The 144,179-nt window shown below is 37.3% G+C and overlaps 1 protein-coding gene across 3 annotated transcripts; it reads right to left on the minus strand.

The window, feature by feature from the left end:
- Window positions 1-2,589: 2,589 nt before the first annotated feature.
- Window positions 2,590-111,886, minus strand: PTPN4 (protein tyrosine phosphatase non-receptor type 4). Of its 3 annotated transcripts, none has more exons than XR_003987733.1 (28): window positions 111,760-111,886; window positions 69,597-69,753; window positions 63,479-63,586; window positions 61,274-61,316; window positions 61,098-61,176; window positions 57,323-57,367; window positions 57,024-57,076; window positions 54,775-54,895; window positions 53,596-53,683; window positions 52,361-52,449; window positions 46,615-46,678; window positions 41,209-41,381; window positions 38,297-38,365; window positions 31,582-31,716; window positions 30,194-30,352; window positions 25,325-25,484; window positions 22,405-22,488; window positions 22,263-22,319; window positions 20,951-21,107; window positions 19,367-19,533; window positions 17,935-18,025; window positions 17,775-17,836; window positions 16,877-17,023; window positions 15,489-15,607; window positions 14,771-14,899; window positions 13,145-13,293; window positions 10,038-10,173; window positions 6,307-7,745 (listed from the first exon to the last, which is right to left on the minus strand). XR_003987733.1 is itself a non-coding variant. In XM_030453948.1 (28 exons), exons 3-28 carry the CDS (start codon window positions 69,732-69,734, stop codon window positions 7,659-7,661), a joined length of 2,790 nt encoding a protein of 929 aa, XP_030309808.1. In that variant the 5' UTR covers window positions 69,735-69,753; window positions 75,767-75,877; window positions 111,760-111,886; the 3' UTR covers window positions 6,308-7,658. The 3 variants fall into 3 exon arrangements, 2 of the variants coding, with proteins under 2 accessions (XP_030309807.1, XP_030309808.1); XM_030453948.1 differs by lacking the exon at window positions 15,489-15,607 and adding an exon at window positions 75,767-75,877 and having other exon boundaries at window positions 6,308-7,745; XM_030453947.1 differs by lacking the exon at window positions 15,489-15,607 and having other exon boundaries at window positions 2,590-7,745; window positions 111,760-111,877.
- Between the last annotated feature and the right edge of the window lie 32,293 nt (window positions 111,887-144,179).

The following is a 144,179-nucleotide window of genomic DNA, read 5'->3' on the forward strand; positions in this document are numbered from 1 at the left end:
ACACGTATCACAACTAGGGGGGATTTAGGTACTTTTTAACTGATGAGCAGAGATTATGTTTGCATCACAGTAGTCTGTGATGAAATACATGTGGGAGCCTGCAATCAAGTTCCAAAATGAACTATACAAAATCTTATTAAACGTGAAAAAGTAATTTATCATCGGATTCTCTGTGCACATGAACTAACTGATAATTTGTCTAATAAGGATGCTTAGTTTTTAGTGGAGATGTCTGTAACGTGAATGGTAGTCTCCTTGACATTAGGCTTACACCTGTTCTCATCTTCCTCTAAGACAAAGTATTCTGAGAATAAATAACCTGATTCTTAAGAGGTTGTGTTTTCTGCCTATCTTCAATTATTTCCTCAAATTAAGTTTCTTTCCACTCTGACTCACTAGCTCCCTTCTCACCAGCAAGAACTCTGCTACTCTCCGCTTCCTCTCTTTAGATTCAGTGACACATTTTTGCTCTTCTTACTTCACACCAGCCTCTTGCTACTCTTCACGGAATTGCAGTCTACTCTCTCCCATTTGCTACTCAGATATACCCAAATCCAAACACCTTGTCCTCACTTGAAAGTCCTAAATTCATCAGTCAAATTAAGAACATATGGGTCTCTCTCAAACTCCTATCCCTCCTGAGAGAGATTCTTCTCCTGTCTCTCAAGTCCTTTAATGGCATTTTCCTACTTTCAACATCCCCTCACTTTCTGTCATCAAATACTCAATTCATAAGCGTCCATCTGGAATTTTTGTTCTTCACATTGGTACTCCTCAAGCCCTCAGGTTTTGAGACCTAACTGTAACCTCTATTGATCAGTCTCCAAAACACTCACTATATAAAAGTCATACTTTCGTAAAGCAAAAACTACAGTATATATTTTCAAGTCAATAAACTTTCGTTCATACTCATATGCTGCTTCTGTATACAAGCAATTTCAGTCTTGATAATTTAGCATCCTCTTCTCGTGCTCAATCCATAGGGCTGTAGTTATGGAACACAATGTCAAAATGTAAAATACAAGATGAACATTATCTGGAATCAGATGCGTATAGAAGTAGCATAGCAAAACTCTGTACAGTAGCAAGAAAATCACAAAAAAATTTTTAATCTTTAAATTACTAAAGCACATCTTTATTTTGCAATTAAACAATTAAGATCCACAAGTAAACTATATATATTTTCAAGTCTGTACCTAGACAACTATTTGTCAACTGAAATTAAATATATCCACAAAATATGCATAACCGCATTTTTTCACATAATAGAATGAAATTTTACTTAAGACTAAAACAAGACTTGTTAAATGTTACTTAACATATTGATCCTGGGAACTGCTGGTTTTCGGTAGAAGTTAGTGTATCATTTTAATGGCAAGAAATTTCATTTTATCAAAATGAGGACAAATACATAAGGCCCTTTAAAGCATACAGTAGCTGCAGTGACAAAAGCTGAATTTATTTTCATGTTATCCAGTGTTGACCAATTTCAAGTTTCTGTCATTTTCAATCAAGCACCCTGGCTGCTGTTTAGCCAGCTTGTTGTGTTACATGTTTAGCCAACGTGTTGTTGTGTTTGGTTGGGTTTTTTTCTCCTTCCCCTCATGTGCTTTTTAACAAATTTATAGGCAAAAGTCTAGTCATGGGAAGAACCTTCACATTCCCCCAACATTAATAAAAATACACAAGACTTAAGTCTAAACAACAAAAGAGCTCTATTCCACTCTGAGATGATTCACTTCACACTTGCTGTCCATCATTAAGCAGTATGAAACTGAGATGAAATTCGACAACTCAAAGCCACAGCTGAAAATGCAAATTAATTACCAAAACCACCTAGCAAAAATATTGCCACCATCTGGTTGTTAATATTTATCTAAATAATATTCTTCCCTTTGTATTTACACATAGAGTAGCACCTGTTACAGGAAAAACAACCAAACCAAAACCCCCCAAACAAACAAAAAAACCCCAACACCCTCCCCCCAAACAAACAAAAAACAAACCAAAACAAACAAATAACCGAAACAAAACCAAAACACCAGAAAAACCCAACCCCAAACCTTATATAAACAGCCCTGCCAAACTGAATGGGATCACTGGTAAAGGAACCAAACTGAATGGAAAACAAATTTGGATACACAGTTTAAAACAAAACTTTCTTACCTTAGTTTTCCTTTAAGATTGTTATGGGTTGTTGCTGTGGTGCCCCAACTAGTGAGATAATTGCACTGGATCATTTATAGCCTAGTCTTTGCAGATATACTCTAGTTAAAGAAAACAACAGCTTAATGTAAACTGTTTAACCCTTTCACTTATGTCTTAGGCCTCGGGCCTAGGAGTACAAGAGTGGAAACTTCTTTAAACTTCATTGTGCATTATCTTTTGTTATCAAAATTCAAATAAGTTAAGTAAAAAAAAAATACTGATTTCCAGGTAATAGATCTAATGTTAAAAATAATGCTTAGCAGAACATTTACAGTAAACATAGCTAATCTGTATCTGAGAGAGATCACAGAGATAAATTTATGAGTACCCTGTAGTTTCTTTTTTTTTTTTTTTTACTTTTTTTTTTTCTTTTTTATAAGAAATGCAAGCTTTATATTCTTCTTAAGACAGGAAAATTGAGATGATAGAATTATCAGTATCTATTTTCTGAAAGTTCCCCAGGAACACATGCACAATAAACCAGAAACAGTTGGAACAATAGGAAGCACTCGTACCAGGATGTATGAATTATCTCTGTACAGAAACCCATTTAGCATCTCTCCAAACCCAATTTATTTTATCCAATAGTTCAGTCAGTAGTAAGCATGAGATAAAGTGCTACTATTCAAACACCAAAACACTTGGAAAAAAATAATTACCCTTTAAAATGTGTAAGCCTGCTAAATATGAAATAAAACAACTAGCAAACTGTCAGCCAGTCCATGAAACTATAGTTTGTGCTATGGCAGACTTGGATGACATTTTACTGGCTTTTTTTTTTTTTTTTCTTTTTACATGAGGCTACTGGTTCAATGAAATCAAAGTCCATATTTTTTAAATTGGAAAATTCAGCATCTTTAAAACAAATAATTTATCTCCATTTTTTACCACTGAACTCCCAATGAACAAAACATGCCAATGCCAACAGCTAGAGGCTACAGCTCACGCACCTGTTAAAACCTTGTAGCTGGAGAAGCCCTATAAACTGAAAATACACAACAGTAACCAGCACAGAGGTAAAATCCAGCGACAACAAACTGACCCCTCCTTTGCAGACTGCTGAACAGACAAACAAACATACAGTTTCCATCTATAACTGCAGTGGGATAACAGAGGGTGGTCAGAACAGTTCTACTCACACAAATAATTTTCCCCTTGTAACAGCTTCCCAATCACCATAATCCCTGTAATTTCATGGAAGATCCACATCTAATCAATGAGTATGTTTTTACCAGATCTTTATATTGGATCCTAGCACCAAAAGCAACAAGGAAGAGCTTTTCCAGTCTCAAGACAAAAGGTGGGTAATTGTACCCAGCCACCAGGGACCTGAGATGAGACCTACAGAAAGTCTACAAGTGACAGGTAGCACCATTCCTACCTTGTGGAAGCCCAAATATGCAAAATTTTATTTCTGAGCATAACCCAATCCCTACTTTAATCTGCAGAGCTGAGGTTCTTGAAAATTCCCTGTGTATGGCTCTACAGTAAAAACTACTGCATACCTAGTGGACAATGTGATTTTGCTTGAAAATTGGTGGATCTGTAGAGTATTCAATGCTCATGCTAATTCTCCGAGCCATCAAACATCACCCACACACCTGCACAAGCATAAAAGTATCAAAAAATTCAACTCCACAGCATGCCTGGAGCATCCAGCATCTCTGTGCCAGACCTTCCCTACTTCCCATCTCCCTGGGCTGTGCACCAGCAGCAGGTCTGCTGCATTTTGACCATTCCATGGGCTTTTTGGAACGTCTCCATGGAAAGTTACTGGCTGCACAGATTCCATAACAAACTCCTCATGTTCCTTAATTTCCCAACTGCCTTCCCACCCTAAGAGATGGTGTGCCAGATTGTAATCAGGTATTCTAGAAGTGTTATTGCTTTATTTATATGGGACATAAGCTTCCAAGATAAATGTGGAAGGAATACCACTTATTATTAAATGCAGTGAGAAAAAAAAATTATCAGGCTCTTTCTCAGAACTAGGAGAGACTATATAAAAACAAAATGCATAAAAGCAGTATTTTACTGCTGAAGACTTCCAAGTTATTTAAAATAGCAAATGCTTCTAAGTTCAAGATATATTAACTCTTCAGCTCTCAGTTATATGGTACATGTAAAACACTATTTCTAAAAGTGGAGTGGCTGACAGTCTGTAGGTCATTTATCAAACAAAGCCTGTATCTTATTTCATATTTAACAGAAATTAAAAATGCCCCCCAAACACTTAAAAGTCCCCCTGCAAAAGCCCCACATCTTTCTACTAAAACCCCCCTTCAAATTCACTTTAAACAAGAGATGGTAGTGGTAGTTTTCAATCCAGACCTAAAAGGAAAACAGAAGTCTTGACATTATACATTGGCACAAAATAGTCGTAATATCGCTCTTATTTACAATGAAAACCTTTTTTTTAAAACTGGATTTGTACCATGGAAGTGTTACAAACATACTCTTTCCCACACCCACCCAGCATTTTTCCTAATCAAACGGTATGAAAATAATTATTCATAAAATCCAACAGTCATAACACCAATCACATATAGGTCTATAGGTAATTATGTCTGAAAGATACATTCATGTTTTGTACAGCATGAAACATACAAAAGCTTCTTTAAAAACCTTTAAGGATGATACAGATCTTCATAACCTAAAGTAAAATATTTAGTAGTTTTAACTTTTTTTTTTGGCCATATAAAAATATTTTAAAGGCCATTTATACCACAACAGGTAGAAACATCTGAACAACTGATTTCTGGTGCAGAACGGCTTCAGTGCTGTTCTCTTTCCCAATCACTTTTTGGTTACCACAAGGCTGGCTTTGAAGAAACCAAAAAGCCACTGAGTTGCCAATGACCAATTATCCAAGAATAGTTACTTTATTCCACTTTTTTTTACCTCAGTGCAACTACACAAATACACTATCAGTCAGCTTAAGTCAATGCAGAAGATTTGGAAGAGACCTATTATTCTTGCCTCTCTTTGTAATCAAAACAGGAGTGACAGACAACCAATAAATATCCCACACTTAATTGTGGTATAAATGGGTCTTTTGAACTCAAACTGCTTTGGCAACTTTACACAAGAATATTTAAGTATGTGACATACCAACACTATATAAGGTTGCTATAAACTCCATTTCTCATTTCCCTCAGAAAAAAGGGCAAGTTATTTATTTACAGCTTGACTATGAAGAGAAGTTACTTAATTAAAATGGATTAATTATTTTAATTTTTAGACATTAAGTGCTGAGTTTAAAATAATCTTCCAACTAGCCAGCATCTCAGATAATAATCTTGTCACATGGAAGTTAAAGCTTATACTTTCCTAAGGAATTTTATTTGTTATGAATGGCTCAAAATAAATCTGAGATTAAAGCTACCTTATTACTTTCTTCCAGTTTATCAGATCCAGAAATTATTGTACAGTTTATTTTTCACTGAGGGATAAGCATCAAATCTATAAATACAAGTACCAGGGCCACAGGCCAACTAATATTATTTTATTTTCTAAAAATATTTAAAACTCTGTCTTTCATTTGGCATTGTGGTTCATATTTATTACTAAGTCTTAGCCAGGGTTTCACTGTTCCTGAATCCCTTTTCATTTATTAGTCATAGCTGATCTCTTTCAAATGTCCATAGAACACAGTATATTATATAATTCTTCAACAGTTAAAAATTATTTAGCGTAGAACTTTCCATTTTAACTCTATGCTCTATATAGAGTACAACAAATTTACTGGATAAATATTTTCAGGAAACCAATACAATAAATTAAAACTTTTAAATAGAGGGCACAAAATTACGTTGTAACAGGGCAAAAAAGTGACTGATTTTTTTCTTGCAGTATATTACACTGGACACTTTGCTTCTAACTTGGTTTCTGCTATACTGGAAAAATATTAAAAACTGGGATGTTTATGTATCTTTAGAATGAGCTCAGATACTGTATCAGACAGACATTTCTCACAAATTTTCTACCTACTTAAATAAAAAGCAACCCATACCAACTGGAACAATTCTGCACAAGTATAACAGAAAGTGACTGGGGTCATTATGGAATTAAAGTTCTGGGACAACTTCACCGTGTTCTCCTCACTTCCCTCCCCAGCCCTCCCAAACAATTAAAAAAACACAAAAACATAAAAGGCAAACCTGTACGAACATGGCTTGAAATCAAACTATGATGATTTTAAAAGTAATTGGTTAGCAGATAATGGAATTAAATCACACCTGATTGTAAGTTCAACTTAATTATCAGTGCTATTAAAGAGTTATGTTCTAATTCAGCAAGACAGCTATTTCCAATGAAAGGATAAAACAAAGTATCAGTTTCTAACGACCTACCAGCATTTCTTAATAAGCTGCTAGTAAGTTACTAGTTGGAAGGAATGAAGGAATGTGTCAGATTTTTCACATAATTACAACACAGCAGCATACAATGCTCATTCATTAAGTTGGCAGAGGTGCTTTCGCTACCGAGAGTAGCAGGCAGGTACTTGTAGAATGAAAGAGGGAATGGTAGTTCCATGACCCCTTGTGGTATCACATTCCAAGCACCAAGGGCCGTTTTTAAAATTTGAACCCATTAAGATAAATATGACAGGACAATACCACCCCCAGAGAATCATGAGTGCCTTTCACTGGATGTACTCTCGAAGTCTCAAGGCACTTAAGGGGTTAAGACATAATGCATGCACTAGTTCCCATCACGTAATCTTAAGTCACATGAATCAGAATACAGCAGTGTATGACACATAAGCTGTGTCAAAAAAATGCCTTTTTTTTCTTTTTTAATTTTTATTATTACTTTGTACAAGATGCTGGTAACTGGGCATTATGCAGCTACTGCTGGGTTAACACAGACACCAGCTTTTCTCTAACAACCAGCTGGTCTCAAGTAAGGGTGTAGGACAAAGTGTGCTGCATCAGTAGGCAGTGTGTATCTATCTAGTATTGGCAATATTGCTAATGTTGTAAAAAACAAAACAGTGGAAGTCTGTACATAGTAAATAAACCTAGCACTGGAAAAAGACCATGGCTTAGTGTACTTTTTCATTTGTTTTTCATTTTAAGAGACATGGGTGTAAAACAGAGTGAAATAATTCCAAGCCTTGTTTGTAGCAATTCAACCAGAAGCGCAGTATATGGCACTACAATGAAATATCGTAGATTACCCTGAACACAATTAGTTCTTTCAGTTTATGGTTTGTTCGGAGCAAAGCACGAAAATAAAGTCTTCAAACAGATGAAGGTTAGAAGAGTTTTAGAGACTGATTTTGTTTCAACGTAAAGTGCAACAGTGCTGAAGTTTTCAGAGTCCTTTGTCAATTCTTTGCTGTACTTCACTATCGTTTCCCACAAGCAGTATCATGGCACAAAGAATGCTGCCAGTTCATTATAGAGGACAGGATTCCTCAACTGATATCCTAGGTTTTTTGCTCTTTACTTATGCAGTGATGTTTGTAAAGGTTTAATAAATCCTTCTTCATATACCTTCAAAATAGCTTCACATACAAATCTGTATTGACTCTGAAAAGGAAAACAGATCCAGTAAATTGACAATAAATGTAATTGAACTCTGTCATTTGGAAGCACATGAGTCATCTAAGATTTCCCCATCCCATTCTACCAAGAACTGAGAGGCCAAGAACTGTGCTTCACAATTACTTTAGGAAACACAAAACAACAGGAACTTTATAACAACACAAGAACAGGATGAACAGCACTTTGAAATATATACTGAAAGTCATATCCACAAAACTACTCCTATTATTACAACATTACCTATTTAGTAATTTTCTGCTGTTGATTTAATTGCTGAGGTTTCACTGACCTGAGGTTTCCATGAACTTGTAGTTAGAAGCTTTGGTTTCAAAGCACTTTTTAATGCTTACATGAATTCTGGCATGTTATGGCATCGCCCTCTCAGATTTTGGTAACATTTTTTCAGTAATCAAATTAGAATATAATGGGGAAAAAATTGAAATAAAATACCTGTAACACAGGTACCTTGCCACATGTAACACTAAATACTGCATAATAGTGTATATTTTGGTCAGAAAACCAGCATGCTTGTTTTTCCAGTGTCAAGGATTTCTCTCTATGTTGTAATTAGTGATGTCAGATCTTAAATAGGTACAACAACAGATTCAGTAATAAATAATTGTTTAATTTACTGTTGCATCTATATTAAAATAGTTAAATTCATAAATATTTGTTTAAAATACTTTTTTCCTCCAGCGAGCCCTAAAGGAGACTCAATTCTTCTCATACAGTACTCACAGCAGACCCGATGGACAGAGCCATCTTGTGGACATCGAGTGAGTCTGTCAGGATATACAAAAACTGACTGTGTCAAAGGAAAAATTGTAGTATCTAATGTTTACAACGTCTTTAAAAAAAAACATGAAGTCTTAAATTATCTCTTCTCTCTCTGATACAGTAAACACCTGCATTTCACTGAAGCTTTAAAGTTCTTGTTTCTCTAAGAAAAACGAGAAGAGCAGAAGATATTTAGCATATGTCATGAAAAAAAATAAAGTTGAAGTCCTTACCACTGCACTTCCTATCTTTACTAAAAAAACTCTGCATCACTGTGTATGCTAGAGATATGCTGTTCGTACTGTATAGTCATCACAGACAGCATCAAGAACCATCTTTTATTATTTTTCATGTATCATTAACATCCTCATCCTTCCTATGTCAGCTGAATAATACAAGTTATTTTTTTAGTGGAACATGAACAGTAGCACTGGACAGTGCTACTGAAAGATGGCCCAGAAATGGAGAACAGTATATACTTTTTGTCAATGAATACTTATTGAGGCACACAAAAGGTTAATTCAGATTTGATTAGAGGAACAGTAGCAGAGACATTAACATTATTATAATGAGTAACTACATTCAGGTAATTGTAGATGAGATTTAATACTGGATCTAGTGCCTTAACTCCTTCAAAATACTTTAATTAAAAAATAAATAAATAAAAACCCTGGAACCAGGCAAAACTTGGAACAACCAAGCTTTTATACACATTTTCTAAAAATGTTAAAACAAAATAACAATAAAAGCAACTGCTCTCAGAGATACTCTTTCTAAATCTGTTCTAAAAATTCTACAATTCTGAAATATAACACATTAAGGCAATCTTACAAAAAAACCTCAAAACATTATAGATCCAGGAAAAATTCTAGCATTTGAAGATAGCTCAAATGTGAAGAGCACACCAAAGGAATCCTGATAGCAAGTTACTTTTTTTAGACTAAGTACACTTAGATCTACTTTGATGTATCTCACATCAGATTTAATTGCAGGTACTTTAAAAAATATTATTTCTCTGATTATTTCTCTTCAACTGAGCCACTACAGGGCAGAGTTAAGGCTTGTTTTCATTATAACTAAGGCAAGATGAATCAATGAATTGCATCACTAAATGTTTTTCTTGCACGTCTTGGATCTGTGTTTAGCTTTTACACTACATCCATTCTTAACACTGGGAAATAGGCTCCTGCTTTCTATATTGAGTAATTTGTACACTACTTCTACACTACAGCTGAAGCTTTTTTCCAAGTTTTTGTTTGTTTGCTTTGTAAATTTGAGTTGTTTTTTTTTTTTTTTTTTTTTTAGCAATTTAGAGCATTGCTCCTTTCCAATAGCCCTGGCAATTTATTCCTGCCTGGACCAAGGCTATAGCTACACTGGGTAAAGGAGACTGTTTTGCAATACCATCAGCAGTAAGTTTGTTACAAGTCTGTGTAGTTATATGATTGGATAATAGGGAATTACTCTTCTGCAAGACAGAACAGGGAGTATGATACTCACAGGTGTTTGGATCATCATGGCTCTTTGATCTCTCATGGTTCTTACAATATCTAATGGATAAACAGGCTGATTGCACTCAATGAGACACATGGCTGTCTCCATAGTGATAAGAACACCTGTCCGTCCAATCCCAGCACTGCAAAAAACACAAAATAGAAAATGAAGCTAAGTGTCTAGGACATAATTCAAACTTAAAGACCTTCCTTCTCCAGGTTTCTCATGATTGATCATTATGAGTCTCACAGTATTAGGGCAGGGGCTGGACAGATTGTGTGTCCCTGGAAGCCTCCAACCTTGCCTGAATAGGGGAAAAAAGGAAAAAGAAAAGAAAAACAGGAAAAAAAAACCAGTGCAGAACTCTCAGTCCTTTGAAGAAGGACTGACTTAATTTGAAGGCAATAAGAACTGCCTTTCAAAAGCAGAGTTTACATACAGGTATTTATTCAGATCATATTTCTAAACCTACTAGTATCTAGATGATAGCAAAACACAGAGATACCTACATTGCATACTGTGCACTTTGTGTCAATTTGACAACATTCCTTACTGGAATGTTATTTTGATTATTTTCTTAATATTTTGAAGTACAAGATAGATCATATAGGAATATGAAACAGCAATCCCTTTCAAGACAAGGAAGATCCATAGAATATGCATCTTAGAACGGAAAAATTAAGGCTGTAGGTGAATCATGTTCATTTTAAAAATAAAACAAACCTAAAGATTTATCAGCATTGTTTTACATATGTTTCTACTTCTCCACAAGCACCAGTTCTCAAAGACTGAATATTTAACCATGAACTTGATAATCAGATTCAAATTCCAATTTTTCTTATTCAAGAAAATTATGCTGCGTTTTTCAAACAGAAAACCAGCATTTCTCCATACTTGAATACAGGACCAAATCTGTATTTTCAGATGGCAGCACTATCTCAACTCACACAACTAATATTTCAGTCAATAAAAGTGCTTGCTTCTAAATTAGTTGAAATAAATATTCCAGACTTTGAAACTTGTCCTGATTTGTAAGCATAACTTCAAATTAAGACTGGCCAAACTACTACTTTAAATCCTTGCCCAGAAGGTGGCATTAAAGCTATTATGTATTTCAGTGATGCCATGAGAATTTCATGACAAGATATAAATGTGCTGGTTGAATAAAATTATTCAATAGCATCTCGCACATATAAAATTTTTATGTAGAATGCTTTATCAAATCAGAACAGGAGCAGTATCTGTCAAGAGAACCATTTTACACCTTCAAAACATTTGGAAAAGGACAACCATGATGTAAAGTGTGATCATTTCCCTATGATAAATATCAGGTAGGCTAGGACTCTTGAGATTAGAAAAAGAAATCACCAACTGATGGAAGGGAACAGGGATAGGACATGAAGGGCATGGACAGTACAGGTGGCTCACCCTCTTATCCAAACCAAGACACTGTTCAACTTAACTAGCAGGAGCCTTGTAAAAATAAAAGCACACGTACACACAAGGTTTGGAAACTAATGTTTTAAGTAGTTCAACACAGCAAATCTTTCCAGTTTAACGTTTTTGCTGCTTTACAATCTGGTTTTGGGTGTTGTTTTTAAACTACGATTGTACAAAGTCTGCTCTTTCAGCTACTTGCATTCCCCACACTAAAGCTGGTGGCTTAGTGCTGAAAACAAGTTTTGTCACTTTGCTGTGCTAATGCCTTGTCCTGATATACTGAACAGATGTTAAAAACAGTGTGCATACACCACATGTAGTAACCCATGGGCTCCTTCAGTTTGACTCACCAGTGGAATTTGTTTATACTTTTACAACAGCCACTAAGTTAAGGCCATGTAAGTAAATTACGTTGAACTGTGATATTATTTTCTTCTGTGAAACATTTTGAAGTTTATATTATTATACCAACATTTATTCTGTGAAACTCATATTGGTATCGATACTATCAGTGTGGAGCCAAACTGATGCTCAGCTGAATGAAAGTCTTCATACTTCCCAAAGTTGTTTTTCCAATGTCTGCACAGACTTGCACACTTCATATTGTTAAATTTCTGTTTGGCTGATATTTTCACCACATAAGCCAAAAGTGTATCAATAATGAAAGCAGAAGAGTAATATCATTTAAGGCAGTGGTGTTCTTATACTGGTTTCCCTAGTTAGTTAGATTGACTCTGATCACTGTAAAACAGGAGAGCAAAATCAATTAAATACAATTTCTGATGCACAAAACGTGAAAAACATCTCTTTTTTTCATCTTCTTAAATACATGTCTAGTTTACTTGTAGACTAGATAGTCTTTAAATTGATTTTGTCCCTTACACCTCTCAGATTCTCTCTGAAGCAGGAACAATGCCCCCCTGACTCAGGAACACTGTGGAATAGTCAGGAATTTAGAGGTCAATTTTACTCACAGAACTGCTCACAAAGAGTTGATATAACACATCTTCATTTGAACACACTTGGCATAATGCATTAATATAATATACTAACTGAGTACTCTAAAGGATTAAGATTTTGAAATTTACTACAGGAATGTAGAATGCTAGTAAAAACTACTGCACAAGAAAAACAACATTAACATATTTCATGTATACATAAAAAACCTGAGTAACAGTTATTTTGTATCACAACAAAAGCAAATTGTTGAGAAAAATGTATGGTACATGTCAATATATCACACAGCCTAAGATTGCAGTCTTGAGAGAAAATATCATATTTGATCACTGCATATACCACCCATATCTTCTGTTATGGTTTATTTATACAGCTATTCTGGAATGTTGTAGAACAGTCACCACGAGAAAAAGATTTCTAAGTAACATTTGTAATTTTCCTGTTTTACTTTATAGACTGTTAGCACAAGCATTTAAACTGTGAAAAAAGCCAAAACCAAACCCAACAGAATCCCCACACAGACCAGTGCTGCATGTAGATACTCGGAATTTCGCTTATAGTAATGTGATGACAATTTCAAGCAATTCAGTGTTGAGTTCTCCTGTCATACCCAAAGCAGACACAATTAAAGGTTTATTTCAACAACAAAGCACAGAAAAGCTATTTGTTGATAAGTTCAGCTTAATAATTTAATAAAGATGGGAAAAAATGGATACCTGCAATGAACAACAACAGGTTCTTCTCTGCCAGCCCTCTTCTTTCGCACAAGACACACAAAATCTAGGAAATCGCTGGAATCATCAGGAACCCCATGATCAGGCCATGCTATATACTGGATTTGGGTTAGTTGGCGGCTTTCCTCTTTCTAATTAGAAACATGAAGTTTATTCAAGGGTAATTCAGATATTTAGATCCCATTACAAAAAAAAAAAAAAAAAAAAAAAAGAAAGAAAGAAAGAAAAAAAATCAGTGGTGCATCTACAGCAACTTGTACCCATAACAGAAGCCGCTTCCACACCTATCAGCACTTCATTAGCCTTTATCATTGCTCATCCTGGATTTTAGAATAACATTTTTTCCTTAAAACCAAAAAGGCAATCCACAATGCTTACATCTTCAACAAGTTAAAAAACTATTACAGTCCCTGTAGTAGCAAAGTAGTTCAGAGATGTCAATGATCTATCTGAACAAAAGACATACAAGAAGGTGGTCAAATTCCCAGCAAAACAAATTTAATAGAAAGAGGTAATATCTTACCAGATGGACAGACAGAACTGGAGTAGGGATTGGAGAGGCAGGACTTTCAGACCTAAAAGCTTTCCTTCAGACCCCACATAAATAGCAGCATTGTTTTGTCTTTATCTGCACCTCTTTGATTTTATATTCTGCATAGGATGTAGAATGACCTTCCACTCCCCTCCAGCCCCTTGCTTCAGTATCACTGACATAATTTGCCTCTGGTCAGCAGAGGGTACAAGCCTCAGTGTAAAAGCAGCATTTCAAAGAACAGGAGTTACCACACTTAAAATAACCTTTAAACTGTGAATCACAGAGGTTCAGCTGCTGATAACAAATGACCAATTGTCTCAAAAGGACACGGGGTAGGAATTTTAACTGCAAATTGACTAAAAGGCAGCTCTATAAAACTAGAATCTCATCTGCTAACCCAAGCTGTGAGAAATGAGTACGTGAACTAAATTCTAGATACTCGCTTGCAAACCTTTCTGAAATTGAAATGCTAGCTGGGGATGCTGAGAACTACAACTGCTCTTAAAATCATGCAATGCACGTCCAGGCAAGTCTTTATTTATGTGTAGTCACCAATGCCAATTAATCTTTCTCTCAGCAGGATTTATCTTACACCTATTTGCACATACTCTCCAAGATGGAATTACTAAGAATTGTTAGCCTTTACAAAGACAGATTTTCAGTTGCAATGAAATACATGTAGTGTCTCATGTTTTGGAAGCATCAGGTGAATAACAAGTTTCTCCACTCTTTAATTACTTTTGCTTTTTGGCCAAGGCATGAAAGACACCCTTAAAGACTTTAAAGATACACAACACATCTTTTATGTGATTTAAAACCAATTAATATAATTATGGAAACTGAACCCTTGTGATATTTTGCTAGTGAAATGTTTGTTATCTTTCTAAGAGCAGAATGTATAATAGGCAAAGTACATGGCAACACGACTAGCTTTCTAAAGGTCTTGAGAAATAAGCAGTTCTACTTATGTGGATATGGCCATCAAGTTGACAAGAAAGTCTAGTTAATTAGATTTTACCTAATCTGTGAGGATTCCACAGATAAATACTGAAAAATACATATTAAGATTTTACCTCCAGATTAGTCAATGTCATTTCTCGAAAGACGTAAGCAGGATTTCCTTCTTCTGAATGGCAGGTAATCTGGAAATTCCCATATGATGAGCTTCCTGATGGCTCTGGCCAGTACTGATGGCATTTAACCTAAGGTCAACAAATTTTTAAAAATGCCTGTGTTGAAATTCAGAGTATTATTTTCATTCTCTCTAGTTGCTTATACCTTTGTTCATTAAAGAGTATTTTGATCATTTTGTAATCACTGTTAATTTACTTACCAAGTAGACTGTGTTATCTAACTCTTGCTCATAAAATAACGTATCGCAGATCCTTTTCAAGAGGATACATGCACCAGAGATCCTGAGGTCAGTTTAAATGAAGATGGATGCCTTTAACTTTCATTACAATTTACTAAAAAGTGTATCTATAGATATTCCACCTTAAACTTGACTGAAAAGTTGCTGCTTTATAAACATTTCTAACTTCTCAAATCCTAATCCTAATTTTCTCAAAGCACATTTATACAGCAAGAGAAAAAATAATTAAAAAAGGTGGTAAGCAACAAAAAAAGTTGCTTTACTAATGCAGAAAGTAGGGGGATGCAGACGGGAGACTTCAGAGACTCTTGATCAGGTAACCAAAAGACTTCAAACACTGAGGTTTTCTGGTATATTGCTTAAATGCCTAATTACAGAGGTCATTTCAGCTCAAGTGTACTTTTGCTTTTCCAACCCACCTGGCGATTCTTTAAGAGCAGCCAGATTTGCAGACTTCCTGCTCCACTGAGACATCCTGGCATGCAGTGGGACAGTGATGTCAGTAGCCTCATGATCAGCTTTAGAGCAGGGAGTCTGCCTATGGGTATAAGACAGATAAGTCCTTTTATTTCATTATTAAGCAGCTCTCCAAAGACCTCCACAAATATAATTATTGAAGGGGTAGGGGAACCTCAGAGAACTGCTATTGCAAGTCTGTTCTTACCAGATCTGCAAAGAAAACTCAAATTAAAAGGGCACTTGTACTGAAATTCCCTCTAATCACATTTATTTGGAAGCAGGCAGTATCATGCTAACACTGAATCACTGAAAAATGGTTTCAAAATGATGCAACTTCCCTTCAATTATTTTAATTATATGTAGAGGCCTGTTCTCCCAGCAAATATATGGTTATTAAAAAATTAGACTACATAGACAGTTGAACTATAACAAGTTGATCAGAACACCCACAGCCATAAATCCATCTTCAAAAGAAATCCTGAATATACTGAGAAATTCCACTAAACTATTATTCCGTGCACTCAACCACAGCCAGTGCTACTGTGAATGTTCCAGACTACAAACCAAGTAACTCAGGAATTATACTGTTTTGCCTGTCTCCAGAGGATGAAACTGCATAATAAACAAAGCCATTAAGGAGAAACTATAGCTTAAAAAAAAGCCCCAAAACCAAACAGAACCAAGAACCAACAAACCAACCACAAAATAAATCTGAGGCTTCCTACAGCACCATACACAATTATTTTTGGTAATTTATAACTCCAATTACTTTATTACTAGCACTCTACTTTTACACATTTTTCTATGGAAATGACATAAAGGACAATGATTATTTCATATGATTAAACAAATGTTTATAGCCACAGATGATGTTATGAAAAATTCTAGATTTCAAGCTCTAAGAGAATCCTTGATAAGACAGCCTTCCAGGCAGGATATCTTAACAGCACAAAGCTGTGTTAGGCTGCCTTAAAAATTAATCTCTACATATCAAAGAACTAATTTACAAAGCTCAATTAACTTCTTGGAGTTCCTCTACTTGAAATTTAGAGGGGAAAAAACCATATGAAAATAAATTCTACCGTTTTTTAACTTTACAATAAAGAGTCAAACAAAGAAGCCTAATAATATTTTTGGAAATATGTGAAGACAATTGTATTTCAGAACTAAGCAGAGTTTAAATATTAGCTATGTTAACAATATCAGAAGGTTTAAAATGCAAGAGTCGCCATTCCAACAGCACTAGGAATGCAGTGCCATTATGAAAGAGTCATGTATCATAGTAGGATATCCTTAAAGGCTAAGATCTTTAGAACACAATTAGTATTTAAGGAAATTTTTTACTTACTCTTCCCCGTTCAACTTGAGTTGTTAACATTACAACCATAGATGAGCCCTGTTCCCAAGTCATCTGCCAGAAATCAGGACATGTGTTCGGTAATGGACCTTGACAAGCAATGTACTGGTTTATTATTGTGGAAGAAGGGATTTCCATCTAGGAGAAGGCAAAATAATTATTTTAATTCTTACAGCAAATATAAGTCAGGCAGACATTTAGTGTTTAGTAACTAATAATTAAAAAAGCATTCACTGTAGTAATTTCATTTATTATGTTAGTAAATACTGATTCACACAGATAAAAATTCTTCAAAGTGTATCACATGCAAAATTACTACAAAGATCCGAGTACATGTCACATCCTGACAGTTATGTAGTTGCCATAATCAAGATTAATAGCCAAAAAAGTTAATGATACATCAGGTGGCAAATAATTCAGGTGCAAACAATTCATGCTCTGAAGGTCTCTGACACCAGGCTTTAAAATACTGGTATTAGAATTGAATTTAATCTGCATTTTCTGCTCTTGAAAGGAAAGTACCTCTAATTTTGTTGTTACTGACAAAAGGGAAGGAAAAAAATATTTAAAAGAAAGTGCTCCTAGATTAAACTTTACTCATGTTGAACACTATTGCCACATGAGTAATCAGAAAAGAAGAATGAACTCCTCTGGTAAAGGGCTAGCTTCTCTTAGTGGTTTTGCTTTCTCTTAGTTTCTTTTATACAAACACTTGCCACAAAGCATTAGCAAATAAATATATCTACAGGAAATTACAAACCATCTGGCTACAGCCAGCTAGTTTGTCAGCCATTCTAGTCTGAACTAGATGTATGAATTTTTTTTAGTCAGTCTTAATTGAAAAACCTCAGAATTAAAGCCCAAAGCTCTTCTGAAAAATACTACTCACATTTATATAATTTGCATTGATGTAATCTTCATTACTTTTTAAAATAACCCGTGTAGCATCATCTGAAAACAATTTTAGAAAGATGTTACTTGTTTATCCACTTATGTACTAACCTCAGTAAAACACTTTTAAGAACACATATACAAACACACATACTTACAAGGCGAAATGTCTCTGTATCTATTTTTGGAAATGTTTTGAGGTAATCTGGCACAAGACATTGTCATTCCAGGCTTTTTCCTATACAGTTGCTAAAAGACAAAACTGATGGTCAAACCACAATAAATCCAAAGGACTTGTTAGTATATTATTCACCTAGAGGTACTTTTTAGAATACTAACTACTGAGCAAGGGTAGCTTCAACACACATGAAAATACTTTTCAAAAGGAAGTGCTACAGATTTAGTTATGGCATGGGATTACTGGATCACTGAAGATAATCAAGGCACCACAACTTGTTTACAGTAAAACTGAATGGTAAATTTCAAGGTTCTGTAAGAACAGTAATGGAGTGAAAAGTGAATAATGTATAATAGTAAGGGAATTTATTGATACTGACATTCCATATGGTGATTTGGTGCAAGCAAATTTTACGTTATATAAACATCTTCTTACAATGAAGTTGCATCACTTTTTTTTTTCTTTTTCCAGTTCTCCTGTATTTCAGTAACTTGTACAAATCCTGTGCTACCTTGTGATTTTCCTGCACAAAATTTCCTTTGACAAATTCTTGCCCCCTTGCCCCTCATGCCTTAGCCACACACTACCACAACCCTTGTGCTACAGTATCAGCAGAATGATCCAGGTTCAATAAAAAGCACTTCATGAACTTTTAAACAACAAACCTGTTAGGGAGACTAAACATGTATGGTTAGGGAGGGATTTGAAAACACTTGGAGAAAAATCTTTTCTTTCCATATACAAAAGTAAACTTTACCAAACATCTTAAGGAATTGGATATAAATACATTTAAAATATAATATTTATGTGCTAGGTCTCCATTTGGTGAAGAATTCACACTGCTGTATTTTACAAACCTATTGCTTCCTGCTTTCAGTCACCTGAGCTCATGCATTAAAGGTATCAGGGCACAACTTAGTGCTAAAAAAAGGCTACAGCTATCAGCAACTTAGGACCCCAAAGGAAGTGCACTTTGGAAGTATGCCATTAAAAAAGTTAACTATTTCTAAAAGGCATTACATTAACCCTAAAGATTAGGTTTGTACTTTCCATCAGAAGTTCTACCTTCCCTCACTGAGGCTGTTCACAAAATGTCAACATCTCAGCTGTCATTCAGCTGCTACACTTAGATCTGGAATAAAGGTCTGAGTACAGAACACATTTTGCTATTATATTTTTTATACTTCACCTCCACTACAGTATTTTATTAGTACAGGTTCCTCATAATCACAAGAGCTCTAATAACTTAATAACACAATCTATAAAAAATTATGCTTAAAAATAGCATTAAGATTCTTCTAAACCATAAGTTTGCACGTGTGGTGTTTCAATCCAGGATTGGATTGGTTTTTTTTTTCACTATCCCAAAAGACTTGGAACTTCGACACAGCTACAGGTAACAAAATACTCACATCAAACTGAGCCAAAACTGTTCCAGTGATAAGCCCCTCTGCTAGCTGAATCATGGATTCCCTCAGAGCATTATCATCTTGATGAACACCATCAAGTGGAGATTTCTCAGGGATGTATTGGAAGTCAGGCTCACTCTCCAGCTTCTCTTCCACAACATCATAGACAGCTGTAACAAATCAGGGTATGAATGCTCTGACTGAACACAGTTTGGCAAGCAAAGGTAACTCTAAGTCACCTATTTAGAACAGCAAAAAAGACAAGTGTTTCTCTTCTAGAAAAATCCATTTATTAACATGCTGACTTTAGTTCTCATCCGCAAGGAGCCTTCAGTGTTCATTGTAATCCATGACAAAACTATTGTTTGGTTTAACTGTAAAAGCACATCAATGACTAAAATTTTGACCAAAACTCATGTTATATGCTATTTTGCCTCACATAACTCCCCAATCTTATTCTCACATCATGCCTCTGAAGTCATTATAGTGGGATTTACATTTTTACTTTTAATTCACTTTGAACAGATTTTAGGCTTCAGTAATTAGGGCAAGATGCACAGACCACCTGAGAAAATGGCATTAACATATGCCATTATAATTACTGTCAATGCTGTATGTGTGTCTGGCTATGAATAAACTGAAAAATATGTAGTTTCTAGTATATACAGCAGACAAATAAGCTATTTGATAGCCTGTTTTTATATGATACCCCATGACCATGAAAGAGAAAACTTCACTTCTACACCTCAATTTTTTTATCCAGAATGCAGAAATAACCAACACACAGGGGCAAACTGTTTAAATGAACCTGTAAGCTAACAATTTTATCTGAAAAAGAAAGTAAGCACATAAAAGCTGCAAAAACTTAAGAGAATGAGAGAGGAAAGTGGGGAATGCAGATAAGTGAATAAAGGAAAAATTGTTTATGAGGTGGCTGAGATACTCTCCTGATTTCAGTTATCCCATATAAACATATTTATTTTTCATTTTGCTTTTTCCTGGACTACTGTATTATAATCAGGATGTGCAGCAGAACTAAATCCAGTGACTATCTGCTGGCAATACTTCAACAGTGTCTTTCATTAATATACTGCAGAAGCTGTTATTTAGACTGTATTTCAGCACTTTCTTCTACTAGGCCTCCCCAGGCAGAAATGTTACCAGTTGTTCTCAATAGTTTTAAAAACATATGGAAGAATTTTGCATATATCAACCTCCAAAGTCATCCAAACATTGGGTGTGTGGTGAGACATTTTTTCTTTATTTCTGTTTGCTTTTTATTAAGGGAATAACAGCAGCTTTCTGGACATTTTTATCAAGGAAAAAGAGAACAAAATTTAAATGTGTTCTCTGTTAGAAATATTTAATCTCTGATTTTCCTATTAATTTTCAACACTTAGTTATGCACAGCTGGTAAGAGCAGGGCATCAATCAAGATTTGTCAAATACTTTGTGCTGCTGCAATTTCTTTTCAACAACAGGAGTTTTTTCTCACAAAGACATTAAGCATTCCATCTCAGGTCACAAAAGGGAGGTTATAAAATGAAAGCAAGGACTTATCTTTTATTTCAAGTACAAATCACTCACCATTGGGTCGAACCAGGAGCACAAGTTCACCTGAGTGTCTCTCACAGCTGGCTTTAATAAACATAACAACTTGATCATGGGTATGTTCTGCGATATCCCTGCCATTAATCAGCACAACCTGGTCCCCTTCATTCAAACGAGGGACACAAAGATCAGCCTGTAAGGTGGGGAAAAATAAAATAAAAACCTGTGAAACAAGCCATTTGCAGTTTCTCACCTTAAAATAGCAACTTAAAGTAACTATACTTAGGGACTTGAATTCCAACAGACTAGTTGCTATGGTTGCTGCATTGTATTCAGATGATAAATTTAAGACACATAAGACAGTGTCATTCACATGAACAAATTGATTTGCAGCTGGGAGGTGACTGTCAGTGTAACATGGCTTTCAGCAGCTGTTACTCCACTCCTCTGTTTGAAGCAAGCTCCTCTATTTTAATCACATTTTGTATAGGCAATTAAAAAGCCTAAAAATTTCCCTTCTCTCTGAAGGAGAGTAACATGACAAAACCTTGTCCAAATCAGTTTCATAGGCTTTAAATACTTCAGGTGTGAAATATCACAACTGCAATTACAAGATTAAGACAAGGATCAAAGAGCACAAATCCCAGTAATTCCAAAGAGAACTGGCAATCAAATCAGATAATAAAAATCATAATCATAATAATAGTAGTCTAAACATCATTGTTGAAAAGAAAGGTATTCATGCTAATATTTTATTAAATGGTTCACTCAATTGAAAAAGGTACAAATAGAGCTGACTCCAGTTATCTGAATACAAGGTCAGTATTTCTGGCCACCACCTCACAAAATACTGTGTCTAGTTTGAAGACACTATTGATAGTCACTAAACACCAGTTACTACAATCAGATGATGAATGATTCATGATGTCTGATTTCAATCTAAATTTTGGCTTTATTCAGCTACACTGTCACTGAAGAGAGATTTGCTATTTTAGTTATTTTTAACATACTAAAAGAGTAATTTATCTGAAAGTGTATGAACACCTATATTTTTAAAAAGTAATAAATGTATTTTTAGGATGGCACAGCTCAAGAGGCACTGATACTGAACATCTGTAATACTCTGTAATTGTCAAGAATCTTGTGTCAGTTAAAAAAAAAGTACTTTTGAGGACTGAAAAACTTGTAAGAATATGTTATGTAGCCCCACCAAATTCCTACTGCATATAATTTGCTCCATGAATATTTACTACAAGCTAATTTTTATAGGTAGCTAGGAAACATATTAAAGTTCTGAAGACAAGATACACAGATACTGCTACCACATTTGGGTTTTTTGATAACTTACAGGTGTTCCTGGAGCTACCCTGGACACTATAACTGGCATCTTCTGATCAAATCCACCCTTTAAAAACAAATTAAAATAGTAATAAATCAAAAATGTCAGAAAATACTCGTAATAGACATGAAGGGAATAGATATACTGTTACCTTTACATTGAAGCCAAACCTTCCATTTTCATCCGGTTTCATTCTGATCATAACAAGATTGTCGTGGGGGACACCACCATTGGGCTAGTAAAAAAAATAATTATACATTAATACATATTTTGTTCTTTGTTAAGTCTTCAAAGTTATCGTATGTAATAATTTTGCAATTTGCTCCTGGACACTTGAGAAAACACCAAGTAATAGTGCAGATGAGTTTTGCACAGAAGGGAAAAGTTACCCATTTTTAAAAGCCAACTAAGTTCTGTCAAAGCAAACTCAAAGTAAGAAACACGGAAGACTAATTGACTTCAAGCAGTCTTAAGAAGAACAGTTTACTAAACAGACACTCCATAGATTTGTTTTAATTAAGATCACCGTGAAAAGCCTCCAGTAAGTATGTAATATGAAATATTAGTCAATTGAAGGTATATTTTTGTTTCTTTTAATCTCAATATGATGGTAATAAGCAAGGACAAGTTTAGCAATAAGATCCTGGGTCCATAGCCCCTTTTCCATTTCCAGTGTAGTGGAGTTTGAGGTGTGGCACATGCTATGCACTTACCAAGCTCTGACAGTTTTAGCTGCTTTCTTCCCAATTTCATTCCGATTACAACAACATTGTTACAGGAACTACCAATAAACTGGGGAATATTACATACTTTTTGTCATGTGGAAAAATCACCTTCATGCCACTGAAGTGATTTTAATTAGCTCCTATCAGTATTCATTTCACAGAACTATGGTTAGCTAATATTTCTGTGGTGAGGATGTGAAGTATTACTAAAGAAAAGTTTCAAGGATTCACAGTCAAAGCATGACTTGCATTTGGAAAAGAAAAAAAGGAAAAAACTTAGCAAACAAGCATTTGTTCAAAACCTGTGGGTTCAACACGTGAAAGACATCTGACCAATTTGGCTCATAAAAAGTTATTTCAATACCAGGTGGTTTAAGCTCTTGGTTAAAACAAAATAAACCTAACCCTATGATAAAAAATTTGGGGAATGAGAGCAAAGTAACAACACAAAATACATCAATAAGTAAAGGTGCTTAGGAAGCCTGACCATCTGTATTTTAGTCAATGTTGCTGGTATGGGGAATCACACTCAGGTTCCTAAGAATGAGCAACAATGAAGTGCTCACCTCCAGCATTTGGCAACTCTTGTACCATTGCATTCCCCAGACAAAAGGACAGTAATAATTTCCTTTTAACAGGCTAGTTTGAGCAGCAGTTTATAATTAACATCCTGAAGAGAGCACTTTATATCATCATTAACCTGTCTGATGAGAGGTCTCCTGGCCACACCTGTTTTCAAATACTTCTGCACATTCTCAGACTGGATACTTAAGGGCTGCAGATGGAGTAAAAATGTTACTTCCATACCTGTCCTTCTACCCTTCTAACTAGACTCTCCAGACATAAAACAAATGAAGGAAATTCAATCACTAAAGGAAGTCAAAATGATAAGTGGTTTTCCTCAAAATATTGGGGATGGAGCGGCAGAAGAAACTCTGGTGGTCCAGTAAGCTCATGTGCATCCTGGTCAGAAAACAACTTTGGGGGAAGAAAGAAAGGAAAAAAAAAAAAGCAGTAACAACACAAGAACCCCAAAGAAAACCAAACCAAAAAGCAACCCACAATCCAAATCCTAAAGCTACAATTTCACTAAAAAAACCAAACAAACAGTCATGCTCCATTCCTTCTCTAATACCCAAAATAAAAAGCCCTTAGCAGATCAAATTCAATCTTCAATTGCAACAGTGCTTTAAATGAGGCTGCAGAAACGTGTCCCATTGGATTATAGCAACCAACCACATCAACAAATGCACAGAGAGAAAAGAATCTCATTCTCATGCAGCTGTGTTGGTTTTGCAGAAATAAAAAGGAGTTAAAAAACAACTGACAGTTATTTTTGTCAATTTGGTAAAGATAACTGAATACAGAACAGAAAAACTTGATGAGTAGTGTTATCTTTCAAAACAGAACAGTACTTTAATATGACTCAGGTGAGCACTGACAGAAAACAAAGCTGTTAAAAATCTGTTTCAATGTTTAATTGAAGCTAAAGTTTTTACAACATTTTCACAATGCTGACAAATTTACAATTTTCACTTCTGTTGTTTTACTAAAACCCCAGCTAGGAAATTAAATATGGGGCTTACGGGAATCGCAACTCTGTAAAAAGGCCTAAGAGAACACCCAAGGCTTACAGTTCAGAATGCCAATAAAAATAAACAAAAGGCATTTCTTAAACAACAATTTTGGGAGCTGACTCATAATTTTGAATGTGTGAGGTTGGCAAAACTGTTTATACAGTATTTGCTATATCTGGATGTTAAACAGTTTTCCCATCCTGCAAAACATTTCTGGTCCCACATAAGTATAAAACCTGAACAACCTGAAAGGACAAAAATCACAAGAACAGTTAGTAAAATGTCACCTCAGTTACACAGTTATCAACTCACTGGCTTACTCATCTAGGATATGTTTAAGTGTGGAAAAAGAACTTTTGGGCAGATTTTTACGTTCGTTGCCACAGGTCTCTTGGTAGAGTCCACTTCTTGGAAATTCTGATGAGAAATGCAACAAACCTCTCCTGACAAAACTTTCTAGAACCTGGTAAGCACTTTCAGTTTCATCTGTTTTATAAAAGATAGATTAAACACCACTGGGAGTATCTGCAATGTTGTCTTTAAAGATGGTAAATGACTGCTCAAAGAAAAGGTTAGTAAGAAAATTCTGCATGTGCTGAAAACCTAATGGTCAAAACATTTACATACCCGCCCCCATGTAGTCATTTGATGACAACCAACGAAGGACACAAACAGAGTAACTCTCAGAAACGCATCAGAACTCATGAAACAAAGGGCTATCATTCCAAGAAACAGCAGTACTGATGAACTGGATTAAAAAAAAACTTACTGTGGATTTTTCAGGTGATGCAGGAACATCAAATGTTTCATTAATATGGTTATCCAGTTCTTGCTGTGAGTGGGACTGATGAATTTGGTTCCAACTGTTCTTTTTAAATTGTTTGGGTGGTAACGCGGGAGGCTGCCCATCTATAGAGGTTTCTTGAGATCTAAATACCAAAATAGAAGTATGAAGTAGATGATCATGAGATACTGACAGTTCTTTCAGGGTCCCAAATAGACTGAAAAAGCTAGAAGAAACTCAAAGAGTTTGAGAGCTGAATATCTGTATACATTTCTAGAATCTCAAAATGCACTGTGGTGGAATAAGGGTGTTTTTGGGCATCCTACTGCTTTTTTTGTTTACAAGAAACTATACACAGAACCAGTAAGTTCATCTTTTAGACATTACTTTTTTTTTTTTTTTAATGGTTTCATGCTCTTAACCTACATTATATTGAAAAAATATAAATTTCACTGTATGTTCTACTCAGCACTCTTGCTAAAAATATTTCTAAAATAGATGTCACTTAATGTTTTCCTCAGTAAGAAAAATCAATTACTTGGCATCTTAAATTCACGCCTGCAACTTCAAACTGAAAACCAGTCACAAGCAGCATAATAAACTGCTTCCACGCTATTTTTTTAGTTTTTGATCTAAAAATAGGAGTGGAACTTCAAGACAGCTCAACTGTCCCCCTGCCTTTATTTGAAAAACCCACTGGAGATGATACTGCTAAATTTTAATTAAATGTATATGCATACATTTCAAGATAACTTTTTCTCTCTCTTGAATGTTTCCCTTTGAAACGTTTGTAAAAAAGGCATTTTTTAGGTGAGTGGTAAAACCATTACTAAAGATCAAACACCAAAAAGTTCTGGTTTAGCTCTAACAAGCACTCTGCTGAAGATAAATAAAACTGTTATTCTTGTCATAGAATGGTTTGGATTTCTGTTTTTGTATAATATGGATAATTTCCTCTATTAGTCCTTTTGGAATAAAAGCTTAACTGTATAATTTGTATTACAAAAATGTGATTAGTTTTTCATTATTTGGCTTGGTTTTTAAGAATCAAGAAGAACACTGAAAGGCCCAAAAGGGCAGTTAGCACTTAGTTCCCATTAACACAGTTTGAATGTCAGTTTCCATACACCAGTGAGGACAACATGCCTGCCTCCCCATGCACCACATCAAATGGTATTAAGGAATGTAATGACTTATGACAATAGCCCACTGATACCAGATCAAAATCCAAAAATAACCAACCAGTTGCAGCTAAATCTAAAGAGAATGATACCACCAGAATGTGTGCATTCTTTCATCCACACCCATGGTCCCTTCCTTGAAATGCTCCAATGCTTCTCCCCTTGGCTGAGGCATCTTAACAAGCAAGCAAAAATACACTGACTTTTTGGACGAGTCTGGGTAGCTCTCTGCTAGTTCAAGTAGGTGAATTGGCTCACCACATGGTTAACCACTGCTCAGGGAGGGAAAGTACACTCCCAAAATCCAGAATTAGGGCTCTGCTTCTTTTTTTACCATGGAGCTGTACCAGTAACTCATAACACAACCTCCTTCTAAAAAGCACTGGGTAAGCACAAGAGTAGCCCTACTGTATTGAACTGGTCCAGTCACAGCAAACTGAGCAGAGTAAGACTCTCATTAAGAGACAGCCTAACATTTCAAGCTGCTGCAAATTAAAAAACAGGGTACACATCTAATTCTGTACCATATAACTTGTTTCTGTGCAAGTAAAGAAAATGGCAGATTCCAGATACATGTTTTCAAATAAAGTAAAAAAAAAAAAAAAATCCGCTCACAATTATCTACAGTGATTTCAAATAAAGGATGAACCTCTTTAAATAAGCATGAAAACTGGATGGGAAATGGAACTCTTCACATTGAAAAATAACATTTTCCATTTCAGCTTTAAAAATCTCAGTAAATCCCCTCTGAAAACAAAATAGTGATGAAATTTTTGTCGATGTATGAAAATGGTACATTTTAAAACTTCCTAACTGATTTTTTGGTTTTGTTTTCAACTTTCAGAAAATATTTTTTTCAGGCAGTATTAAAAGCAAAGAAGTACCAATTATCAGTATCTGATGTCTGAAAAGTCTCACATCATCCAGAGCTTTTTGACTGCCTATGTATTTCTTCACTCAAGTCTGGCCAGCACAGATTATTCAACCTTTTTAGTAAACCACAACATATTTATGTATTTTCCTGCAAACAATTAGTCCTGAGCTTAAAAAACGGATAAAAAAGGAACAGAAAACATGAGCAGAGACACAAAAGAAGTCCTTCTGATTAAAGATGGGATCTTATGGCTGACTAGAAGTCTGTACATACATACCAACAAACACAAATTCTTACCAAACATACAAACTTACAGAAAATATTTGAAAAGTTACTTAAACAGGCATTTTAGAAACAGCAATGGAAGTATTGTAATGTATTAGCATAATGAATTGTGAGAACTAACAATCAAGCCTTGGGCAAAAACTTCATTGCTTTATATTTGCCCAGTCAGCTTTGAATTTCCTTATGAATGTGCAGACAATGGCAGTGAAAGCAGCCTATTTTGCAGGCAAAGCAGTGCTCTGCTACTGCACTCACCAATTTACATAATAATAAAATAAAACACAAACCCTGGCACTGACTAGCTTTAAGTGTTTTTGTTACAGATATCCAGTCTGACCTTTTATCATATTAAGCAAAAGTGCCATACACACCCCCATAAATTTATTAAACTACAAGTCACATGCTTTTGGAATTTATGGTTGTAATTACCTCAGGGAACTACAAGCAGAAACCTCTCAATTTAGTTCTGAATAGCACGTGAATAGAACATGAAAAAAAAATAAGTGAAATTAAAGGTTGCATTAGCTAAGCTGCAATATCTTCCTAATATGCACTGAAACTCTAGCTTCTTTTGCTGTGTTGACTCCGAGTTCAAAGAACTCATTAAACCTCTGACTTTCTTACATATGCAAATTTGATCAATAAATAGGAATTCCCAACAAATTAGCAGATTAACTACTCAAATCCTTTCACTCAGAAAGGTCAAATTGTTCAAGGAATACCTTTCTGGACTGTAAAAGTATATATAAAACACATAGCTAATATGGGACTTTGTGTCTATTAACTTTCTTGTGTAAATCTCAAATCTTAAATCAGTAACATCATAAAACTTACAAAAGACCCTGAGTTCATGTATTTTAAGTCAAAATATTTTTTCCTAAAAATAACTTATTCTATATATCTATACTGGGAAATTAAAATACACTTTCAAACTTCCAGTAAGTGAAAAAAAAACCCCAAACCTAAAACTTAGTGATGGAAGAGTAATAATTTTTCTGATTGGGCACAAAAAAGCACAAAATCATGAAAGAGAACAGCCACAAGAGAACAGAACAACTAATTAAGACTCACTTCTGTGGCAACTTGCACAATATATCAGGTATTAAAAAAAACAAATCTCAATGATGTTCAGGAACACCTAACTTAAAATAGAGGGATATGAATAAAAGAATATTTAAGAATCATGTTCACTTCACTGAATCACTCTGCCATTCTCTAAGTGTTTCTCATGACTGGCTCCAGCTGGAAGTCTTAGAACAGAAGGAACCTGACCCTGTGTGGCCTTTGTACAGCAAACTCAAATATGGGAAAAGACTCAGATGTTCCAGTTCTGAGACTCCCTGACCATGTGAATAGATTAAAAAGACAAACCAAAAAAAAGGGGAGGGGGGGACTTACTGTTAAGTCAGATTAGTCTTCTATAACTGAAAGATAAGTAACTAGTTGATGCTCAAATTGTAACTATTGCAACCTATCATTAAAAGCATCCTGCATAATTTTACAGACATTTAAGTAATTTTGCATTCTGTTTGCATGTAATTTTGCATTCTGTTTGCCTCCCCAAAGTGACACACTGTTGTAAAAAGTGAAGGTAAAGCAAGTGAAGGTACAAAACCAAACATGGTTTTGTAAATTGTGTTCAAATACTTTCCCTGAGTAATTTTTCCAGAGATCCACAATTTGTTTATAAATGTGTGGTTATGGATGTGCTACTTTTTAGTTCTCAAATGGTTTTGAAACCCTTTGCAGCATCTCCTTCCTAACAATGATTAGGGAAAATTACAAGGGCAAGTTCAGCACTACACATGTAGCTATACATAAGAACGTACAGTGGTAGTGTCAATAAGGTATATATAATGCACCTTTTCTACCCAGTTAATCTCTACTCTGGCCACTAGTTATACAGTATCAAGACTATTCAGTGCAGAAGAAGGGAAGCCTAATATTGTGATCTTATAAAAAATTATAGGCATACTCTACAATCATGTACAAAAAATACTAGAAACCTCAGAATGCTGGAGTGCCAAAAATGTATTTTGGCTAAGTAGTTTGTAAAGCTCATTCATACTTCTAAGCTTTCACAAAAAGCAAAATTTCCAAACTCACATCAACTGCAAAATTTCCAAAGTCACATGAATTACAAAATTTTATAACAATGTAACATACTTCAGATACTTCAGTTCTAGCTGGAAAAAAAAAAAAAAAAAAAAGAAAGCACCAAACAAACCCTTTTGCATCTACATCCAGACACTACTTGTCACATTACAGCAAACCTACATTTCGGGTGGGTGAGAAAGGTACTGTAATACTGCACCAGGAACATGTCAAATAGAGGTCTATAATTCTGTGTAATTTAATTTTCATTAAGACCTCTACCAATCCTCCCTAAACAACAGCTACCTGTTTATTAGGTTTTCTGGCTTTGAACCAACTCAAACACTTAATGGTGAAGATTTCTGGCCTGTCTTCAGAAGCCCTGCACGATACCACCCAGTAACAACCGAGAGAACTTACGGTGAGGATTCCAGGATGATGCTATTAGCCTGGGTGGAAGATGGAGATCTGTGATTTACAAATACTTCACTTGGGGAAGTGTGAACTACGTGGTCCACTAAATGTCCAACCGACGAGGGTCGCAACCGAGCTCCTTCTTGAGTAAAGGAAGAGTTGCGACTACGAGGAAAAGCAAAGTTATGCAAGGTGAAAAGATTATTATTACTAAATTAGATTTCTTACTGCACTACATAAGACTAAAATAATTATTTCCTCTCTGTGCAACCATAGGGTAATACACATAGTTTTATTAAGTAATCTGAGGCTTCAATAAACCCCTGAAACAATTAATTTGCCAGATCAACACCCTATATTTCATAATTTTCTTTTTACAAGTGTTCAAAAATTGTCTTAAACACTCAATGGCTAATATTTCTCTTTTCCTTGGCTTGGTTTACTTTTGTTTGGGGTTTTTGGTGGCAGTGGGTTTTTTGGTTTTGTTTTTTGTTTGTTTGGTTGGTTTTAGTTTGGTTTGGTTTTTTAATTGAAGAAGCCTGAAAGCATTATGGTCCAATGAACACGCAACTAGGCTGACAGTCCAGTCAGCAATAAAACTTAATCCCTAAGAAGAAAAATTCTGGCTCTGTTCATGGCAGAACTTAGCAAGAATTTGTTGAGATGTACATTTTATACCCTGAATCTTCCTTCTAGAAAAATCATGAAGACTGTGAGTCTGTGACCCAAAATTTTCTCATTTGAAAACTAGTATAGTGACATAGATATTTTTTAACATGCTCTGAAACATATATTATTATGCTGTGCTATAAACAATTATTATACAATTTTACAATACTTTTTACATGCCACAGATATTTACAATAATCTTTTGAATAATAAGCTGCAATCTTAAAACCTTCTGGTTTATGCAATACAAAGTTGGATAAAACTAATTCTTAAGCCAGTTCAGCACACTGGCTCTTTTCCAAAAGAAATCCAGAATGATTTTTCACTAATAAACATAAAGACAGAAAGCTCTATCATGTAAAGAGAGAGCTTTGAGAAAAAATGAAGAAAAAATGAGGGGAATAAATCCTGCAAGGATTTTCTGCTTAAGTAATTTGCCCCAATATTTTAAGAAGTGGTATTTACTAGAATCAATTACTTTTAAAACATCACACAAATGTCATTTTTTTTCTGAGCCAAATGAATAATTTAGTTTTAACTACACTTCAGAAAACTCAAGCTCTCAGATTTAGGGTAGCATGCTACGTCTCACTGAGAACCATTCAGTACATATTTTATGAAGCACTTTGTCTCTTTGATGTATTAAACACTTTATTACACAGGTAGGTCTTTCACATTAGAAGCAGGCAGTCACTTCTAGGGAAAGAAGATTTGATGCTGCTTACTGATTTGGGGTTCCAGGTGGAGACCGTGATGGCAAGCTCTGTGTTTCCAACCTGTCATCCGACAGAGAGTTCCTACTCACTACTTCCCAGTCCATCCCACTCATTAATTTCCGTGCTAAGGGTTTACTGGGGGATCTAGAAGAAGAAAATATAATGGCTAAGCAAAAATTGCATGAGGTAAGAATGAAATTGCATAAAATTCAACACTAAGTCATCTTCTACCACAGGAAACCAATTTATATGGAAGAAAGGAAATAATGGAAAACTATACTTACATGGGGAGTACTGTATTTTCTCAGCATGTTGCACTTCATTTTCTATCCTTTGCACAAGAATGTCAGTGAAATGCAGTCATAAAATACCACTGGCTAGGAGGGAGATAGGCAAGATGGAAAAGGAACCCACACGACATCCCTAGGCACTTATAATGCCTCAAAGAGAATGACTTAAACACCACCGAGAAGCCCAACTTTAAAAATGAAAACCACCAAACCAAAAAAACAAAACAAAACAAACAACCCAAAAAACCTCTAAGTAACAGAATTATTCAGCCATTTCAGGAAAAATAAAGCTGCAGAAATATCAGCACAAAAAACTCCAAGACTGTAAAGAACTGAAAGTAGGGTAACCATCAACACGGCAATGGAGCTACTGAGTTTTGTTTACCCATCAGGGATTTCCATCAAGGTGACACGCTTTCTCCTACAACATATTTTGTCACCTGTAAGACAGATGCAATCATCCTATCTTATCTTTTGTGTGTAACATTTGGTTTTGTGCCAGAAATGTCTTTCATGTTAAAGTCTTTCTCACCAGTGTTTAGATAGAAAAACATATTTTTCACTTGTTGCTATGGGTAAATATTAAGGAAATGTTTTCTTCTTCTTTGCCTTCTATAGTCACCCCAGAATACCTACAAGACCCTTCTACTGTTTCTTTCACCTTTTTCTTTAATGAGACCCTACTTGCAATCTCTCATGAAACCCTGTATTTCCCTTTTATACTGGAAATCATCAAATGAGTCATCCAAGAATTGTGGTTGTTTTTTCTTAGTATCACATCGGATGCTTCAGTTACACTGCAAATAAAAACACCCAGACTTTTGCTGTCTGATGTTTCCAACTGAAAAGTCTTTAGCCAACAACAGAAGTTCTTTTAAACAAACCTTTAGTGTCCTGTGTATTTTGTGTTACCAGGTTTTTACTTTATTCCTGGTATTTTGAGGGTGTTATATAGTCCAAGTTTTTCCTCTAGCATTACCCAACCATCTCTCTCTCTTTTTCAAGTGATATTTCCATTTTTCTGCTTTTTTCTGTCTTTTCTGCTATTCTTATCATTTTACTCTCATTCACCCTTACTGTCTATCATTCTACTCTACTTTCTAGATTTGCACGAGGTGACAACATACTGTTGCATGAGCACGACTCCTTCATTACTTTCCCCAGCACCATACACTCATATCACAAAGTAACTTCTGCCTCTGCTGTCCTTGGGACACATGGTCATTGTTCTTTGCCTTCATCATTATCACATTGCTAGTTTATTGAAAGAGCAAGTCCAGAAAGAAGGAACTTTGAGACATTAAGGAACTACACACACACACAAATTATATTCTTCTGAAAATGAGAACCTTAGTTACAAATATAATCTTGCTTCTCATGGAACTTAAAAATCAATGCAAGCCACCACTTTAAGCAGACTGATCCTAATATTATAAAAAAGTCTACAACAATAACCAGCCAACCAGCCAAGCATTTTATCTACTAATCTATCTTCATGAGCAGAAATACAGATGTCCTACTGATGTCAATAGTGTTTCTGACACTAAATCATCTGTGCATGCAAAGATTCTTTTTGGTTTTGCACCCCCAAGTAGCTCCTCAAGTAGCTCTGAACAAGTACTGCACTAAAGACTGAATTATCAACTGACAAGTTTCAGACAGTTAAGTGAGATGGGCTCTTCTAAATACTACTGTTTCAGGTTTTGTTCCACCTGGGGGAAAAAAATCTAATGGTATATTGATATTTGAAAACAGGAAAAACAAATTATTTCATTGAGGAAAAACACATCCAGTTTCTTAGCATGCTTCGCTTTATTTAAGCAGTAGTAACTTGATTTAAAAAGTAATTGGCACTTGATACCAAGTCAATTAAATCAACATTTCAATTTCTGTAATTTGCTTTAAATGTCAGTAACTTAATACATTTTTCTTTACAACCATAGCAAATCTTAGAAGTTCTGAACAGGTAAAATAAGAAACCAGCAGAACTGAAATTCATGTCTAAAATTATCTGCTCATTATTCTTTTATTAATCAAAGCTATCATTAGCTAGACTTTGCTGACAGCCAGCAGATTAGCAATACAAGCCATCTCTGTCCAGAGGTGGATTCTACTGACCAAAGAATGAGCTGAGGGAAAAAAACAAAAGAATATAAATTAGGTATATATAGGACTACAGCTACAGTATTTTCTGACAGACATGTAAAGACAGATATTGAACCTTAATTACTTCTAGTGAAAAAGCAACAAGTGGAATATATGGAAATTGGTATAGCTTTGTTTTGTTTGCTGACTTGGGTGGGTTTTTAAAATGTGCAACAACAATGAAAGGGCATTATCTTTGCTTGAATAAAATAAATTAAATTACAAACTATATTTATATATACAAAAAGCATATATAAAGGGGAAAAAGGTTTTTTCAAAAATTACATTTTTGGCTGCTTATGAAAAAAAATTCCAGTGCATTGTATCTCAAGACATAGCTTGTAACTACATTTTTTGAAAACTTCCTCAAACTATGTAACAAATTTACATAACTCTAAAATGAGAAAAGTAGCACTTTATTCCCCATCAAATAACTTGTGTGAAAGAAAACTCACCTTTTACTGTGGAGAGGGTCTGTTCTTTCAGAAATAGTACCTTACTACCTTGATAAACACCTGCAGTGTTTATCAGCAAAGGTTTGTTTCTATTATTTTCTTAACAGCTCCAACCTCAGAGCCCCACCCACTTGTGTTTGTTGCCTCTGCTTCCTCTCTTCGCAGAAATTTCGAAGAAAAATTACCACACTGTGGCATCAAACTTCTCACTGCTGAGTCTTTTTGATACTAGTTCTCCTGCCAACATCTCTAAATCTAACAATAAAATATTTTTTAAGTAATATTAAAGATGAGTTGTGAAATATTCCTTCAAGTTCCTCCTGTACCACTAATTCTTTACAATATTCAAATAACTTTATAGTTATTTGTACAGTTTACTTAACAGTAAATTATTTTTTGATTTAAATTTTTGATTTAATTTTTGCTATATCTGCAGAGACATTTCTTTAAAAAGGAGGAAGAACTCCTGTGTGAGTAGAGACCGATCTGAGATCTGCCCCTAAGATCAGGCACAATCTTATGAGCTGCAGTACTACTACATCAAACACAAAAAAAGAGCAAACATTTGAGTAGTGGGGGTGAAATTGCATAATGCAACTAAAAAAATTTTACCAGCTCAGCCGCAATGCACAAAAGCTTTTGAAGACAGAATTTGTTTTGCATCTCATAGCTGAAGTGCTAAATTCTCACAGGAGCTGGGAAAGAAAGGAAGTATTGTTTGGGAATACAGGTAGGAATCTTTTAAATCACTTCTGTTTCCAAAAGAATTACAACCTGGAGCCACAGCCTTGCTTTGTATTTTGACAAAGAATACACAGAATGTGTTTCTCAAGAAAATTGGTAACTCCCACTTCATACTGAAACTGAAACTACACACAAATCTGCAGATACACCACAAATTACATATGCAATTAAAAGCAACTGAGGAATTATTCAATTAACCTGAATAAATGCATGGTTGAAGCAAGACTGGATTTTTGGAAACAGAGACTAACTTAATGATAGTTTGCAAATGCAAGTGACTGACTGAGATACCTACTCACCATCATAAAATGTGCAATAAACAACTTTCTCTCAGTCCCAGTACACACCATCAGAACAGAATTTAGTATTTTACAAGGACTCTGAGAACAGTGCCCTTAAAGAGTCAGTTCATGACTTGATCAAACTTTTTCCACTTTTAGTATCTACTTTCACTTTTAATATGCTCCTGGAAATTCTTACAGGGTTTTTTGGGTTATGAATACCCTGCAACAAGTAAGGCCAAGAGAAGAGCTGTAAAAACACGAAAAAAAAAAAAATCTTAGCAACTGCAGCAAGAATCTTCTAAATGCTGAAGTTAGTGCTGCATGAAGATTAAGCCAACAGCATCTACAAAATGTATCAAAGTCATTACAGAGTGTCTCCTCAGTAAAATACTACACTTTTTAACAGGAATTTTAAGTATTTTTCATTTGGAAAAAATAATCCCCGAATTAAGTTAATTTTGAGGTAAAATCCTGAGGACACACAGTTAAGCCTGCTAATAGTAGGTTACACTGCTTGTTTTATTCAAATGGCTATTAAGAATTTTTATTCCCAGGTGTTATGCTCAATACCTGTGTTCCACAAGGAAAAGGCTAGATGATCATTACTTGTGGCAATCATCACTTCCCAACTTAGAACAAGTAGATCACTCAAATGGTATCTCTACGTAACTATTTGTATTACTTCCTCAAAACAAAATTATTCCAAAGCTTTCTGAGATAGCTTAAACAAGGCAGTTTCTAGTTAAATACTGGTGAGAAAACAGAGTGCAAATTTGGATAGCTCTCAGTAGGAAAACCTGAAAGTATCTAATCTTAAATAAATCTTCTGATGTGGCAATAATGAAAGCAACAGTAATTATTTAAATTTTTTATGTGTTCACTTAATTTTCAAGACCTGACTGTAATGCTATTGGCTTCACAGCAAAAGGAAACCATCCCCAGCGTAACTTTCAAAAGCAACCAAAACAAGCCCAATGCATAGCAGCATAAAAAGTTGTATGAATATGAAAATAAAAGGGTTAACAGCTACTAATGTAAAATATTTAGAAGACAATTAAAAATTAGGTTCTTGGATTGAGCTTTTGAACCTCAGGGTGTTCTTGAAATGTCTTACAGTTCATTTTTTCACACTTGGAAGGAGTATAACTGTTATAATACACCGTTAATTTCAGTTCACTGATATATACATATATACCTCAGACATTTATCAGCTATCAACTTTACTAAACAACTCAAAAGGTGAGGACACTGTATTCCCTAATCTAAAAGCAACAGTGGAAAATAAAATTTGAGGACAAAAAAGTATTAATCAGCTGGTTACTATTTTACTAACTAAAAAAGGCCAAAAATATTTGAAAAAAACACTAAAGAAGATCTAGCCATAGCTTTCTATTTTATCTAGTGTATATAGTACAAAATACAAGTAATCCCACCCTCACTTGTTCACTTTTGATGCAAAGGGAAGAGTGCCACCTACTGAATAAGTTTCTAAAACAATAAATACACTCCTCAAAACCAACCACTGTCTCTCCTCCACTCAACTTCTCAACTTCCATGTGGGGAATTGCCAAGTTCAGAGTGCAACAATAAAAATAGCTTCTAACTGATCTGTAACTGTCATTTAAATAAAACTCAATTGTGACACTGATGATTTTTCTGAGTAATAACAAGGGTGCCCAAAGGAAAATCATAACCAGAATCCCCAAGGAAACTAAATAGAGTGAAAAGAAAATACTCCACAGCTCACAGAACCAATTGGTATTATAAATATCTACCTATTTAATTAACATGGCACAGCACTTCCGACCTCTAATCCTTCTGATGTGGAGTTGGGTAGCTAGTGTGTCTGACAAAAAACTTATATTGTGTTGCACAGGGGGAAAGAAGTGGGGAGGACAGGCAGGAAATCAAGTCAGAATTCACCAATGCTCTGAAAAAGTGTTTGCAGTACTTGAGAAAGGTTGCTGGGCTTGTTACTAGAAGTCTGAGAACATAAATCCTGAGTTCTTCAAAGGGTAACTATGCTAAAACACTTTCTTCATCTGACTAAAAGGATAAGAATTAAAAAGTCACAGAACATGCTCCTGCTTCATAAAGATTCTTTCTAACAAATATCAGAGCAGACTGACGGATGCACGAGCAGTTTTGCTTTTGAATACAGTATCATCATTTCTGAATGAAGAACTAAATTTATGTCTTGACTGTTTTCTTATAATTAATAAACACCCCATGACCCCCCAAGGAGTCTGAAACACAATTAAATAGTAGACTATGATTAGCCAACTACCATGGAACTGAGTACCTTCAGAAGCAGCTTGCTCCAAGTCAAATTTTTCATGTTAAAACACTTCATCAGGACTACAGTGATACAGCTTTTCTTACCAACAAAGACACTCACAGCACTGTAGTCTACAGGAAATGTGTGTACAGTTTTAGGTTGTTACCAGGAATAAGATATACCCATTAACTCAGCATTTCATAAGAACAGTTAGACCAATTTTGGCAATAAATACAGTACAAATAGTGCTAGTACATGTAACAGCAAGCTACACAGGCTAAAGGCTATTCTAAATTTTTGAAAATATTAAAGAATACCCTTATATTCACTTTTATGTCACAGGATTCCCCCAACATTTCTGGCTTCCCAAAAAAATAAAACTGCTTAATATGGTTTAGTCAAGCCACCAGCAACAGCCGACAAGAGCTGCTCTTTATTTTAGATTACTGCAAACAGAAAACAGTGAACCCAGAACATTTAAAAAGATACAAACAGAAAACTTATCTTGTACAAATGTAAGTTGCTTACCTTGCAAATATCCTGTCTTTGTTTGCTCTTTCTTTACCATACTGCACAGACTGGACCTCTGTTCTCCCACTGGAAAACAAAACCAAACCACTAAATGCAACAAACTTAAAATAAAATTTTTTTCCCTTAGAATTGACCCATCTCAACAAAAAAACAAAGAACCCATGAATTCCATTTTCAGTCATGCTCAAGCAATTGTGCTAGCTTCAGTACAGTGTAACTTTAGAAAGCATTTGTTAGAAGTATAGGTCTTCTCTCCCATTATAGTCTCCCTGTGACAAAGAACAATTAAATTTAAGTCTCATATAAAGCTCTCTCTCCCTTTTTATTTTATTCAAAGCAGTAAGAAAGTTCTGCTTGGATCTCTGGACAATACAACACTATAATCTTACCTGTTATGTAGTCACAGCCAAAAATTACAGCATGTCCTCCCTATTTCTCCTAATCTATTCCCTGAATTGCTAATAATTTAGTTGCTACTTAGTTCAGCAAAATATCATGAAGAAATTAGATCATTTGCTCATCAGGATTGTATTCTTCCATGTAAATTTGTCAAAACCAAGATTAGATCTTGGAACATGATGACTTCTCATATAAAATCAGATGTTTTGTGTCAACCTTCATAGACCCTTCATAGTATCTCCTGACTTCTGCTTTTTGAAAAAAAAAAAGACCAAAAACCAACCAACACTAATTTTAAGAACTAGTGGTAAGACACCAGCAAAACTCCCTCTTGCAGCCACTTTCTCATTTATAGCAAGGCACTGAGTCAGAGGATCCATGTCCTAAGTGATAATTAAAACTGCTCTTTGCTGTCCCTCACAGGGAAAATGAAGTTACAGGATCATTAGCAATTTTTATATTCATATTACAGAACTACTGGAGAAGGGAAGCAACTGGAGACTCATAAAATTCAGTGAAGGAAAATGCTAAGACCTGCACTTGGGGAGGAATTATCACATATGCAAGCTGAGTTTACCAATGCTAGTTAAGAGCACATCTGGAGTGCTATGTTGCGTTCCAGAAGCCCAAGTTGCTGTCCCCCAAGTTAAGCAAAGGGCCACAAAGCCAAAGGTCTAGACCATCTGATTTATGAGGAGAGACAGAAAGCTGGGACTGTTCAGCCTCAGGAAGAGAAGGCTGAAAGGGATCAAATCAGTGCATATAAATTCCTAAAGGACAAATGAAGAGAAGTGAAAAATACAACCAGACCCTTCTCAAGGGAGGCCAGAGACAGCACAACAGGCAAAGGGCACAAAACAAAGTAGGAGATTTCTTACTTAAACAGAAGCAGAAGGGAACAAAGTCTAGTCCAATCTCATTCTAACATTAACTCATGTCTGACAGTGGCTTTGTCTACCCAAGTTCTGAAAGCCTCCAAAACAGATCCTACAACTTCTCTGGGTAACTTCTTCCAGTCATGCACTATCCTCCTAGAAAAACAAAAACCCAAAATATTTTCCTGATGTCCAGCTTGAATCTTCAAAGTGAAATTCATGGTTGTTGCCCTTGTTCTATCACCTGCCATTATCAGCATAAGTTTGGCTCCATCATTTCTGACATTGCCTTTGAAGTAGCTTTAGGCACTAAACAACCCTCCCTTAGCTTCCTCTTTACCAGATTAAACAAGCCCAGTGCCTTTAACCTCTTCTTGTGTTTGAAGTTACTACTATTATGCTGTCTCTAGACAATCTCTCTAACTACTTGAAGAAATTCTAGCCTTTTGGCTGCTTCATTAACTTTAATGACCTTCTTCATTTTTATACCATTTCCCTTTTCATTTTACATTAACATAAGTTGAATGTCATCATCAGAGAGCTATTCTGTAATGGTAACCACAATGATTCAAATTCAAAACCTTTACAGAAATGAAAAAACTCCCCCAAATTCACTACAGCAGCATTAGAACCAAGTTACAAATGCTGTTCAGGGTCACAGAATTCTGTTTCTCAAATGGGTGCTGTGAATGCTGGTAGAAAGAACAGCTGGTATTAAAATTTAACCGCCAAATTACTCTTTTTTTTACACATTGATGCAATTCACAAGTGTAACAGAAATAGTCTGTCATTGTGTTTTCCAGTTTTTCATCATCTCCCTTTGTACACCACAGACACTGTTGCTATTCTAGACAGATGATTAGTGGAAGCTCCATTATTCTCTACTTCAGGCAAAATTTAAACCATCAGCATTCTGCATCACTTGCAGAGACAACTCAGTTACTTAACTGAGATATTTTTTTCACTAAAAATTGATACCACCCACTCCAAGGTTATAACAGAAATTTTAATTGGCAATTGCAGTTATTCCAGTCATTCTTTGCACTTCCAAGCTTTTTGCCTATTTACATTCATCCTTAACAGTTACTGATTTAACTACATCCTTATTTTCTAAACTTCTGAGTTTGGTGCAGAGCATGTCTTTTGTCTTCACCTAACTCCTATTTGTATGCATTTAGCTGAAGTGAGCTTGACTTGCAAAGGCTACTTTTCATCAATTTCTATTTGATCTTTATTTAAATCTATTTTGCTGGTGATGCTACACACAAGACCTGAGATCCATCACTATTCAGAAACACCAGGTCAAAGTCTTTGAGTCTTGGAGACATTTTTTCTCTAACCATAACCCAGCAGGCAAGCAGGTGAAGAAAAGCAGCCTGTGAGACTATGTCAGTGTCCTCGCTAACAACCACTAATAATATGATAATTATATTTTCAAGCTATCCCAGAAAATTACTGATGACATTTGCAACTTAAACCAACAGAGGATGGGAACAGTTGCAGAATTCAAAAGCTACTTGAATTATGGCACCTATGGCACCTAGACCACCTAATATAGACTCTAGATATTTCCCTATGTTATTGATGAGTTGCCTGTTCTCTTTTCTTTCCCCTAAATTTCACATCAGCACTTACCAGTACCGGAACTTGGAACCCAAAGTGAAATAATGTGCAAAAAAGTTCTTCTGAGGGGGAAGTGGTCTGTCCAGACGGAAGAATGTGTGATGCTCAACACAAGCTTTCCACAAATTCTTACATGCTCGGTAATTCACCATATTGAACCCCAGTAATGTTTCTCTAGATTCATGCTAAAAAGAAGAAAAAAATGATACCCTGTTACTTTAAAAATTAATATATGTACTGTTAGCTGTTTGTTGGGGGGTTTTTTAATATACTTTATGAATTTTACATAAGCTTTACATAAACTCTTTGGAAAATACCTGTAAGTTTTATTTAAAGGAATTTTAAATTTATAGGGTTATTTTTTGTTGTTTTTTTTTTAAAAAGAGCCTGGTTACAGGTTAGCAGTCCGTTTAGTGATACTGGAGTAAGTCTAGATGCACAGAAATGGTCCCCACAAGTAGGACCCACAGTACATTAAAAAATTCCTGTTATTCAAGAACTCAAATGCAACAAGTTTCAGATTGCATGCTGGGTTTAGATTATTACAGTTAAAACAAGGAATTGCCATGCACACATGCCAGTTAGAGATTTAGAACAGTTATTGACTGATATGCCTACTTCTAGATGCTTAATTAGGTTAGTAGTAAAGGAAAGAGCTTAACTGCAAAGCAAAGCTGCTCTGCCTGTTGAGGGAACTCATTTATAACCTTTGTAAGCCAAAAAACATCATCAGCACTCTGCTTTCTCTTCACAGTACTAAATCCTCCACAACATTTAGAGCACCTCAACTGATACCTCTTGGCAGTAAACTCCTTTTCCAAACTAAGCTTTCAGTGGCCTGCTCATCTTTAGCTCTACTGAGATACCAGGGAATAGACCTCCAGCTCTTCCCCCAGTATTGTATGGGGGAAGTTGTGACTAGTGCCTAAGAATAACACTTTATTTTCAGTTACACAATGAATTTGGGGTAAATAATGGACTTAAAGTAAACAGCAAATTGTCAGCATTCAATTTCAATAAATTATACATAAGAAATTAAAACTTGATGTTTTACATCAATTCACAAAAATTACTTTGACTTTTCCCAATTTCCAAGTACTGACAACTGTTTCCTGTATTTTCTAGACATGTTAAAAGAAGTACTTCAAATTAAGTCACAAACCAGGCAGCAGAAATTAAGTGCATTATCTGCATCCATGATCATGCATTTTCATGTCACTGGGGGGGGGAAGACATAATCCTGCTGTTTCCCCTAGTTTGCATTTCAGAAAAGGGGCTGAACTGTTTCTCATGACACCATCTGAACACTAGATCAGCCATATGAAGCCTCAAGGAGGAGCTGGTTTAAGGATGAGAAGGAGCTGCAGCTAGATCAGCTTAATTGTAATGCGAAACAGCACTGTCACAGGAACTTGGCCTGTTAAGAGATTTAAAGGTACCTTAACAATAGTTCTATTCATAGCTTTTAAAGCTTTCATTGCAGTGCAGAGAGAGCAAAACCCTCAAACCCTACCCTTCATCTCGATTACAGCTAGGAATCAGTCTTAAAGACAAGTAACATTTTGTGCACCCATCCTCCCATCCACCCTTGCAGGTTCTGTAAAATCCAAACTTAAGAGGGGCACTTGAAATTCATTTTTGCTGATGATTCTGAGGTGCAAGCCCTGGTTCTATTGCTGTTAACTGGATTGAAAAGAAGAACACCCCTGTTTTCCCTTAAAATCATAGGCATGAAAATGTGGGCTCAGCATAAGACCACAAGCAAGTTAATGTCCATGGAACTTTGGCCACACAGAGTAACAGGAAGGTTATACTGCAGCCTATGAGAAGAAAAAGAGAGAAAAAAAGGCATGCTAGCAAGTAGACGCTCCACAGATTCAAGATATTTCTCAAAGAGTAGACAAAAATATCCTGTGGAAGCTTAAGTGCAACATAGATTGTGCCAACAGTATCTACTTTTCAAATAAAAGCCTAATGGCAGAGAGTTTGATAGGACAATCAATTACACATCTAACAAATGACAGCGTTAAGATCAAGTATGTACTTGGGCAGAAAAGCCCATGGATCACCTTGTGATTCTAGACCAAATTACTTCTAAAGGTCAGTAAGAAGAAAATTTCAAAGCGCAAACTCCAAATATATAATGTATTATATATATATACATAATTTTTTAAAAAGTCATAAAAAATAATCTAGCTGCAACCCAAAACCAGATCTTGGTCATGGACAAAGCCTCTGGTACTGTTTTGTTACAAATAATTTTTGAGTGGAACTCTGGGCTCTAAAAAGAGCACACTGAACAGCTTGACTGTGAAAGAATCAAGACAATGGAAATATGCTGGACAGCTTTAAGAGTTTGATGCTGACATTACTGATGGATGTTACAACAGCCAAAGGTGACACTAAAAACATCTGGAAAAATGAAACTACTGATTTATTATCAAACAGATTCAAAGCACGTAAAGACAACAGCATATGGAACAGCCAAAATAAACAAAAATATGGTGAAAAAACTGCCACTGAAATTATGGCTCAAGGGGATTCCAATGTCCAATGAAGAAATAAAAATTGTTTTCCCCCCAAAAAATCATAAAGAAGCAATGGACAGAAAATCTACTCCAGCAGATGCATGTTGCAGCTATTTAACTGTCAGAATACACATCCAGTTTCAATTCAGTATTTAAGTACGCTACCAGTGGAAAATTACTTTGACATTAAACTGCTTCATCTGACTTCCTTTAAGAGATTTAAACTCAGACATAATCTATTAAAAGTAGGCAAATAATTCTTTACTTATGTTGATGCCTCCAAGCAGAGCCAAGTCAGGGAATAAGTTCAGTATGTGATTAAAAGATAAAGCACTTGCACTTTTGAGGACAGTTGCAATTAAAAGCTCTCAACACTCACTAGTAGTATTTTAAAAATACTTGCTTAGGACTAGTTAAAATGTAGGCCAGTTTGGGAAAAAGACAATACTGGAAAATTTATCTCCTAAATGCACTAATTCAATATTCTATAGCATCTCAGCTTTGCATAAGGACAAATATGGGTATTCAGCTATACAATTAGTTTTATATTTACACAAAACTTTGAAACACATCATCAGCATACTATTAATGTGCTTCCACTCCCATTTTGTAATACAGTGCTTTCAAATGTACTCTCAAAGCATGAGACCAGAGGTATTTTACATACTAAATGTGAAATCAACAAGTCACTTCACTTAGCCTCTGCTGCCTAAAAAGAGACTTAGATTTTCTTCAACTGTTAATGGGAGTGAAAGCAAAAGAAGGTAATGAAAGCAAAAGAAGGTAAAGAGCAACTTCATCCATTCTAAAATGTTTCACATTTTGCATAGAGGAAGTGTAACGATTAGCTTTGGGTAGCCTCTTGTCATGAAAGAAAAATACATACTTTTAACCTAACTGAAGCTAAATATAGGTGAGACAAATTTTACACTGCAAGAGTACTTAGGAAAAGCAGTTCTGGAAATGACAGTTTTAAAATTAGGATTGATTTAAAAATTAAAGTACACCTTCTTTGGAAGCCAAATATGAGCTTTGATCTTAAGATATTCATGACTTGGAATGAATGAAAACCAAGTTCTTGCCATTGGTTTTCATCTGATACATAGAGCTTAAAGACAAACAGTATGGAGCTTTTTAATTGGTTGGCTTCAATAAAATATTTCTAAAGAGAAATTACATTAGTTACATTGACTACATTCTGGTGCAAGTAAGAACATGCAGAGTATTAAAAAGCAGTAGAAAAAAACAAGATGAAAAAGCTATCTTTATGCTATCTTCAATTATACATAAAATTCTTTTCTTTATAGAAGAGGAAATACTCAAGTACCTAATCCAATTCTATATCTGGGTATCTCAGTCTTCAAGGTCCTGAACTCTGCTACTACAAGCTTTTTTCCTCAAGTTCTTATCTTACAAAACAATTGCAGTTCATAATATCCAAATTCCAAAGGAAACCCCAAATTCTCATCTCAGATCTAAACAGAACATTCCTGCAACTGTAGTGGAAATTACACTCACAGGCATCAAGAGCAGTTTGCCTTTGAGAACTACCCTATAGCTCCTACAAGGTGTTCGAAAATATCTTTGTTGTTGTTGTCCTGAAATTATGAAATATTCCCACCTCTTTTTTTGTATCATCAGCACTCTTCTGGTCACATTGCATGATATCTGCTTGCATTGACAGATACTCCCAGTTACTCCATGCAATAGCCAAAGTTCATCATTTCTACACATAATTACTCCAAACTCCTGTCACCATACTTCTGAACAAGTATCTGTGCACAGTTGCTCCAAGCACATGGCTTCAACTTCTCCTCTCAGCTAACACTGAGCAAAGGGGCTGCACGTGGTCAGGAAACTGCAGCCTGTGGAAACTGCAAACTCCTGGGCCTCATTTTAAAGGAAATGGTTTCAAGACACCCAGTTTGACTCCTAGTTTCAGCACCAATACCAGTCACCAGCTATTGGCCCAATGTAACAGGTGTACCTTCGCAATATTTTTCTTGTTTTACCATATTGTCTATCAATCCAGAATAGTCCTGTAGTACTCGGGATGCATTTCTGCCTAAATTCTTTTTTTTTTTTTTTAATCTAGTCAGTAACTGCATTTCAGGGCTTTCAATCCTTTCAGCTTTATGAATGGTACAAAACCTTTTAACTAATCTGATTAATTAATCACATACTCATATTTTTAATTAATTCCTCCATCCTTCCCCAGTGACATTTCTGTGATGGGTTTAGACTAACGTGTTTGAGGTGTGGAACAATTAATTTCTCACTGAACTAAACATGCACGCGTGCTGTGGTGCTTCATAGGGTAGCAAATACACACCACAAGCAGTGAAACACACATTCTTCACAGAGAACTTCAAGTCTTTCCTCAACACATTTAGAAGTAGGCGTAAGAAATTACCATATGTAATTTAAAACTGCAAAGATATTCTTATCTCTTCTGTTTGAACGTAATAAATCTGACTTGTATTACTAAATCTCAATAATTAAAATCAGCATGTTTTAATAAAACATTTACTTATAAACACATACATAACTGAGGCAGCATTACACGTTACCTTTAATTTTTTTTTCTGAAATTTAAATGTAGTATTTACTTTCAAACTTTTCAACATTTGTCTTACACAAGCAACTTGCATATCCTGAATAAAAATGATAAACTAAATGTATCTAAAATATACAGTAAACAAAACTTTAATAGTCTTATAAAGCATTATAGTGCTCGAGAGCTGAGAGAGCCAGAATGTTGATGAACTGGACTTTTAGTTGCAAATAAAGGCCAGAGTCAATATAATACCAGTCAATATAATGCAGACATGCAGTATGGAGAAACTCCATTGCTCTCATTTTTTTACATGAAATTTAAGACAGTACTCACCAATTCTTTCCTAAGTTGAATAAAAAATTGTTTGCACTTAAAAGAAATTTTTACAATCTTCAACCTAAACAAAAAATAAAATCACAGAATTTAAACACAGCACACAGAAATATTGTTAGAGGCTTAAATAAACCTACTGAAAATATACTTCCTAGAGAGAACAGATTTCACTTCCATGACATTTTCATAGACAAAAATGGTATCAGAGATTATATAAAATAGCTTGCATAATTTGAAATTTTTGACCCATATATTTATATTATCTATCAAATTCACTTGTTTTCATCCTAAACCAAAGGCAGTTGCTAATTTAAGTATCTTTTCCCAGTTCCAAAGAGCTATTCTATCCCCAAGTCATTCCAACCAGATGCTCACTTTTCTGAGATCACTTTCATTATCCTTTAGAATAAGAAAATACTTTGAAGTCCACCTGATTCCTCAGACATTCCCTGTGGTCTTCTGATGTCTTATAATATAACCAGAACTTTTTTTAGTAAAATAGCTACGAGAAGATATAAGCACAGATAAGGACTTGTGATCTTGTTATTTATAAAGTTAAAAAACAAAAACAAAACAAAAGGAGGAGGAAAAGAAATCTAAAATACCACATGACAGGGGAAAAAACTTTTTTGTTTTGCAGGTTTTCTACAAACATGAGATGCTGACAGTAATTTCAGACAATTTTGGATGGTTGCTACAACGCTAAGTGGAAAAAGGCATGATCAAATTACATACTTTTTCAAAGACCTTCAATATTAGAATATTGTATATATTCTATTAAACACACAGGAGTACTATTTTTGTCAAGAATATAAGCAAGTTTACAGTTGTAACAAGAAAAAAATTAAGTAACTTCTGTGATTTTGAAAACAAACAACTGATACTTCAAAACTAGAGCACTAAATCCAAATGCTATCTCACTGAAAGGAGACCTGTGAGTTAACTCACAGAAAACTACACAGCAAACTCCTCGGGGGTTACAAATCAACATTTTACACAGCATGCTCATACAAAGCACCCTTACTAATGTGGTCTCTGTACTTCAAGTTATTATATGGGCAAGAAAAAAGCATCCCAAACCACAACAAACCTGTCACTGAAGACAGTGATACAACTTTTGAGATAAACACACTCGTGAAAAATATACAGGGACTTCAGCAGTGACTGGAATTACTACTTGCACATTAATCACCCAGCTGAATAAAAACACCTCTAGACAAGGAGGAATGAGAAGCAAAACATTAACAGACACCTAACTTGCATACCTATATATAGAAATTATTTTCTTAACTAAGTCCAACTGGGAAATTTTTTCTCCGGGGGATTATTCAAAACAGCAACCTAACTTGGATATTTTAATTTGTTGACAGAGTTTCTACCTGCAGTAACAAAAAGGGAGTCTGTGACTATTAGCCTTAAACTTATGAAGATTTAAATCTTCCCATTTCTTTTTCCTTTCCTAGCTTTGCAACTGGTTAAGAAAATAAAATAAAAACACAGCAGCTGTAACTTTGTCTTGGTCCCCCTCTCTCCCAGTCCTTAACAAATTGTTGGTACTGAAGTTAGCTTCTCAAGTCTTAGAAACTACATTAGAAACTGAAATCAAATTATTCCATTGGCAATGCAGCAATTATCCTAGCACTTCCTGTGACAAACAGTTGCTTAGGAATAATCAGGGATGGGTAGTAAATTTACTGGATAGGAAAGACATTCGTGATTATAGCAGCCTGTGAAAAAAAACAAAAAAGTTGTATAATGCTGTTTAGGCTACAGTTAACAATGAGTTTATTGTGACTTTCTGAAATTCTGGGGCATAGATAGAGCAGTTAAAAGAACACTTTAGTATACACCTTTTCAAAAAACTGAAGGGCACACGCTCTCTAACATATCAGATTTGTTTAGCATGCCAGCAGATAATCTGAAAATAAATCGAAATTATTCAATTTATAAAAATACTACTTTTTACTCATTTTCTTCCCTGTTCTGCTAAGGAAATTACTGCCTTTGGTGATTTAAAGACAAAGGAGGATTATAAAACTATGAACAGTTTTTTCATCTCATCCAGTAATTCAGGCAAAGTCAGCTGCCTTTTATGCTTGAAACCATTTGGAACAGACTCAAAACTGTAACATTAGCCAATAAGGTCCAACTCAACCCCTACAAGTCACCATTCAAGTACAAAGAAATGACTCAGCAAAGCTGAATCTCAGCTATTTTTTTTAAAAAAAAAGCAAAGAATTCATATGCACTGTTAATACCCTGCTAGTCATTAAATACGCAGATCCATACTCAGCCAAAGGAAAACACAGGTCTGTTTCCATTTCCTTTCTCTGACTATCCACAAGAGTCCATATGAATGTAATGGTAGAGAACAGGCAACCATTGATATTAATTTCCTGGTGCAACCCATCCAATCTCCAGTCATCTACAATATCCTAAATCTAAAATATCCTAAATATCCAGAGATATTTAAAAGTCTTAGCCTAAAATGAGGTCTGTACTCAAATGTGTGTGGAAGAAGTCTCATGATATTAAGCCCTAGTTCAAAGGACTTTACTACTCCAGGCCTTGCCAGGAAGGACACAAGCAATTCAGCAAATTTATTGACCAAGACTTTGATACAGGTTCAGCCTAGGGAAGATGCTTTTGGTAGCACAACTCACAAAGAAGGAAGGATTGTCCTGATTTAGTAAGGTCAGGACAAATGTGAGTCCTGCAGCTGTGAGATGGTGATGCTAAAGATTATGAGGGAAGTAAGGAGGGATGCAGCAAGACTAACATCCCTGGAGTTCAAGAGAAGAAACTCCAGCTTGCTCAGAGCTGTGGTGGGCAAAATCTGTTGGAAGCTCCCTTTTGGGTCACAGGAACTGAATAGAGGTGGTCAATATGAAAAGGACAATCTTCTCAATCCACAAGAATCCCAATCTGCTAGGAAACATACAAGCATGAGAGAAGGCCAGTTTGGGCAAAATCAGAACTGCTGACTGAGCTCAAACACAAAAGGATGTACAGGATGTGGAAGTAGCCTCAAAAAACCAAGGAGGAACTACCTAAGCATTCAGGGATAAAGCTAGGAATTTGACAGCACCTGTCAATGGATGCAAAAGGCAACAAAGCTTCCCAAGGATACATCAACTGTAAAATACAGGCAAAAGAAAGTGTCTCTACCCTCTCAAGCTTCTCCTTTGGCCTTCAAGGGCAAGAGCTGCTCCCTGGATTCCCAGATCTCTATACCTGGGAGCACAGTTTGGAGAAAAGAAGAATTACCCATAATACAGGAAGATCAAGTCAGGACACACTGGATAAAAGGCTATTTTGTTTTGCCTTATTCCTACCTTGTCTCCCTCCTGCTTCATTTCCTGATGTGATCATAAAGTTCACAGTATGCATTTTAGATATACTATCAAAATAAAAGGGAGCAATACAGATAAACCTTTATTTCTTCCTGTAAGCATGCATGTCTGTTCCTCCCAGCTGTCTCAAAGCTCAGCTCAGGAGTATTGGAAAAGGGATATCTAAACATTCACTGGACTTATAAAGCATTGGGAAGACATTACACAGCTCCAGTTGCACATGGTCAAGAAAAAGTGGAAGCAAGGAAAGTATGAGTGTCACTAAAGAGCTGCATGACTACAGATAAAAAGGAAAGGTAAGAGGTCTGGCTTTGAGCTATATTGTGAGAATTTTCAGAGCCTCACAGCAAAAGAAAGTCTATAACAGAACAAAGAAGGAGAAAGGGTGTCCTGGAGGGGTGTTTTTGTGAACATGAATTATGTCAGTACTCAAGTCTTCACAGGAAGAAATCAATATCTCTGATGTCAGCTGATGCAGCTGAATACAAAGAAGAGCTGTTTAGGTAATTACACACACACAATAACCACACTAAGAATTTAGATCAGCATCCCTGGCATGATGAAGTGGGGCTCACAGAAACCTCTAGCTTCCAGTGGGGACACACAGCTTAATTATAACTTACTTGGTATGTACTCAGTAATTTACCAGTGTGTTTTACAGAACCTATTTCCACTATTAGTGTTTTTCCTAAAAGAGCATCAGTAGTCTGAATTAAAACCTTCCTGATTACTACAGTACTGCATTTATAAAGCAGCTTTAACCCAGAAATGGCTCTAACAGTTCAAAACTCTTACCAGGTGAAGAGTATCTATCTTAGAACGTGTCACTATTACAAAGGCAGATCAGCCTGACAAGTGTGGTAATTTCAGACTTATCATTACAAGATCCACTTTTAATTTACCCAGCTAACCATGGAGACTGAAAATTTACATGCAGCTGCCTCAGGTGTACTTTTCTTTGAATGCTTATAGGCAAAATGTCTACCATTTTCAATCAGTATGGCATTAACACTTATGTCACAGCTTTGTCTTTTCTCTCTCTGTGAAAATCTACCAAGAACTTCACCATTAACACTGTCTTTCAATATGGTATACCACAGAATATGCAAGATCCTACAAGAAAGCTTGAGACTAAGCTTAGCTCAGAAGACCAGAGCGTCCCTGAAATTCTTGGGGCTGTAGGAAAAATCAAGACTCTGATTAACAACTTGAATCACTGCAAGAAAACTTACTAAGAGAAAACAGGTCACTGATTATATGTAATGGATCTTACCTTGTGTTAAAAACCAAGTATTTCAAATGCCTGCATCCATCTGAACTGAAAAGTTTTTTCTAGTTTCAACTGCAGTAACCAATTTACTATGTCCATATGAAGACAACACACCAGACTAGAACTTTAGAGAAGTCCAGTGCTGTACTGCCCAAGCAATCACATCAGCAGCTAGTGAAAATGCAAAATCAGTATCCAGGGAAAATGCAAAACTTTTAATCGTTTTCCAGAGAGAACAGCTTTTGTGCCTAGTAAATTAATGTCTATTATGATAATTTTATATGGCTGACTTCACCCACTCAGAATACTGTTACAGCATACTCAACAATGTATGTAGTAAGTAAAGCTGTCAAAGTGGATTCCAAGCCAGTAATTGAAACCAAAGGAAAATTACTTCTGGAAGAACTGAAAAAAAGCACTGGGGAAGGTGACATTGGGGAAGGTTACAGAGCAGAACAGAATTCCTCTTAGGTCTCTCTCGTTCTTACATGAAGAAATAAGACCGGGATCTCAACTTAAGATTTAGGCATGGACTTAATGAGGATAACCCCGTATTTACAGAACAGCTTTAAAAGCTATTTTAGTTAAGAGGAGAAATAAATGACAGTTTCCTGCAAGAAATGCACTTTTAAATCCTTATCGTGAAAATTATTATCTATGGATGAAGAGATGGCAATATCCTGAATGTTCCACCTCAGTTAACCTCAAGTGCCATACTAATATTAAATTTAACACTGCAATTAAGGTGCATTTAAAAAGACAAATAAGAAAAAAATATTAACCTGGAGAGTGACTGAAGTTCAAATGACTCTTAACAGACTGTCAGCTAGACCATAATACTGGCTCTTAAACAGAAGACAGCTACACAGCTAATTAAATATAAAGCATGCTTACAAATACCTGAAGAAAATATTTAGATTCATTGTAGTGCACACTAAAATGATTAAACAGCATAGCATGCAGAAAAGGACAAAATCACATTGTAAATTACCCACAGTGTAAGACAAATAATTCCAAATTCAAATGTTACAAAGAAGTTTCTCTTTTTTTAAAATGTATGACACTGACAGTGGTAAAAACATATTTTGACACATGAAACAAAAACATTAACAGCCATCCTTACCACTGAAAAGTGTTAATTCGTACTCTGTTCTTAAAAATTAGTATTCCACCTGACATGACGCCAATCATTATTTCATTGTTACTCTGATCCTTGAAAAGAAAAGAAAAAATTTCTTGAAGAAGAATATAAATATATTTGAAACTTTATACATATTCATTGTCATGTTCTTTTAAATCACAATTACCACAGTAAAACAGATCTCAATTACGATGGAAGAAAATGTGTTTTAGCAAGACAAATAAGAATTAAATTACCCCTTCTCATGTGGGACAAGCCTGAATGTTTGCTCTGAGTTCTTTGTAAGCTACCACAGAATTTTAATTTATGTTACATTCTGTCTTCCACCAGCTTTGAAGAAATACATGATATTGAATATTCTAGGATCATATATGAATAACATCATTAATAGACTGGCCTGATGTTTGCTATACTAAAAGCAACCAGCAACTTAAATTCCTACCTGAAAAGAAACTGCAATCTCAGAACAAGAGATTCTAAGACAAACAATATTGTAAGTGTATTTAAATAGCAAATTTTTCCTGATAAATTTTTGCACTCTAATCAAACGTTTGCTATAGGATCTCTCATTATATCTGCAACAACAGTGGGATACAAAGAGCAGTGAAGCAGGATATTTCAAATTCTAGTTTCTCTAACCTTATGGAGCAGGACAAGAATATTTGAAAAACAGAGATGTCTTGGTTACTAAAAATTATTATATTCAGAGGCAGTGCAGAAATGGTATCACTATACTAACAGGTTAAGTTTCTTTAAGCTCGAGCTGCTTGCTTTAACCAGATAAAACTGACACTTCTCAAATTATAGAATGCTCATCTTACATTAACATTGATATTATATAATGATGATTTATCATTTGGTTCTAATAGAAACCAAATTCAGTATTTTTCAAGGTTGACAGATCCTTAAATATCAAAAGCACATTCAATAAGAACATTTTATTTATGCACCAGTAGTCAAGACAACTGGCATTAAGGCCAACAGGGCACAACCCAAACAACACACATATAATTAAGCCCAAATTTAAGCAAAGAAATACCTTCACCAGACCAAAGTAGTGGTTACTGAAATTGGTAAATCACAGTCAAAACCTAATATTTAATTTTTTTCTCTTCTAAGCAGAGGCCAAGAATGCTCACTAAAAATAAAAATTTATTTCTCCATATATTTCAGAGGAATCCACTTTCACATTGCAATACCAGTTCATCCAAACTTACCCTTGCATAGTGCAATTCAACTCCATAAAGGTCTAAGGTACGTGCTGTATTGAGATAACTGAACTCTGCTTCTGCAGGAGACAACCCTCTGAAAGAAAGAAGTTAAATTAGCAACATCCTAACTTAAACTCCCTCATCTGACTCCCTACAGAAGTCCCTACAGAGCTCAAACAGAAAATTTGCATTCTTTTTACTGCTTCTAAGTCCACTCTGAAATCTGACTTTCCTTTCTCGCCATAAAGAGACGAACCCAAAAATCTTAACAGAAAACAGCTTATGCTTCCACATAGACAAAGTCGTGACAAGAGTCTGCAATACATCTTGTAAATGCAAACATTTTATTTCTAATGCACTGTATCACTTAAATATCTGTGGAGCTCTGTAATATGGAAATCACTTTTGCAGTCCCTTCTTTTCTATTGATAGCAGCAATATCTCTCCAGGGGTCATTCATAAATTACCATCAGCTCCCTTTCATTTCTTTACCCTGCCAAGCAAAATTTGCTAAACCTCTGGCTGAAACGTAACACAAGATTCAGTAGATTCTAAAGCCAACAACGTGCCCCAATTAAGCAAATGTTTTAGTTTAATGCTAATTTTGTTAAATGTTAAAATTAACAAAAAGCACTTAAGTGCTAAAAGGAACCATTCAGTGAAAAAAGTACCACAATGTTATACACTGAAAAAAAATATTTTCCATTGCTTCATCACCTTTTTCTCAGTAGTAAAAGGTCACAGACGGGCCAAGAGCAGATACTGAAGAAAAGGATTTTGTTACTTCTAAAGTAACTTGGTTACAGGTGAGAGCACCATGAAAACAAAGGTTTTATGCACAGAGCATTCTCAAAGAGAACAAAAAAACTTGGAAATTCTACTCTGCTTCACTTAATATCCTATGCAATACACCCAAATACTGTTTTCACTGTACTATTAACATGGGTTTTTTTGCACTTATTTTCATTTTCATTCTGCCATAGATATTTTATCTGTGCAAGTATCAATGGTGCTTGTTATACAGACAATCTACAAAAACCACATTAAACGTACTCTTAAAAAACAAAACAAAATCAAACTCAGAAACTTTACATGACAAAAATACTCATTTTTTAATGTAATAGCACAGCACCAACAGTCAGGATTTGACAAAGCCAGACAATATCTTCTACCATAAATCCTTACATGTGCTGCTGATGTAATTTTGCTATTTCTTTTTCAAAGTCTTGAGGCTGGCTAGGGATGAAAGAATAGTCTGAGAGGTAGCCTGGCAAGTTTTCTGAATGGTTGTAGTCTCCCAGCTCGGCTAAAATATTAAAAAGAGAAGTTATTGTTTATCACTGATGTACTTGGCATTGTGCAATGCCCCCAGATTCACAAGAGTCTGATCCCACATGCTTTATGATCTACAACAAAAAAAGAGAAATTTCTGAATAAACAGTGAGATTTTCAATTAATAACATGGAGATCATTTAAAAAGAGGCTTGAGTAGGTATTTATAAAGGAAGTTTATAAAATGCTTAATTTTTAATACTCAATTCATAAACATTGTCATAATGTCTAACTAATAAATTTATTTCAAGGTATTTCATATTTTATTTTACCTTTGCTTGCTTTCATGTGATCACACAATATACATATGCTTAACAGTACAACTGCTATTTCTTCATTAAGATCTGCAAAACCCACTAACTCATTCTGCACCAAGACACATTTAGAAGCATTAGAAAAATATTTTTTTGTACATTCAATTGTATGTATGGAAAAATTAGACATATATATACCTACATTGAAACTAGTTTACTTGAAACTACTGAAAAGAGTGCATCTACGTAATTCCTAACACTTTCTTAAAAAATAAAGTAAAACCACAACTCTTGTCAGAATAAAAAACATACAAAACCAACATCTGATAAAAATACAGAATTTGAGGCTAACTATAATTTTTAAAAATTCTGCTTTAAATATCAGCAATTTAAAATGATAGAAAGTAAGAGAACCTCTGAAAACTGGGAAGTTCCCAGAAACACTGCATGGTTACTGATACTTTTATGGGGCACATCAGAACTGACAGCAGGGATGAAGGCAACCATGGAGCAGGAGGGTAAGCAAGGAAAGGAAAGGTAGGACAGAAGTTTGTGGCACTTAAATCACCAGAAACAGATCCTGGTTTATATAATTTAAAAATTGGGAAATGGACCAGGTTTCGTAACAGAGTGCATGCCTTGCTAAAACCCACTGTAGGGAACACAGGAGTGAGAGATCTACGTCTGCTATGTACCTGTATTTTATAAACAATCCCATGAGCAAAACCCAGAGAGGGTTCAGTACAGACATGAACAGAAAATCATCAGGAAGAGGTCTGCACACTGAAGAACTTGAGGGCAGGGTGATCTCACAGAAATGTAACGATGCACTGTGCACACCCACCACTTCTACAGTATTTGACAAATATTATCAAATGATTAAAACCTTACTAACTTTTCACAGTGCCTGCTTCACCATCAAATACTTAATCTCTTCTAAGGCAAACCCCTAAGGCATGGAGTTCACTTGCAGTTCATATCTATTTCCAAGTAGCTGGAGTTTGGGAGTTTTCTTTAAGAGCAACTGCTCCACTGATTGATCTAGAAAAAGATGACCACTTAAACTATGCACAGAACTTTACCACTACTGCATAGTTTTTCCCTGAAAACATTAACATGGACACTATTTCTCTGACACATACAAAGTATTCATAGTACTAAATGCAGATTTAGGTATCTTTAGCAGCAGAAAAACACGAATACAGATGGATATATGGGGATTGTTTATGAAACTGAATTTCTGTAAATCACACATTTGACGAACTAAGTGCTGAACAGTGTCTTACTTGGGTGGTTCTTGTGTTTGTTTGTATTTTTTCCCCACAATTTAAGTTTATGAAACAAAATGAGGAGAGAGGAAGAGGAGTAAATGGCAGTCTTCAAGACATTTACCCACTGCATGGCTTAAAATTTACAGTACTGGTACTGGACTCTTGGGCCTGACAAGAACAGAATTCCCTTTTCTACATCTATTTGGAAATTCAGCGTATATTACGCTAAAAATGTTTAGGTGCCTACAAGATGCTTTAGTATTGTTCTCCAGAAAAACCCAACACCATGCTTCAGAACACACAGCAATCCAAGAGGGTTGTTTGGGGGGGATTTAACTGCAAAGTTTTAGATAAGGAAAGCAGAGAGCACTAATGCTATTTTTTTCACATCAAATTCAGCAAAACATGATGGGAGAGAAAAGCCACCAACCACAGTTTCTTAATCATGAGGGAAACAGCACCATGACCACAAACATCACAATGTAAAGCTATAGAAGCTACATTACTTAAATACTAATCTATACTACTTTTTATGGATTTCATTACTAACATGTACATGAATATTAATTATACTTACATTGAACAGCATAGGAAGCCAGAAGAGCAGCAGTATTATAAGGACAGGGCAATCTATTTTGTTTTAAAAATGAGAAACAAATAAAATTACATACTTCATATGAAATTTGGGTATTTGGAAAAGCCTAATATTTCAGAGACTATGAACTACTTGGACAGGTGATTATTATAAACACTTCTACTTGCATAAATAGCAATTTATTTTAAATAGATTTTTATTTTTGCAGGTAAAATCCCTCACCATTAGCTTTTTATCAACCAAAGCTGCATTTAGTGTTTAACACAACAAGAATGTCCTACCTTCCAGTAAGAATGTCCTGTTTAATCTGTAAAAAATACTGGTACCTTATTAAAAAAAACAAACAAAAGTATAATTAGACATAGAATTATCAACTGTCCTCAATTTGATGCATTTTGCTTCCAGTTAGTGCAAAACTAAATAAATAAAAAAAAAACTTAACATTTTGCATGCTATTTCTGAAACTCTTTTATGGAAAAGAAATTAAACTGTGATTAGTAAAATAATACAACTTTGTAAATGATTCTATTTACACGCTATGAAGTTATACAATATATTTCACTAAAAGAATGCAAAGGATTCCATCTTTTTTATTTTCCAGTATTCATTTTGAACTTAAAGTTTATAAAAGGGAAAAAAAAACCTGCCTTCATGATGAATACTTGGAATAAAAGAATTATTCAAGATGGCAACCAGAAGTGGAAGCTTGCAATTGTGTATGGAGGTGCTTTAATAAGAATGACTTGAACTCCAGGCAGATAAAATTAATTTATTCTCACTGAATATTTGCTATTAATCTTTTCATTTAAATGAAAAGACCTAATCTTATTTAGGAATGTAACTGCAAAATAATCAATGTTGTGGATTCCATTATGCCAAATGCCTTCCAACTGACTTCAACTTCTGAAGTTTTATTTAATTATGGTGTGAGAAAAACTTGTTTTAGAAATTAATCCAGTCTTCCCAGACTCACTCTTTTCAGTCACACAGGAGATGGAAACAGCAAAAGGAACAGATAAACACTTTAGAATGAGAACTATTTCCCACCCAACAATGGCAGCAGAAACACCATTACTTAAAAATCCCAAACAAACCTGAAACTGCAAACAGATTTCCCTCTAAATCACTTCCTTTGCTTCTCCAGTAAAAAACAAGTATTTTGTTAAGGTCTCAGAACAAATCTTTTGTTCACTCAAAGGTTTTCAACACTTTCAAACAAGTATAAAAAAAAGTTTATTTCAAGTGGTAAATCACACCTGCTATAAACCTTCACTGACAGAGACTGAAGAGGGGTAACAGGAGATTTACTGAGAAGGAAGGATGTCAGCAAAAGCCTAAACTTCCAGGAAAACCCCTTTATAACAGGGCATAAAAGCAGCTGTAGAATCTAGGCTCTAATGCTTTTTTTTCAAAAAAATTTTCACTGAGTGGAAAATTTAAACATAATTCCTCTTTTCTTTTAAGTTCATTCTATTTTGGGACCTCTTGCATTACTATTATTTTAAAAATTATCTAGCTTTCTTCTTGCAGTTCTGACTCAAAAGTATACAGTCAACCATACCCACTCATTATAAACACTCAAAATTACTTATAAAAAACACCTAGTTCAATTTCATCCAAAACCATATGCTAAATTATTTCCAAGTATTAACCTGCAGTAAGAAAATAAAACCAAAATAAATCACTTTGTTACACATAATACAACTTCAAACTTCCAAGGAAAATGAGGGAAAACACTTGCAAACTGACAACCAAAAATACCAGCCCATGTGTTCAACTCCTTACAAAACCTAGAGGTTCTGTAACTGATCAGAGTAGAAAGAAGCCTCATTTGAGGTATTAAACTTAGTAAATTAAAACTGAGACATTATTAATGCTTTATAAATCTCAAAATACTTTTTTTTTATTTTCCACTTGAAAACATATACTGAAACAAAAAGAGACTAAGAAAAAGCAAAATTACTTTACCTCTAAAACACCTACCAACCAATAAATTACAGTTAAATGTATATATTTAAAGATTACATTTCACACACTTAGCTTGAGCACCTCTTTACAAATAAGCTTAACAACTCAATTATCTTAAATATTTATGGTTGCAAAAACACAGGACAAAAATATTCTGTACTTGCAGCTGCACCTTCATTTTATTTTACTTTTTTGATATAATTTCATGGTCTTAAAGGGACCTTGTGATTAAAGGAACACCAAACAGTTCATTTTCTGTCCACTGCTTTCAGCAAACAGTAAAGTCAAGTCCTTGTTAGGTAACCACCCCAGCTTGAACATGGGAGCCTCACATATTACTGAGCAAAATGGGAAATCAACAGAAGCCTTAGCAGTGTAGGTCTGGAAAAGCCTGCACAACCAATTCAGATAAAACAAAGGAGGTGTCATTGCCTTATAATGTTTTCATCTTCCTTATGTATTTGTGCCTAGGAAAGGGTAAGGCAGTCAGGGCTAACTGCAGCCAACTTGATCAGCAAGTCCTTCTGCCAGTAGCAAGACGAATACAGCTCCATTTCCTCCCCAAGACAAGTTCCTAAAGCAAAACTCTCCCACACAAGCTGAGCTACTGCTTACCTCTCCTGACCTGGAGCATTCATAACCTGCCTCTCTCACAAACTCACAGAGGTCTAACATGAGGCAAGCTTGCACTGAACTTCTCCCTGACATCTGTTCATACTGCCTCATGTGCTGACTCGTTCCTCTGTTTTCATGAAATCTATAACAGTCTTCAGAAGTTTGCACTTTTTTTTTTTTTTTAAATAAATCAATATAAATTGAAGGGACTCCATAGTTGTGACATGAAATGCTAACTTTACACCAAAAAAATCCCATGGATAATAACTCTCTCTTTATAATAATTCCAAATACAAACCAGTTTTCTCAGGGGCAATTAGGCCTATTAGCAAAAAAAGCTGAGCTGACCTAGATACAGCAACCATACATTATTTCTCATCTCAAAGGATGCTGTATTTATAGCTTTGTATTTGCAGTATAACACTTAAAGTAAACAATTCTCCTTTTACTGATCATATTGATCAATATTTAGTGGGTTTTTTCCATCTCCTTAGGAATATTACATATTGTCCTTTAATTCCAATGGCACATTTTTCATTATTTGCACATCATAAATTGGCAAATTTTCTCAGAGTAAATATTTCAATATAACAAAGCCTGATCCAGGATCTCTGGGACTAATTGCAATAAATTTTGTCTGCAATGACACATGTAAAATTTTGTTGAAAATATTACAGATCAAAAGAAATTATAAGCAAATCTGGACTCAAATTTTCACAGTTTTGGTATTTACATTTCTAAAGCTATCCTTAATAATTTAGGTATTTTTTTTCTGAATGGGACTGACCCGTTTTCAGAATGGCTGACATCCAAAAATTCCAATCTGTCAAATCATGCCAGTTATGTAAAAACACAGCTCTAATTAAGAATACTGAAAATTTGAGGCATTTCTTCAGGGAGTAATTGAAATTCACAAGCCTCCCATCTTGATTCACAGTGAGAATTTTCTTCAACAGATTTCCAACACACTGCTATCAAAAAATTTACATGCTTCAAGCTAGGATTACAACCATACAAACAGATTAATTTTATTAGTGCCAAGCAGAAAATTGGGAAAGTTTGGGATTGGGAATCAAGGAAAAAAAAATGCAGGAAGCTCAGGATTTTTTCAATCACAAAGGAGACACAAGTAAGGATAAAATCAAATTTGTACTCATTGGTGAATAGTGGGATTAAGTTTTTCCTCTCTTCTCTACTTTCCCTTTTCTGTTTCTACTTGGTAGCATTTTCTTCATGTCGTTAATTCACTTTGTATATAAATTCAGAAATTTATTCAAAGTGGCTTTTTGTTATATTGATTTGGTGCAACTGCATAGTTCATATCTGCAATTAGGAGGCAAAAACTAGGAGCTTGCACATATGACAAAAATTATTTAGAGGAAAATTTCCATGTCGTACCTTAATAAATTAATGACAGTTTTCCCTTTAAAAATAAACCTTCTAGAAAAATGTTTTATCAATAACTTAACCTACCTTGTATATTCTTCTTGGAGCTTGTTTGGATCACTTACAAAAAACTTCACTCTGAAGTTTAAACTGTGAGGTGATCCTCCTACAGTCAAGAAAAGTTATTTCTAATTAATCAGGGTACCCTGGAAAAATGGCGTAATAATAACATATGAATCAACCAAATACATACATGTACTCACTTTTTAATTGTTTCCTGATAGGTTTGTTTGGATCCAACCACCGCTGGAAAGAGACAAATTTTAACATCAACATTAGAGAAAGAGAAAAAGCACAAATTACAGCCTAACACATCAAATAACTGTTGTGTTTCTAATACTTTTACTGGATCTTTTATGAAAATGCCTTACTGACATACAAAGTCATCTTACTGCTTCTGGAAAGCCACCAAAATTATCAACACCTGCTCTTGTTCTTTCCCTGAGATTAACATCCATTGTCTGTTTCTGACAGTGCTAATCTGATTGTGACTTGGTTCTGTGATTATCACCTGAGCCTGAGAGAGGGCAGAGCTCAATTATGGGGTGTTTAACAATCTTCAGCTGCTCTTTAAACTGATTATCTAAAGTGAGCTAACTATGGCCATACTATATGCAGGCTAATTTACCCAACTCATAATTTGCTTAAACTGGTTCCAGTACTTTTGACTCTGCATTTTGCAGGTCTGAAACATCCAGGGAGTGATCCCATTGGCTCACAGATTCTCTTCAAATTGTCAGCCTGAGCGTCATCTCTAGTAAGTCATTAATTGGTATCTTGGACACCAGAGGCTCAGCACTCAGCCTCCTGGATTAAGGACTTCAGAATAATTTTACTGAGCAGCACCCAATTTTGATCATCTGTATGGAAGAATGCTGCTGTCAGGAAGTACAGACAGATCTTGATGAAAAACAAAACTTCAAATTTCAGAAATAAGTATGGTTCTCTGGAAAGCCCTACAAGTTGTTTAAGCCACTCCTCATCAGCAACCCAGAAGGCTCTGCACATACCAATGGAGTTCAGGTAACTCATAAATTGATCTTTATTATAAATATTATTCAATTCTTCATCCTGCCTTGCAATGCAAGCCTGCAAACCTCAGGAAATGGTTATATGGCCACAGTTTCTATTAAGTGCCAGAGACTTAACCCGGTATAGTAGGTAACTACCTCACATCTATCATAAGGGGTTTTTTTTTGGTTGGTTTTGTTTTGTGGTTGTGTTTTGGATTTGTTTGTTTTGGCTTTATTTTGTTTGAGGTTTTGTTGTTATTGTTGTTTTTCTTGTGAGGGAAGAAGAATCAAGCACACAGAGGTACCTGAGCTATCTGACACATACTATGGATCTGAAGTTAGTTCTGAGTCATTTATTCGTTGGGAATGAATAATGATTAAGACACCCAAATGCTTGTAGTAATTACCTTAAGAGGAATCAAAAAAGACCAGTGCAGCTTAAAGAGACTGATCATTAAAAAAAATAATCCTCACACAGGATCAATTAATTTTTAAAAGACTAAATATAAATATTTAAGAACCGACTCTCTAGACAGGGATACATTAATTTTACGTAAGAATCTTTCAAAACATGGTGAAGGATGCTCAAAAAGACACTCAAATCTTTAAGCAAGGGGTTATTATCCAATCTATCTGATAAATGGACACATCCTTCTATATTTTTTTTGTGGAAAGTACTGTTTGAGATGAGAGTTAACCCAGAAAACCTGGAATAGGAAAGCTTGTGTTTATATTTCCTTCTAGTTGTGAAGATGAATTTGGTATGTACTGGTGTAGTTCAAACCACAGAATATTAACTTTTTTGAACCATATTTAGTAGGTAATATCCATGCTTTCAAGTGATACCACTAGATCCAAATACAAATGGTTATTTTTCATCTGGAAAACAGTAGAGAGTTAAACCACTTAATAATGTAAAGAAGCTGAAATCGTCAGGATTTAGGCAGTACCAGAACTTTATGAATCAAGGTGCTGGTAGCAAGATGTTATCCTATTCACATCCCAGAAAGTCTGAAAGGCAGGGAGATATGGGGAATCAGGAAGTTTCTAACCCCAGTCCCTCAGTCATTTCTGTACTCACAGAAAGAAACAATTACTGTTTCTTACCCCATCTGACAATGACCATGCAATAAATAGACACAATAAACCAAACAGTATCCTTTAAAGTTATTATTTCATAAGCACAGAGCTCAGCATTTTCCTCCAAACTTGTAACTATTAACATTTAGTTTTACTGTAACTACAAGGTGACACTGACCCACTCAAATGACAGCTGGAGAAGATGGCACAATATTGCCATGTCTCCTATTTAATTCCCTTTACAATGCTACAGAGTACAATGATAAAAAGTGATTATGATTCATAAAACTGTGTTTATAAAATGGGTCAACTTACAGGGTTATCAGTAGATTCATCAGCCAACTGTAAACCAAAGTAATCTCTCTCTGTCAAATCGAGATGCTTGAAGACTACATCCAACAGAACTTGTCCCTGATCATGTTTCTGCAGAGAACAATTACATACATTGTTTAGTAGACAAATATATAATCAGACACAAACTTCAGGTAAGCAAAGCACATACATTCCTTCAGATGTACTCTAGCAGCCTAAATTTTAAGTATCACTAAGCATATCCCAGAAGCACTATTTTTAAACAAGCATTATCTCTCTTTTTGAAATACACGTAATGAATAATTATTTTTCTTCATCATTTACTGACAGTACAAATTTCTCACTTCTCAGCTGGTTACCTGATTATTCCTGAAAGCCATTCATTAGCCAAACTGGATATTTAAAAGGAGCATTGAAGAAAAGAAATAAAAAACAACTAGGATGTGACCAAGAACTTGGTATCCTTGTTTGGGTCACTGAATTTAAAAGTACAAGCTTGTACAAGTTATTCTTACTTATTTCATCTAAAAACCTATTCCTGAACCAGCATATTGAAAAAAATTTCCAAAGCTGACTGGCAAAGGCAGCCAATGAAGCTAAGTATCTTACTGAGAGGTGTTATTCAGTAGTGAAAATACTACTTTACAATAAATTAACTAATTCAAATTAACTGAATAACAGCAACACCGTTTTTCAGAGACAAAAATTTTCTACAACAGAGACACATCTAAAAAGTTATATAAAAAATAACCTGTAGCTGTTGGTACCTAGGAATTTCTTACCTAACCTGAAAATACAGACAACACAAATTGAAAGACTTCATGTCTGATTATGATTGGACTCAGTAAATACATCTGGTGAAATACGAAGGGAGTTTCCCAAAGAAGCGAAAGCGTCAGAGCTTCTTGAAGCACAAGAGATGAGGAAAAATTCTGCAAGAATTACTCTCAAACAAAAGAAATTATGAAAGAGATGATTGATACATTTTCCACCCAGATTTTCTATTACTCTGGCACAAAGCAAGCTTCTAATAATTTTCTCAGTGTTAAGTATTATTGATGCTACAATGGATTTCATACGTTCTGCCTTGTTTACTGTAGGCAATATTTTTTTTTTAATTTTAAAACAGTAACCCTGTCATTTCGCTCCCAAATGATCTCACTTATCACTTATAGAGATTATACAAGTTTCCTATTACAAGTGAAGTAACTTAAACAAGTTACTTAAACAAGTGAAGTATACTTAAAAGTGAAGTATATATAATGGAAAGGTCAAAAAAAGCTTTCAAGAATTTCATTAGTATCCATATACAAGTAAAATCTACAGATCACAACCAGACATCAGTTAACATCTAAGAGGATCCTATAGAAACTAATTTTTTTTTCAGCTGAACTTACATTTAAGTAAGCTGTCAAAGCCATTTTTGGGAGTTAAAAGTTCAAAGAAGCTTGGTAATTTACTTCATAACAATAAAAAAAATATAAAATAGTTATAATGAAATTATACTTGAAATGACCCCAGCAGGACAATCATAACCACAGCTCAGAGTATTTAAGTTAAAATTATATACAGCATATATTTCTGGTGCCATATATATATGGCTCATTTAAAGTGATCTAAGAATTGCTCTACTTTGAAGGATTTTTATTTTTTTTTATAAGAGACAAAATTTCTTGATGTTTAACAAAATCAAGAGGCAGTAGGAACACCACTGTTACAAAGTTCACTACTGAAAAATTTACTTTTCAATAACTGAAAGCAAGCGAAGAAAATAAACAGGTCTTAAAGTAAACCATATACAACAGTTTAAATGCATAAGGCAATTTTTATGTGCTATCCAAAAACAGTTACTTTCATGTTTATTACTTAGAAGTTTGATATATTTTGAAACAAACCAGTAATCAGTACAATTTTTTTCACCAAATAAAACTAAGTCTAAAATTACATAGTAACACTAATTGCCTCTTGGCATTTTTACCCATGTAGATTTAAATCAGAACTCAAACTAAGTTTATTATACTATCACAAAACAGGACACAAGTTTATGCTAACATTTACCACAGCTAAGTTACTTCTTCAAACAGCATGCAGGCATTAATTCTGTAGCTTTTTTCCAATCTAAACTTGAGAATTTATACTGTTTCTTAAATATCTGAACAGACGGTTCCTAACAAAAAAGCTTATACTTGTCGATCAGTTTGAATTTAGCAATGCAGAACATTATTTCACGACCGCAAGGAAGGTATTTCTCCTCCAACAGAGCAGCAAATTTGGTAAGAGAAGACTAGTTTCAACATGAAGCATTTGTTTTGATCACAATGTTTTACTCTCAGTGCAAAATAAAGATAAGCATCTAGTAAAACCAGACCTCAATTTAACCCATCTCAGATATTTATGTAACGATGTTGCAGCTTGCCAGAGCAGGTGAAGGTCACAATCCTGCTTGTTGTGAAAGGCCCAAAATATTTGTAATACTATCATAACTACTGAATAGCTGCTATAAATTATGACAACAAGTTTCTACTTTTCCCTTTTTTTTTTACTACAAAAAGCAAAAAAAGTAAATGTGGATTAGCGTTAGATGTGCTTTATTCCTGAAGACAGCATTAAACATTAGTATTTCCACTTAAAATGGGGAATACTACAAAAATACATCAAAAATGGGAACTATATAACCTAAAAGGCAGTAGCTAGATTAAATGCGTATCAAGATTTTTCCTGAACTGGATTATTAGAATGATATGTGAACTTCTTATCAGTCATTGCTGGAGGCTGAATGTCCAACAAATTTTAGCCTTTCAGAACATCAATATATTAACTGCACTTTATGTATTCTCTGTCTTCCAGTGACTACCATCTAGTACCACTAGGTATTTACACATTGATTTCTAATTGCAACATGATTGTTAGCTGTTTACAAACACCCATGTTTAAAAATTTAGGAACACACCTGCAACCCCATAGGTTTAATGACTGTTTACCTACTACCACCACCATCTTTCCAATTTATACTACTGGTATTTTGGCCTTGGTGTTGGTTTACAGAACTGGCAGCATCTAATGAAACCACCAGGAAATACTGCTATCGTGTCAGCCCAAAGAAATTTGGACTTCTAATGGCAGAGGGATGGGATAACAGGTTCTGTTTTTTCCTGGCAGTGGTCAGATCACCCTGCTGCTGCCAGGCCTGTGGAGGCTGCACTGCTCCTTCACTAATGACAAGACTGGAACCTCTCTCAGCTCATGGTAATGCTTGTGCTGCAACTCAAGCAAGCAAGAGTTGCAATTCTGTCTCCTTTTGTGAGCTTTGCAAAGTTAGCTTTTTGTAAAAAAAGTTTTCAAGTACCTTATATTGGTCAGAGAAAAAAGGGAAGCAACACAGTAATGCTGAACATTAAATTTCTGGAAAGTTTCATTTCTAGAATTACAGAGGAGTTGGTGTGGGATTTGTTCAGTTTGGTTTGGTTTCCTTGACAGATTTTTAGGATTTAACCTCCATTAGAGTGTAAATTCATTCATCTGGAGGATAATTCTGCAGTAATAAACAATCCAAACTGGAATATTTGTCCATGGCTAACTCACTAGCCTTATTCACAGAACAGCTTATCCCATCTCCCTTGAATTAGTTCTCCCTCAAGTTTAGCATAAGCTCTGTATCTAATTACTGCCTGTTTTCAGGAAACATAAGTCACTCTGCAAGAAAAAGATAAAATTTGAGGTATTTAAGCAATTCATTAAAACCAATAAAAGGAATTTTATCTTAAAGAAACCAGTTTAAGATAATGCAAATCATCCCAGTTGTGTCATTAACTCAAGTCTGCCTCACTTCTGCCAGCTACCCTTGCTATGAAGGACGTTTTTGGGGGTCAGAGGACTTCTTCACCTGGTAAGCATTTTACAGAAGGGAACTTTTACTCTTCAAACGTGCACAGGTTAGTTTCAACTGATTTCTGCCTGCAACCAAAATAACCTTTGCCCGGCTACAACCCACAGGGATTATTTTACTTGATTTGTTACGCTCTGTACAAGGTAAGGCTTAGCACAAAGAATGCCTGCTTTGCAGATCAGTGAAAAAGGCTGGTTTGAAATGTGAGCTTAGAACAGAACACAAATTATCTAGAGACATTGCCTGTGATCAGGATTTTGCTGTTGAAGAAATTGCATTTGAGTACCTTTTTATTCATACAGCACTGCATACTCCAGATGATTAAGATGTACAGTTATTAGCATACAGAATACCTGTAGTAATCACCAGAAGAAAAAATAACTTGCTAATTTATTTGATGTTATCTTTCTTCCTATTTTGAAAACAGTTCTGTAAATATTTAATGTCAAGTATTGGGCCAATGTAAAACACAGTTACAAACCCTGAAAAACTGTACACCACATAGGTTAAAATGCATTCAATCATAGCAAATACATGCTAACTCTCAATTTTTGAAAAAAATAGATTGAGGCTAAAGCCCAAGGTCAAAATGTTGAGCACCAAGGGACTTTTGTTTTCTAAACTCAGTTTTAATAGAAAAACTTGCAGAATGATCTATATAAGCAGTAAAGCGTGATCCATGCAAGTAAAATATTTAGTACACTGGGGAGGTGGGGAGAATAAATTACATACAGTTTTCTTGGGACAGGTAGAATAGATTTCTGAGGATTTGTAACTGGTGACTCTAGAGAGGCACTAGTGTTCTCTAACAGCAGCAGCTTTGCAACACCTAGATCAAAAAGTAGCGCAACCTCCCATACCTATTGTATGACAACTATTTCTTATTTTAGCCAACCCTTATAAACAAACAAAAAACTGCAGGACAGATATTTTAATGAAAAACTCGTGCACCTGAAAGCAGAGAAGTCAACATTTATAATTTCTCATGCTCTTTTAATGCTTTCTCTTCAACTACATTCTACACATAGTGCTTTTTGGCAGGCAGTATAGACCTGTTACCAAGGATGAGAACGTAAGAGATACAGAAAAGGAGTGGAATATTGTAGAGAAAAAAGGAAAAGCTATCAATCCCAGAAAAGAGATGAGGCTTGATGTTGTTAAATTGAAGTCTTTGATTGCCCCTCCCCCAGCTCCAAAATACCTTAGCTACCCAGAAGTCCTGAAAAGTTAAATAGTTCTTAAGCTAACTACAGAAATCCATTCAGAGAACACCCCAAAACCTTCTACCTCAATCGAAAAGTCTAAAAGAAACAACCACCAAGTCTACATCTAAATCATAAGCCACCCAACACTGGATCCTTCCATGGTTCTGATAGATAACAGAGATTTTACTCCTCTGGTAAACATGCTGCACAGACTCTAACCATCAGAACAGAGAAACGCAGTCACTTGCACAAACCTTCCTTAAAACATTAAAATGTATCAGTATCCCCAGTAAACACTAGATAACAGAATCCAATATAACTCCTGAGCATAACAACTTTTTCAAGTAGTCCAAATAAAACGTGTTCACACAGATTAGAAAACTGATTGTTTCTCCCTCACTTCCCAGCTGAAGCCCCCCAGTATTATTTGATAACAAGTTCCTCCTTCAGACCATTCACCAAAGTTCAATCTTCTCTTGAAAAGCTTTAACAGTCATGACACCTGTAACTTTTAGCATCACATTATTCATCCTTTCTTCATATAACTCCTCAATTCTATAGCTTAAAAAGTAAAAGCTTAATTCTCCTGTTCCAGGACACCCCATAGCTTATTTCCTGCAGAGTTCCAGTTCTTCCCACACTGTAAATATTTTAATGTTTTCTCTTGAAGTCCTTGCCTGATGTGAGGTTTTTTCCCCATAAGAAGTGAAAAGAAATTACTGCCCTTATGTGAACATATGCACAAGATCATTTCCACAATACTACTTTAGCCCATAAAGACAATTACTAGAAATAAATTATGCTTTATATACTCAATATTGAAATAAAGATCTGTTAGTACTATAGAGGATGCCAGAATGACTAAGTTCACAGTGACTTAGTACTTGCATGTACAAGCACGCCTGTCTGAACAGAACTTCCCTTTCTGCTCTGTGTATAACACTATTTTGAAAGTCAAACTTCAGCCATACAAGCCCAGCAAAGGAAAGCCAGCTCAGAGATACCAATTTGCAATAAGTAAACTACTTACATTAACTCTGAAAGCTTGTAAAGTGTTATCCAGGAGAAGAATGTTGCAGACCACCTCTGTGTGCTGCCTGTCTCGTGCCAGCTCAGACGCTCGTACATTGTAGGTTCTGCCAGCAGGCAATCGGAAACGTGCGGTCATTACTGTCCACACACAGGGTCTAAAGCAAAGACAAAAATAAAATGAAAAAAACATCAAAAGCTGCAAATGCAAAAGTGTCACATGCAGAAGACAGGCTGACACACAGCAAGTCCACTGTTAAAATATTCTACCACAGACAAAAGAAAAATTAGAAATTAATTCACAGTTTCAAAGAACAACACAATGTCTTACAAACCACAACACCTTATCCCAAATAATCATTCACTTTCTGTACATTGCCCACTGCCTCCCTATTTCATTCTGTGCGTTTGTTGTTTTGGGTTTAAGACTCAGCACAGCATTTTCACTTCAAAAAACATTGTAATTGCAGGGCATCATAGCTACTAGGCTCCTAGTAGTATTAGAGACAATTAAGTAATTGATCTTGTTGCAAAACAAGAGGAAAAAAATGCCTATACCAGAAAGCTTTAAAGAGAATATGGAGACAGAAAAGTGCAAAGATTTTGATGCCTTATTCTGCAAAGCTTGTGCATTCACTGTGTAGTCATTAGACATATATAGACATATTAGACTAAAATATTAGCACTGCTTTTTGGTTGGTTTTTTATTGTTTGTGTTTTAAATTATACATTCATAAACAAAGGTTTGTAAAACTACTAAATCTTCTGTCTAGGTCGATTTCATTTATGTATTTTGTTTGGATGAACAAACCACTCATTCTCCAAGTAAGGAACTGCAACCAAGAGAAGTCCACATCCTATTTTAAATTCTGATAAATAAAATGTAAGAGTTTAAGTGTGACTTTCACTTTTCAAAACTAAGACTGTAATTATTATCCTGCAATCCCTGTCCAGCAAAGTACTTACATGCACACCTCATGCTATTAGCCCTATCCAATGATAATCATTACTTTAAGTGCTTCTTAAAATCAGGGCCTCTGATTCACTTAATTACACACTCAACAAACTATTTCTACATCCTTTGACAAGGGCGTAAGCAAGCAGTTTCATAACTCAAGTAGAGAATACAGTGAGGCAGAGAAAATTAAAATACCTTTAAAAGTAGTAAATGAAAACATTCTCAAAACTAATTATAAAATGCTTGATTTTTCCTTATTCTGATGACTTTATAAGCTTTTACTTCATATTTTGGAGGGGTAGATGTGCATCTTGATTAAAAAGAACATACACATCCCAGCAGTGATTAGAGAGCTTGCCTGGATCATAAGAGATACCAGTGCTCCAGTATATACAAATGAATAGGGTTAACAAGTGAAACTTCAATCCCCTCCTACAGAGTTCATAGTTTAGATATTTAGGTCTGCATGGAAAAGTGGAGGCCCAAGGTCCAGGTTGCCTGCATCAGGAAAGGCCAGGAATTTGCAGTTTAACCTTCTTCCCACAGCCTTCAGACAACCTCCTAAGCCTAAAAATCCCTGAGGTATTTTCCTTTTGGGGAGTGTGTCTTTAGCTCTTTCAGCATCATCACACATTTCTCACAAGAAAAAAAAAACAACAAAAAAACCAACAACCTCTTTTTGTTGATAATCCATCCTTGCACAATGTTTAAATTTTGACTTAACCATCATTTTCAGATTAACTAGTGCTGGTTTCCTTACAAGACAGCTTTTTTTTTTTTTCTTTTTTACCCCCACTACTCTGGTTTCAGAACTGTGATGCTGTATTCATGCAGAAATATAGCAAGCGTATTTTTGCTTTGCTAAACCAACACGACAACTGAGAAAGGACAAAGAAACCAAATACATAAGCTGCAAGCTAAACTCATTACTTACTCTTAATGCTAAAATAATTAAAAGATGTCAAACATTTAAATATACTAACATGAAAATACTCAACTGACAACTTGTTTCAAAAATTAAAGGCAGAAAAAAACCTCTAGCAGAGGGGAACAGGTAACTGAACCTCCATAGCAGTGATCTGAGCCAACTGTATAACATTTCACAATCAATATTTTATGACTCTTAGACTGTGCCTGTGTGACAATCACCTTAGTAGCCACAATGGCATAAAGACAGGCATCTTTATCAGTGCAGCTACACAACCAGTAACTACAGCCAAGACTTCAGAGTAGTATTTGCCTGTGAGCTGAATTGAAGGTTCCAGAAAACCATGCAATTCGATTAGAAGCAGTTTATCCATACCAACAGAAACAACCCTTTGACAGGCATATTTTACAAGGATTTGCATAAATGACAAATCAACCAAGACAGAGTAAGTGCTAGAGAGTCCTTTCCCACGAATACAAATACCAGTGCACAAAGTAGAACTGTTTAGCTTCCAAATAAGTATCGAAGTCCTCACAAAACAATTTGGTTGTGATCTAGGAGGGTCTAACTCAACAGTTCACAATTTTGCAGCATAACAGACTTGTTAAAGGCCAGAAACCACCATGCTTTAAGGAAATAAAATGGCAAATCTCACCTTTGCCTCCTGTTTTGTCCCCTATTTTTCTCTTATTTCCTGACCAAAACCACCATTCCTTCCTCATCACTGCCTTAAACTAGACAGAAAACTCATGGGTTTCAAACAGAGCAACAAATTCAAAAGAGTGATCCAGGAGAGTATTTGCCCTTGAAATCCTTCAATACCAAGCAACCATTTACCATGTCCTTCAACAGGCCCAGCTTGCAGACCCAGCAAGGTTCTTGCAGTAACACAGTTGATCTTCAAACAGAACCAATGACTACTTGCAATGATTTGATTCTTTTTCAATGTCAATAAAAGTAATGGTCAAATTCAAGAAATTAGGTACTGTATTGGGAGTTTGCTAAAGGAACAAGACCATTTATTTTGGATCAGAACAACAGTTCTCTATCTCACAGACCTCAAGGGTAATGCCTTCTCACTCCCTTTAAGGAAGAAATAAACAGGACATAATTAAAGATGTTTCTTACAGACTGCTACACAGTCTGGAGTTCAGCATAGTCCTGGTGTAGAGCTCATACTCAAACTGTGCTGGATATCAGTACTCATGAACCTTTTCCTCATGGACTGCATGTTGAGAACTTTCAGCTTAAGCCATGGAACCATTATATGCCATGTCCCATATGCAGTATTTAGTAACCTAAACAGCCAGCTTGTATTAGGCAAGTTTCTTCCACAAAACTATGAAGCTTTTGCAACTGCAGAATACAGTTTTATAACTGAGTGTAATAACTGAAGTTCTTAAATACTTCTCCAGATTGGAAATACAACAGCAGAGAACAATGACAAAAGACTATTTTCTGCAAACTACATTTAAAATTATTCTTTCCTCATATGTCAGCAAAAACTTATGAAAATATCTAGGGACTGTTAAAAGACCATCAATGTCATGTGCTCTCTTAAAAGTACTCCTAAGATCTGCCAGGGCTGTTACATATAACTGCTTTTTATCAATGATGTGCACACAACCCACATTTACACCTCCATCACCATATGCAGATATAAAAAGGCCACAATTGCCAGGCACATACACAAGACAATTACTGGTCTTACTTTGACACACTTGGTTTACAATACAATTGCCCCCAAACTGTATTCATATCATCTTTACTACTCCTTTCTTCCAGAAAAACATGCACCAAGAACACAGGCCATGTTATTTCTCTTGCCCAGGTATGTCCACTGTTGTTACATATTCTGAAAACATACTAGCAAAATAGGGAGCTGGCTAGTTACTGCTTTTAAGTAGTAAAGTAACTATTACTTCCCAGCAATTGCTGAGATTTAAGATAACAAAAGTCATAAAATTCAGCTATGCTGGTTGCAGACTTCTGAAATGGAAAAACGTTGCAGCTAAAGATAGTATGGAACAAATAAAGGATTGAATTTAAGATCCACAGGAAAATCTGCAGCCTCAAAAGAAAAACAGGAGTAAAGACAACATGTGAGGTTCAAGCAAAAAAAGTTTGAGAACAACTGGCCTGAACAGTATGCTACCTTAAGCAAGGTATAGCTGTGAGTGCATATCCATGTCACGGACAGCACAAAGGGCACTTATGCTAAAAAAACCTTTATTTAGATGCATTTGGATTATTTACATTGGATTTAAATCAGATTAATCTTTGTATATGAAGGTTTCTGCTTATAGTTTTTCAGTCCCTTCTACTAGGCATGTAATATGTAGACACTTGAATAAATAAGCCAAAGCATGTGCTGCTACAGCAACTGGAGAAGGACAAAACTTGTGCAATGAAACTCCACTTACCTCTCAGGTTGTGGAGGGAGTAAGCTGAACATTTCCTGCCTGAGCTCAGGTTTCAAGTGATGAAGCAATCCTAGGGAGTGTTTCCTATCAAAGGGCAGAACATTCCTGTGATACTGGCTTGGTTGGAGCATTAAGGAGCCTACAGAAGCTTCACTAGTGAATTTTCAGCATCCTCTATACTTTTATGTAAAAGTGGGCAGTAAAAAGACAATTTGCTTGGGCTTACAATAAAATAAGCAATTGTAAGCAGATTAATAAATAAGCAGTTGGGTTAAGAAGGTAAGTAACTGAAATTTAATTTATCTAAGAATGCTATCAATTCACTGACTTGAAAAGTTCTTTTAATGCGAGTTCACATGGTGTACTGACAGCCACCTTAGCACAGTACAGTATGGGTATGTGCATGAAAGAGCATAAGAACTTTCATTTTCCATGGCTAATCTAAGCAGCTAAGAAGCTAATGAATTGCCAGATTTCCTTTTTTAGAAGATGGTATTTTATCAACCCAGAAGACATGTACTTCCACTGTAGCCCACCTGGTGATCTGGTCCAATGTCGTACACAAATTCACTACAAGAAGTGAGAAAGTAGGCCAGACCCTTAGAAAAAACACACTTTTATAACATAACGTAGCTTGAGTACATTAAAAAGATTACACACCCCATGGTTACCAAAATTATCAAGACATTTCTCTTAGGAGAAAATAAAAACTATTAAAAGTATAAATAAAATTTTGACTCTTTAAACAGAATACTTCAACTTACTGTATTTCAAACACTGAGCTACATCTAGAATTCATCTGCATATATGTTTACTGAAAGCTTGTCAGTGAAACTATATTAAATATTTTAACCAAATCAGTTTGAAAATGCTAAACATTAGTTGATTGTGCACTATGTGAGGGAGGTCCACACTAGTCCAACATATGTAAGTTCAAATTTTTTATCTTTCAAAAATTTGTTCTAAAACTTTTGGCAAGTCTCAGGCAGCACACAGCTTCAGGACATTCCTTATAAATATAATCAAAGAAATGTATTTTCATTTAAGTGAACTGACCCATGCACTACAATCCTGAACTAGTTCCAACAACTCATGTTTCATTCATTTCTTCTTGCTTTCTGCTGATCAAGCAATGGAAACTACCCATAATACAAACTTTGGGTCTCTTAGTTCATTGTCACCAGGTGCAAAGGTTCAAGCTGTACTTCTAGCCAGACAACAGCATCATTAATGATTCTAAGCTCTATAAAAAAATTACCCTCTTTTATAAGTTAATTACTTTTCTGTAATATATTAATATTCATTCTGATTAAGGAAAATTATATACTCCTATAAAGCTATCATCTAGCCATTCCTAAAACTTCCACTGCGAAAGAGGGTTAAAGCATGTTTCCTGTGGACAAACTGCAGTGACTGCACAATGTCACTACAAGCACAATTCCTTCAGCCCTACTACATTCCCAAAGAGTTGCCAATAGAGAGTTACCAAGAGACACTGTCACTGGAAGTTAGGAAAGTGGTTTACAAAATGTCCCCCGCTTAGCCCAGGTATCTGCATCCTCTGGATGCAGCTCCAAGCTCACCCCTCTCCTCTGTGAGGGCTTCCTGTGCCCTTTTACACTGCCTGACCCTGAGCAGCCTCCTTGTTTCTTATGCAAAACTGATGCACTGAACTTACTTAATCGCCAGCTGTTTTTATACATTCCCCCAAGAATTTTGTTATCTGCAGGCACCCCAAGCTCTTCGATTAAATCCCTCATAGAGGTAAGAACTAAAAAACAGCAAAAGAATTCCTCTCTGTATTTCACGCCTGACAGCAATAAAAAGCAACACATATGCCCCCACAATGTCCATGATCTCACCTGCATTTCAATCAAGTACACCTGACAGTTTCTGTAATTTTGGGGCCTGAAGTTCAGCAGCTGAGCAAAAAGTAGTTGAATTTAGCCTCTCTCCTCCACCATCAGCTGCTCCTATACATAAGCCAGTAAGAGTGAGTTAATATTCTGCTTATTCAGGCAAGTTTCTAAAATTGTTAATTCATCATGTTTTATGAACAAAAAGATTTCATGGGCTTGGCTGTGGAATTCACTACAGGCTTGACATTAATTAATCTAAATTAATAATTACTCTCCAATTCAAAAATTACTTGAAGACTTTTTAGAAATCCTTTTTCTCTTCTTCAAACAATGCTTTTTCTCTAATTCTATGGACGGAAATTTCAAACATAGGGATTTTCATACCAAGAAAGATTTTCACAGTTAAAATCACATAATTATTAATAGAGACAAAAAGTTAAAGGCAAAATACCTTGCTCTGTCACTGCCAGAATTTCATGCTTTCCAGCTTAAAAATAAATTAAAGTGTTTGGTCATGTCACATGGGATAGTGTCCAATATATTAGAGAAAGTAGGAGGGTGTCTACTAGAACAGTAGCAATCTACTTTATGTGAAAAATTAACTGTTTTGATGATTTGACAGTTCACTTCCTTTCTCCTCCTTTCCCCCAAGAATAACAGCATAGCAAACAGAAAAGTCTCTTATAAATGTCACTCTTATCTCATCAATTGTCAATATTCATTATTCTTGAACTGTACTGAATGCACAACACTACAAAAAGAGCCTCTCGGAAACTGAGCTGCTCCCATTCTCTGCTTTGGGTCTAAAGTATGACAGTGCAGGAAGTCTGGTATCTGGTTTTCTTTATTACTGTATGTACCATGTCAGAAAACACAAAACCAGCATGAAAAAATTAATTAGTTTGGGATTATAATACTTACTGGCATAGTTTAGAAGTAATACTAATAAAAAAGTAATTCTTAGAAACCATGCACTCAAACACTGCCAATTATTTTGAACCTTAAACCTTCATGTTCTCCCTTTCTATGCCCAGTCAATTTGCACATGAAGACAAAGTCTTCCATCTTCACTGTCTAGGATTCTAGATTAGATATAGCACACCAAGATATAAAAAAAACTTCTGAGAGGAAAAAAAAACCAAACAAAACTAAACAAACAAATATAAACTCAAAAGAATTCATTTTAAGCCTATTTTTCAAGTTTCAAATCTGTACTTAGTGAATACGTGTCCACACCCCATTACAATAGCAGCCTGGATAGATGCACTGGATTTTGATAGAACATCCTTTCATAGTAAATGTGACCTTTTTTCAATTTTTGACCAGTTTTCAAGATGGGAAACTGAGCTGCAGAGAGGCTGAGGAAATATACTAAATACACCAGAAGTCTGCAGCTAAGACAGACCTAAAATTAAAAGACTTTTTTTCTTTACCCTATCCTACTTCAGCAGGTTCAACCCATCTCCCTTTTAACTGCAACCATCTTCTTGCAGGTCAGACTGTGAGTGAATACAAAGACAACAGAAAACCTCCTGCCAGCTCAAGGCACAGTACTCACTGACCTGATGATAACAGAACTTCAGAGGAGTCAGGACTCTTGCATCACTTCCAAATGGTGCAAGGAAAATGTCTCACAGTCCACAGGACTTTAGGAAAAGGCTCCATACCAAGTACCTGCAGTTATTCACAAACAAATGCACCTGTCCTACATGTGACACACTGAAGCCACAATCAGAGTTGAAACATCATATGAGCCTGAGCAGTGATGCTGCTTCTGGTCCAGAGAGCTTTTATTTGCAGGAGATACTCAGGGGTTAAGGAAGATTTACAGAACAAGCCACACATACGCTTGAACAAGATGCGTAAAGTTTACGGGAGGTTTCGGAGATTATTTTGAGCATGTCTGGTATGTTTCTATGGGACAGCAATATACTTACATGCATCTTAACAAACCAGAAAAACCAATCCTTCTATTAAGCAATTGACTATAATTGATCTTCAGGAGTTGCCCTGGATCATAATGTGACTGCTTTGTAGAATGGTTTAGGAATGACATACCATGGTGTGCAGAAAGAGAGATCGGGGAGCCAAAGCTGGAGAAGTCTTTAGAGCAAAGACAGTGGTACAGCTTAAAGCTCTAATATGCAAACAGAAGCTGTGAATCTGCAGGGAGCCAGCAGTGGGCAAGAGGAGGCAAACAAGATCCAAGTAACAGATTACTAACAGATGTTACTGCATGGGCTCTGAGTGGACATCAGAGCCAGCAGGGAGTCCAGACACTAAGATAACCAAATCTCATGACTGACAGAAGCCAATTTCAGACCAGGGCAAGTCTCTGCCCACCCCATCTCCCTGTATCACATTCCCACTACAGGCAAGATGATGGCAACCATCAGCTGTAGCACTGGCCAGCTTGTGAGCCACCTCACCCAGGGGGTGAGGAGTGGGTTAAGAGGAGTGACCCCACTCCTCTTACATGGCAGTGGTCACAATGTGACATTGTGCAAACATTCAGCCAGTGTGATGCCCAGCAAAGGAGCACATGCACTGACTTAGCAGCGGCCCATGCTCCTGAAATAAGCAATTTAGGATGGGAAATTGCAAAGGTAGCAGGGGAAAAATTAAGTGTATTTTAAAAAAAATACTAAAAAACCCAAAAAAACCCAGACCAAACACTGTGGAAAGACAGGTAGCTGAAGCACCAGGCAAAGGAAAATGCTGCCAGAAGAAAGAACTAGAAAGTGGAGTAATGTTTAAATATTAAAAAATTGTGAATTTAACTATCCTATATTTTTAAATATTGCAAATTAACAAATATACAAATGGATTGATATGACATAAAACCACTGTTTCCCAATATGCAGCTGTCAGCTCATAACATCTGAATGTATTTATCACGTGTAAAGATTACTAAGAACAAATTGAGAAGTTTTCACACGAGTTCCACCTCCAATATATACCCATAACCTACCACTGTTTGGAAATAGTCTTAAAAATGGCAATCCCTGACCCTGAGGCAGATGATTACTACATCTAACTCTTCCCATTCATGGAACTGGATCCAGTATTCTTGGTTTCATGACTCAGTGCTATAAGAAGGTATAATAAATGAAGACTATAATGAAACATTACTAAAATATCTTTGTGATAGAAACATCTCAAAATACATTTTTAGTAATTTTTAAATGAGTTCCTAAACTAGGCCAAATAGATTTAAATAGATTTCATTAGAAGGAAATTCTGGCTCCCATATAACCCTAAGATTAGGAAGTCTAGAATAAAAAGGGTTGAGATCAGTGCAAGTTCAGACAAACTCAAACCAGAAGCATAAGGTGAAAGTAACAAGCTGATATTATATATCTTGTTCAAGAACGAAAAAAAATGAGAAAAAACAGAAACAAAACAAACCAACAAGCCCCACACTTCTACATACAATTTCCCTCATAATTATCAAGGGCTAACTAAATTTTAGTCTCCTTTGCTACAGGAATCTAAAAAAAGAATGCTTTACCTGTTAAAAAAAGAAGCAGTTTACAGTCCTCTACAGGCCTAGTAGAAACAAAAGACTCTTTAGTACCTATAAGGAGCCTGGTAATTTTCAAGCCTTTAATGACAATCTGCTAAGCAGATAAAATTGGGCTAAAATGCTGGAAAGTTACATGTTCTGACTTGATGAGACTGTAAATGAACACAAGTCCCACATCCTATATGCCCTACAAGCCTCAACCACAGTTACCTGAAGACAGCATCAACAGCAAACATACCAATGGAGAAAATCTGTGGGCTGGCTGTTAACCACTCAAGCAACCACAGATCAATAACACTGCACACAGCAAGAGCTTCAAGTCCAGAGCAGCTACTGGACTGGCAGCTCCAGTTCCAGCCATGGCATCTGTGTGTTGTGAAGCCTCTGAAGCTGAAGGCAGTCTGAATTGAAAACAAACTGGCAAAATTAAGAAAAAGCTTTTATTCTACTCATGGCCAACTTTAAGTTAAATTTTGGCTGGCACTAAAACTGAATGTATTAGACAGAGGGAGGAAAGCTGTCTGAGTATATTCTGTTCAGAGTTGCTAAGCCTAAGCCAAATTATCTTCAATAGACTTAAACACAGCAGATTCTAATTCTAAGGCTGAACATAACAAATTGGACACTTTCCACCAGCATTCCTTTTTAATGAGAAATGCCTTCTCCACAAAATAAAAATTTTCACATGGAAAATTTCAGTTTTGCCAAAAACCACCAATTTTTCCCTGGAAAGATTAAAATAATGCCTGTCTGGCTACCTGCCTGGAAAACACTTGTCAACTTTGCTTCCTCCTCCAGCAGAAAACAAACCAAGGGAAGCCTCCTAGCAGCACTGCCCAGAGAAGTGACCTCACTCCATCCGTGCCCCTGGCTCTCAGCCACCCTGCCTCACACTCCCTTCCTGAGCACCCTGACATTCAGCCTCTCCACAGCTTTGCTGCTCTGGGGTCCAAGAGCAGAGCAGGTCACCTCTGCAGTTCCTCTTGCTGTAAGTACTGGAGAGAGACCCCGAAGCAAGTCTGGGCACCAGAATGAAAAAGCTCTCCACAAAAGGCAGGAGCAGCTTTGATGACAGACCTGCCCAGTTGTTAAAGAATTATCCTATTCATATAATCCCAAAATTTAAGTTCATCTTCTACTTATTTTTTATTAAGAACTCTCTCATTTTTCCTTCAGTGCAGCTCAGGCAAGTATTCTTCTGACTCGCCTCTGCCTCCTCACAGAAGATTTCCTTTATAGGAAACAGTTTTCATTTCTCATTCCAGCTCAAGAGGATAAGAAATTTGAAATTACTTGAGAGAATTTGGTAATGAAAATATCACTTATGATCAAACGATTAAGCAGTAAAATCTCATTATAATTCACCTGCAGTGAAATAAAAAAAACTTTTAAAAAGAAGATCAGTTTTGTGGGTTGTTTCTTTTTCAAAGTATTTTAAAGTCATATAAAAAGTTCCTCAGATTTGTAAACTGGACAAGCCTACTTGTAAAAGAATCCCTTTCAAAGATCTTAATGAGAACACAAAGGGTGAATTTTATCCATACTTCTTATGAAGTGAAACTCAAAGCCAAACCAAAAGTTTTCCAAAATTGAGGCATACTGAACATAATGGTCACACCCTGACAGAGGTTACAACATGATTAAACATTAAGACCAGAATAATGCAGGCTCCATGCGCTTTTCTTCATACATTCTGGGTCTTGTGAACTTCTGAACTTCAATCAATTGTGCATATAAATAAGAGGAAAAATTACCTTCTAACTTACTTCTAATTTATCTAAAAATGCTTTTCCTCTTGGGATGCATTTCTTTCTTTTACAGAAGTTTCTGTAAAAAAAGTATTGGAAGAAAAAGTAATGCAAAAGGAAAGACAAGATTCAAACTTACATTAAAAGTTTATAATTCTTATGAGGGTGTAAAGCAGACTTTTGAAAAAACTTTCAAGCTTTATTTTTTGTTTCTGGATTTGACTTTTCTTTTAGAGTTTGTTCTTCAAAGAATGAAACAGTAATACGTGGCGGCAGTGTGCACAAAATTCACTTAACAAAAATAGCAGATATTATTAATGGTGCAAAAAGCAACAGAGTGTCAAGGCTAACTATCAATATACTGCAACGTAAAACCCTAACAAACAAATAAAACAAATAAAAAATCCCTACATTTCAGCATCCAAGAGGGAAAAGCACAAAGTTACAGACACAAAACAAGCACAAAACCTAAAAGCATTTTTTTAATGCACAACAGCACCAAAATGAAGTCACACGATGTTAACCAGGCAAACCTGAAAATCACTAACAATATATTTATATACTATTCATCTCAGTCCACCCAATTAAATCTCACACCTTTAATTAGATATTAGATTTCTTTTACTAATGTAATAGGGAATCATTTTCCAGGTGCAAGGAAATACACAGCTTCCATATAACAACCTTTTTTTGTGTTACTGCATTTATAAAACATCTAAGAAAAATTATCTGGCTATTTTGCATGGAACTGAAAACTTCTAAAATCCACTGCCACTCAGAATCAATAAAAAACTTTCAATACTCGTTTTGAGTTTAATTCAATTACTTTACTATTTACTGAATTTATTTTAGTAGGAAAACAACTTATACAATCTCATCTAAAGCACACATGTTCAGGAAGCTTTAATGCTTCTGTAATATATTGGCTCAGTTTATTATGAAGTTTCATGCCCAGAGAAAAAGCAGGCACATAACCGTGTTAGATGCCAGTTAACCAACTGAAAACCATGAAAGGAAAGAAGTATCACACCTCTAGTTGGAATAAAACATTGCCCAGAATGGCAAATGAAAACACACAGGCAGAGTTAGTGCTGAAGTTCAAGAGCAACAAGCTACTGAAAGGAGAGAGTATTACAAAATGATAAAAGGCTATTTATAAGGATATTGTCACAGTACTATTTATCACACTGCTATTTATGGTTTCTCTCACATATTCACCGCTTTTAAAAGCAAGAATGAAACACTGAATGCAGTTTAATCACCTGCATACCACAGGGCCTTTGACTGTATTTACTTATTTCTCTGCTGCTCCTGAGAAATTTTCTGGCCAAATCAGTTTTCTGATAGGAAGCCAGCACATACCTCCTGCCACACTCCAACACAGAAAGAGCCCATCTCCCCTGATGAGACCTCGACAGTAATCAAAGTACCCCTTAGTCTCCTTTGTAAAACAACCAAGAGATTTGCAAGTACAGTTAAAATATCTCCTCTGCCTATAGAACTGTAAGATGGTCCAAATTCCTACCTCAAGCCTGCTTTGCAGGCTGCAAGCACAGTCACCATCTGTCAGCTAAGATGCTGGGAGTGAGTTCACTTGTGGTTTTTCCCAAACCAGAACTATAAATGCCAACCTGATTGTAACCACAGCTCAATAACACAGAAGTGCGAATAATATAGAAGTCCACACATCATCACATCAAGTCTTACTGAACTTGTGGTATAAAAGATCAGACTTTTTTTTAAGAAGTTTGATTCTAAAAACACCATGCTGACAGAGGTGGTTAAATAGCTAAACTTTAAATAAAAAACACAAATTAACTTTTCCCCTACATGGCCTGTAATTGATATTTACTTATTCACAATAATATAACCATAAAGTTGCTCTCAAGTCTTAATCAAGTGATGAATTTTGTTATATGTCACAGTGAAGTTCACACTATTAGTGCAAAAGAAGGGACTGTTAAAAATTAACACCTTTATTCTACTGTTCAACCAGGTAAAGAGGAGACTGTGATATTTTAGCTTTCGACAATCTTTCCCACCGTTTTCAATATCAGGATATAGCATTATATTTGTCTTAGAAGTCAAATGACTAAAGCAGATTTATTTCAGAGCATTCTGTGCAAACCATTTCACCTTGCAACATACAGATTTACAAAATGCTTAGCAACAGATCACATTTGGATAGTCTCGCCCAGTACACTGCAGCTACAGATACTGCTGTAACTGAATAAAACCAGTGACAGTCCCTGAGCTGTGTGCAGGGCTGTCCCATCTTTACTGCAGTCAGTTCCCTCTGCTCCCCCATGCAAGTGCTGAGCTCCCAATCCCCACCTCTGCTGAGTGAGGGGCTATGCAAGGCAGCAGGTCTGACAGATTTTCATCAGTTCCTTCAGTGCTCTTGGTTCTTCTTTGATTCTACTGAAATAATTTAATTAGTACTTTAAGTAATAATAAAGATTATGCTGAATGTCTATCTGTCACAAATTCGAAGCAAGTATTTAAAGCATGTGGTAGTCTACAAAAAACTGAGACCTAACACAAGGTTTAAAGAGCATGTTGTCAGCAAAGCAGGCAAACAAATGCCAGAATGGGATTTCATAGTCAAAATAAAAAGGTAATGCAAATCTGTAAGAAAAAAACCCCAAATTATTCACAACCCCACAATTTCCAAAAACATGTAATGAGTACACATTTTAAGTAGCTGATCTGCAATGATGGCCTAAGCAACACACACAGGGATACCACATTAGTTATTTATGTACGAGGGGTGAAATTCAGGCTGCAGAGCTATCTGACAAGTGCCTCAGTAAGACAACAAACATGTACTTTTATGACAGTAGACCTTTAATACTTGGAAATTCAGTACAAGCTATTACGTAGACATCTGACATTTAGCAAAGAAACCCTACCAAAGACAGGGCAATAACTCCTCACCATCAAAATTAAGTATGGAAATGATGCTGCAGTTCTTAGATCTAGGAAATAACCACTTCCTTGGGTATAACTGTGGCCCATGCCAAACACAGCAGAGGACTCTGTAAGTGGGCATATTACTGCCCAGCATTTCAGTTTTTATTGATTCCTAAGTACGAAATGACCCATGCTTCCAGCATGCACCACTATGTGGAGACCTGAATCTTTGACAAAGCTTTGGGCTTCCAAGCCTGTGAAGCCAAAAAGATACAAATCTTTTGACAGAAATCATGAAGCAAAATATTTACAGAATGCATGCAAGTTTCCCAGTTTCCTGTTCTTTTGGTAAAGATGAGAATCAAAATTTTTGCTGTTTTCTATAAAAGTGAAAGGGAAGCTGCCAGCAAGCAAAATTATCACTTCCTTAAATACCTTTCTTTTGAGGTCATCATTGAACATTTTTTTCTGCCCAGTTTCCAAGCAGACAACATTTTGGGACAGATTCATTTCCCTTTTCGAAAACAGAAGGAAAGCTACCATGGAAAAAAAGCCAACCCACAATTCTCAAAATACAGAGCACCAATGAGTGACTGTGCAGTGTCTCCCTGTGAATAATGCCACTCTTGGTGGTTGAAGGAACCAACATCTAGATTTCAACCTGCTGTTGGCCCTTCCAAAATTGAAGTCCTTCCTCAGAAAAAAGTTCATCATTAGGTCAGGCATGATTAGTCTCTGTGAGTGCTAACTTGCACAACTAAGAAATTTTACCTATAAGATCAACTCAACAAGTAAATCTTAAAAAAAATTTTTTAAAGTTCTAAAAGTTTTACAAAGAATCTGGTTTAGTTTCCCAAAAGCTCTAAAAGACCATAGATTTGTTGTATGTAAAGGAAAGTACACTAAATGCACTAAAATTTTTCACTACAATTCTTGCTAATATTCAGAGAAAACAAATTAAACTAAGGAATATTTCAGTTACTTTTACAAACACCATTATAGATAACAAAAATTCCTATCAAGTTGGTAATATAATCAAGAAATTTTTCTCAATATGTTTTCTCATTTTATAAAGACAGATATGAATCTATGACATCAAATGTAAGATATTTTTGTCTTAGCAAGTAAGTATATGTTACCATCCTTGTAAAGAGTAATAGGCAACAGTGAAGACTGCACATTGTCAAGTTTATGTTTCCAGACATTTCAGTTTGGGTACTAAAAGTCCTTTAAAAGTCATTAGGCATCATTAAGCAATTTGAATAATATACTAATTGAGTAATGTTAAAATAACCTGTCTCTAGTTCCTGTTTCTTTCCCTGGAACAGCAGGTACAAACAGAGGTCAGAATCACAAGCTGATGGCTACAGACTCAAAGGCTGATACAGTAGCCATGATGAAACTACAAAAACAGTAACTTCCTACTGAAACCATCAGTTTCACACCATTCCACTTTTTTAAGTATTTCAGAGCTCCTCTGTATCGTTTTCTTCACTTCTCAAGACCCCTCCCAACTGTTCAATTCCTTCATCATTCAAATCCTTCCCTACATGATGTCCATCTCTCTAATCACCTTTCACCTTCTCTCTGGCTTACTCCATCCTTACTGTTGCTACTCCATGTCCTAATCTTTTGGGGTCACTAAAGAAAATGGAACAGAAATAGAAATTACAAAAATGTCCCCCCCAAAAAAGTATGTACCAGCTGGAAGCAAGAGGAAAAACTGTAGCCAAGAGACATGAACCATGACTGTGTCTTCTTCCAAGCTTAACAAAGAGAGACCAGATATATCTATAGTTAGACCAACACCACAGCTGTAAGGTGCCCGATGCACTCTTCTGAAACACTTTCCACATGGTTATGAACAGAAGAGATGAATGGCAACATAATCACCTACACAGCATTAACAAAAATCATTAAAAGGCTTTCAAATTTCACAGATTTTAACATGAGGTACAGAATGATTCCTGTATCACCAGAAAAATCCATAGAGGATCTGCACAGTTAAGTGACTTCCTCCACGCAGTCTCCCAGGTACACAAATTTTGAGCTAATTCTGGGTTTCAGAACTTCACCCTGCCTCATTTTTCTGTTGTCTTCACCAACAATTAATTCAATGCCTTTAATACTTAGGGACCGAGTCCTTCAAAACAAGACTTTCTTGAGAAGAGAAAACCCTGCAGGAAAACTGATTAAGTACAAGTTTATTCTCAACATGCACAAACACGTCGACAGTGACACGATACAGCCTTTCAGTAGCTCAGCTCTACAAAACATAAAAAAAGAAAACTTACAGCCTCTATCAAGTGTGAAGAGACCTTCAGAAGATAAAAGCTCACACCCATTTTTTTCTTTGAAGTTAAAATATTGCATGAAGTGCCCTGAGAAAGATCAGCCTAACAACATACAAATGAATCTATGAAGATGGCATGAAAAGGTGACACGTTCTGAGTCAGCACACCTGCACTGCTCCTCTGGCATTATGCTTAAGAATTCTTCTCATCCATGGGCCTCTGCATTTAGGCCCAATCACTTTACACCCTCTTCTTTAGGCTCTCTTTTACAATTAAACTTTGCTTGCCCAAGCTATTTGCTGTCTTCTGCATTATATGACAAAGTTTCATTCCACCTCAAATAGAAAGTCACTATTATTTTCCCTTGGAGGCAAAGATACAATGTCATAAAAACTTGGCTATTATGTGATTTTTATTGTAAGGCAGTACCAGTAATACTGCCCTGGACTGTTCATTCCAATTTTCATTATCTAGAACTCATACCCTTAAAAAAGAACAGGCTAAGTTAAAAAGCTATTTGGCTAATAACTAAACCATATTATCTTAGAAGTGCAGTTTATTTATATTGCCTATGAAAAATATTATTCCTTCAAACTGCTGTAAAGATAGGCTCTCAGGGAAGATAAGAAGATTTCATGAGTCTCATTTAATACCACTATAAAGGAGAAAACAAATGGTCTTTTGTTGTTGTTGTTTACTATAGGTATTTTTTTCATGCTTTATTAGCACTAACATTACCACAACATTATTCAAAAGAGTTATTTGTTCTTATGGTGGCTTACAGCAGGGATACAGCACAACATTACTGAAGCACTTCTGAAGGCATCATCTGTAACACCCCAGAATTAAAATGCTGAAGCGAGCCATGTGGCAAGATATGGAATGGGAGTGTTAACAAAGAAGCCAAGTTAACTGGATAGTTCTGTATTTTCCCAACATCTAACTCATACAGTTTCCCCTGCTGACAACTCTGCAGCACAACCCAATACCCCTGGCACCGGTGAAAGCAACAGGAGAGGTGCTGTGCTGAGCAGCGACTTTCTGCACGGCGGTACCCGGCTCAGCTGAGGGCACAAAGCTCTTCCTCACACTCACGTGTTCAGAAGGGCCATTTTCCCAAAATGAGGACACAAGTATCACAGAAGCAATTAGCTGTATTTGCTGACAGGATGCAATTACTTTCGAAATAGCAGTATGTTCTCATCAGAATATCACAGATCAGATTCAGTTCTTCTTGAGGACCAAGTCTTTCACTACAAAAAGAATTTTAAATAAGGACTTCGGGAAACTCACTGTTTCCACAAATGCAGTGGTAGAAGAGTTAGCAACAAACTTCATCTAAACCAAGATACAGTAGACAGCCCAGAATAGTAAGGCTCACAAAGAATCAGAGTGCCAAGCCAAAACCACATCACCAGCCACTTAGTTTATTTTCTTGGTTAAGCCCTTCCTGATCTGATTAGTGGATCCATAACAGAGATGAACAAGCTTGTCACATCAGAGGCAAAAAATTTCAACCCATGAAACAGAGGGGATTCTTTTGCCATTTTAGAATAATAAACCTGGGAAAAGATAGAGAAACAGCTTTATTTAATAGCATGGAAGGAGATCTGAATGTTACATTTGCATTATGATTATGGGGAGCACTGTAGCCAAGAAAGTTCAGATTCTGTCTTCTGAATTCCAGGCATCATACCAGCAGGAGCAATCCTAACCTTACAACAATTACACCTCAGCTAGCATCTGTCACTGGGGCTTGGCAAACACTGACTACTCAGCTAGATATGCAGCTGCTGAAATGGGTCACCAGCATCAGTGTTCAGCAGTTTCACAACTGCCAGCAAACCAATACCAATAGCATCCTGACCTACCACAAAATCATTGATATCTCCTGTGGACAGGTGCTCACAAAGACATACAACTTATTCCCCAGATCAAAGGAATGATGGGAAGACCCATGACTCAAAAGGTTTTGGTGGCTCCAGAAAGCTTCAAAGAGAGTAGAAACAGACAAACTGAAGGGTCCCTTTACAGTCCAGTATGGGTTTGTGGAGTCTTAGCTTTGTCCAGTGCTGGAAAAGATCCTCTCCTCTGAAGTCAGCACTACCAGGTTCAGAGAGCAAAAGAGGTGCAGTTCCAGCTGGATCACTATTACTGCCAGGAGCCTTACCCACTACTTGTGAAACACTGGGTAGCCAGTGCTGTGCACCATGCCACTCCTGCAGTGTTAGCCAGTTTTGGTTTTTAGTTTGAGCCATCCTACCAAATACCCAAACCCAAATACCTCTGACTACTCAGAGGTAAAAAATGAAACCAAGATTGTCCTTTCCAGATTCAGAAGCTGGTCTTGGGATGCTCTGGCAATAACTTAAAGAATGTGTGGTAAGAACATGAGAGAAAGAGGCAATGGTGAAGAGTTTATTACCACCACCTCATAATTTTGAAAAGCAGCCCCTGCTCTCCAAGAATCAGCACAGAATCAGCTTATTTACCAGAAGGTCACACCAAAATCTCTCAAAGAAAGAGAACTTCTCAGCAGCCAAGAGTATGAGGAATCTACAATGCCCATCTGAGAATGTGCTGTTCTCAAACTCTGAAAGCTGGAGCCCAGAGAGCAGAAATCCCTCTTATTTAACACAAAACCAGCAAGAAGCTTGTGTCTGCTGCTGACAGGCAGGCAGACTGCTTGAAGCTATTCTGATCCTTTGCGAAGGATGTAACACGAGCATTATTAAATAACAGACGTGTCCATCTGTCCTCTGGAAGTATATAAAGATAAACACAAATTAGAATTTCTTCACAGTGTTAGATCATCCGCCTTCCTCCAAGAAAAAGTGCTGAAAAAAACACAGAGAAATGAAGAGGTGCCAACTAGACCGAACAAGTGCTGACAGAGCTCATGAAAGTACAGGGAAAAAAAAAAAATCTCATCTAACTGAAGAAACCCAAAATAAGTAAATGAAGAGCAGAGATACCCAAGACTACAGTTTCTGCATACTTTGTGGTAGGCTTTGCTTTTCAATGAACATAAAGGCTTCACCATAAGTTCATCTTTCTGACACATGGTGGCCATTACAGCAAGAAACCTTACATCTATGAACAGCCACCAGGGATGTTTGCCACTATATATTCTATTAAGCCATTTTATAAATTTGCTGTTACACTCCTCTGAAATACAATATGGGAAGATACTGGTAACTGGAATAGAAAGAGGCATACCACCACTACGAGGAAAATTTTAGTAATACTGCAAATCTATTTTGACACCTCATCTTGCAATTCCACGGACTGTTGAATTTTTAGTCTGAATCACAGAGGATGGGAAAGGTCTTAAAATAATAGTTGTTTTCCTCTTTTTTTAAAATCTATTTTGTTGGCTTCATTAAGAATCTCCTTTTGGTTTTCTACTGAGTATGAGGAATAGAGAATTTAAGAGAAGACAAAACTGCTTTCCAGAATAACTGTCAAAGTTAAAGGAGATCAGAGAGCCTTTACTTAAATGCCTGCTTTAAAAACATTTACAGATAAGAATGAGATCTGTGGAAAGTAGCACATAAAATTTAGGGAAGGCACCAGGGGAGAAATAGAAAACTTACTATTTGACAGCAACACTTAGGTAAAGAGAACACAACCACTATCTCTGCTGGCAGCACTTCAAGGAAAATAGCACCTCAGGAATTAGAGAGCAATTCCTGAATGAAGATTGTGGCTTTCTTTCAGAAGCAAAAAGAGAGCACCCTTTAAGGTCTTACAGAAAAGAGCAAGCATGCATGTTGTTGGCAGGTACCAACAATACAGAACAGATAAAGGCTAAAAAGATATTACACAACTACTGAGAATAGGAGGAAGGTGACAGAAAGAGCTTGCAGGCAAAGGATTGCTGCCAACCTTATCACAGGGGCATCAGATCCCTAAGTGCATACATAATAAGGTCTTAATAGATTTTGGAAGAAGATGGAAGATTTGAGATTATGGAACACAAACCCACAAAAAGTCATTTATTTATATTTTATGTGCCTCAGAACAGCTTTCCATTTCTGATTTAGGTATACTTCAAGAGACAGGAATTCAGCAGTTCACCTTCATCAGGGCAGTACATCAAATCTGGGAGTTAAAAGTTTGGAAAAGTGACCTGTTTGCTGAAAAAAAAAAATTAATGAGCCTTAGCAAGCTCATGTTTGTTTCAGTACACTAAGCTCAGATTTTTGTGACCTTGTGTTTTTAGCTTTGAAGGAACCAAAGCAACTCAACCATTATATTCAAACCATTTCTAGAACTATTGTTCTAGAAACAAATAGGAAATTTTAGTCATCAATCAGGATTATGACTGCAAGAAAGAAGGCAAGGACAACACTATGAACTAGAGCTCATATGACTAACCAGACAGTAATTAATACCATTCCTTTCTGGAAGGACAATCACAGCTGAATATCAAAGCTAAGCTGGAGACACCAGCCCAATGGTGTGCATCCCACTGTTAAATGCCTCTTTTTCTGTTACTTTTCAAAGTCAATAAAGGGATTGAGGGAAAATAATTTACATGACTTTTTTAAGAACAAAAATGTATTCTTATATTAGTTAAAACATTTTGAGATTTAGAACATATGCAGATGCATCACTAAATACAGGTTCTGACTCAGAACATCTATATACTCAGCACCATGGGTATGGAGAATCAGATTCAGATGTGAGTTCACATTCTTTGTGGGACTTAACCTAGGCTCAGATTTGAAAATGCCCCCCTTTTCAGATGTATATTTCTGAATTAGTTTAATGTCTGGAGAGATACAAAGATCTGCAATTTAAAATACCTTCCACAAACACTTTATGATGCCATTAATAACTTTATTGAAGACTTATGAAAGTGGATCATTGTAGAATAAAGAAAAAAGGTGAGATTATTTAGTGCATTTATTTACGAACAAAGAGTGCATTGTGATTTCAGGGACAGGACAAACAAAGTTATTTGTTGTGAAGCTACCCAGTCCCTGCTGGAAAGACTCTTTATAAAAGGAGGTAAGGTTATATTATATCTTTTCTGTTTCCAGTGATTTTACCAATAGGTCTTAAGTCTTTAAAATTCCATACTGAAGGTGTCATATTACACTGCCTTGGAAAGCCACCGATTTAAATAACTCAAACTTAAACATATACAGCTCCTTCACTTATTAGCCTAAACTATATAATAACTATTTAACAGATTATTTCCAAGTGATGGTACAAGTTTGATTAATGATGCCCATTCAAATGATTCAAATAGGTTTTCAACATGTCCTGAGGATGACAGGTTCTACCTCCTGTTTGTTCACACAAAGAAACAGATGCTTGGCCTGATTTTATTGGTCAGTTATTGTAAAAAAGAGGTGAAAAAACAGGTTTGAAAAATATGTTAAACAAAACCGAGGAGAGAGTTTAAGAGAAAAAAAGAGGCAAGGATGAGAATTTCCAGAAGTAGGAAGTTACCACGTTGGAGACAGGTGGACTTTTACTCTGATTAACTCTTTACTTTGACATAGCCTGGCACTGCTAACTAGCACAGCATTCCTGACCTGCTCCTGAGCCTGGCCATCCGTTTCCAGCCTTGCATCATCCTCTCCCTACTGCTGATATAACCATTTGTACAGCCATATGGTAAACCAGAGTGGGGAATTAAGAAGCAACACAATTTTGGCAAAATTATTTTTCAGTCAGACCAGTTCCCCAGAACACTTCACTGCTCAGTGGCACAAGCACTACAGCAGCACAAGGAGGACAGCATGTGGCCATGGAGTGGAGAAGCTGCTGCTTTCACAGTTAAAACAAGGAAAAGTGAATAAAGTTATTAGCATCCAGCCAAGTGAGGATCGTTCTTTTTGGTACAAGCAATTTGAAAATAAGAGTGGGAAATGTTGAAACGGTAGGGAACAAGACAGATTCTGTAACACTGATGGTTCAGGTTCTGTATTTACTGATTTTGGGGCAGACATAACCAGATAAAATGGGGTGATAACTAGAGTAACTGACAGGATGCATTTTACTTTTTTTTTTCTTTGTTTAAATTATGAAGCCAAAGTAGGCACTTCCTGCCAAGAAAAAGCCCAAGGAAGTCATCAAATTAAAAAGGGATAAAGAACAATAAATGGAATGGAGGGAGATAAAGATGCAAAACCAGAGGGTCAATTGCTTATAAAAAGAGAAAACAGCATATCCTTCCTTAAAGCACCAGAGACTTGAAACTTCATGCACCCTCCACCTCCTTCCATAGCTATTTATGGACTATCACAAAGTCTGAATTTATTAAAAACCAAACCATACATCAAACCTTAGTCAACTTCCACATATCAATGCTGAAATAATGGCATTCTTCTTATGGTTATCACAATTGTCTTCTGTATATACCTGAAACTGTTGCATCATTTCTCTACTTCACTGCTACTGACACCCCTGAGGTGTCCCTTTCAGGACAGAATACACAAGGACTTGCATACAATAAGGCAAACAATGACAATGAAGAATGGTTGGGAAGAGACAAGTGGCATGTGATTTGTTTTCTGGAGCCTGAATCATTAATTTGTATTGTGTTTCAGGAAGTGCCAGGGGAAAGATTAAGATTATAGTGTTAACTCAGATAATTCTGGAAAGGTCAGGTTGCCCAAAAGATTATGAAAATTCAGTCATAAAATGCAGCCAGAGACATAATGCAAAAGAGGGGATGGAGATTGACAGAAAACTGCTCTAAAAGGCTCCCTGTACTATTTCAGGTGGTACAGTGCCTGGCCTATCAGAGAAAATGGAATGGTATTTATCAATGTGCATGTCAGAGAAATTTTATTGAAGCTATATTTAACTGTAAAAAGGCTTGAACAGAACACAAGCTCAAGTGCCAAGTCTGACCTAAACATCTATTCTTGCTTGTGCTTTACAGGTCTTCAGGATTACAAGGTGCTTTAATACAACCCATGATGAGCAAGACTCTTCGTTCTGTGTCTGTCCTGGTAAGAGACCTGCACAGAACCTATTTGCTGTGCCTTCTCAATTCAAATTTACATACTTGGTAAGTGTACAAAAAATCATCTCCCTTTATTTTAAAGATCTCAAAGTTTTACTTCTCACTTGAAAAGGAGCAGAACAAGATGCAGAAAACTGAGTAATTTGCCTGTCATTACACAGTGAGTCAGTGGCAGCAGCCCACACTGGTCATACATTTCTCTCTGTTCTTATCAGGTACTGGCATTAGAATAAGGTCTTTTATAATAGTTCCATGCCATATGTATTAACAACATGATCCTCACAATTTCAAATTTATGCATGTTCTTTCTTTTGCTATCAAAATGAACACTAAAGATTATACAATACACTCCATTTAAAAGATAACACACTAGGAGCTTCCTTTTCAGTCCAGTACTTCATTGCCTGAAAGACACAGGCCATGCTTTTGGGTTCACCATGAACTTTTAAAAATAGCTACACATTCTACAGAAAAAAAGTTTCAGCCATCAGTACCTACATTCTAAAGCCAGACAAAACAGGGAAACTGATTTATAACCAGTTTGTATGTGGCTACACCAAAGAACACTGACTGTATGCAGGACCTGCATCTTATAGTTCCCTGTATTATCCATCACTGTCAGCATTACTGAGTTCTGGATCTTTAATCTGATCCAACAGGGCACTTAGGTTCTTTTGACTGCAGTCCTTTTGATACAGAATGTTTCTCTTTGTGGTATGAAAAGTGACTAGTGTACAAAGGGGGAAATAAGAACGATGGTGACAGTACAAATGAACAAGGAACAGTATTACATAAACAAAAGATAAATTGTTAGAAGAAAGGTTAATTTATGCAACCCAAAAGAAAAAATTTCCTCTAGTTAACAAGCAATCCTTAAATCCCACAGAACTTGGCATAAAGTCTATGATCCCTTTAGCATATCATCTTTGGCACACAATCACACAAGGCAGCTCAGTGAAGATTGCATTTTATCTTCATCAATGACTTGGCAGACCTCTCCAGAAAGACAAACTTGCCTGCTGTAAATGAAGCTGATACACTTTTCTACAATTAGTCTCTCCAGCCAAAACTTTCATTTAAGTTTCTTACTGCAATTTCAGTTTCACTGTTTGCCAGGCTATTTCAATTCACAACCATTTTTGCTTGTCCTGCAGATGTCCAAGTCAGAAGAAGATAAACATATATTGAAAATAATAACTGCTACTTTTGCCATTAAAAACAACTCATATTATGAGGTAAAAAAAAATACAAGAGAGATTAAAGATACTCTGCTATAAAAAGTTTCATGCCAGCACTTCTATTATATTTGGTAAAGAAGTTTCAGATTGGGCACTAGGGAATGGGGCAGGAAAGGCCAAGATGTAGCTTGTGTGATGATGTTTTCCTGCCACCTGAAGACACCATGGTATTTGTACAGGGACAGACTCCAAAAATCTGAACCAACCCTCATTTGTGGGATGAGCAGAAAAGAAACAGCAGCAGAAGGATTTCCTCCTTCCTTTCCAAACTTCTGTCACTATCAGCTCTTCCTAACAGTTGTCTGAATGTAGCATCCCATATCTTGACCTCTCTGTGCACTTGCTTCTGCTCCACTATGCTCACAAAAACCTCTCAGCCCATACCAGCACAATGACCACCCACCTATATCACACCATGCCTACAGCAGGAGATAATGAGAACTAATTGGCTGGTGACACTGGAATTAGAAAGGCAAAGGCAGTTAAAATGGATGAAAAAATCTCCCTCTAGGAACTACTGCAGGCTTCCTGCAGGTTTGGAGAGCTGCATCACCTATACACATGCTCTTAAGTTTCTCTGCTCAACATCAAGGGCCAAAACGTTTTTAAGTGAAGATTTAACATTAATTTTACTGTTCAGAAAGCTTCTGACGTACAAACACAACCTTTAAGAATGTATACACTCCTCTGAAAAAGCAAAGTATTAACAGCATTTGGAATAATTCCATTTAAAAAGCACACTTAGGAATATGCATGGCCATGAAGAACCTTGCTTCAGAGTGTCCAAGATCCTCCAGGGATGGATTATCCCTGTAGGCAACAAGAAGAGCTAAGCAGAGACAGGCTTAAAAATGTGTGGTTAACATCTGGAAAATTACTACACCAGGTATGGTGTAAGTCTTGGAACAGTAATTACTACAGAAGAAAAATTATTTATACCCAGTAAACAATGTCTAATTGGGCACTGGAAAAAGAGATTTATTACGATCCCCATATATTTATAGCTGTACCTATCTATTAGCTCAGTTTGCTTTAGATTATAATTTATGCCTTTCAGGTGGCAAATAAACTCTTCAAAACCACTTAACTGATGTAGAAACATAAGTTTTCTTTCTAAAACAGATTGACATTGAAACAATATCATAAATTGTATATAAATTTAAAATAATCATGCAAATATTATAATAATAATCTATAATGTATATATAATAATGTATATTCATGTATAATAATAATAATGTAAATTGTATATAAATGCTCAGGACACCAAGTCATGTAACGATTTTTAACTATCACACAAAATGTATTCCCTTCCTATGTGTTATAATTATACTTTCCATACATACTTTGTGTTTCCATGTATTTTGATTATTAAGATGTTGCAGATGCATAGAAGACCACACAAAAATCTTTCTCCTCAAGGAAGAAAAAAAATAAAAGATGTCTCCCCCAAAAGCTCAAGACAAATCACTTCAGATGCTCAGGTTTCAATCCAGTTTACTAAAAATCTAGCATCTTTTTATCTCTCTTCTCCTGTCCTTTTCTAATATAACCCAACACAGCACCTATTTATTCAACAGTAAAGCTTCCTTCATGTCGTTTCAGAAGAAAATTCAACCCAAAATCAATTACACACTCAAAAGGGATATGAATACCCACAAGAACAAGTTTGAAATAAAATTCTGCTAGCAAGCAAACTCATTATTTTACAAGCAATTCCTATGCAGACAAATCCTATACTTCTGTTTTTTTTTAAATATACCTGCTCCAGGTAAGCCTAGGGGAGACAAAACACAAGCAGGCACAGAAATCCTAAAGAACAGTACGTCACGAGAAATCCTGTTGGTGTAAACACAACATATAGACATACAAATCATCAAAAAGGATTTTGAACATTCTTAAGGTTTAAAACACATGTCCATCTCATCAAGCCACATTATTGGCACTGTATTTAAAACATGAGTCCATAAACTGGATGTATTAAAGCCATCAAAGGGCACTATCAACTACATACAATTATTAAAATTACATCAATTGCAAAGTCTTTTTTCCCCAGCATTTTAAATAAATAAATAAATAAACAAAAGCTTAACAGACTGATAATCTCATTGCAAATGCTATAAATCTGAACTAGGGCACAAATGTGAAGAGCAAGCTGCCATCAGTTGCATTGCCACACCAGGTCATTTGACAGTGGGATCCAGATGTTCCTGTTGATCAGCCTTTTGTCTGTCCTAACAGGGCACTGAGTAGCAGCATTCTATTCAGGAAAAATGGGGGCAGAAGTAGAATTTCTCATATGCCCTCAGCTGGTTTCAATGCAAATCTCCTCAAGTAAGATGTCATTATTTCAGTTTGTTGCTGTAAGCTCAGTAAATCAGGATATCTATTCAATACAGAGTACTGTTAAACTAACATTCTAATACTTATATTAAATTGTAAATGTGTCTTATCAATAGTAATCCGTTCTATTATAGAATGTCCTCTATAAATTAAGACATTTCAAAACTCTCAAAGAATGCTGTTTGTTTGCAGGCTTATGCTTCATTAAAAAAATAAAGTCTGGAAAACTTTGCAAGACAAACTGCCTGATCTTAAAAAAACTGATATATTTCTTTAAAAACTTTTCTAAGCACATTTTAAAAAACACACTCCGTGCTCTACAGACACTAATGAATTTAATCTATACCTTGACAAGGGTACAAAAAAACCAAAACCAACAAAAAAGTTAAAATAGTTCTACATTGAAGCTTTTTTCTCCAAGATAGTGTCTCGCTTAGTGCTGCAAGTGAAGCTTCAGACATGCTGCCCTCAGTTCTCTTCTCTTAACCAAGTCAGCAATAAAAATCATTAACCAGTGCAGATGAGGAGCAGAAACTATGACACACATTTTGCTCTTACAGTGAACACTGATAACTATTCAGTGGGTTAGCTTTGCTCTCACTTCATATAGGGAGCTGTTACTTCCATTACTATCAGCAGTCTCAAATTTTTCTCCTACTTACCAATTCATGATTCCTAAAACTTGTGTTCTTATGCCTTAAATATCTGATTCCATATTACTGAGTTGTATCAGATTTTTAATATTCCAATCTATGACTTCATCTTATTTTCCTCACTGGATAATCCAATCACGATCCGAACTCTGTTATCAACAGCTTTCAATACTAAGACATAATTCTGCACCAAAGATATTAATGAATGTAGTGAGAAAGGATTAATTTCAAGAGTCATTTGAAGAACATGACTAATTATCTCTCTCCATCCTGTTAGCTGTTCTTACGCCATTTGCAGTCTTCTCTTTGGCCAGGTTCTGATCCAATTTATACTTCCTCTGCTAACCCCAGTAGTTTTCAAAACCCCTCATGGATTTTATCCAGTCATCTATTGAAATTTAGATAAGATCTACTTCATTCCCAGAAAGAGCAGTGTAAATTTATGAAAAAATCCCAACCCACTCTTAAAGTGTCATTACTGTCTTCAGAACATAAGAACAACATTTATTCTTAAAAAATTAGTTTAGAAACTTCCCTGAAAATATGCATTTATTTTCCTAATTTGGACAATCACTATACTCAATCAGGCAGGCATAATCCACAGCAAAAAACCCCAGAAATTGCATATAATTATGCAATTGTATCATAAATGCAATTGCATACAGTTATGCATTGAACAGTAAATGTTATACATCGATTTCTCAGAAGAGGATCTTAGGGGGTAAGTGGGAAAGATAATATTCTTAGTATGTCATAAGATACAAACATAAACCAACTACGTCATGCTGTTGTGGAGAGGGAATTCCTCATATGAGGATGCTTAGTCAGGCACACAGCCCCCACAGGTTGGAGGAAGGTCCCTTCTCATGCTGCTCAGCATTGCAAAAGCTCAAATGGATAAGTCTTTAAGCTTCTCCCCATCACAAAAACAACAACAAAAAGACAACCAGCTAAGAACATCCAAGAGACTGTTCCAGGACCAACCAGAACCAAAATTAAATAACTGAAAAAGCACAACAATTATGAAAGAAAAAAAAATCAGATTCCTGTTGCAAGACAAACCTCTACTTAGGGCACAGCTCTCCGAAGTCCAACAGGTGTTCCAGCAGAAGTGCACAAATAGTGCTCTGAGTTTGTTGCCCTCAGGATTGATTAGCCTGGCTCAGTGCTACTGCTTTGGATTCGACTGACCTCTCTGCTGGCTTGCTCAGGACTGAGCTGAGCCTGTGCTTCAAGCCTCACCTTTTATTGGTCCCCTAATCCTGCTCATGCGCAGTTGGGGCCCACCCTAATCAGGCACAGGTGGGCTTGACACAAGCTCATGCCCACTACCTGGTAATTAGTGGCACCTGGTTGCCTCATTTCACTACAGATTCCTTCACCTGAGACTGTAAAAACGGGGGTAGAGGTGCTATAATCTGAAAGCTTTTTGAAACAATTTTTTCTCCATATATGCCTCTCTGAGGCAAACTACCTTTTCTCCAAACAGGGCATAAGAAACCTCAAACAGTTCAAAATAATGTTCAATAAAAGGGATTACATGACAGAGTGGAGCTATGAAATACAGTATATTGTACCAAGCAATTAAGTCTTATTGGTCCATACTAATAATAATTTTAATAATTCCACACTACAGGTTCTTTTTTTTCCTTCCTGAATTCAAACTAAATTACAGATGTTTTTCTTCCTTCCACTGATACATTTGGGATTGGCTGTGCAGAAGCAGGAGTGCAAGAAGGGATGGATATTACTCACAATGTTTTCAAGAAAAAGATAAGGTGCCTGGTTTATATGTCTTGCTCACTTGATAAATTGAGTTTCATGAAGAAGCGTAAGACCCACAAACCTAAAAATACATAGCAACGCTTGCTTTCAGGACAATCTAAAAAGGGGGCCTTTGCACCTTTACAGAACCAAGTTTCCCTATCATTCCTGGATGTCCATTTTTATTTCTTCCACTCCAGCTTACATACAAGTTAAAAAGCAAGAATCTACAGGGACAGAGGAGGAGTTAAGTGTGTTTCAGGAAGAAAACCATGTTTAATAGATTTCAGACATAAGGCTTGCAAGTTGTGCCAGCAACATTCCATTATCTTGTTTCTGCAAATGCTGAGCAGCCAGCTGAATTAAAAGAAGCCTCACATTGCAGTGACAAAATTAAGATAGGTTTTGGTGTACCCATCAGTCAGCTGAAATGCAGACATTAACAAAGTAACTTTGTGGATGCTTGAATGACATAAGTGTCAAGATGAAAGCAGCTGACTTAAATACAATCCAAATCAGGCAAGTGGTAAAAGGAAATGGAGAAGAACTTGGAGGAACCTAAAGAAGACCAGACTTCTCTTCCTTTATCTTTTTTTTTTTTGTTTGTTTTTAATAACACCATTACACCACTCAAATCCTAAATACATGCAATTCCAAGTGACAACACTGAACAGTAATAGAACTGCAGTTCAGACACTGTATTACACTGTGTTACAAGTACTGCTTCTCACCCTGCTCTACATTACCACTTCCCCTTGGCACCATTAAAACCTTTCCCAAGGTGCAGTGTAAGTCTCACCTGCAGAGTCTTTCCACTCCAAAAGTTAGGAGTGAAGGACTTGAGACAGGCCATGCTTCCATGCCTCTCTGACCAGCTGAAATGTTTCTCAAGTGCTGTAACACCCACACCCCACCAGCATCTTCCAACAAGGCAGATGAGGATGGGACTGCTGGTCTGCATCTCAAACTAACTGGAGGGTGGGGGGTGAGTCTCAGCACCAAGCGGTTCACAAGATGAAATTCCACAAAACCATTTTAACACCACTTCATCCTCCTCATGCAGAAACAGAATGGACAGTAAGCAGGAATTAGGACACGGGAGGTGTTCCACGTGTATACCACAGGAGGATAGAGGCTTTTGTCATCTAAAAGCCTCTGCTGGCAACTTAACTTTGTTTTTCAAGCTATCAGCAACAAAACCACCACTGATTCAGAGAAATCCATCAGTCTACAAGTACCCTCCTGACAACCAGAACAAAACTGTTTCCTCCTGGATGTGCTTTCAACTAAGATGACAAGCCTGTGTTATTAACTGATGGAAACAGTGTGCAAGAGCTGCCCAAAAGCCTCAGCACTCAGGAGGTCCATTTACAGGCAGCAGGCACTACTGAACACACGAGTGCTGTTATTTCATGTAACATCATCTTGTTACCAAGTTTGGACAGTTTCAAAAGAACAGAGGCATCAAATTTTGAAAAGCTTCTGGTGTGCTGAAACAACGTCCTTTGAGACCATCTCACTTTCCTTGCTTCCACACACCTGAAAACTTCAGGATCCAAAGGACTATTACAGCTGGTGTTTAGCAGGACTAAGAGGTGCAATGTGAATACTGAAGGCTGGCAGTACTTCCATGACAACACTGTGGCATCCCAGGTTGGTTATTTCCATGGACATTATACTCAAGAAATTAAACATTTTGGAGAACACGATGTGCTTTACATTCTATTAGTTCAATAGGCAAAAAGTAATCCACCAACTCCATTTTTAAACATTTCTTTTATATTTTAATTACAATACAGGAAAAGGAGACTGCTTAACATTGGTCAGCCTTTGAGGAGAAATCCCATCAGTGAATATTCCACTGACGAACTTTGCACAGAGCTGAACATGCAAATTACCATGAATAGAATTTCACAGAAAAGATTAAAATTACACTGTTTCGGAGTGCCTAATGTAAATACATTATTTTCAAATGAAACTGTCAAACATCTTGTTGTGGTGGTAAAAACCAAATCACTACGCAAAATGATAATACAAGAAAAGTCAATTGTATGTTTCTAATAATAAACGCTCTTGTGGCTTTTGAAGTCACAAAAAAAGTCTTGGCTGAATTGAAGCATTGATTTCTGTAGTTATTTATGTGCAGTTCCTATTAGAATTCTATTTAATTCCTTGAATGGTGAATGGAAGTGCTTTTGAAAACACACACAAGAACTAAACAAGGGACAAAACAAATGGAAAGCCTAGTGTTGCCAAAAAAAGTTTAAAAAAGTCAACAGAACTTTTCAATTTTTTTTTTAAGTGCAAGCATGTAAGACACAGTCAGAAATTATTACATCTAATACAAGAACAATATCCAGAATACATTTACTTTCAATCCTGAAGAGGAAGCATGCAGATCAGTATCTGCTTCTCAAATAGAATTTTGAAAAATCTTGGGATACTCTCCTATTATGTGCTATAATAAAACATGGATTTATTGTTACAGAATTTTTTTAATCTCCATTCTTTTGTCCACTACACAACAATATGAAGATAATTTACTCAGTATGTATAGTTGTATGTATACAGTACAATATAAGTTAATTATATTATGGATATTACATAGATACTTTTCAGGGGATTCTCTACTGATTTTAGGCCACATTAGTTAACATATTTATATAGTATACTCACATATTTATCTGATATGTATATATATAATAAAGTATTCTCTGCAAATGCTGGAAGTTCATTGAAGGCTTGAGATCTGTGTCCCTGATGCTCTTATTCATAATAATTCATTCATTTTTAGGCCACTCTTAATACACTTTAAAGCATCTGCAGGGCAACTGCCTATCCTACCAATACTGAAAGAAGACGAGAGTTATCTGACAAAGAGCCCTGCCTCAACTTCACAAGTTTTAGGTTTTCAGATGACAATTTGTTTTCTCTTCATCGTATATAACAAAGTGGATTTCAAGCCCATTTCAATACTAGGGATAAATTATTTAAAATATTTTAGTAAATATTTATTATTATATTTTAATTTATATTTGATTTATAATTATAAATATTTTATTTAACTTATTTTAGTAACAATTAGTCAACCTTATTTTTTTACTTCAACTCAAAGAATTATGATAAATGCAATAAATGGCCATTCAGAAAGGCATCTCAATTCCTAACAGTTTTGCTCTGAAGTTGGACAATGGATTAGTTTTAATGTTATAAATTATGAAGATAAGGGATACTTATACATTGCCAAAAGAAAAAGTTTCACAAGGCTTTTTGAGGGAATGAATTATAGTCATTTAACTCTGGAAAGCAGAGTTTTAGAATGTCTTTCTCTTTACAACAGAAAATAATAGTACTAAGAATTTTACCTTCAGAACTGGTGTATCAGCCTACCTTTATTTACACTGAAGACTACATCTGCTTTCTTATAAGCTTAAGAGTGGAAAATAATGAACACTTCTGGGAAAAAAAAAATGAACTGTAAAGTGCTCTTCTCTTTAACAACTCAAATACTCAGAAACTTATTTTGAAGCAACTTTAAATTACTGTAATAGCACATCTTGGCAGATGATAAGGAATCTTTTTTTTTCCATTTTTCCTATTTACTCATAGCACAGTATTCTCGTAAACTATGGCAACTACTTCAATTTTGGGAAGCCAGCACCACTCTGCAATCATACATTTTTCTCTCTAACACAATGATACAACTGCTGTTGCACACTGCCCTGAGACAAGGGATGTAAGACATCCCAGCTTATTGCACACAGCTGCTAGAGGACACACAACTGTCATAGGACACAGAGCAGCAGAAGGCAAAATATATTCAGAATTAATATTAAAGACTTCAGTAGAAAATGCCTTTTGGAGACAGAGTAACTACAATGATTTCCCAGAACAGTTACAAATAATCTATTTGTATGAAAGGTATAGAAAAAAAAATCTGTAAAGAAACCAGGAGATTTGACAAAGTAGCTTTACTGGATACTTAAGTCCTATTTCAGAGGTGTCTAAATGCTACCTGAAGTTTCAGATGGTAGTCAGGTTTCCCTTTCGCAATACTCTCTCACATATATTTCATTAGTCTAATTCCTACAAATCACTTATTTCAGTTTTCTTAGGTCTGTGTATGTGTTCTCAATGCCAAAGGAGTCATTATTTATACCATCCTTATTTAGAGGGGGATGGTTTTTGTGACAAGCCTTATGCAGAAAACATCTATCACTAAAGAGCTGCACACAGAGCTCTCCTTTATAAGTGTGGAGAACATCTATTACAGGGGAGTGGGGGCAGCACCAGGACCATAAAAAGGAGGCAATGCTTCTGCTGGTAACTACAACTGAGCCTTTTAATTGCTTACTTCAGTTTTATTAAATAGCTTACAGCTATCTAGAGAATTTCTAATTTTTCATTTAATTAATCTCAAGAATGAAGTTCTCCCATAGGAATTTCCTCTTGGAGGACTTTTTGTCAGATGTTAATTTTCAGTCTATTTTCTTGTCTTCTACAGAGGAATTCTATTCTGAGTGTAACCAAGGGTAACCTTAGTGGCTACCCAGGACTCATCTTCTTACTGTAGCTCCCCCAGCCTTTTAAGTGTCATATTTTAGAAAGCGGATATTTTACTATCTTTAAGTGTATTATAAAATTCAGTTAAGTATACACAACTGTTGCAAAATTTGAAAACAATTCAATTTCTGCAAGCACATGGACTATGAAAACTAAAAAACTGCTTTACAAAAGAACCCAGAGAGCATCCACTGCATTCTGCCTGTCCCCAGACACACCAAATCACTTCACCCAGCAGAGCTGAGCTGTAGAACAAAGGCCTCAAATCTATACTAGGAGCTAAGGGAGAAGACAGTACCACCGATGCCTGAAGTCTCTAAAGTAACAAAAATTCTACCAAGCAAAGTTTTTTGCAGATCACACCACAGGGGAAAGGCAAAGCAAAAAATAGCAACATTTCCAAACAAAGAGCTCCAAAATGAAAATATTTCCTTAGTCCTGATGACTAATATCTGGATGTTTAATAGTTCAAGCCATTTCCAAATGAAGTGGTTTATAAATCTTACCTATATGGCATATTTTAATATACCATAAGATGAAACCAGAAGCTAAATATTAATTAGTGAAGGGTTACAAAAGTAAAAAAAAAAAAGTAAAAGAACCCCTCTTACTACCATTTACATTCTGCCCCTCCTTAGCTATTTGCACATATTGTGAACTTGAGAGGCCAGAAGCAGAACTAAAAGTAACTGTATCAGCCCTATATTGAAACATCTCAATTAACAATCCAAGCTCACAGAAAACAAGCAAGCCAAAAAATATTCGAATAATTTGGAGGTATGACCCCATAATGTATCTACCCCATCAATTTGTTATATTGCACTGCCATTTCTGCATTTCTGTTGCTCCCTCCTGAGGCTGTACCACAGCTGGTTCAGCAGAAGTTTCCCATGAGGTGATGAGATTTGCCAATATTAAAAAAAAACAAAAACAAAACAAAAACAACCAAACTCAAACCAAATGAATCAACCAAACAACAAGATACTCATCTTTCATTTCTAATTATATTTTCCAAAACCTTATACAATTTATAATTACTGCAGGACAGCTGTCTTTCTCCTCTTTCCCCTCTTCTCCATTCAGACTGAGATAAAGGTGATACATCCTTTCAGCTTTAAAGAGGCAGTTCCCTTTTAATCTTTCAAACCCCTTTTTTGTAGGCACTACATCTGGAAAGGTCCTTCCACACATCAGATTTAAAGAGATCAGCTCCACAGAAAGCAGGTGCATTCAGATGAGCTGACAGGATGCAATATCTTCTTACAGAGTCAACACACAAGCCTAAAACACACTAAGTGGGGAACTACTTGCAGATTAGAATTTCCAAGTCTCCCCCATAGCCTCATTTGCACTCAAGTACTAAAATCAGACCGTGGCATCAATCATAACAGCAGCAGCCTGCCTCCAAAAAAAAAAAAAACAAAAACAAAAAAACAAACCCAAAAAACAAAAACACCAAGAATCCCATCCAAGGAAGGCCTTAAATAGCAGGTCACAGTTTAGAGGTTACAGGCCACAGTGATTTAAAACTAAAATGCCAAGTTCTATAAAATTCTATTTTTAAGAAGTCAAACTAACTGATGCATGTCTCTTCTTCTGAAGCCTATCTTTTCTACATAGGGACACCATATAAACTCAGTAAAACATTTGAAGAGCAGCACTGAGGCTGCATGCAGTTTAGAGACAACACAAAGCTTGCACACATAGTGCACATCCACAATCCATATGGGGAAAAAAACCCCCAAACTTACAATGCAGCACATCATTACTCATCAGCACTGGTCACATTTAACCCTTTTCACACTTCAGAAGTCAAGTATCTCTCACTACTACTTTTAGCTTCAAGGCTAAAAGCTTGACACAAATATCAAGACAGACAAATGTGGTGACATATATCAACTCTCTCCAAAGCTGGAGTGAGTTTCATGGAAAGACTGCAAGTTTTTTTTACCAACAAGGTTGGAGGAGGAAAAAAAAAAAAAACAGGAAAAACAAACACACTTCAAAAAACCAAACACCACAAATCAAAAACAAGCAAAAAATTAACCCAGTTTTACTATGTGATTCCCTGCCTGAATTACACACACACACATATATATATATATATTTGTTATATATATAGAGAGAGAGAGTTGTAAGGTCTAGGAAGCATCTTTTCTGAAATGAGAGAAATAGATCCCATTCTGGGCTTTGGGGTTTTTTTGTTTTTGTTCATATGAGGTATAAGAGCTTGAACTTGCAATGAACATGTTTCTCAACTTACAACTATTTGATGTGGCTTAGGAAAACACAGGCAAAGCATCATCCAGAAATTATCTGCTCATCCAGAGGAAACTGCTAACCTAGGAGTTCAGAGAGAATTAATAGTAAAAACTGTTCTTCCACTGACCAGCACGTTTCTGTGCACTCTTACTGAGAAGTTGGCCATTTCTCTAGCTAAAGGACTAGGAAATTAATGTTTTTATTTCTCTTCAGGGCTGAGCTAACTATGAAGTTAGTCCAGCACTGCATCTCTATTGGCACAGAGAGAAGAACAATACCAAGTATCTGGTACATCACACCTGAGTATCTTCCTTTAAAACCAGGAAGGCTTTTCCTGGTTTCAGGAATCATTTCAGGCAATCAAATCCACTTGCTTGACTCTTTTTGCAACTACCTCCCACTGCAGAAAGAAAACCCAGAAATCCTCCTTCCAAGACACAGTAGGTTTGCACATCCCTTTGAGACAAAAGAGCCACAGCAGGCTATTATCTTTTAGCAGCTGCAGCTTTGGTTTAGATGGAGAGCTATCTGCTGCAAATACAGTTTCAATTTCTGGTTTTAAACGTGACTGATGCCATAAAGGAAAAAAAAAACAAAACAAAAAAAGACTTAAGAAAACTTGAAAACTTCTCTCATCCAAGAAAGTATTTTTGAAATGTAACTTTCATTGCACTGAATAGACAGTTTCGGTGCACTAGTGATATAATTTACTTTGCATTTCTGCCATTTGGAACTGACACAAAACATTGGGGGGGGGGTTGGCTGGTGGGGTTTTTTTTGTTTTGGGCTTTTTGAAGGGGGGGACTGTTGGGTTGGTTCTTTTTTTGTTTAGGCTTTGGGTTTTTTTATATAGGGCAGAGAGATGTTGGTATGCAAATGGAATAAACTGGCCAGAGGGTTTAGGAAAAATTACACTAACTTATCTTAAAAGTTAATATCCTTTTAAATAAAAAGTGAGGATCACTTGTTTAACCCAAACATGGTTAACAGGACAAAATGAAACCAAATCATAACAAATACCAAAAAAATAGATTACACTTAATTTTGTAATTAGTTTAGGAAAACTATCAAACAGAAGAGAAAAATTGCATGCAACTACAGCCTTTAAACTGAAACATCAACCCCCAAAAAAGCATGTAAGAACAAGCTTTTCAGCATTTAATATCAGATATTCAGTGATTTATAATTTAAAGTCTAAATCCCAGGTTGATAAGAGAACAGCATAGATGGTCCTTCAATCTAATCTACATTAGTCTAATTTAAAAAAAAACAACAAGTTAATCTCCTGCAGCACTACATTTGATTTTCATTTGAAGACTTGTGCTTTTGGTCATGCAGAATAATTCAGTCATTATCCTCTCAGTTAGTTACCTTCCAGATAAGGAAGGGACAGAAGGGCAGTGTAAGAACACACATACCACAGGACATGGATTATCAATTTTTCCCTCTTAAATCTTACGGATGGCCTGAAAATTCAAGTGAAAACTGGAAAACTGTACTTCATTCCTCTTTCAGTTAAAATATTTCCCAGAGCATTCTTCATTACAGATCATAAGTACTCATAATTAAATACTGTTTATCTTTAAATGGATATTAGCCATTTCCTTCTTCCTCAAGTAGCTGCAGAGATGGCAGTATCTCATAGACCACGCAAATTGAATTGCATTTATCATCCAGCCTTATAACTTGTCCAAGAAGTAACTGCAGTACAAGACAAAGAAGTGTGACAATTGCATCACCCAATGAAGTCTTTTTTTGGAAATGCATGAGCTGAGAAAGAGGCTGGTTCTACTCTCACATTATGTATTTAAAATCATCTGATCTACCTGAGTAACTATGTGACAATCAGCTGTAATATTCTATAGTATATACTGGGATGCACAACCAGCACAGATTTCATTATGCTGTAACACAAACCACCATAAAAAGACCATATTCTTGTAACCTACATCTGGACATTTAATTCTGGTATGTCATGCATGTCTGAAATGACACAGAAGTATTATTTCTGTGAACACACTAACTGCTGTAAACTTGAAGTTATTTTGTAAGTGATGAATAGCAATAGCTTTCTAATCATTCTGAAATTCTCAAAATTAACAATGGAGTTTTGTAATATGCACCTGCAGATATGTAATTCTATGAGAAAACTTTCAGCAAACTGAAAAATTTTAGAAATTAAAGGTTTTAAAAAGCCTACTTAAAACTATTCTTGTGCTAATTCAGTGAATTACAAGTCCTCAGGGAAAAACAGCCTCTGTTCCCAAACAAGCACACAGGAACAGCTGGCCCAGACAGCAGAGACCTTCTGTCATATTACCAGGCCACTGTTCAGCTCTTTTGGTTTTGTCTTCTGCACAGGCCATTCTCCCTCTCTCCTTTTTCTTCCACCTTCACAATTCCTTCTTTCCACTACAAACAATCCCATATTATGTGTACACACAACCATTTTTACAGTTGCAATAAACCTCCATGAGAATTTTGTCTGGCCATCTTATGAAAAGTGACAGCACCAGAGTGAAAGTGGGGTATTATTTAAAAAAAAAAAAAAACAAAACAAAAAAAAACCACCACAGTCAACCATCTGCTGAAAGATTCTCTTGTTTGACCATTTTTGTATTGGGTGAGAATGGAAGCGAGGTGACATAAAAACAGGATGTGAAGGCATGGGATTCATGTGATCTTGTACCAAATTTAAACCCAGAAAGGGGAGGAGGCAAGGAACAATCATCTTTCAGAGGATCTAACTAATGGTAGTATGAAGACCTAAGAAGACAGAACACAGAAACATGCTATTTAACAACTTAAGAAAAATAATTTCACATTGACTTCAACAATAACAAAGCATGTGTATGGCTACTAATTGTTTTAATTAAGTTTTGATCAGCTGAATAGTTAAAACAGAACTTTTAATTCACCACAATTTTCAGAAGACACTTAACCCAACCCATTTACCTCATCCAAAAGTCTAAACTGCCACAAGCAAACCATTTAGTCTTTGTTCCTAATGTACAGGTTAGCTTACAGGACTAAGGGAACTGTGCTGAGTGTCTTCCCCTCCAGCATTCTCAAACTTGTAACTTCCACTCAGCTGTTCGGAACAAGCTTGCAGAGTACACATTCTACTTTTCATATGTGAGCAGAAATCAATGCACAGAACTTACATGTGCACTCAACAAAACATTCATAAAATAACTTACCAAGGATAACAAGACCCCCGTGAGATGGAACACCCCCACCACATGAAGATCAGGACCTCTCAGGGCTAAGTTACAACATGAAAGCAATTTCAAAACAAACCCTCTTTTCCACAAAATAAGCATGTTGCACACTACTGTTTTAGGCTTTTACTCTGAGCACCAACCTTACAGCTCTTTGCACACACAGAAACCTACATAGCATGCCCCACAAACACAAAGGTCAACAACACACAAAACACAGACAGGCAGCAAATGCTCCTGATAAACATCGGCCTTCTGACTAACAGAGTGACTGCTGGAGCTCCAGATCCTGCACAGTTTTCTGTAGGTGGATCCCCTGCCCAGACAGGGGTCACTGCAGGATCAGAGCCAAAACGCTGTGCCCTGGGTACTAACTTAGCATATATTCCAACATGCTAATGGCAATAACATGTAATAGTACTACATGAACCCTGTTAGTTAATGAGAGTTCATCCACTCCATAAAGCAATTAGCATTACTTCTCAGATTAGAGGATTTTGCTTTTATTCATGTTTTTAAAATGTCGCTGCTAGTAATAAATTGATTCTAGTGACAGAAAAACAGTATAGGCTTAACTTTCCTGCTGCTACGGTGTACACATACCCAACCCTGAAAGTATTTTTAGCAAGGCTGTTCAATCAATACTGCTGTGTACAGCCTTAACTAGACATAAGTAGAACAACAGAATTATAAAGCATGGCAACAAACAATATAATTCATGGAAAACTTTACTACACAGGAAACAAACACCAAACTAAACCTTAAGCAGGTGAATTTGATTCTAAAGCAACTTAATATGAGCATATAGAAAAAGTTCCAACAGGTAAAATTTTAAGACATTTCTGCTTTTGAGGAAAATGCATTGGAGTTTCAATATTTAATTTAACTTTACAAACTACAAATACACCCACAAACATCATCTAAAAATGCACAGAAACTCTAATGACATCAAAATTATTAAAAAAAAAATCAAACTAACAGTTACATATGTGAGTTTATACAGCAAAACATGCCTGGGAAACATATAGACACACATGTATCTATCTGTAAGCTTATCATTCAGAGCCCTATTTTATCAACATGGTGCAAGCCAAAAAACAACTTTTTAGGTCAGTGAAGCAAGAAATCCATTGTCCAGGAAATGGCATCCATAAGATTACAATACTGAATATTTTATATTTAGGCAGTGAACTGGAAAACTTTTCTACAATATACATATCTAATAAGAAAATAGTTTTACCACTCATAATCTAATTTATTCTTGTATTCCTACAGTGCTTATTTACAATGTGATGAGCTCATAAATGTCTGCAAGTGCGTGAGCACACCAGTAGCTCCCGAAATTATGGTTATTTGCCAATAGCAAGCAGGCAAACGTGCATTCACAAAACCCCCTTACCATTCAACAGAGTTTAGCTCAGGGCAAGAGAAATGCCCTGTGGGTGAGAAAATGTACGTGCATACTGCAGCCTAACCATTACTATTCAGCTGCGATCCATTACCACTTCTATAACGCACAAATCTCATAAATATTTTCTATCTCACAGTTAAAAATACAGTAACAGCTTGGCCACACTAAAGCCCTGGAAGTAAGTAGCAGCACAAAGTTCATTCATGTATATTTTACATCTGAACGACATCTATTCTTTGAATAGGCAAGTGGTGGGCACGTTTCACCGACACCGGCAGCTATCCAGTTTTAGGAAAAAGACTTTATTCCTCGTACAGCTGATGCTGCGACGGTATATTTGAGTTAGCCCATCACCAGGTACACCGAAAGCCTCTGTCGCATATAGACACAGGCGATTATACAAGCCTTCTGCTTGAGGGAGATACTAAAAATGTACCAGAGGAATGCAACGACAGCACCCAAACCCATTTTCCTGCCTATATCCAGGGCAACGCGCACATGTGCCTAGAAAGCACAGGAATCCAAACTTTCATATTAAATATGCTAAAAAAAATTAAAAAAACCACCTCCGTTTCAGGTGTTGGGTCGATCACATTTCACAGACCCCGAACTCCCCCCGCCGCCCTCGGCCCCGCCGCTCGTTCCCCCCAAGGCTGTTCAGGAGCCCTCCCCGCGGCCCGGAGCCGGTTTCACACAGGCCCCCCCAAAACCCTTCCCCAGCGCGGAGCTGATCTCCTTTCTTTTACAGAGGCGAGGGGGCAGAAGGGGCACCCACCCACCCTCACCCCCACCCCCTCCTTCTCCCAAAAGGGCTCTCGGCAGAGCCGCTCGCCGCCAGCGGCGACCTGTGCGAGAAGTTGCGGGGAGGGAGAGGGGACGCGGCTGAGGGGGTGGGGGGGAGAAGCTGCGGAGCCTCGGCCCCCGCAGCCGGCAATGGGGGTGAGGGGTTGCCGAGAACACAGGAATGCGGAGGAACAGTCGTGTGTGCGTGTGAGCGTTCTCCCCACCGCCGCAGCCGCCCCTCTCTCTCTCCCGCAGCGCGCAGACCCGAGCGCCCCGGCGTCCTCCTTACCTTCACATAACAGCCACGTCCTTCCCGAGGGAGCGGGGACGGCGGAGGGAAGAGGCGCGGGGGCTGCGCTCGCCGCTGCCGCCCCGCGACCCCCCGCTCGCGCGCTCGGGCACGCGCCGAAAGGCGCTCGGGGACGCGCGCGCAGCACCGCACCGCGCAGCGCAGCGCCGCACCGCACACAACCTCCCCCCCACCCCGCCTCCCGCGCGCGCGCGCGGGAGCGGGCCCGTCCCGCCTGCTCGCTGCCTTCAGTTCCCCCGCAGCGACCGCCCGAGCCGCAGCCTCGGAAGCAGCAGCGACAGCAGCCGCAGCAGCCGCCCCGCGCCCAGCCGCAGCGGCGAGGACCACATCGTACTGCGGCGGCTGGGCCGGGGAACGGGGAAGGGGAAGAGCTGGGGGAGAAAAGAACGGGAAAGCCCGGGTGGCGCTGGGGGGGAGGTGAAAGGCGTCGGACCCCCCCTCCGGCCTCTCCTTCCTCCCTCTCCTCACAGCGAGCGGCCGGAGGGGGCGGCGAGGCGGGAGCCGGGGTAGAACAAGGCAAGGCGGCGGGGCCGGGCGGGTGCGGCGCGGGCCAGCTCTCCCCTCACGGGGCACGGCGCCGCCTCGCACACGGCCGCCCCGCACGCAGTCCCGGGCGGGAGGCGGAGGGGAGCGGGCAGGGAAACGGCGGCGGGGCTCTGCGGAGGCGCCCTCCCTGCCGGCGAGCGAGCGAGCGTCTGGGGGGGAGAAGGTGGGAGGAACAGCAGCCGCCTCCTCCTCCTCCCCTCATCACCTCCCTCCCGCCTCATACAGGCAGCATAGCAACCAACATGGCGGCTGCGCAGTCACCCGCCGGCGGGCGGGTGGGGGTGCGGGAGCCGGTGGGGGAAAACTCGCGAGAGTCGAAAGGGAAGCTGGCGGAGCCCTCCCGTTGCCATTGGACCCACCGCCTGTCTGTAAGGCGGGGCTGGGAGCCCATCCCGCGGCGCCATTGGACGGAGCTACCATCAATCAAATGGGCGGTGCCCCGCCTCAGCTCCTGAGCGCGGATTGGCCACTTGAGCCGTCAGTCAGTGGTGCAGCGTGGGTCCGTGGGTCGCGGTGGGAGCAGCTGCGCGGCCTCCCGCGGGGGTTCGTGGCCGCGGCCCCGCAACCCCGGTTCGGCGGCTGAAAGAGTTCCCGAGGGGCGGTGTGGCTACGGAAGCCCCCGGATACTCTGGCCTCTCTTCCCGCCACGGGACGTTAACCCGAAGCGTTGCTGTCAGCGCAGTCAACCCCTGCGGCCTCAAGGGATGGCGAGGCCCCGGGGCAGCAGGGATCCCTCCCGTCAGAAACGGGGCTGTAGAAAGGCGAGGTGTAACCGCAGGCTTCCCCATAATCTGTGCCCCTGCCCTGAGCGTGGGTGCAGCCTGAGGACCCTTTGGTCGGGGGTGCGCAGAGCCGGAGCCTCCCTGCCCAGGGACACAGCAGCCCGGGCCCTAAGGGCTGGCAGGGACACAGGAGGGTAATAATAAAGCAGAGCAGGGAGAAGCTTGTAACAAGGGCAGAGATACTGCTTACCTGAACGCTAGCAATAATGCACTTCACTGACACACTGCTCACTGGTGCCTCTCGATTTCATGGGACTGGCTTGCAAGTGGTTGGAGTTTAACTGCCAGGCTAGGATAATGCCACTTAAATAGCAAGTCAAAAATGAGAAAATGAGCCAAAGGGGGGAAGAGGGATAACATGATGGTGTCACTCTCTGTCTTGACCATGTGCCCACACAGGCTCACAATGCAAATGTCCTAAAAAGAGTTGCTCTCTGCGTGCAAGTCCTTGCCAGGGTCTGCCAAGGTTTGAGGTGTATTGTGCCTTCAGTCTACATAAGGATTTTAATATGTAGCTCATTGGAAAGTTGGCTTTGGAAGACATAGTTCAATGCAACTCAATGCTTTAATGTCTCTATACTGTGTGTGAGAGGGTTTGGTTGAAAGTGTCTTTAATGTCCATTTATTAAAACAAGGCCTCTCACAACAAGCTCTTCACTAAATAACAGATCCATAGAATAAGTGGTTCAGAATGAATTCTTGGATTTCACAAATCAATTCCTAATCATAGCAAGATGCAGAGTAATAATAAAAGGAGTTTGCATGTACTTTCATAATTAACATCTTCATAAAATTTTATTCTATTGATGTTTGTAAACCTGTACATTTTTAGCCTAAATTGTTCTTGTAGTAATTCTGTTCTTTTGCTTAAATAGTCCTTATCTATTAGCAGTGTTTATTTCCATTATTTTTTAGAAAGCAGTTGTACCCCCTTTATTTCACCAGGCTAAGAAATTCAAGCTCTTTTCACCTCCTCTCTGTTTTCCTGAGTGAGTATGAGGACACAGAGGATTCTCCAGCTGTGTCATCTTTTCAGGAATAAGTTGAATAAGGGGTTGGAAGACGAAATTTGGAGAAAGCAATGAAGGAGGAATTATTGATAATAAACAACCTGGAGCACTTTTAAATGTTATACTTTTTAATGATTATGACTAGAAAACACATACATTGCTGTTATTTAAACTCAATTAATGGAAGTCTATAAATGAGATTATAAAGTTTGAAATGTGAATGGTTCTCCTGTACTGAACTATTCCTAGGCTGCTGATTTCATAAAGCCCCAAAATAACACACACAGCATCAGTGATGCCATTCCTTACGGTGTCCACATTGCTCCATCTCTTCTCAACCATTCCCATAGCTATACTGACAAACTGATTGTGGTGCACCTTGAGACATTCACTAACTGCATTCTGCATTTCTGAACTACTGCTGGCCTCTCAAGCAGTGGAAACGGGATTCTTCTTTGCATTAAAGAGATCCTTAGCTGCGGAGCTGTCTTGGCTTCCTGGTAATTCTATTTCAGATCACGGCTAATTTATTCACAGATTGCATAGATACTTTTTAGTCCATTTGCACATGGGCTTCAAAGTCTGGCTCTCATGATCTCATATAATTTTCTTTGCTTGTGCCTGGTTTATGTCAAATGTACTGTTCTATTCAGTTTTAGAGTAACAGTAGTAGTTGCATTATACCAAGTGTGTTATAGATAAGCAGCCCAGCACAACCACACAACAATTGTTTGGCATATGTAACATTAAGCTGTTACAAAAGGAGATGTTTTGCGAATCTAACACAAAATTGGTGACACACACTAAAGGCTGGACATTCCAATGTGGTTTCACTGCAATACATTATTATTCCTATAATTTATTGTTTACAGAAGAAGACTCCATTCAAAGCCCTAAATAAAGGCAGTGGAAGATTCCCATGGTGTGTAAAATACTTAAGTTCAGGCCTACATCACAAGAGTGCTACATGTTTTTTAAAATAAATACAGAGACAAGGTTCTCCAGCTCATGCTCTGACAGTATCAGTGGAGCAGAATTGCACTGCAGGATGTTTGCATACAGGCTTTGCTCAGCCCTCATAATGAGGAGTTCAGCAGAGAACTTCCTCTGCAGAATTCTAATTTCTGAGTTATATGTGGTATACCCTGAGTGATCACCTCCCCAAATTATGAATGAAAGAGAGGATGCAAAGTGAAAGGTGACTGTCATTATTTACTCAAAAGAGAATACATTCCTTTCATAGGTAACCAGTGCATTCAGTTCACTTCTCAGCAGCGTGGCTCTTTTCTGTAAGAGCAAGTTTGTGGCTGCAGTCTGCCTGTGCATGCAAGCAATGAACTCTGCCTCTTGCATAGGTACTTCATATAGCAAGAACTTAATTGTCAGACTGGTGCATGGGGCCTGATCTGTACTGTTGCTGATGCATTTTCGGGAGGATGTGGTATCTCATGACCAGTTATGTCGTGTCATTAAAAAGCCATTTTGTACAAGTTAAAATGTACCAAAAAAAAAAAAAAAAAAAAAAAAAGCATTTTGTACAAGTTAAACCTCACAGCTGTATAAACATAGGGACAAACAAAAGCTTCTCCTTAATACATCTGTGGTGTCTGTGCCAACAACCTTCCTGCTCATGCAAGACCCGCCAACCAAGCTGCAATGAGTTATGTGAGAAAAACTTACATTAAAAATGTGAATGGTATTTTAAACCTCTCACTGAAATATCATGCAAGCTGCTTTGTTGCCAAGATGATGGATTTAAACGGCACCAGGATAAGTGACATTCACCACAGGCAGCATTTAGTTGGGAAAGAGGCAGGAGAATATGTTTAACAGCACTTTCTATGAAGTGGGGTCCTGATTCAGCAAAACAATTCAGACACATACACACCTTGCTCTGGGAAGCTTCAGGGCCACAGGCACAACCTTGAGGTGAGATGGGCCACGTCCCTGTGGAGAATGCCACTGCTCAGTGTGGGTGGCAGGCACGTCAGTGCTTGAACGGGGCTCTGGGATCACTGCTAAAACACAGTATGGACATAAATACCAAGTGTGCTTGTTCAGCAGTGCCCCAGGTAAGCTATGGGGACAATCATTTCACTTGGTGGGGCAAGGACTAACTTTCTCTTCACATTTATGCAATAGCTGATGCAACAGGTCTCCACAAAACGGGTTGTTAGAATACTGAGAAATCACAGTTTGTGTTAATAAGCTTGCTGCAGCTTGCAGGCATTTCTCTTTAAATTATATTTAAACGATAAACCTCGAGGAATAGGTTGAGGATGAAAGCTGATGGAAACATCAGTAGCTACAGTTGCTAGGCCATGTTCTGCTAACTTCTTTTTTCTCCAGCCAGACTTGGAACAAACTCCTTTTTTCTTTTAACACACATCAAAGTAGCACAAAGTTGCATTTTTAGCTACCTATTGCAAATACCTGAGCCTTTTCTGCATGCCATCTGTGCATTCAGTTGTGGAATATTGTTATTTTCTGCTTCTATCCAGAAAGAGGAATAGCATAGACTCTGGCAAGTTAAAAGCAAAATCACAATATAGGAGGCAAAAAAATTGTTTTAAACCATGAAAACTTTTCCAAATACATTGACAACAGGAGATCTTCCTGAGAACACAAGGAACCAGTGGGCAACAGAGGTATACTATAAGCATTCAAGGAAACCACAGCAGGAGAGCTAAGTTCTTTTTTCTACCACTATTCCTTATGATAGATTTTGAGGTGATTGCTGCAACAAAATCTTTTCTAGGGGCATAGTCAGGGGAAAAAAAAAAAATCACAAAATGTAGTATGTACATTTCATGAGCCACTCAGTAAATTGTTTGGTACCTGCCTGCCAGGACAACGTTTCTCATTCCAGTGTTCTCAAGGAGCTGGGATCTGAAATCACCAAACTACTAATTACGCTTTCTAACTTGGGGTTTGGAGTGAACTCTGTTCTGGAGGAATAGAAAGTGATATATGAAATTCCAATTTGCAGAAAAGACTTCAAAGAAAACCTAGAAATGACAGACCAGGCAGCCTAACACATGGTTTATCACCATATAATGGGAAGAGATGGAAACTGCAAATCTGGTGGTGCTTTAAAACTGTCAGCAATGTCAGCAAACATGGATAAAGAGGAGCTGGCTTATAGAGACTCTGTATAAACATTGGGACATTGGAGTCCTCCTCAGCCATAATCCAGCTCCCTGTTGGAAGAAGATAAAGTATGTACCATCTTCTGCTTCCTCCTGCTTCCTTGCTTTTTTTTTTTCCCAGCTTGGCTTTACTCTCAGTCTAATTCCCACAAAAAGGCAATAAAAATGTATGTGACAGAAGGAGGCACAGCATCTTCTGGGGATCAGTCTAAACACTAAGAGGACTGTAGAGATGATGTGAAGAACATTGAACATGCAGCCAAGATTAAGGACTGGTGTACACAGATTTCTCCAAACATTTTTACAAAGCAAAACAGGAGAGCTCCTTTAGTGATGAGTAACTGCTTCAAAAGGAAGATAGATGGGTAAATTATCACAAAGAAAGGAGTAATCAGTGAGACCCAAAGGAACCTAGGCTTTAAAACATGTGATAAGTGCAACAGAATTGAACAGTGAGATGGCAGTGTTTTTCAGTGAGTCACAATTATTCAGGAAAACCAAAACCAAGACTGCTGGCACGAAACAGGAAAAAAAATGTGAGAAAGACTGAATAGGTAATAAAATACTGGCTCAAATACAATGATCACAGGCATCCATGAGGTGAAAACAAAAAAACTCCCTACCTGTGCAACACAGTAGGCTTTAAATTTGTTCATATCAGTCAGGAGAAATATTTTGGAGTCTCTATAGACAGTATATCTCAGTGCTGAGAGGCCATTAGAACTGATAAGGAAAGAAGAGAATGAAAAACATAAAACATAATGCTGCTGTACAAATTCTCAGGCATCATGTTCTTTTCTTTAATACAACACAAAATTCTGCCTATAGCATCTTAATATGTGATAGCATGTTAAACATCAGAGTAAAATATAAAAAAGAAAAAAGAGTGACTGGACTGATCAGGAAGATAAGTGCCTGCTAAGTAAAACAGATCAGGTTCTCTAGGACTACCTGGAAAATAGCTGACAAGAGGGAGACATAATAAAGGTATTAAGAAATCACAAATGACATGGGAACAGGGAACAGTTACACATTTCTTATGAGAACTAGAATGAATCAAATAATATTTTGTTCACATGAAGGTGTAAAAAAACCCAACAGGAAGTACTGATTAAACAACATCTGCTTAATCTGGGCAGTTCATTGTCATGAGATATTTTAGATGTCCAAAATACTAAAGGCTGCAATAAGTAACTGAACACATTACTGGAAGAACAGGCTGCTTTGCAGAGATGGACACAACCTCCGATTCTCTTCTTAGATTGCCAGAAATTGAGATGGTAAATAGGGGGAGAACTGAAGCTGTAACTGCTTTCTCCTTATATTTCTACTATAGACAACTGCAGGGTGCCAGGTTATCTGAACCTTTGGTGTGACTCAATTCTGTCTTAAATTACAGCTGGAGAAGAAAGATGTGTCAGACTTTTTGCTCACTGTCATATCCTGTGGTTTTTGAACATGAGAAATCCTGATAAAACGTTTTAATGAATCAAACTTCTAATGAACATTTTTAAAACCTTAAAAGGGATTTGGTTGAAGTTGTGAGAAGACATCTACAGTGATCTTATTTTAGACAATCCACTTGCAAAGATATAAAGCCAAAAATTACCACTTAGTTAGACCTCCACTTTGACTTAGCCCACAGAACCTCACCCAATAATTTCTGAAGCAAGCCTGTAACTTTGGTTTGAACTATGTTGCATGTTTTAAAATAGGTTTTGACTTTCCTAGCTCCATCATTAAGCAATCCAGCTAGAACTGCCACCAACGCCATCTGGCTTTGCAACTTGTCAGAAAATTGCTGGGGAATTTGAGAGAAGAAGAAACATTGAAAAAGCAGGCATGTACCAGTGGACTCAAGTTTGTAAGGAACTTGTTCAGTTCTGCCCCTGAGTTCTTTCTGCAGTGTAAAGGAAATAAATTTCAAAATCCAGAGAGTATTTTGAAACGAGCAGCTCAGGCACACAGATTCCAGGTCCACAGGCTTTAATTTTTCTTTTACCTTCTGTAAATATCTACAGTGAGAAATCATTCTAGCTTTGCATTGACCTGTATTTGGCTGAATTCTAGGAAACTTTCAGGAAGGCAGAAAGTTTTCGTTCAAAGCTAAAAGTCAGATAGCAGTGATTCTAATAAAGCCTGTCAGTGTATGTGCATGTGTTGCTGCATTCTGTACTCAATGCTACTTACATTTCTGTTGCTTAGATCTCCACTTCTGAGCAAGGGCCACAACATTTTATTCTCTTAAACTGATGCAGCCAGTGTGGATAAGCAATACACATTCCACCTCTGTAAAAAAGCTGCTTTTGTTGGTTTTGTTTCCTTGATCTGCAAGGCAAGCATTGGAATGATCTCAGGCTTTCAGGTGGGCAGCTTTCATGTTTCAGGGCCATTTCAACTAAAATATTGGAAAACCTTTTTAAAAACATCAATACATATAAAAGAGGGGGAGAGAAAATGGCTGCTCTGTCATCCCTCCCCATTTTGTTGCTGGGGATTTTAAGAACTACTGTGGTGTTTGGTTACTTTGGCCTTTCATGGGCTTCTTTACAAAAGTTTGCATAGAACTGCTCACTCATCTGAAGCACAGAGGAGGCCTATATGTCACCTCTCACCACTGCAGTTTCACAGTTGAGGTTTTGAGGCTGACATTGTCTGCCAACAGCAAGTACAAGTGAAAGGCTTCTCTCCCACTGGTAAACCACAGCCAGAAATGCAACTTCAGCCCTAAAAACATCTTTCTTCATTGCAGTATAACATGATATGTTTCAGAAGTAAATGTTCTTTACAAGTATCCCTAAGGAGAAAAATAAAAAAGTGTTTATTGACTGTTGTGGTTTTTACCTTGCATTAATCCTTCTGCTTGAGTGTGCAGGACAGAAAGCTGCCAAATTTGACCCTTCCTAAGAAAAAGACAAAAGACAGCACAGCAGCAACGCAGATAAACAAATGTGTGCAAACTGCTTCCTGGTGTGCCTGCACTCTGGCCTCCCTGCAAAGTAATTACAATTGTAAAGGGAGATTTTTGACCTGTTAAGTTCTTCTAGGAACTGTACAACTTGTTCTGAAATCTGGATTCATAGAACATTGACTTTCTGGCTTCCTGAAGTAGTTTCAGCTTCATGTTATAAAAAGAAAAAAAAAATATTAGAAGGCTTTGGCTGATTGTATAGAAATTAGTTCAGATTTATTATAATAAAAAGCATCACAATTTACACAAAATTCAGCTCACTTCATTTTCTATTAGGGTGAAAAAATATTCTCAGATCAATACTTCAAAAAAGTTGTACATGTTCTTTTTCTTATTTAAAAATATATATGCCCTAAAAATGGTGTGAATAGAATATACCAGATGACAACCTCTGAAAAATACAGCAACGAGAACCAGAGACCTGATGGAATATTTCAAACTATTTGGTGGCTATTACATTGACAGAGCCCTGAAAAGATGCTTTCACAGACACAGTGTCAGCTGCTGGGTTAGCAGGGACACAGAAGAACAGGGAAGATACAGAAGAACAGTGAAGTCTCAGCCCTATGGACTGCACTCTGCACTGAAAATAAAAAAGCACTGTGTTGATTTACACTGCTGTTCTACCTGCACCTCTCTTACAGAACCTCAAAGGGGCTGCCCACTGAGGGCAGGATGGCTCTGTGCTTCCTCTCTCTGGTGACATCAACACCAAGGCTACCAATGAGTTACAGTTTTAATGCGGCCTTTATCTTATCTACAGCAAGTATTTAATGTTGCCCACAGCTCATGAGATGTGCTTATTGTCTAAGAATCTTAGCTTTAATATACTACTGTTACAAGCAGCCATCATACTGATGGTAAGAATGACAATGGTGATGTTTCTAGTCATAATAGTTGTGGAGACTTGGAAATATGAAAGTCAAAAAAGCAAGGAAAAAAAATCAAAATCACAGAATGCAAATTAAAATGTAATTATATTTGGCATTTCACAATCGTGTAAACAAGCTTTTCTTTTGAATGCTTTGCTTACTCCTGAGTCACCTTTAGGAGAGCAGCAAATGTGTTCAAAGTAATTCCTGTCCACTTACTAAGACAAAAACCTGGAGCTTGCTCTTTCCAGCTCCAGGCTCTGTGACTTTCTGCACTGCTACTAGGAAGCTTTTCAGTAATGGCTGCTCTGCTTCCCTTTCTTAAGCCCTTAGAAAGCAGTAGTCATCCTGCCTGGTTCCAGTGGGCTTTTGTTCAGGAACCACCAGATGGGACCCCCAGCAGTTCAGAAAAATAGGAAAACATCAAGTAATGAGGGCCTGGACTGAGATTAGGATAGAACTGAAATGGCAGGTCAGGAGATGACTTCAGTAGGTCAGCACTATCAGCTGTACACTTTGTACCAAGATAGGGAAATAAGAATCCCCCCACTTTACACCCTGTGGTTGGCTAATAGGGATGAAGGAGTAAACAGATCTGAACACGTCTCTATCTTGCTGAGATTCAGAAAGGACAAATACTGCATAGGTAACCCTCAACTCCCCTGCTACACACTGGTTAGTGCCATCAGGCTGATGCAGATGCTCCTGAAATTGCTAGCTAGTGCAGATCAGTGGCAACATACAGTCTCTCCAGGAAGTGCAAAAAAATTGTATCTTGGATAGTTTTGGATTAATCACAGAGTTCGCTAGAAGTACTCTAAATTAGAGATATACTTAACCTCTGCATTGTATTCCTGCCCAAAGCAGCACATTTCTATGCCATATCATAAGGAACTGGCTCTGCAATCCCATCTTTAATTTCATAGCTATATCCCACCTCTAGCAGCAGTTCTTCTGGAGGGTTTTCCACTGTGAACTGTGCCTAGAGGCAGATTCTGGTGTAGGAATTTGTGCTTCTTTGTTCACCTCCTCATGAAATACTGCAGACATTAAGCACACAGAAAGTCCCAGTAAAGTTTAAAAAAATAAATAGAAAACAAGCCTTCTATTCCTTAATCTGGTTCATGGTTTTTGAAAATTAACCTTTCTTCTCTTTTGCCACAGATATTCCAGTTTGTTTTTAAACAGGAAATAATAATGACATTCAGAAAATAAAAAAAAAGGCCAAAAAAATAAGGTTGGTTTTTTTTTTGTTTTTTTTTTTTTGCAGAAGACTCTGATTTTCAGAACGTGCCAAGATTTGATGTCTTGAAAGCTAAGCCCCTGAATCCCAGATCAAATCTGTGGAAAGGCAGCAGGAACAATCCCTGCTTTGCTTGTGCATTCACAACTTGACCGAGCCCAGCATATGAGCCAAGTCCACCCTGAGCCAGATCTGGCTGTGATGTTCCCAGTGGAACCACGCGCTGCAGGAACACCCACACCACTCGGGGTGTTCAGGGAGGAGGACTGGACAGAATCTGGGGAACAGTGGCTCTGTCTCTATAGCTAGACTAGAAACAGCATTAGGACAAATGGAAGAGATGCAAAACTGCTGGTAAGCCAGAAGTGAAACACAGCTGCTGGAGGGAGAGCAAATTTAAAACTAAGCAGGGAAGTTTCTAAAGGACAATTTGCTTTCATAGCAGTTGCAGACCTTGGACACAGAGATCTTCCTGAGCTGAATTGAAGCCAGTGATATTCTCCTGCCCTGCCAGCATTATAAACCCTGCATTGTAGCCAGTTAACTGCAGCCACTCCAGAGCAACCCCCGCAGTGTTTTGCTGGATGATTTGCTGGGGAAGCGATTCTTCCCACACCCCAGCAGTTCACATCTTCCTCCCTGCCCTGCACAAGGGTTAATGGCACGGTTCCGCTTTGTTTTTTTTTCTGTTATTTACCCTTTCTCCACTAGATGCTACACTGAGACCATCAAACATTTATTGAGTCAAATAACAAAAATTTGAAGACTCTAAGCAGAATAAAGTGTTTAAAACAAACCAGTGACAGCATTGCCCTGTTGCTGCGTCTGTGTGGTGTGAAGATGAGAGTAACCCATCTCACGTTGGAGGAATTGCATCCATTTCACCAGAGCTTATTGGCACTGCATGGAAGAGGGATAAAGTGAGCCTGTGTGTCCTGGTGGTTACTTATGTGCAAATGTATCAAGTGGTTACCTGAATGTGTGAAATGGTTTACCAGCTGAGTGCCACAAAATCTAAAATTAACAGAACAATATATGTCAATAAAATAAGGTAGTCCTTTTTTTTTTCTTTGTATCTTAGAAATTCAAAATCACATACTTAACTCGAAAAAAAAATATGGTAGATGCTATTTTAATGAAGTTTACATTTCAAATACTAGCACAGAAAAAAAACATTATATTTCCTGTTTTTATGCAAGCCTTTGGCCCAGGCAGCAGGGGAAGTGCTATCCAGTATGGCTCCCATAGAGCCTGCCACTCTGGTTTTTAAATTGTGTTGCAAGTTGTGCAATACCTTCTAGTAAACAACCTGAGATCCTCTTACCTTTTGGCAAAGGCAGGCCCAACCGAGCACTTCTTCACTGCCTGGCTTCTATGGCAAGCTTATTGGATAAATGCATTACAGCTTTTCTTGGAGTCTCCACTTGGACAAAGAAAAGTGAAGGTCAGAAACTGTTGCAGTGAAGTAAGGTCTTTAGGGCTCTGGCTCTATCAGGTCTTCAGTTACCTCACATTCTGCTTACCTTCCCCTTTACCACACTCCTCAGAAATGCACTTTGTGTTATAGCACAATCAGCAGATCTTTTGTTTTAGGAATGGGGCATGTATAATTTTTGGAAACTTCAGTCTGACCTGGTTAAAGTCCAGCATCAGCAATATATTGCTTTTCCAGTAAAAATCAAAACATGGCTTCAAAACTCTGCTATGTTGGCCTGTTCTGCTGTACCATACTTTTATTTGCTTATGTGGATTTAAACAGGAACAAGAGCTGGAATTGAAAATGATGTTTTGTTAAAGTTGAATAGGGCCTTATAGAAGTAAATATTTATTGTTCATGAACCAAATTTGCTGCTGGTGTGATGAGCTTCAAAATATACATGAGCTGTATCAGCTGAGGATCTAGGACAGATGCTAAACAAACTGCCATTGAGCCCTGGCCTCCATATAGACCATTCACAGTCTCATCTTCAGATTAGTATAGAGGAAGGTGGATTAAGCGGGGGAGGACAGTGGTAGAAATTCTTTTTTTTTTTTTCCTTTATTCTAGTAGATATGGTAATGCTAAGATCAGTTTAGTAAGCATTTTTCTAAGCTATAAATTCTTCACTATGTTTTAGGCCAGAGATTCATTTTGGGCAGAATTTCACATAATACTTTGGAGTGAGGTATCAGTGAGACTTCAAGGTCAGAAGAAAAAGCAGCAGATTCAGAACTAGTAGGTGGTAGATTTACAAGGAAGAACCCTAAATATTTTATGGTTGGTTACACTGAGAGGCTAGTATTAAAACTAAATACTTGTCCTCTGGTACTCTGCTTACTAGTTTCTCTATCCAAAGAGCTAAAAACAAGCACAAAGCCTTGCCACAAAGTAGGTCATAATTCTCTGAAAAATCAAACAAAGGGTCATGACCTAAATATATGGAGTTTGCTTCATAACAATCCTCGGAAAGAAGGGATTTGCCGTTGGTAGGGATTCGACATGCCAAAGGGAATTGTAAATGAGAACTCTGCAGAGCTTCTCATCTCTGACAGATGGGTTCATCTTCAGCTTAGGGCAGTATTGATTGAAAACTGGCATTCTGCACAGTCTTTTCAGTGCCCAGCATCTTTATCTTGGGATCGACTCATGTTCCCAGTGGACAAGCAGCCTCATTACATAAAACCACCACTAGACCTGAAATTAACTGCTAATTCTGCCACTGGCCTTTCAACAGAGAGGTCAGGCTGGGAAGTAGCTGTAAAGATCAGAATACCTCCTGGCCAACCTCGAGGTGTTCTGAGCATGGGTTATGGGGAAATATGAATATGGCAGGGCAGCTGCTGGCTTTCAAAACCACACATCTTCAGTAGTCAGGTGGAGGACTTTGATCTTCAGGATGCTGGTGGAGCAGCACCATTTGTAAGTACAAGAACAACTCTGAGGTTCTCCCCTGTGAGACGTGATCCAGCCCAAGTGAACAGGGAGAGCCAATCATTGAGAGTGATGGTGGGGCTGCCTCTCCCACCTCCCTGCCCCTAGTGCTGCAGTAACACTGTGGTAGCTCCAGGCAGGTGCAGGGAGGTGAGTCCCATGGAGCCAGGCTGACAGGGACACCATGCTCCCTGACCAGGAGAAGGGTTCAGCTGGCAGCATGACTGTTACAGAATGGATTTTGGAGCATGTTCTTCCCGAGGGGGGAGAAAGGAGGAGTACAAATTGGATGGAGTATTGTACAAGATAAAATGAATTTGAGGGTGCAGATAAATATTACTCTTTTATCTCTAAGTGCTAGGGAATGAAGCAAAAATGTTCCTGTGTTCCCTTTCTGCTACTGCCAGCGACTTTGTTCAGGCAGTGTCAGAGCATTTATGGGTGGAGAAATTTTGCTTGCTAAGGAAAACCAGGGAGGAGGTGTTTAGTTTTCCAGGCCCCTGGGTTGGAGCTTGTTCTTGCGCTTTGTAAGGATAATCCTCAGATGTCATGTGGACCTTTTTGCTACAGTTAGCAATACAAAAAACAGCAACAAAACTAGAGACCTGACCCCATGATTTAAAATGTCAATAGATTTTCACTGTTTTGTTTTGGTTTTTTCCCCCTAACACATCAGAGAAACACTGCACTACTTCTGTGACAACTTACCTTACTACCCACTCTCACTCCCCAGATCCTACCCCCTTCTCTTCCAGTTCCACTCTGTCCTTTGCTTACTATCTTCTTGCATGTAACCTCTTGATCTTGGATCAGTTTTTCCAGACTGAGCAGATGTAAAGCTGGTACACAATCATTATTTCTGAGTTCATCCAAACACTGCATTGATCCTAATGCACCCTCACCCCCACACCTCGTACCACCACTCCAACCACAGCATCTGGCACCACCTCTTGTGGTGGCGTTTCAAAACAGAAAGGCTTTTTTTATGTCTGCCTCCAATCAGAGGACAATACAGAGTGCTTCAACCAACCCCGACCAGAGGAGGTTGTTCCCTGGCTGCTGGCTCCCACTGCAGCACCCATGCACATGGGCCCACACATGCTGGCAGCTCCTCTCCTCAGGGCTTAAAATTACTCCTTTAATTTCTGTTCACTTTGCAAAAAACTGACTCCCCTCCCTGCATCACCCCTGCTGTGGCAGGTGCAATCTTGCAAATAGGATGCGCTGCCCTCACCCATCTCTCCCAGGTGTCAAGAGTGATCATTTCTCACAGTGCTGAAATACCCAGTGGGGATATGGGGAAGATTTTGGGGCTGATATGGGGCAGACACTGAAGCAGCTGTAGCAAATGACAGATTTTCACATACGCCTGCTGAAGCACTGTTAATGCTTCACACATGGAGTTTGACACAGTAATGGAAAAATCAATGCCAGGATCACAGTTTCTCCACACATGCAATAGCTTGTTGTGTGCATCAGTAATTACACTTCTTGTCTTCTAACCCAAGGCTCACAATGTTTTTCTGGTAGCTTTTTGTCATTTTATATTAGTGATCTGCAAAAGCTGAGCTTCAAATAAAAAAGGATTTTCCTTTTTTTTTTTTTTTTTAATTAATAAAATACAATGCTCAATCCAATGTCACTTGTGATTTCTAACATCACATCCCTCCTCAGGAGCAGGAGGCACCACCCCAGCTCTGGGCTATCAGCCCTGACATGCCAGCAGTACTGCCAAGGGGCTGTGTATCTCAGAGAAGCCAAAATGAGTGCAGGGGTTTGGCCAAATGGGCCTCCAATCTATTAGCTTGATAACTGAAGATGAGTTTTGCAAATAGTTAGAACACACCATGCTATACCTGATAAAAGCAATGAAGTCTTGGCTAATGCATCATTTAAGGCTGTTAAGTTTTTGCTGAATCTGCCAGGCTGGGTTTTTTTGTTGTTTGTTTTTAACAGCCTGAACAGATTGGATTTGCTTCAGTGAAATAAAGAACTATCTCTGGCTAGAATAATGTTTAAACATATTTTCTCAAGCTGAAAAAGGACATTAAGTGAGGTCTTTTTAGTACATACCAGTCCATGTAATCATTGCACAAATACCCCCACAAGAGAAAATATAGTGGAAAATATATATTTAAAATATAACTGCTCAGACATTCAGCAAAATATATGCATTTATGCTTTGATATCACACAATCTACAACTGTTATATCTGAAATGACTTAAACCATCGCTTACCGAAGTGTTAGTAGTAAAATCACACACAGAACTGTGACTTCGACTTTGTAACCTCATGTTGAAGAATTAGACCTGCTCAGTCCCACAGTGTGAGCTGCCCCAGAGCTTGGCCTGAAGTCACTCTGTCCTTCTGTCTCAGCGTGGAGTCTGCAGCTATTTATACCTGAGGGTTTCCAATAGCACCTTGTATTTTCCTAGAGTGAGGGGAAGAGCAAAGCACTCCTGCTCCTCAGAGGAAGCCAGGTACTTCCAAGCAAAGCTTTCCAAAATGAAGTGTGCTGAGGGAAGGGAAGGCAGAGGCCATGCAGCAAGCTTATCAAGACAACAGGAAAGTGGAAAGGATTTTGCTTGTTTGAAACTGAATCCTTATGGGAGATGCTCAGATTTGGCAGAGCAGAGATCAATGACTTCCTACAACCGAGCACTTGTGTAGACAGGAGAAAACGCCTCTTGGAAGGTATCTCTAAGAGAGTGTTTAAGGGCAACTCATTTACAACATCACTGTAACACTAACTTTTAAAAATTAAAAAAAAAAAAAAAAAAGTGGGTCAAACCTGGAAAAGTGATAAGAAGGTTTCAAAATGAAAGAGGAATGCCTCTAGCACTGACAAGAAGATGAGCTGAAGAACGAAGTTATGCTGTTTCTGTGGGCTGGAACTTCTGTCCCAGAGGAGGAGAAGGAAAGTATATTTGCCTTAACCATCCAGTGTGATGCCAGGGGAGGTGCCCATGGCCCCCAGCTGATGCACACTGTCAATGTACAGCAAATGAGGATCCCACACATTTTCCTTCTCAAGCTCCCTATTTACCTTGTTAGGAAAAGGAGGTCCTGGAGCTGTTCCACCAGCCTGATACCAAATGACTGCACTAAGGAATCATTGCACCAAAACTGTTTTTCAGAGCTGTCTGCAGACAAAAAAAATGCTGGCTCAAAATCTCTTTTTGCAGGATATCCACTGTCTGGATTCATGGCTGATCATTCACATTTACCACAGTCTTCTGGAGGGAGGCTGCATAAAAACTGCACTGCATGGTAGGGTTAACAACTCAGTATTTCAGCTTTGTAACTTACAGCAGGCAGCATCTTTTTATGTACTAGGAACATCTTTAATTTACATACTCAACATCATCACGGTGTTCAGGTGTGACCATATTATAAAACGTACATGATTCTAGTACAGCTTTGTGTAAACATCATTTATTTATTTGCTCTACCAGCCTATGTCTGCAAAAAATAATAGAAGGCAGGCAAGGCAAATCAGTTCTCTTTAGCTTAAAGATCAGTCACAAGATTATAATTTGGTTCCTGCAAAGTCAGTATAGGTTCTCAGCCTGCATTTTTTGTCTAAAGATATATAGCTCTTGAAGCCTTTTCTAGAGATTTACAATACCAGATTATGCTTGAATTGGCCATACAGAATCTGCAAGCTTTGTATAAAGCAAAGTTGTCTTAAGAAACACAGCAGTTGATGTTGAGGTTTCTTTCCCAGGAGAGCCAAAATGTACAGCTTTCTGTGTGTTGTGTCCAAATCACAGCCAAAGCCTCACACCAAACACAAACACTACAAGACTAGAGTAAATATGATGATGAAAGAATATTTACATATGGATCAATACAGGATATCAGTGTGATCAATTCACATACCCAATTCTGAAGCAAGATTCCTGTGCAACTAGTCAGTTTTGTTGCAATCTTGTGTACCATCTAAAGAAGCCTCTACCTGTGCTGCCAGCCAGCTGCAATTGGCTGTTATGCAACACAACACATGTCCCATTTAGGCCCTAAAACTGCTTCTGTTCAGCTCTAAAGATTGCATTTCTCTTGCGATCAGTAATTTCCTACTTGTGATTTGTGCTTAAGGCTTCTGGTAAGGTCCTGTGCCCGTACCTTCAAGACCCTGCTATCATTGTGGTTTTCTGCTCTTGGGGGACTGAGCTACAGTTCCCTGCTTTGCTTTAGCAGACTTAAAGTCATGGCCTCCTGATAAAAATTACTAATGTTTTATTAGCACAATCTAGTCAGGCAGACATCACTGCTCTAGGGTCACTGGCTGGCTCAATGTACAGAAATAATAGGATGCGTGTAAAGATAAGGAGTGTGATATAAATAGATACAATGCTTTCCTAACGACCTGCTAACAATGTCTGTTGGTTATGGCAATATTATTGCTGTGTTATCAAAACTGCTTTACAACACACACAACATTTTAACCAGACACAGGGGTTGATACAGTCTAAAGAGTTCTTTGAAATCAAAGGGTGAATAACCGAGTGAGCTCAGCTGTAAACCCTCTCAGAAACCACACATTTTATGGTAGCAAATGACTCCTGTTTGCATTGGAATGACAAGCTTTCTGGAGCAGCACAAAAAACTAAACGTAGAGAAAATAGTATTAATGTTCCACAATCTGTTTTTCTCATTTCTCTTATATGTGCCTCATATCTCTGTGGCTTAGAGCATGTTTTTTCCCAATGCCTGACCAAAGCTTAACAATGGGATATTGCTCAATTCCCACTGGCTGCCCAAATGTCAATTATAACAAACTAGAGGTAGAAACATGGTAAGGAGGTCTTTTTGCAGTGAAGATTCTAGATTATTGTGTCTTTGTTTCACAAGGCTTTGTCATCTTTCACCACAGTGTCCAGTAATGAGTCTTACTCATCTTTTGGTATTTCCATCAGCAATCTGTTCAGTTTTTAATCAGCTTTTAAACACTTAATTGTATCCATTCTAAACATGTCTTTTGTACTGAGAAGAAAAGAATATTTAGGGTAAAATGCATACGTGGGTAATTCTGCAGAGGCCTGCAGAATATGCTTCTGGTTCTGGCTGCTGCTTTATCCTTCCATGCCAGTCCCAAACAGCCTCCCTGTGACTAATGTTGCCATGGTCTGATTTACACACACATTTCATATCTGCAGCTCATTATCATATTCAACTTCTGGGTGGCTCAGCTTCTCTGAAAAATGGGACCTAATAACATTCTACACAGAAAAGGATATAAGTGCCTATTAACCTGTATCAATTTACTATGACATTTATAAAGATGTGAATAATGTGCACAGTCATGCACATGTTACTAATGCAGACTGAATTATTCATTGCAAATCTGGGCAATATTTTTATCAAATACTTATTATGGATAAATGTTTTCCTTATTCAGTATCTCAATATATGTTTGAATAATACTCTGCAAATATTTCACACAAATGTTGCACCGAATTATCGGTACTTTCCTCCATTGAATACTTATTTCCAAGTCAATTTCCTTAAGACACACTATTGTTATTTATTCATTGAGCTTGGCTCAGTCAAGGCTAATAGACATAGGGTCAGCCTCAAAATACTTGCAATCTTAGCTTCAGACATTCTCTCTTGCACACAAGTGGATTTCCATGCTACCACAATATTTCTGAGATCAAAATGGAAGTAAAAGAAACATAGGAAACCAAGGAAGAAAACTCAGAAGTTATAAATATGAAATCACTGATTATATATTTGTTGATATGTCCTTATTCCATTGACTGTCATTCTTCATGTTGGTTTTGATCTTTCTCTGCCCTTCTTTTAATGCCTGACTACATTCAGCCTCTCTTTATTTTCTTGTCTGTTTTTTTTTCTTTTTCTGTCTTTATTTTCTATCTGTTCAAGATTGACTAATTTATACTTGCTAGCAATTACTTCCCAATCTATGATGAAATGCTGTGCTTACAAGACTGCAAATGCCCAAACTCTACAAATAATTCTCCAGCCATGCAAATATTCTGCAAGAACCAACCCCAAGCCATGCAGATGGTGTTTCTGTCTTCTTACCTTTAGTTTTCAAATATCAACACAGTGACCCTGAACAAATTTCCTCTTCATCACTGATGGCCAAAACAGGACAGCCCTGCCATTTTGTGATGCAAAATCTTATGGATAGACATAAGATTCAGAGAAAGTATTTCCTCTTCTAAATTATAGGCTAGATGTGCATACTGGGAAGTAAAATGTGGCGATTCCCAGCTGCTGGAGGTATGGGCTGGCAATGCCCACAGTGATCAGAAGCCACACGTGCCTCTCAGAACACATCCTTGAGGAATCGAGCTGGTGTGTTGGGAGACCTCTGCAACACATCCCAAAGCATGGGATGGCAGCATTGCTGGGAGAAACCTTCCAGAAACATGCATGCTCCTGTTATCCTCCTGCAGCAGGACAAGCTCCCTTCTGCTAAACTGAAATGCTATTATAAGAAAGAGATTTTATCTGACAATTGGCATTATCATTTCCTCACAGTGACAAGGCTTTGGCAAAGCATTTACCAGTGGCCTCTACATAGCAGTACTTAGCTTTCCACTTGTTTGCTGATAACTGAAGCAAAGGAAATAAACACGTGCAAAAATTGCTTACAAAATAATGCAGAGCATTATACGCAAAATATGCCTCCCTTGTCCTCGAAATTGAAAAAAATAGAAAGCAAAACCATAAAACAGAGGATCTGTCTACTCTGCCCGCTACTTAAAGACTCTGGCTTGGTCTCTGATCAGATACAAAGTCAGATATTATGTCTTTGTTGGTTTTGTACACAGAAATATCAAATTTGTTATCATTTTTAAAAGGAAAAGTTTTCATTCATTGAGAAGGAAAAGATCAGAGTCCTAAGTGATGCTATTGCAGAGACAGTGAATTAGGGTATGATACTGTGGTCTGGTGACAGCCAAGGTAAATGGTGCTTATCCACTTCTATTTTTTGCAATTTTTCATTTATCTAGTTCATACGTTTTAGAATAATATCCATAAGAATTTTACTCACATTTTTATTTACTGCCACTCTTCTGCTGTTGCCTTACTTCTGAAGACTACAGCAGATACCATCATGCAGTAGGAACACTGCTTCTAGATCAGAAACAAATTTGCTAAACTCTGGCTTTATTATTTGAATTCTTATCTTGATAATGAAACACCAAATGAGAACAGATTTCAGCTTAAGAGATGAGATGTCAGAATAATTTTATACCTTGTCACTAGGAAATGATTCTAATGGTATGTCTTACTTAGCTGCCTTTGTTAATGACTTTATGGTGAGAGCATGTTTCAGCAATTGTGATTGTGTGGAATACTCTTATGTTCTGGGGCAAAAGATTAACTTAATGAGGAGAAAGCCAATTTCCTGAAGAAATGCCTTTCATAATTCCTGCTTTTAAAAGAAGGACTGAAACGTGGACCATTTGTCATTACAAGGTATAAAAAAAACTTCAATGTTTGGTGCATTTATAGCACTCCTGAAGAGAGAAAAGAGAGATTAATAATTTTTCTCACCTAGTAAAATAGGTGGGAAAAATATGCAAAATAGGTCCCTTTTCTCAAAAGAGAAACACTCACTACCATGAGATTGTGTTCAAGGAGCAGGTTACCCCTTAGTGTCTCACACACAAGTTTCATGAGAGGTTTGTTAGATCCTTTGAGAACGTGTCCCACAGACACCAAAACTGATAAAGCTTTGACAAATGCTTCTGAATTTCAAATACAAGACATTTATTTTGTTATGGGCAAGCATCTTTAACTTCAGTAGTCAAGAAGTAATAGCAACAACAGGATTTCAGTCAGTCAAAACTACAGTGCTACAGTCTTTAGCAGAAGTAGAGCAGATGTAGAAAGGAACAACTATGAGCATTAGGTCATCTCGTCTACTATGCCAAAGGATATTTCTCTACAGCCTTGGAAAGCAAACCTGGTTATCAGGCTCGCCAAAAAACCCCCTGTCAAGAGCCTTTGATACCTGATGTGCAAATAAAAGAAATGAGCACAAACCTAATATTTACTTTGCCTGCATCAGTTTGAGAGTTTAAGCAGAAAGGCTACAATGTTCTTGAATATTCAACCCCAGGAAAAAGCTGTACTGTCTTAGCTGTGTCTTGGCACTTGACAGTTTATGCCATCTTCGATTTTTCCAATAAGCTTAAGCACTCTAGTGGAAAAAATTCTATAAAGAAGGTTTAATGGATTTTTTCCTATTTACTAAACGTAAGATGCACTATTTACCAGTCTACATCTGCAAGTTATGACAGGCTTACGATAATATAAAAAGGCTGAGTTTAGGTAACAGAGATTTAGCACATTAAAAGATTATAGGTTTAGACAGTATCAAGCTCTCTCACTGTTCCACAGTAAAAACCTTCTGCCGCTGAGCTCTCAAGGTAAAAACCCTTTTCCAGTGCAACCATTCTACTTCTTGTAAAGGTGCCTCAGAATACATACTTAGATAAAGAAAGTAGGTTCTGTTCAAAACTACACCATGTTAATAGTCCACTGTAACAAGAGAAAGATGAAAGAAGCCATCAGACAATAAATAGAAATAAATAAATAGAGATCTCCCGAAATAGATCTCCTCATCCTCACAGAGATACACTGAAATTTTTATAGCAGCAACTAGCTGGATGAATATTTACCTAAGCAAAATGCTCATCCTATGCAATTTATCTTTGTTAATGCCAGCCACCAAGCAAAATGGACCAAAAGCAATGCCTTTAGGCTGACAGTGAAAAAACCCCACTCTGCTTTGAGGTCACGGGACTAGCCTGGTGATTGCCATTCTCCCTAGCCCATGCCTGGCTAGCACACGTGGCACTCTGGAAGTCCAGGTGACAACCAAGGCCATAACTGCTCCTCTGCTCTGCTGGTGTGACAGCCATGGAAAGAATAAAGGACATCTACTGGAAGCCACCTTGTATTGAATATAAACCTGCCTCTCACCTGATGTAATAACAATTACACCAAATTCAAGAACCAGGAGATGTATAAAATATTCATTATTTGTTCCTTGTTAGCTAGTAGACCTTTCTGGACCTTTCTGGTTAGATTAGCTTAGCTTTCAGGACAGGCAAACTGACAGCCACTTTGGGATCTATTTAAAACATACTGGTGCAAAACTTGTGGTGGGATGAATTCACACAACTCTGCTGGTTTCAGTGGAGCTGTTGCAATTTGTATCAACTGAGTTTCTAGCCCATTAAAATTTGTGACTTGCTTCTAACATACACGCAAGTGGAACCATTTCTGTATTTTAATTGGAAATAAATCTCACAGATGATATGGTCTTATAGACCCATAGTAAATGTCCAAAACACATTGACCTTCTTGTATCTCTGGTCCTTCCTTTTGCACATCTTCTGCTTCTGCCCTTCCTGAGTGCAGGAATAGGAGTTTTCTGCCAGCCCACAGGGAGCTCAGCCAGGCCCTGCCCTGGGGAAGACAGAAGGTTCTCCTCTCAAGTTCTCCTGTATCATATGAAGGTCAATCCCTACGATAAGTGAATAAAATATAATTTTAACAAAATGGTGCAGATTAAGCACAAACTGAAAGCTATCTGAAAATAATATACTCATCAAGCCTGCAGTACCATTGGTTGGCCAATATATACCACAGAGCAACAGCAATGCTGTCCTGATAGGTTTCTTCATTATTGATCAAATACAAATTTTATTTTTTATCTGAACCACATTTTTTATCCCAGCCTACCCAGGCTGTGATGAAACCCAGCTATATCAAGAGGATCCCAGTGTTATTCATCCAATGATGTTGCTATCTGGCTCCTTGTCCACTGGCCTCAGCTCCTGGCTAGAGCTGGGCAGGAGGACGGAAGGGATGCTGTGAAGGAGCTATACTTAGCTCAAGGATGATTCTTCAGGAATGGATGTCATTTGGCACAAATTAAGAGCATCTTTCAGGGGCACTTCCCCTCAACTAGGGACAGAATGCGGTAGAAACCTCGTATCTACAGTCAGCTGTCTGTCTGCCCCTATTCCCAGAGTGGCAAACTTGGCATAAATAAGAATCACACTTCCTAGCGCAGAGTGGTTCAGTTCTCTCCGAGGAACCAGCATGCTGCTAAAGGGCCAAAGCTCACCAGGCAAAAGAAAATGGACACACCTGCTGCACACGCCTTACATTGGGCTTTAAACACAGCCAGACCTCTAATGGAAGGTTCTGGCCAAATCCCCTTGACTCAAGTGGCAGGCTGTCCATCTGTGGTAACTAAATAATTTAGAGTTGCCGCAGTGTGGAGATACCATCCTGGTCTTATTAACAGATGACAGCAATCTCAGGCAAGTCTCCCTTCCCCTCAGTTAGGCTCCCATTAATCAAGCCCTCCACAATTAATCACTACTTTTCCCACCAACATTGCCTTGGCACTTAAAAATCCAGTAAGTATTATGAACAGCAGACACAATGTTAGCTGACCAAACAGTGTCAGCCTGCAACTCATCACATCCTCTTAATTCCAAGAAAAGCAGTCATGTCCTCAAAGCCCACATGCTTTACTGAATTTCTGAAAAAAAAAAAGAAGAAAAAAAAAAAGTCCTCTTTCAGAATGAATGTCAAGTGCTATCCCCACTGGGCAGGAGTTACTCAAGCACATATGCCCAGACTCACTGCCAGTGCTCATGTGAGTGACTGCCTGCCAAGAGCTACACAAAGTTCACATCTGACATGCAGAAGCTTTCCTAGGATGTCCTCTGCCTGACAGATCCCTGCTCTTTAGCCCTCAATATTATTATCATTAGAAAAAGAGAGCAGCAAAACCTCAATTTGTGATTTTACTTAAATAACACAGGAGATTGAACAAAGACTAATTTTTAGACTAGAGAGTCACTGGTTCATAGCTGACAGCCTGGAAATCCATCCTCTAACTTCAGGGTGGAAGAACTTCTAATGCCTGGGTTACAAAAAAACCTGGTGAGTTTAAGATGGCATGATGAATGCACACAATAAATAGCAGCAAATAAAACAGCTGCAACATAATCTAACATAATGTATTTTACACTTTGCTTTTCAGGGGACCTATTTATTCAATAGATAATTTACATTGCATGCTCTTTGATACCCTGGATAGAGACTAACTTAAAGGAAGGCACAAATGCCATTGTAAAGATAGAAAATTGTGAAAGACATATATGAGAATACTTCTGTGTCACACTCTACAGATTTTTTTTTATCATAATGAAAAAAATTAGTAGTCTTTTTGTTCTTAACCTATTTTAGTAGCCAAACTGCTGAGCCTCCCCCCCTCCTCCCCAGCCCTTTTCTAAGAAGCCAACATTAAAAGAAAATCCAAAGCAAAGTAAGACTTGAGAAACAGGCAGAGGAGACACTGTTCCACACTACTGAAAATGATCTGTCCAAGGAGAGCCTGATTAGCACTTTGCAGTTAGGTCATCCACCTTGGGAGATTACTTGGTTTCAGCCTCTTGCTTCCCAAGGAGTTAAACTTTCCATATTAGCTATAACGAGTACATGATGTAAATGTTCCTTGGATTGCATGACACAAGTAGCCCAGGCACACTCCTGTTTAACCTACCAGAATACTCCTTTTGCCTCTTCCCCTTCCAGACCCATGATTCCTGAATTTCTTCCTGCACCGTGACAGCTTAACAAGCACAGGGATCACCCTCATCCATCCTCGCCTGCAATACCTTCCTTAGAATAATCTTCATGAGGTTAAGGTTTAAACCTACAAACCATAAGCCTGAAGAGATGATTTAGCACAGGTCCAGTTCCTCAACATGCACACTGGCACATGACACAACACGGCCAGCACATTGTCACCTCTTCCAGCAATGTGTTAAAAGGACATCCCAGCTGCAAACCCACTGCATGGGTTTGACCCTAACAGTGCAGCTCTGGGCAGCTCAGAGGAGATCCTGCAGCAGATCCTGCAGGTGCCAGTACCTGGCTGAGCAGAGTTTGTTGGCACCAAGCAGCACAGCTGGGTCACTTCCAGAGCCTTGCCAAATTCTGCCTGCCAAGTAAACAGAGGAGCTGGAGTTTGGGTGATGACTGTTTTGTTATTACAAATTTGCATCACTGCATCAGTCTTGCTTGCTACTGGTTTTAGACAAGCTCCCTTCTTGGATTTGGCCATCAATATTGGTTCTATTTACACCATTCAAGGCAAAACTCAGTAGGAGCTCTGTAAGATTAAAAACAGAGCAACACCATAAAACCAAAAAAATAGTGCTGTAGGTCTGTTTTTTTCCCAGAGGCTTTTATATATACAGTTTCAGCTGAAGCAAACATGCATCTGATACCCATAAAATACCAGGTAAGGAACAATTTTTTCATTCCAGACTTCAGATCTGAAAGTCCAAGATGAAACATTCAGTCAAAGGGGATGGAACTTTGACACAGCTGATCCTACAACATGAACATGCGGTATTTTGTAGGGTTCAAAGCTGTATCAAATCTGTTTCCAGAAACTTCTGAGACATCCATGAAGTTATATGGGAAACGTGTGCTTCAGAAAAACATACCCCTGGCTTGTTCTTCTCCATTTCTTCAGTGCAAGTCATTTTGCACCTGCATCAAGGGAACAGTAAATATGTGTACCAGCCAAACTCCATGTTCAGTACATGGCACCACTCTTGTTTTTTCCCAACTCACTGCATGAACAGAAAAAAAGATGTGGCTACCACATGTCTCTAGAAGAAAAATGTACCTTTTTAAATCCATTTATTGTGAGGTATCAGCCCAGATTTTACTTCAATACTCACTGAAAGAAATCACAAATATGTAGAAAATCCCATCACTCTCATTCTTACTCTGTTCTTAGACTGAAACTTTTGCTTTTTCATGGCTCTACACATCCAGTTCAGCTGATGGCAAGTTAGAATACAATTTGAAAGAAATGATTTTACAGTCTAGTTTGCAACTGCTAAAACATGCCTTTAGTTGGCAACAAAAGATTATGCTCGAGCCAGGAAAGTAAAAAACTTTTGCCTTCACCTGTTCCATAGGTATAAAACCAACATATATAGATATTAAGCTTTCATCTACCGTCTTGCAACTATGCTATAGCCATCTTCACATACAAGTGAACACTATTAAGATTTGGAATTTGTCCCTGCAAAAAACATACCTGGCTTTATAACCCCCATAAAGTGATGGATTCAGTTTTATCAAGTGCTGCCATACTTAATTAAGACTTCATCAATAATAGGTTTCTCAATCCTGGCTTGACTTTTTCACTTTTTTCACTACTTTATCTTAGATTCAGTGGAAAAATGTGGGAACAGAAGAAGAAGTGTTAGGGGATGAATGCAAGTTTCCAAATTGCTAAAAAGATTATATATAAAAATAAGCTTTGGGATCACTAGCTTTTATTTTCCTATGGCAACCTTCTACCCATCACAGGCATATAATGAATGTCTGAGCATTAAGGATTTATACGTGCTGCCTTAGATGAGCATAATTCTCAACTATTATTAATGAGGAACTATAAAACACACTTCAAGATTTATGCCTAAATTACATGAAGTTTCCAGAAACCATAAATAGTCTGTGGGTATCTACAGAGAATTATGTAACACACTTTTGTAACACAGTCACCAAGGCCGCGCAACTCATCCCATATGAGATGATCTTAGCAAACTTTCTATAGAGTATTCCTTAACCCTGCTCCAATTTCTGAAATATTTATAGAGGCCTCCAGTCTAATCAGGAAATGAAGAAAAATAAATTGATTTTTTTTTTCCCCAAAACCAGCATTATTATTTCCAACATGCCTCAACCCTAAATTTCCATCTCCTCTCAGATACAGATCCTATATTTCATTCTATGGTAATTAATTTGCTGATTAAGAATTAATATAGCTGTACAATAGTAAAGGGGATTATAGCTCTACTTCTACATTTGTTAAATCCCCTCTATAGCTACAGTGGAGTAATTCACTAATTCTGGATATTTCACTCCCAGTTTTTGAATCATAAATTATGGCTTCAGTCTCAGCTCAGTCACATCAATATTGACAGTTATATTTGTGGTAACAGAACTCTGCAAAATTCCATTTTCTCTGGCTGGCAATAAGTAGTAGCATGGAGTTTTTTGACCAGCATGGCATTGAACTGTCACACATTGCTTAGTGGAAACTGAAGAGGAAACCATCACACCCAGTTCTCAATCTCTCTAAATCAGGGGCTGCTCCACTGAAATATCTGGGGCTGCGCAGTAAACACCTCCAGTCTGAGGATCAGTGTGGGTTAGGGAACTGAATCAGAAGCTTTTGTCTGGTTTGTGTGTGTGTGTTACCTGCACTGCACAGAATGTGGCTGCACACAAGGAAGTGCTGACAAAAATGGCAACTTGTGGATGCACTGAGCAGATGGAGTTTTACTGTAGTTTACATAGCCATGAAGATGCTACTCAGGAGCAGCCAAGTATTGGTGCTCATGCTGTCAGCACTGCAAAGCTTAGCCCTTTTAAAGGGATAACCTAGAAATCAGATGCAATTGGTTACAGAAGTCTACTGTGATTCTTATGCAGTATACAGCTTTGTAAATAACATTAAGACTCAGAAAATTTAAGGAACTTGGGGATTATTTTCCTTGGTTTTGCCTAGGCTTTTCTTCTGCATTCCAAATCCATCACCCTTGCAAAGGTTATTAAAATATTTTGCTTTGTCAAAAAAAAAAAAAAAAAAAAGTTCTTTTTCATCTCATAAAACCCAATAGACCCCTCTGCTCCTGCTCCATGGCAGGTGATTAAAACACATCTATAAATTCATCAGCAGAACTGGCAATATGGGGAGCATGAAGAAGACATTTCTAAAAGTCAGCATGCAGTCTCTCTGCACAGCAGCACTCAAGAGAAACATTGATGTGCCTGAGCTAGGTCAGCATCAGTACAAGCAGCTAATGCTGCCAGATTAGTTATTTCTCAAGTCATAATATGTCACCACAGATGTATATGAAATTCCCTGCAATTTTCAGGAACAGGAAACAAAAACTTCTAAGTGCTCAATGGGAATAGCAGCATCTTCAAATTGACAGACAAATTAAGATCAAAAGTGAAGCAGGTGCTATAGACTGCAAGCAAGAAACATGCCTTTCAAAAAGTAATGCTACAGGGAAAATGCAAAAGCTATTGTTAATTTTTGTGTGTGTGGCAAAACAAGAAGTTTTTAATGACAGTGCCTATCTTTTCCTTCAAAGGCATTTTTCACTGCAAAAACTAAACCTAATGAAAAAAAGTTTACACTGCTGTAGTCTGGCTGATAAGTACTGTAGGAGCATGTAGGTAGTGTAAATGAAAGTGGAAGCAGCAAGTGAGAGCTTAAAAAGTTCACATATCTGGAAGCTGGAAGGAGCTTACAAGATGAGTCAGCAGAGGCAATTAGAGGAGCAGAGCAAGGGGAAATGAAAAGGAATCAAGAACCAACAAAATTCCTACTGGAAAATCATTTCAGGAAGTGTTAGAAAGGAAGTGACCAGAGGTCAGCAGATCTGCACTAAACCACTAGACAGGTACTGAGAAAAGTTGTTGGGATACTGCACATGCTCTCTTAATGTTTCCTATGCAAGAACTGCTGGAACCTGGGATAGGGCTCACAGTGTTTTATGGCTTTTATTAGTCATCCCAATGAGCTCTGCTGTTGTGCAAGACATCTACAGCAGAAGCAGCCGGGCCACACACGAAGGAGGACACAGCTTCACCTGTTAATCACTCACATTGAATGCAGCTGTTAACACCTTGACTACATTAACGCAGTAGTGCTCCTGCAGACCCAAGCAGCTAGAGACTCCAAGTAACCAGATCAGTACTGGAAAAGGACCCAACTTCCAGATGCTGGCAGTTCAGCCACAGACAAAAAAATAACTAACCAAGTGTTCACTAGGAAGCATGCTGTGGGGGCAATTCTATTTTCAAAACTTGGGCCCTATACACTTTATTACTGCCATATAAAGGAAGCTCTTCGTTGTGTATATTACGCAGCAGTGTCATTATAACACACACTGCACAAGGACTAAGTACCACAAATGGTTCCTGCAGTAGGAGTACAGACAGACAAAGGTGAAGGGAAATAAGCATCCAGCTGGGTTGGCTTCGTTTTCTAAAGAGTATATAGGACATGAGTTGAGCACATTCTTTCTGAAGACTGGAGACCAGAATACACCATGGCAAACATGGTCTGACAGAGGAGAGTGAAAGCTCCCAACTGCAAAGACATTTCAATGTTCATTTCTGGCTATGAAGAGTTCAGCTTGTCCAAAAAAATCCCTTTTTTTCCAGATGGGAAAGACAGTCTGATTTCTAGCCAAATTTTAGTACTTTTCTCCACTTAACAGATTTGGCAGTTTGAGCAGCTTGAATATACTCACTTCACTAAACAAATCGATGTATTGTCAGTGAAAAAGCTGCTCAGCAAAACATCCATAAGCCATTTTCCAGCTCCTTTACATTCATCTAACATACCAATTCCTAGAGAATTGAAACATTAGTTTTCTGTTCTTAAGGCTAGTTTTGATAGCAGCCAAATTCAGCTTCTCTCTCCTCTTCCTGAAAGTGTTCTACTTATTTTGAGATCTTAATTATGTCTTACTATATCAGCATCCCCCTGCTTACTGGTGCATTCTGCCTTTCTGTTATATACATCTCCAGCTGAGATGAATTAAATCAAGGAGGAACTGGTGCATGCATGGATGGCAGGTTGTCTACAACTCAGTAATTTTTATATTAATGTAATCACAAACACTACATGAAGATTTTAATGAAAACCAGTGGATAACAGTTGCAGGATATGACCCACATGCTTGACTCAGTGTCTGCAGCCTGCTAGGAACTGCATTTCCACAGAGTGGAGATACCTGCAGTTGTTTAAATGATGCCCATAAGGGCTGTTGCTCTGGAATGGATTCTCTGCATTTGTTCCTTTAATGAAAGCTGCCTGTGATTCAGTCATGATGACTTGATTCATGCATTTTAATTCACTCCCACCCAGTCACACTTTGTCACAGTGGTTGTTTCACAACTGCTATGGCCACAGGCAAAATAACAGCAGTATGCTTGGTTTCCAGCATCACCTCTCCCAGTGCCACCAGCTTTCCCTGTAGGGCAAAAAGCTCCACAGCTTCACTGTCAGCTCTCTCACTATCTTATCTCTGAGGTTCTGGAAACCACTTTAATGTGAAAAGGGGTGGTAAGAGTGCTCTACTGTAATAAAAAAGTGCTGTTTTCTCAAGGACTGATACATGTGGCAATACCACAGGGCACATTCTTTACTCCCATGCCATCTTAGGTGGAGATTTCTCTTGGAAGCCGCCTCTGAGCTTCTTCCTATAAACTGCAAGAGGAGCCAGATACCCATAGCAACTGATTCAGAAATTACTTTAAATCAGATGATTTCTGCAGTTTGTTTGTCATCAAGAAAACTGTCTAGCTCCCAGTCTTGCTCTATTTCTCAGTTTTACAGTTTTGAACATTAAACAAGCTGAAGGCATCTCCATGACAAGAAAACACAACTCTATGGATCAGTACTAGGTGGCCCTTGGCTCCTGTAGTATTTTCCACTAAAGGTACACTAAGCTACATATATACATACATTTACAGAAAAACTACAACAATAATTTTCTTTTCACTTATCTAGAAAATTCAGGATAATATAACTTAAATAAACCAGTCAAGGAAGTATCTCCTTAAATTATATTGTATATAAATTTAAACTAGCAACTCATTTTGGTAATTTTCTACTCATGCATCATTCTTTAATCACTTTGCCAGCCATTCATTTTTTAATACAGTATCCATTTAGATGAGTTCATTATTTTGTTCACACCTTCACTTCTACAGTTTCTTGGCACAGACTTCTTATGTGTCTCCTTGCAATTCCCTTTTCTTAATATTTTCTGTTACTTCTACATTAAAAAAATTGAACTTTGTCTCACCTGGGCAGTGCAAGAGAAGCCAGTTGCTACTAAAAGTTTTCTGAATTCCTCAGAGTTTAAGCTTCAGAGCTGGAGGAGGCTCGGAGAATTTCACTGACATTATTTACCTGCTTTTCCATATTGTGACTATGTAGAGATAGAGGTGTTCGAAGCCCTTGGCAAGAATCTCTCTCTAAAAGGTCTTAAAAGTAGCCAGCCCTACCTTACTACCACCAAGTTCAAAGAAGGCTAAATCACACACAGAATTGACAGATATATGGAGAATTCTTAGAAAATCCAGCTGTAAGAGTAAAGCAAAGTGCACAACTGCAAAACCCATTAGCATCACTGGGGCTTTACAACTTGAGAATGTTAAATAACACCACTAGCTGCAGGCACCTCAATGAAAAGCAGCAGTAAGGAGTGGTAAGAGGCAAGCAGATTTCTTTAAACAAAATTAAATGAACTGCCACTTGTTGTAAGTCTCAAAGAAGGCCTCTGTTTCCCCTCTGCATTCTTTATGCAGTAGCCTCTCCTTAAACCACATAAAAGTAGTAGGCCAAGTTCTCTCTGAGAACAGCTGATGAAGTTTAGACTTGTCTGAAGGAGTAAGATGATGATGAATTGAGCTCACGGGCTTTACAAAACAGGAACTCCATTCCAGTCCAGAACCACAACATCACTCAAACAAATAACCTCTCTCTTGGTCTGTTATATCGGATTTATATTGGAAGAAGTCAAACAAAATTTAGCCTGAAGCTTTGAAAGCCCCCTGCCTAAAAGTAAGGTCTCCTTTTATGTTACAGATCAGGAGATTTTGTCAAACTCTTTCACAAAGGTCACAAGAACAATAATTTCATGCCCTACAGCCAGAAAGCACCTCAAAAGGTATCTCGAGACTTCAAGGACACAGTCCTCGAAAAAGTGATAGGTCATGGTCCAGAAAAAACACCCATGACACATTACTTCAGCAGAAACCCAGACATCTTCTATATATGGCTT

This window comes from Calypte anna, chromosome 7 (assembly GCF_003957555.1).
Source record: "Calypte anna isolate BGI_N300 chromosome 7, bCalAnn1_v1.p, whole genome shotgun sequence".
Lineage (NCBI taxonomy): Eukaryota > Metazoa > Chordata > Aves > Apodiformes > Trochilidae > Calypte > Calypte anna.

Excerpts from the sequence above, each read along its gene's own strand:
- PTPN4 (XM_030453947.1), bottom strand. The coding sequence starts at position 69,734 with ATGACCGCACGTTTCCGATTGCCTGCTGGCAGAACCTACAATGTACGA. Across the intron at positions 52,450-53,595 it reads TTGAATTGCACTATGCAAGG|GATCAGAGTAACAATGAAAT; the intron begins GTAAGTTTGGAT and ends TTTCTTTTCAAG. Across the intron at positions 10,174-13,144 it reads CCTGTTGTTGTTCATTGCAG|TGCTGGGATTGGACGGACAG; the intron begins GTATCCATTTTT and ends TGTTTTTTGCAG.